Source organism: Rattus norvegicus, chromosome 7 (assembly GCF_036323735.1).
Source record: "Rattus norvegicus strain BN/NHsdMcwi chromosome 7, GRCr8, whole genome shotgun sequence".
Classification (NCBI taxonomy): Eukaryota; Metazoa; Chordata; class Mammalia; order Rodentia; family Muridae; genus Rattus; species Rattus norvegicus.
In genome coordinates, this window is record NC_086025.1 from 122,637,284 (window position 1) to 122,781,462 (window position 144,179).

Genomic DNA, 144,179 nt, shown 5'->3' on the forward strand with positions numbered 1-144,179 from the left:
CACTCTCTGTGTCCTCTCGTTAGTCTGGCTAAGGGTTTATCTATCTTGTTGATTTTCTCAAAGAACCAACTTTTGGTTCTGTTGATTCTTTCTATGGTCCTTTTTGTTTCTACTTGGTTGATTTCAGCTCTGAGTTTGATTATTTCCTGCCTTCTACTCCTCCTGGGTGTAATTGCTTCTTTTTGTTCTAGAGCTTTTAGGCATGCTGTCAAGCTGCTGACATATACTCTTTCCTGTTTCTTTCTGCAGGCACTCAGCGCTATGAGTTTTCCTCTTAGCACAGCTTTCATTGTGTCCCATAAGTTTGAGTATGTTGTATCTTCATTTTCATTAAATTCTAAAAAGTTTTTAATTTCTTTCTTTATTTCTTCCTTGACCAGGTTATCATTGAGTAGAGCATTGTTCAATTTCCACGTATATGTGGGCATTCTTCCCTTATTGTTATTGAAGACCAGTTTTAGGCCGTGGTGGTCCGATAGCACGCATGGGATTATTTCTATCTTTCTGTACCTGTTGAGGCCCGTTTTTTGACCAATTATATGGTCAATTTTGGAGAAAGTACCATGAGGAGCTGAGAAGAAGGTATATCCTTTTGCTTTAGGATAGAATGTTCTATAAATATCCGTTAAGTCCATTTGGCTCATGACTTCTCTTAGTCTGTCGACATCACTGTTTAATTTCTGTTTCCATGATCTGTCCATTGATGAGAGTGGGGTGTTGAAATCTCCCACTATTATTGTGTGAGGTGCAATGTATGTTTTGAGCTTTAGTAAGGTTTCTTTTATGTATGTAGGTGCCCTTGTATTTGGGGCATAGATATTTAGGATTGAGAGTTCATCTTGGTTGATTTTTCCTTTGATGAATATGAAGTGTCCTTCCTTATCTTTTTTGATGACTTTTAGTTGGAAATTGATTTTATTTGATATTAGAATGGCTACTCCAGCTTGCTTCTTCTGACCATTTGCTTGGAAAGTTGTTTTCCAGCCTTTCACTCTGAGGTAGTGTCTGTCTTTGTCTCTGAGGTGTGTTTCCTGTAGGCAGCAGAATGCAGGGTCCTCGTTGCGTATCCAGTTTGTTAATCTATGTCTTTTTATTGGGGAGTTGAGGCCATTGATATTGAGAGATATTAAGGAATAGTGATTATTGCTTCCCGTTATATTCATATTTGGATGTGAGGTTATGTTTGTGTGCTTTCATTCTCTTTGTTTTGTTGCCAAGACGATTAGTTTCTTGCTTCTTCTAGGGTATAGCTTGCCTCCTTATGTTGGGCTTTACCATTTATTATCCTTTGTAGTGCTGGATTTGTAGAAAGATATTGTGTAAATTTGGTTTTGTCATGGAATATCTTGGTTTCTCCATCAATGTTAATTGAGAGTTTTGCTGGATACAGTAACCTGGGCTGGCATTTGTGTTCTCTTAGGGTCTGTATAACATCAGTCCAGGATCTTCTGGCCTTCATAGTTTCTGGCGAGAAGTCTGGTGTGATTCTGATAGGTCTCCCTTTATATGTTACTTGACCTTTTTCCCTTACTGCTTTTAATATTCTTTCTTTATTTTGTGCGTTTGGTGTTTTGACTATTATGTGACGGGAGGTGTTTCTTTTCTGGTCCAATCTGTTTGGAGTTCTGTAGGCTTCTTGTATCCCTATGGGTATCTCTTTTTTTAGGTTAGGGAAGTTTTCTTCTATGATTTTGTTGAAGATATTTACTGGTCCTTTGAGCTGGTAGTCTTCACTCTCTTCTATACCTATTATCCTTAGGTTTGATCTTCTCATTGAGTCCTGGATTTCCTGTATGTTTTGGACCAGTAGCTTTTTCTGCTTTACATTATCTTTGACAGTTGAGTCAATGATTTCTATGGAATCTTCTGCTCCTGAGATTCTCTCTTCCATCTCTTGTATTCTGTTGGTGAAGCTTGTATCTACAGCTCCTTGTCTCTTCTTTTGGTTTTCTATATCCAGGTTTGTTTCCATGTGTTCTTTCTTGATTGCTTCTATTTCCATTTTTAATTCCTTCAACTGTTTGATTGTGTTTTCCTGGAATTCTTTCAGGGATTTTTGCGATTCCTCTCTGTAGGCTTTTACTTGTTTATTAATGTTTTCCTGTGCTTCCCTAAGTGTGTTCATGTCTTTCTTGAAGTCCTCCAGCATCATGATCAAATATGATTTTGAAACTAGATCTTGCTTTTCTGGTGTGTTTGGATATTCCATGTTTGTTTTGGTGGGAGAATTGGGCTCCGATGATGCCTTGTAGTCTTGGTTTCTGTTGCTTGGGTTCCTGCGCTTGCCTCTCGCCATCAGATTATCTCTAGTGTTACTTTGTTCTGCTATTTCTGACAGTGGCTAGACTGTCCTATAAGCCTGTGTGTCAGGAGTACTGTAGACCTGTTTTCCTCTTTCAGTCAGTTATGGGGACAGTGTGTTCTGCTTTCGGGCGTGTAGTTTTTCCTCTCTACAGGTCTTCAGCTGTTCCTGTGGGCCTGTGTCTTGAGTTCACCAGGCAGCTTTCTTGCAGCAGAAAATTTGGTCTTACCTGTGGTCCCGAGGCTCAGGTTCGCTCGTGGGGTGCTGCCCAGGGGCTCTCTGCAGCGGCAGCAACCAGGAAGACCTGTGCCGCCCCTTCCGGGAGCTTCAGTGCACCAGGGTTCCAGATGGTCTTTGGCTTTTTCCTCTGGCGTCCGAGATGTGTGTGCAGGGAGCAGTCTCTTCTGGTTTCCCAGGCTTGTCTGCCTCTCTGAAGGTTTAGCTCTCCCTCCCACGGGATTTGGGTGCAGAGAACTGTTTATCTGGTCTGTTTCCTTCAGGGTCTGGCGGTGTCTCTGGCAGGTGTCCTGCTGCTCCTGGGCCCTCCCCCACGGGAGCCCAGAGGCCTTATACAGTTTCCTCTTGGGCCAGGGATGTGGGCAGGGGTGAGCAGTGTTGGTGGTCTCTTCCGCTCTGCAGCCTCAGGAGTGCCCACCTGACCAGGCGGTTGGGTCTGGAATACCATTTCTATCCCTTTACCTTGAGGCGATGTCTATTCTTGATGACAAAGCATGTTTCTTAGATGCAGCAGAAAGTTGGATTTATTCCATTTGTGTTGTTTGATTGGAAAGTTGAGACCATTGGTATTGAATGTTATCAACGAGCAGTGTTTTTTGCTGGTAGGATGTGAATTTTCCTCTCTCTTTTGCTTCCCTGATTATTTATTCCTTCTGTCCTTTTGCATGTGGTTAACATCTTCATATTGGTGATTTCTTCCTAAAGCCATCTGTATTGCTAGCTTGGTAGATAGATACAGCATATATTTGGTTTTTATTGTGGGATGTTTTTCTTCTCTGTCAAGTGTGATTGATAGTTTTGCTAGGTATAGTAGTCTGGTCTGGCATCTTTAATCTCTTGAAATTAGGTGTTATTCGAATGAGTCTGTCTTTATGTGCTTACTTGGTCATTTTTTTCTTGAGGTTTTAATATTCTTTCTTTGTTCTGTACATTTAGTGTTTTGATTATTATGTATCATGGGGAATTTCTTCTCTGATGCTCTTTATTTGTTTTCCTACTTTGATAGGGATCTCTTTTTTTTTTTTTTTTGGTTAGGGGCAGTTTTTGTCTATGAATACATTGAAAATATTTTCTCTACCTTTACCTGAGCTTTTTCTTTCTCTATTCTTCCTATTTGTCTATTTGGCCTTTTAATAGTGCCCTAGATTTCCTACATGTTTTGTGCCTGGATTTTTTTTAAAGATCTAACACTCTCTTTAAGTGAGGTATTCATTTCTTTCATCTTGTCTTTGAAGCCTGAGATTCTTTCTTCCGTGTCTTTTACTCTCTTGGTGAGAACCACCTGAAGTTTCTGTTTGACTTCCTAAATTTTCTCTTCCAGTTTTGTTTCTGTTTTCTTTAGTGATTCTATTTTTGATTTCATGTCTTAAACTATTTTAGTTATTTCATTCTACTGTTTGTGTTTCCACAGACTTATGTGATTTACTTATATCCTCTTTAAAGTACATGTACATAGTCATAGTTGCTATTTAGAAGAATGTGTCTTATGCTTCAGATATATTGAATTTCTTATGCCTATGTTAGTTAGGTTACTGAGTTCTGGAGGAGGTATATTGTTTTGGCTATTGACCTTTGTCTTTTTGTCCTAGTAACTGGGCATGTGGCGTCATGAGGATCGAGGTGTTGATGTCTGATATTGATGTCTGATATTGTCTTTGTTAGATGAGTGTTCTGGTCCTTGGTTTCTGTTGCCATCTCTAGACCTTAGAAAAAGGTTGTCTGATAGAAAATGCTTCTGCTGGTTGGTAGGTGCAGAGAAGATTAGAGATGGGTTATTAGGAAAGGTTGAGAGTGGTTTTAGGAAAGATCTAAGAGAATTCTGACCACACCAAGAGGTGGGGTACCCAGGGAATTGGTGGCATGGTGGGAGGAAACTTTTGCTAGTAGGTTGCAGTAAGACAAAGAATATTTCTGAAGAGACAAGGATAAAAAAAACTAGGTGAGTCCTTGGTCTGTATTAAAAGTTGTGTCTAAAGTGAATGGAGGTGAGGAGGGAGGAGGGATACCTTTAAGTTGGCCGCTATAGGACTGATGTGAAAGAGGTGAAATTGTAGAGGGGACAGGTAGAATAGTAGTCATAGGTAGGAAATATTTCTAGTTATTGGTGACTGTGTTAGTTAGGGTTTCTATTAATACAATAAACACCTTGGCCAAAAATCTAATTGGGGAGGAAAGGGTTTATTTGGTTACACTTCCACATTTAGTCACTATTGAAGGAGTTCAGGACAGAAACTCAAACAGGGCAGGGATGTGGAGGCAGGAACTGATGCAGAGGCCATGGAGGGATGCTGCTTATCAACACACTCCTCACAGCTTTCTCAGCCTGCATTATTATAGAACCCAGGGCCACCAGCCCAAGTATAGCACCATCCACATTGGGCTGAACCTTTTCTTTTCCATCACTAAGAAAATGCCTTATAAGTAGATCTTAGAGAGGTATTTTCTTAATTGATGTTTCATCCTTTCATCCTTGTGTCAAGTTGACATAAGACTAGCCAGGAAAAACAAAGCATAAACAAAGGAATGGGAATAAACTAGAGGAGATGGTTGAGAGGTTTGCCAGAATCCCCAAGGAGTGGAGTTAGAGTGAGAAGCCTGGCATCTGTAAACAGACTGCTACAGGACTGCTATTGGTCTTAGGGTGAGACAGGTAAGTTTGTAATGGAGAAGTGAAAGGAGAGTGGAAATGGCCCGAGTCTCAGTCTGGTATGGGCACTGGGGATCTCAGATAGGAAGAGTTTCTAGGTATACATGGCTGACACAAAGGGATGGGAATAGGTTAGCTCTGAATATTTAATGTAGCTACTTAGAGCTATAAATTTCCCTTGTAGAAATACATTCATTGTGTTTCAGAGGTTTTGTTGTGTTGTGTTCTCATTTTAATTTAGTTCCAAGAAGACTTTTTTTTCTTAAGTCATTCATCATCAGTAATTGGTTGTTTAATACTCATGAGTTACATATTATCAGAAGATTTTGTTTCATTTTGCTGTCCATTTTAAGTTTTATTAAATTTTGGTCAGATAGGATACACAGAGTGGTTTCAATTCTTTTGAATTTGTGAAGATTTATTCTTTGGCCCATGATGTGATCACTTTTAGAAAAACATCCATGTGTTCCTGAGTAGAATGTGTATTCTTTGGTGTTTGGATTGAATATTCTGTAGATATCTATTGATGTGTGATGTCAATTGATTCTAATATTTCTCTATTTTTTGTCCAGATGACCTGTTTATTGGAAAAAGCGGGTGTTGAAATCACCCACAATGTATGGATTGATGTTAATATTTTTCCCTTTACTTTGTCCCCATTTCATTTTCCATACTGGAATATTATATTTCAACATGGCGAGAATATACCTGAGACGTCCAAGGGAAGATCTAGCTCTTTTATCTTTCTCTACTACGGTTTATAATTATTGTGAATGAAAGTACACTAATACGAGAAAATTTAAAAACTCCACATCACATGTAGGGAAAGCATTTTCAAATGATGAAGTTATACTGCAAATGTACACTACTACTGTCAGGTGCTCTAATGGTAAATTGATTGGTAGAGTGTTAGATTTAAAATTACAGTGAGTTATGAGCTTAAGACAGGACAGAAATGTTGATCTTTCCACGCAAACAGGTAGAGCAGTTAAGGGTTTTTCATTACAAGTGAGCCATCTCCACAGGCTTTCAAGATTAGGGCATCAATAAAATGGTGTACAAAGCAATAAAAAATGGCTCTTTGGAGATAGACACTTTTCCAGAAATCAATTTTGCCCCACCACATGCCTCTAAATCATATTATAAAATGTGAAATCCTCGGGTTTGAAGGGAACAAAGGAGGGCATTTATTCAACTAATCTGTCTGTTGATAGGACCACAAATAATCCTATTTGAGATATGATACTATTTTGTTTTATAGGACTTTCAATAAAAGAGAAAAAATAGAATTTCTTAGAATGCCCAATTAATGTTGAACTGCCTGTGAGGTAGAATCACCTTTCATTCTGCTTTATGTTGGCAGTTGGCTGTCTTTACTTTCTGCCTCCTTCACATTACCATATTGAAATGTTGACTTACAAAGAAATGGCATCAGGAACTTGAGCTTGGGGAAATAATTAGGCTGTAAAAATTGCTGGTTTCATTATGAGATCTATGCTGTAACAAAAGGGTCTCCCAGTGCCCACATATGAAGACACATGAAGAGGGCAATTTCAGATGTAGAAGTGTCCTGTTTAGAATCTGACCACCCTGAAGCCCTAACTTCTAGCTTTGAAATTCTAGCTTCCAAAACTTGGAGTTGTTTAAGAAACAACCCAAAATATATGTTTGTTTTAAGAAAGTCATCAGCTTACTGGGATATGTCACAGCAGCCAAAGTGGACCAAAAACAAATGCCCTTAATGTCTTTGAAGAAGAATGCTACATTTGTCCATAGACTTTTGTTTTCCTTCTGAATAAGCACTGTTTTCTAATATTTTCTTTGTGGATGTTATTTGCCCGTAGATATTCTTTAAACACGTTTGAGTTGGGAATAAATCATTTCTAAATTTCATGCATTATTTACTCTCTGTTAAGCTCAGAATAGTGTATCCTCCTGTGGAAAGCAGGGGTATAACTAAGGACTTAGAGAGTTTGGAGACTTGACAGGGAGGAAGAAAATAATAGCATGTGTGATTTTTTATTTATTTTTATTTTTGAGCTTCCCTTCATTCTCATATTATTTTTATTTTTTAAACAACTTTGTTTGGTGCTGTCAGATCTAAGGATAAAGTGGAACATGATGGCTAAGCAGAAGAGTGTGGGCTGAGGTGGGAAATAGAAGGGCAGGCTTTTCATCCACCTTGCCTTATGTGTTCAGGGCCATCAGGGGTAACGTGAGCTATACTGGACTGTGTGCTTTTTACAAGATAGTGACGGCTCCTTCTTCATGAAGCCTCTGGTAGGTAATCATTTCTGGATACAATGAGAAGCCTATGACCTGTATCTTCTCTATGCAAAACACATAATGCCACTTACAAATTTTATTTGACTCTGTGATTGAGACCCATGTTTGAAGGCCATCTGACCTCCATGTAGGGTTATGTTCATGCCTTTGCATAACTTTAGATACAATATGTCTCACATTGAATTAAAAAGATAGTTGAATTGCATAAAACTTCTCCTCCATTCAGATTCATAATGAATGAAAATATGGATACAGAGTGATTTTTGGATGAGAAAGTGGGTCTAGGTCTAGATGGGACTAGGGTTAGTGCTGACACATTGGAGAAAAAAACCCCAGCATGAAAAAGTCATTTAATTCATTAACAGAGAAGGGGGAAGGAGAACACTGCAGAATGAAGACCTGCAGTGAGCAAAGGAGGAATGAACGGGACAGTCTATAACGCTCATTGATACAACCTGGTCCTGCAATTTGCCCCTGTTATGATTTGAGTGAGAATTGTCTGCCACAAGCCTATGTGATTTAACACTTGCTACCAAGCTGGTGTCCCTGTTTTGGGGACTGTAGAACCTATAAGGTGAGTCTCATCTATTGGGTCATGCACTGGAGTAGTAGAGAGAGAGCACCCAGGATCAAGAAGGATCAAGTTTACAAAAGTTTCTGTCTCTACCTCAGACCGTGGCTGGACTTGGAGTGACCAACTGCCTGGAAGCCTGTATCCACCACCAGCTTGTCTGTATATGTGCAAGATAAGCTTAATAAGCCTTGTTTTTCTTTAGGCCGTGCTAAGGAGGAGATTCTGTGAAGTGAATATATGTGGGTTTGAGTTCCTGCAAAGAAACATCTTGCTGAGTCTTGACGTTGTGCTTCCTGAAAAAAGAAAGTTTTTTTTGTTATTATTATTATCATTGTTGTTGTTGTTGTTATTTGTTGTTGTTGTTGTTTGAGAGTTGGTGATTTAATCCTGCCTGGAGTTTGAAAAGGCAGCTGAGTGGTGACTTTCTTGCAACCAGTGTGTCCCATGAGATAAATAAATGACAGAGACGTCTTCCATCAGGGTTACTCCCTTTCCCCCTCATTCTGCAGTCTGCCAGGTGGGTGTCTCCAGCATGACAGTCATGAGCATGTGTGGTTTGGTCTGTCTTGAGGAGAGACTGGATTAAGTGTTGGGATTTGCCCAACATACCCCATGACTTCTCTCTTAGTTAAGGTTTCAGTGCTGTGAGGAGTCACCATGACCAAGGCAACTCTTATAAAAGAAAACATCTAATTAGGGCCAACTTACAGTTTCAGAGGTTTAGTCCATTGTCATCATGGCAGGAAGCATGGCAGTGTGCAGGCAGACATGATGCTGAAGGAGCTGAGAGTTCTAGACCTGCAAGCAGCAGAAGGAGGAGTACTATTGACATGGTGGCTTTCCTCATAGTTCTGGGGCAGGCCATCAAGGTCAATGTGCTGATAGGTATTATTTGTTCTGAAGCCATTTCTTTGCCTTGCTTTCTCTCTGTGTCCTTACACAGTTTTTCTTTGTGTTTTCTATTCTACTCTTTGATATCAATTAAATGTAATTATTTTTATAGGCCTGTCTCTAAATGCTTCAGTTAGGGTTGGGGATTTAGCTCAGTGGTAGAGCGCTTGCCTAGCAAGCGCAAGGCCCTGGGTTCAGTCCCCAGCTCAAAAAAAAAATGCTTCAGTTATACTCTGGGTCCTTGGGCCAACAACTTCAACATACAAGCTTTTAGGGATATAGTTGGGCCCTTATACTATTCCTACAAATCCATCTTTACAGGGGATTCACCTTAGGTCATGTGACCCTTCTAGATTCAGAGGGAGAAGCAAATAGAGTGAGTACATGGACTCCCTCGGGAAAACCAGCCACTGCCTTCAGGATTAGCCTAACTGGCTTCTGGCCAGCTCAAGCCAGTAAGCACCAAATTCACTTAAAAACATACACTAGGATTCTCACATCAGTAGAAGTTGTTTTTATGGCAAATAACATAATGAACTAGAAAAGGAAGTAAAAGTTTATTTATTTGCTGTTTGCCTTTGAGACAGCATTTTGTCACGTAGCCAACCTAGACCTGAACTCACATTCCGTATGTGTTAGATACCTAGGTGCTAAGAGAGTATATATGCCCCACCATACCTGCACCCAAGAAATAGATTCTTAAGTTAGATTTTACATTTTCACTTCCGAGGAGAGAAAAATGTTCAGTAAACAGGAGCATATATCACAGTTTAACCAACAAACTTTCTACAAAGAACCACAGCCCCAGAATATGCTATTTCTCTTAGCTACTTTAAGCTTAGAGTAATTAAACATTTCAGACCAGAAGGAGGAAAGCAATTAACTTGAGACATGGATTTGTTTATCTGTCGTTTAAAATGCTTTTGGAGCCACAAGTGATATATCATTGGCTTCTGTTGATCCTAAGTGTCACAGCAGAGAGAGAAGCTCACCAAGATGCTAGGCTTCATTTTCCGAAGGAGCAGAGGAGTTCAGCCTCCTTGGAAAAGAGACTGACCCTGACTAGCTCAGTCTAGTTATTTTATTCAATCATTGCACAAAATTAATTTGGGTTGGGAAAGGTTAAAACTACCAAAGTTATTTTGCCCTTACTACCCAGGAGCACACAAATATCAGTCCTTTGTGACCGTGGCTATCCATAACCAAAGGTAAGAACTCCAGGTTTTCCAGGAGTGTCTTAGGATTAAAGACTGTGTAGCTGCAAGCTCTCACGGAGCACCAAGTACAAACTTTCCCAGGAGACATTTCTTCAAGGTTCAAACAGTCTCAAAACAATTTCTCAGCCTCTTCTGATTAACCCAAACATAGCGAAGGCTCTGCTGAAACATTTCACCCAAAGCCAGACACAAAGGAACATTACTACAATAAATTATCTCCACGAGATATCTTTTCTAAGCATCTTTCATCCAAATGAAGAAATGAAAGCACGTTAAAACCTCCCCAATATGCTCAATAAGGGATGTAACGGGGAAGAAGGCTTATCTGTGTTAAAGTCAGGAAAGATCTAAATATGAAAGCATATAAAATTACAGAGGATGGCAAACTATTAAATGCTTAAAATATTTGCCACCAAATTAGTGATGATATCAGCTACTAACATCCACATGCTCATCCCCTAAGCACGGCTGGAGTTGTAAGAGTCTCCAGTTATTCTTTCCTCTTGTGTGCAAAGTTTGAAAGTAGCAGGTATTGGAAACACTTCATTTTTTGCACATATTTCTTTACTAGCCTAATAGGTAAAGCTAGAGTGAGAAAGAAATTATACAATAGTTAATAGAGACTTTATAGACTATACATGGACAGACCCATGGCTCCAGCTGCATATGCAGCAGAGGATGGCCTTGATGGGCGCCAATGGGAGGAGAAGTCCTCCGTCCTGCCAAGGCTGGATAACAGCTCCCCACCCCACCCCCCCAGTGTAGGGGAATGTCCGGGTGGGGAGGCGGGAAGGGGTGGGTGGTTGGAGAGGGGAACACCCTCATAAAGAAGGGGAGGGGGATAGGATAGGGGGCTTATGGCCAGGAAACCGGGAAAAGGAATAACATTTGAAATGTAAATAAAAACAAAAGAGAAAAATAGAGACTTTATAGAATGCAGTGTCTATTTTCAAAATTATTTGATTGCAAAACCCAGACTCACCTTCTGAAAGGAAATTCATTCAGTACTCTTTGTTTTAAACTGGGAGATGTTCCCCATGATCTTCATGCAGGACAGCTGCAGAGAAGTGCTCAGATTGCTGTAATTGTCTGGAATGGCAAACAGCAAAGGGCTCCTTTACAAAGGAGCATTGCCACCCCATGTGCCTATGATTTCTCCTTCGATACTTTTAGGTCATCGACGGTTTAAATATTTGCAGGTTCACACCGTTTATGCATATTTTGCTTTAAAACGGAGTAAGAACATTTGTAAAACTACCTTTAGAACCTCCTGAATTAGTTTAAATATGTGTGGGGGAGATGGACTTCCAAATGAGCCTAACAGATGTTTCACGAAAGTACAGCATTTGAGCAAATGCTCCAGCGTTTTACACTGGCCCCTGAAGATTAGTAAGTCTAGTCATTTACGAGAAAGTGGAGTAATTGGTTTGTACCCTGTGAATCAAAAATGTCACATCCTGACAAAGAGAAAGGTTCTGCTGGCTTGTCCTTTTGCTGCTCCAGCCCTCTCCTCTTCCTCCCAACTCCCTTTCAATTTCATTTCTCCCCTCCCTCCCTCCCTCCCTCCCTCCCTCCCTCCCTCCCTCCCTCCCTCTCTCCTTCCTTCTTCCCTCCCTCCCTCTTTCTGTCCCTCCCTCTCTACCTCTCTTTCACCTGCCTGCTCAGTGTTGCATTAATGAATGAAAAGGAAGTCTTTCTTTTGGTAGATTAGACCAAGAGCAAGCCCAAATTTGAGTTCTCCACTAGGAATTTTAAGCCAGCATCATGGCTACCTTGGCAAGGGATCACATGGGAAGAGCTTCTAGGTCTATGTGATCCAGATGGAATGAGGATACAGTGTGGTCTGGCTGGAATACAGACACACCCTTAGTACGGACTTCCCCCTCCCGATCCTAACATTCATAATACACTTTTTTATATGAGTAAGATTTGGGAGTGCCTTAAATTTTCAACAATAAGGGAATCAGTCAGAAAAATATACAATAAATATAAGGTGGTCATAATGTATCGTAATGAAAACTACAAGTGAACAAGCATGGTACGCTGCATGTTTGTTAAAACTATTTCTAGAATACACATCATCTAGAGTATGATTGTGTGAACTATCATAGATAGTTCATTGCGTTTCGAAGGTAGATCATTATGATAGACCACAAGTTGTACTCCTGGAGTCTTTTTCTGACTTTATACATCTTTGTCCTCCCCCAATTAATTTATTTATTATTACATCCTGTTTGCAGCTCCCATCCCTCCTCTCCTCCCAGTCACATCTTCACACACCCTTCCCCCAACCCTGATTTCTCCCCAGAAAAAGCAAGGTACCAACCCATCCAGACACATCAAGCACAGCAGGACTAGGCACATCTGCTCCCACTGAGGCCAGCTAAGGCAGCCCAGCATGGAGGGAAAGCTGTCAGCAGCTTCCCTCAGCAGGTATCCCACAACTCTGGCATTTTCACATCTTGAGGTCTCCAAGACAACTTCACCCTCACAGCTTCTTGTTCCAGTGTCTGGGATCCTCGCATGGTTTTCTGAGCTCCTCCAAGGGACTTGGGTCACGTCTCCAGCTCTGCGTTCTGTTGCTCTTTAGGCTCTGGCTAACTCCACTTCACTGACGTTGCTGTTCTTGGGATTCATCCCATGGTCCTGCCATCTCCAATAGGCTGGGGTCATCCACTGCAACCAGGCTTCACCAATAGCCTCTCATAGACACTCTTCATGGTGCCAAGCCTCACCTTCTTTGCATGATCCCTTCAGCCTTGGACCGTCAACTGCAACTGAGGCTGCACCTTCACCAATGACCTTCCTGGCCTCTCAGGGTACCAAGCCTCAGCTGATCTTTATGACCCCTTCATGCCTTCAGAATCATATCACCTCGGTGATTATTGCACATTACCAAGTACAGCTACAGCATGAGGTACAACCTTGGCTCTCTCAGGAACATAGATTCTTGGTGCTCTCAGAAAATACTTCCCAGAAAATTTCACCTCAGTGATATTGGTCTCTTCTTAATCATTGCTAATTTCTAAGCTCCAGCTAACCAGCATCAATTATTCCTTCTACTCTTGATTCTAAAGTCAGAGCCACATGGCCAAAGTTGCCAAGTTTTGCTTCTTGCCGGGGCAGGAACATGCCCCTCTTGTTTTATTATTTTATTACTAGCTTTCTGTTTTCCAATCCCTTCACTGCCTAAACTTGACTGTCCTTGAACTTGCTCTGTAGACTGATCTTGAATGCCTCTGTCTCCTGAGTGCTGGGATTAAAATTGTGAGCCACTATGCCTGGACTTCGGCTTTTCTCTACTTGGAACTTGCTCTGTACCAGGCTGGCCTTGAACTCAGAGATCAGTTTGCTTCTATCTCCTGGAATGAAAGGTAATGTACCACCTGCGTGGACCTAAGCTTTTCATGACCACTTTTCTTCAAGATCTGGAATAAAGGCCTGTGTCTTTTAGCCTCAAGATCTGGGTCATAGGAATGCCCTCCATTTCTGAATTGTAGTTCATTCCAGATTAAGAGTCCAAATGAAAACAATAACCAGGTCATAACAACTCCCAATGCAATATAACTATCTTCTGTTCAATTGCAAATGCATAAACAATAAGCCTAGCTGAGTGGGATCTTGCCCCTGAGTCGATACTCCCTTAATTCCATTTTATCCGTCAACATAGGATTCTGCTCCATTGCTTTTCCTGGTAGCACTTTAATACTTGAACTATTCATTTTGCAATTTTCCTTTCTAAGCTTGCTACACTTGATTAAAATGCTTTTCGTAAGAGGGAACCACAGGGCAGAGTCTAAACTTGGTTGATTTGAGGCTCCCTTTGTTAATACAATCAATCTGAACCTCCTCATCTTAGTCTCGGGCAGACTCTTTGGACAAAGGCAAAAAGCAACCATATTCTTCACCAAAATATCACAAGGACAATCTCTAGGCCACACAGTAAAATTATTCTCCTTTGAAACATCTATAGCTAGGCCCCCACCGTTCAAATTACCCTCAGCACCACTGTCTTCCATGGTTCTAGAATACTGCTTTCCGAAGTTCCCAAATCCACATTCTTCCAAACAAAAGCTGGTCAGGCCTATCATAACAATACCCTACTCTTAGGACCAACGTCTATCTTAGGGCTTCACTTGCTGTGAAGAGACACCATGACCAAGGTAACTCTTTTTTTTTTTGGGGGGGTTCTTTTTTTTTTTTTTGGAGCTGGGGACCGAACCCAGGGCCTTGCGCTTCCTAGGCAAGCGCTCTACCACTGAGCTAAATCCCCAACCCCCAAGGTAACTCTTATAAACAAAAACATTTAGTTGGGACTGGCTTACAGTTTTAGAGGTTCAGTCTTTATCATCACAGTGGGAAGTATGGTAGTCTCCAGGCAGACTTGGTGCAAAAGAGCCAAGGTTTCTACATCTTAATCTGAAGGCAGCCAAGAGGAAACTCTCTTCTGCAGGGTAGCTAGGAGGAAGCTCTCTTCTTCACTGGGTGGAGCCTGACCATAGGAGACCTTAAAGCCAACCAGGACAGTGACACACTTCCTCCAACAAGGTCATACCTATTCAAATAAGGTCACAAGCCCTAATAGTGCCACTTCTAATGGGTCAAGCAAATTCAAACCACCACAGCTTTGTCATGGAATATCTTGTTTTCTCTATCTATGGTGATTGAAAGTTTTGCTGGGTATAGTAGCCTAGGCTGACATCTGTGGTCTCTTAGGGTCTGTACGTCCAGACCCTTCTGCTTTTAGAGTCTCTGTTGAGAAGTTAGGTGTAATTCTGATAGGTCTACCTTTATATATTACTTGGCTTTCCCCCCTGCAGCTTGTAATATTCCCTGTTCTGTAATTTAGTGTTTTGCTTATTATGTGGCAGAAGGAATTTCCATTCTTGTCCAATCTATTTGGTGGTCTGTAAGGTCCTTTTATGCTTATAGGCTTATCTTTCTATAGATTGGGAAAATTTTCTTTTATGATTTTGTTGAAAATATGTTCTGGGCTTTGTAGCTGGGACTCTTCTATTATTCTTAGACTTGGTCTTTTCACAGGGTCCCAGATTTCCTGGATGTTTTGTGTCAGTAAATGAGATTTAACATTTCTTTGATCAATATATTGTTTTTTAAAAATTATATCTTTTATGCCCAAGATTCTCTCTTCCATTTCTTGCATTCTGTTGGTGATGTTTGCATCACAGTTCCTGATCTCTTTCTTAGCCTTTTCATTTCCAGGATTCCCTCATTTTGTGTTTTCTTTATTGTTTCTATTTCCATTTTTAGGTCTTGAACATTTTATTTTTATTTCCTTCACCTGTTTGCTTGTTTTTTCCCTGTATTCCTTTAAGGGATTTATTCCTTTCCTCTTTAAAGGCTTCTATCATGTTTATATGATTGGATTTAAGGTCATCTTTTTGTGTTAGCATATCTAGGGCTTGCTGTAGTAGGATAGCTGGGCTCTGGTGGTAACATACTCCCCTGGCTTTTGTTTATTGTGTTCTTATGCTAGCCTTTAGTCATTGTTCCTGGTGCTGGTTGGCCATTCGGATGTTCCTTGGGCCAGCCTTAACCTAGAGAATGGAGCTCAGGAGACAGAGCACAGCTCACCAATTCTGGATGTGTCCCAGAGGAGCCTGGCAGGGCTAGTACACGCCTTCAATCCCTAACAAGGTAAAGTTAGTTTGTAGAAGAAAGCATTCATGCTTAAAAATGATGTTTAATTGAGAGGCAGACAAAATGATGAATCAGAGGAAGCTTTAACATAATGAGTCAGACATAGGATATACCAAACTCTTATGAGAACAACATAGGAAATAGAGGTTACTTAAGTACAAGCAGCATAGGGATAGAGAACAAGCTAGATACAGGATGTGGTGGTACATGTGTGACAGTTTTCCTGGGACAGCTTTACATAAAGTGCAGAGAGAACAAGTACGATACAGGTGTTGGTGGTGTTTGAGGAACTTTTAGCAGGACACTTTTATAAAGATAGGTGGTAGAGAGAACATTAGTCAGACACAGATGAAGACAGAGCTAGCCAGAGAATGAGAAGGGTCCAGAAGATTAGAACATATTGCCAAAGTTATTATGGGAAGAGCAATTTAGTGAGAAGCCAAGAAACGCCAGATTGAATCAGTCAGTTTGGAAGATTCGATTGTACAGAGGCTAGAAGCTTCCAGACCTAGGCCTGGGTATAGTTAGAACAGAGAAAGAAATGCTCTAGGCTCATCTCAAGCCATGCATTTGCACAGCTTGAGTACAGTTCTCATCTCATCCCTCCTTCCGAGGAAATAAAAGTGAAATTTACACTCCACTTTTCTCTTTATTTCACAATTGTGTATGGTTTATGGTCTGTGGCCTGTCTATAGTATGCTGTGTGTTTCTGATGTCTGTCGTTTGTAACAAAGGGCTTTGCTCTGTATTGATTGAATAGCACAGAGAACATGGTATGGGCAAGGAATGAAAATTTTCTTTCTATGGTAATATTTAGTAGCATTTGCAAGAGAATGAATTCTTTTACTGACCCTATTTGACCCCCAAACCTCAGGTTTTATCAATCTATAGCCACATGTTGCTTCCAAAATTTTGGAATATTTGTTTTCTTTAAAGTTTCTTTCAACCTTTGGCTGCTTCAGTCAAATCATAACACGCACAGACACACAGACATGACACATACATATATATATATATATACATATATATATGTATATCACACATGACAAGCACAAACATATAGACAGACACTCACAGGCACACACACAGAGAAACATATTCTCACAATATTCACTCACACACTCTCTTTTTCCAATATACTATTTTGTGTAAGGGTAGAGAAGAATACATGGTTTAGGTTAAAGCTGAAATGTTGTAGCTGGAGAGATGACTCAGGGGTTAAAGAGTACCTATTAATCTTCTAAAGGACCCGGGTTTGGTTCCTAGTACCCACATGGTGGCTCATAACTCTAAGTCCAGTTTCAGGGATTTGATGCCCTTTCTGGTATCTATGTGGATCTGGCCCACAAGTGGTATAGATGTACATACAGGTAAAGCACTCATAAACATAAAAAATTGGAAAGATAAAAACTTAGCTTGCAAAGTATTACATGGGAATTACACATATAGTAAAGTTGGTTATGTTGATTTTGAAAGGCAAGTTAAATTTAAATAGGCCTGGTACCAATAGGAAAATGGATATAATGCATCAATTTGAATGATCTCAAGGCATATTATTAACTTGGTTACAAAGTTATTCCCACACATTTCTTCTTCCCCCACTTCCTCCCTCCCTCCATCCCTCCCTTCTTCCTTCCTCCCTTATCCTTCCTTCCTTCTTCCCTTTCCCTTTCTTTTGCCATCCCTTCCCCTCCTTCCTTTCTTCCTTCCTCCTTCTCTTCCTTTCCCTGTTCTTTCTTTCTAATGGAACGTGTAGTGCTTCTATTAACCTTTTCTAAAGACATATTTATTATATGTAAGTACACTGTACTATTCAGACACACCAGAAGAGGGCATCAGATCTCATTACAGATGGGTGTGAGCCACCTTGTGCTTGCTGGGATTTGAACTCAGGACCTCTGAAGAGCAGTCAGTGCTCTTAACCACTGAACCATCTCTCCAGCCCTTCTATTAACCTTTTATTTTTGGAACAAATCTACCAAAGTTAAGACAATCAGCATAGTGCCATGCTTTTCATCTATTGTTTTACCCAAGATGGTCCATTCTTTGAGTGGATGAACTGACCATGGAAAGTGGACATTGACCATCCAATTTAACTTTCTTGCAAGATAGAACTAAAAAAAATCATATTCTGCTTTGGATTCTAATAATTCATAAGAACCAGTCTCATTGGTAGAATTTAAATGGCCCCTATAAGGGTAGCAATGAGTGACAAAGGCCACTAGGTAAGCTCTACTGCTTGTCCAGCCATATGCATGATACTTATATTTGATTCATTACCTTCTTATATTTTTTTCTTGGAAATTTAGTAACCAGGACAATACCTGGATATACAGGAAATGAAATTGCTTTTCTATAAACACCTATTTCCTTGCAGAACATTGCTTCTTTTTGTTCATTTTAACCTCTCTTAAGGTGGTAATCTGTTAAAAAATTATTTTTAAAAACACTCTGTTGTTTTAGTAAAATTTTCTGCTTGATGGAGTACAAAATTATAGTAGTGTAGTATAATAGCTTCTTGCCTACATTGAATGATTTATGAATGTAACATGTATTGTAGTGAGAACATCTTGTGCATTGTATGGATGTATCACCTGTCAATCAAAAAGCCTATGGCCTATGGATTAGGTAGGAAATAGAAGATGGGACATCTGGAGGAGAAAGAATTCTGGGAGAGAAGGGGGTTGGGATTTGCCCGGAAAGGTGACAAGATGAACCTGAGCACAGGTAACCAGCCACAAGGCAGAATGTAGTCTAGAGTATATGGGATATTTTAAATTATATCTAGTCAGAGAAGGGCCTAGCTATATGGCTAAAGTATTTCTAAATACATCTTGAATCTGAGTCTTATTTCTGGGAGCATGGGACTGGGAGGAATAACCAGGGCCCAAGCCACAACATATTGTGTTTTGATAAGCTATACCATGCTAATGTTAAATCTGCTATGATCTATCTACTAAATCAAGCTATAGGCTGTAAGACACATGACCTACATCTTAGAACCCTCAATATGCACCTGTTGTGTAATCATAGATTGTGATTACAGCAAGAGAGAACCACAAGCTACAGTACCTTTAAGTACAACATTCATACTCATATCTATGTCTCTAAAATGCATGACATAGGTATGAGAATCAATCTCTCTCTCTTTCTTCTTCTTCTTCTTCTTCTTCTTCTTCTTCTTCTTCTTCTTCTTCTTCTTCTTCTTCTTCTTCTTCTTCTTCTCCTTCTCCTTCTCCTTCTCCTTCTCCTTCTCCTTCTCCTTCTCCTTCTCCTTCTCCTTCTTCTTCTTCTTCTTTTCTTCCTCCCTCTCTCCTCTTTCCCCATTCTTTCTTTCCTTCCCCAATCCTTCCTTTTCCATTTCTCTGTCTCCTTTATTCTCCACACTTGCTCACTCCTCTCTGGGTTTATTTCAATCTAGAACACATTAAGCTCCATGGACTTTGTGTTATGGCCATTTCAATTTCTTTAGGTATGAAGTTAGTATACTGTTCCTCAAATTGTGCATTTGAATTGGAACTTATTTAGGGTTAAAACCAACAGGTTTCCCATTGTAGATGCCACATTGTTTCCTTTGTGATAGCTAAAACCATATAGACTATTAACGACATTGACTATTGAGGGCTCAAAGGACTTATGCTACACATTGTTTACCTTAATCTGTAGTAATTATTACTAGGTATAGGATATCTACTCCCAATGGTTTATTTTTGCCCATTCAAAAATAATCAGGCTGATTTTCTTTTTCTCATTTTTGTGTGTGAAAGTCCAGAATACTATGCCACTGGGCCAATAGTAGTCTTAGCTTCTAGATATAGACAGTTTTCTTTCCTAAGTCAAAATAGAGGCTATAATTATTAAAACACAGCCAAATAAACAAATAAACAACACCAACGCAAACAGAAACAAGGAGAACTGTAAAAAACCAGACAGCATAAAAATCACAGAAAAATCCCATTCAAATAGAAACAACTCTCCTAATAGCCCCAGTTCTCATGTTCACCAAAGTCTAGATTTTATTGACTGAGGTGGAGCATGCTATTGTTTGACATACTTGCTACGCTTTCTGCAGAAGGGTTTTATTCAGTTTATAAATGTAAACTTAAAATTAAGTATGCAAATACTCCCTTCCACAAAGCTCAGAAATTATAATGTAAAATATTTAATATTTAAATGACATATTTAATATTGGTTGATGGCTATCTAGGAAAGCTCATTTGATTAAAAATAATTAGATTGAGGTTGGGACCCCTATGCAAGGAAGAGTTAGGAAAAGAATTGAAGGAGCTGAAGGCAGGACAACCACATAGGAAGACCAACAGTTACAACTAACCTGGACCCTTGGGAGCTCCCGGAGACAAAGCCACCAACCAAAGAGCATACACAGATAGGTCCAAGGCCCCTGGCACATACGTAGCGTAGGCCTGACTTGTCTGGTCTCAGTGGGAGAGGGTGTGACTAATCCTATAGAGACTTGATGCCCTAGGGAAGGGGGATTCCTAGGGAGATGAAGGGGTGCACCCTCTCAGAGGCTAAAAGGACGGGGAGGGGAGGGGGGAAGAATTCTGGGAGGGGAACTGGGAGAGGGCAACATTTGGGATGTAAAGAAATAAAATGATTAATTAAAAAAGACCAAAAACAGGGCCAGAGAGATGGCTCAGTGGTTAAGAGCACTGACTGCTCTTCCAGAGTTCCTGAGTTCAATTCCCAGCAACCACATGGTGACTCACAACCATCTGAAATAAAGTCCGATACCCTCTTCTGGTGTGTCTAAAGACAGCTACAGTGCATCCATATACATTAAATAAATAAGTCTTTAAAAAAGAGACCAAAACAAGAACAAGAACAACAGCAACCCAAAGAAACCCCCAAACAACACTATCTTACTATTTCATTACTGATTATTCTCTAATTCTGGGGAAAATTATTTATTGTATGTTCAAGGTTCAAAGTTCATTTCCTAGACATTTTGAAAAAAAAAGTATATGAGACTAACGTCCATCTCATCATTAACTTACATGAAAGCAAATCTATTACAGGGTTGAAATGTTATTCCAGGCATACATGCTCATGGTGTCATTTATAGCTCAAAGAAACGCAAAGAGGTGTTCAGATGCAGCTTTAGATGCTAACTGTGTAAATCAGCTGTGGGAGACACTTGAACGCATGATTTGTGGATCACCTGGTGCCATAGCAGGGCGTTACTCAGAATCTGAGGTGGGGTGGGTCCTCTTTACACACTTCTACCCTCTCCATTAGTTTAAGGATAAAGTGTCATCTGATACGTTTTACCTTAAAATTCTTCGATAATTTTAATTAAGAGTACTTTTCAAAGTTCTCTGTTAGACATGGTGCTTCTGCCCTGCTCCCCTTGTTTCCCCAGGGGCTGAAGTATCAATGAAGACCTGAGTACCATTTCTTTCTCTTCTTCATTTCTGGAAATTCTTCTTTCCATAGTTATCTGTGTTCTTACTTTCCATGTAATCACAAGTTCTTTCTAGAAAGAAATTGGTTTACGGCATCCTATAGACCTCGTACTAGTGCTTGTCAAACAATGCACAAAGGGATGTCAGGCTTTTATTAAAATGTATTGTTTGAGTTCTATTTTCTACATAATTATAAGCATTAATGAAATTGCAATTTAATAACAAAAAGCTTTGATGTATATAGTTCTTACCAAGGGATTTCCAAATTTTTGTTTTTAATAATTATTCTGGTTGTTTCTGAGAGCATTTCTACATTAAAAATTTTTATGGATAGCAACACAAATTATTTATTAGGGGTAATAATCTCAAAAGATACAAAGATTCAGCACCAATTAAAAGCTAGTTTCACAATGGAAATGTTATTTCCTCTATTAATTATAACATAGACAGTATAATGTAGGAATGATGAAAATATTTTAAATGATTATATTAAAATTCTCTTAAATATAACAAAGTTACTCATAAATCCTTTTGATCCCCCTTTTCCTCTCAGGAAGGATTAGTTATATTATAATTGGCTTTCCCATCTATTTTGCTAAATTTTTGGGTCAGTTTTTATTAAAGGCTACTTTATAATATTTTGAGGTTAGCAATGTGTTTTCCTTGACGTGTTTCTGAGTACAGCGAGCTTATTAGAGGACTTGGCAGCTTTTACTTTTTTCTCTCTCCTGTGCTAAAAGTCCTATTTTGCTTTCATAGCAGAATTGTGCAAACATAATATCATTAAAGGATTTCTCAGCGGGAGTAACTAATGAGTGTCTAATGAAATTAGATCGCGTACTTACTGTAATATCTTTATGATTTTGGGGGGTGTTGGATTTTAAATTTTATGATATCGAAGTTGGGAGAAACTCTGCAGGGATTTTTTTTTCAGGAGTTCTTCAGTGCTGGGGTCTGCCTGCCTCTTCAGGTATGCAGCCTGCGTTTGGATATTCACGTTGGCCTTTCATTTAGAATTGTTCATTTCTAGAGGTCGCTCCCTTTTAAACATTTCATTTACGTTAGTCCATTTTGTATTTTAAAGGAAGCTGTTTGGACTCTTGTCGTTCCTACCAGCCATTTATAAAGCCAGCGGTAAACCTCCTTACTTTTCCATGTCCAGTCATGACTAACCTCTTGACCTCGGGTTTGAGTGCCCAAAATCACCATCCAATGCCATCGTTCCAGCCTGGTGAGTGGCCTAGACCTCTGCTCTCCATACCATCCCCATATTTCTGCTCTAATTAAGGTCACGTGACCTGAGCTTGGCGAGTATCTCAGATCTCTACCCGACCACATTGTCCTCACGTTCCCAGACCTAGCTTTGGGTAGCACGGTTTGTACACTAGACAATTTGTCCCATTCACACGATTTCCTGATCACCACTGAGTCGGAGTGAGCTCATTTCATCAATCACAATTCAACATGAGTATCTTGACAGCCAACTCCTCATACTTAACTTGAAATAGACCAAGGTTGAACAACAGCAAAAGAGGGTCAGACTTCCACTTGACAGTGTCAGGCTCCAATCTCATCTCAGATATACCACCAATGACAGAAGTCTGTGTGGATATCCCCCCACCCCCACCCTCTGCACCTCCTACCTTTCCTCTTATGGCTCCTCCCTCCTTCTGCTAATCTCTGTACCTCCAGGACAGCGGTTCGCAACCTGTGACAACCAGAGACAACCAGAAAACACATATTTCTAACGGTTTTAGGAACCCCCACCTGCAAATTCATTTTCATTGTTATTTTGTAACTGTAATTTTGCTACCGAGCAGGGTTTCAGTTCCCACACCATCAGAATACATGTTTTCTGATGGTTATATGCCCAGGTTGAGAAACACTGCTCCAGGGTGTCTCAATCTTACTTTCATTTGACTCAAAGCGTTAAGACTGTGAAGGAGACAGTGAAGGTAGAGGTAGGTGCTAGGCTTTATCCCTGGTTTTGGCAGAAGTCGTCTCTAAGTCCTCGGTACAGAGGTAGGATCTGAAAGGGTAGGAAAGGAACAGACCACTCAACAATGGCAAACAGACAGCATTGCGGGGGAAACACGTTTCACAAAGGGGAGAAACGGGCAGTTAGTTTTGGAATTGAAATACATGGGGATGAGGTTGCTGCTGACACCTCTGGGTCTTCTGAGACGCAATTAGGGTTTTGTCAGAAAGATAGAGGGGGGAATGTATTGCAGAAGAGGCTGTTTACCGAGACCTGGGAAGAACTTGGTCTCTCTCTCTCTCTCTCTCTCTCTCTCTCTCTCTCTCTCTCTCTCTCTCTCTCTCAATCTGACCTCTGGGAGTTGTTGCAGGTACTAAATAGGGGGTTTCTTTTATTAATGTATTCATATCCTTAAAATATTTTATGACTGTATAATCATTAGGCAAAGTGGATTTCCTTCAGACTTTTTTGTTTATGCACATCATGGGCTTTACTCATACCCTTGGCCCCCTTCCCTCCTCTCGGGCTTCTTCCTCCTCCCAGGAACCAACCCTGTTGCTCTCATGTCTTATTTACACGCGATCTTAATACCTAGGCTTTTTTGTATGACAGAAACCACCCGATATTTTTTTTTTCTGAGTCTGGCTTATTTTGTTTGACGCGATGCTCTACAGTTCTGTACATGTCTTTTTGGCAAATGACATGATTTCATTGTTCTTTCCAGCTGAACAGAACGCCACTGTGTATTTAAACAGCACTTTTATTTTTCATTGATTCTCTTTTTCTATTGGATATATTTCTTTATTTACATTTCAAATGTTATTCCCTTTCCCAGTTTCCTGTCCATAAGCCCCCTACCCCTTCTCCCTTCCCCATAAGGGTGCTCCCCCAACTCATTCCCCCTCCCCCCGGCATTCCCCTGGGGGTCCAACCTTGGCAGGACCAAGGGCTTCCCCTTCCACTGGTGCTCTTACTAGGCTATTCATTGCTACCTATGAGGTTGGAGCCCAGGGTCAGTCCATGTATAGTCTTTGGGTAGTGGCTTAGTCCCTGGAGGCTCTAAACAGCACTCTTTAATCCACTCACTTTTAGATGCATATCAGGTGATCCCATAACGATTGTGGATAGTGCTGCAGACAGCACAGATGACCAGGTATCTCTGTGGTACACTGATGTACAGTCATTGGCCACATACTCAGGACTGGTATAGCTGCATCATAAGGAAATGTTACGGGGTTGGGGATTTAGCTCAGTGGTAGAACGCTTGCCTAGCAAGCGCAAGGCTCTGGGTTCGGTCCCCAGCTCCGAAAAAAAGAAAAAAAGAGAAAGAAACAAACAAATAAGGAAATGTTACTTTGAATGTTTTTGAGGAAACAAACACTTATTTTACAATTTCCCCTCAATTTATGGTTTATTATGAGGGTTTAACTCAGCTTTACCTTTTACATAGGTAAAGGGCTTCTAATGCCTGTGCAACCAACTGGGAGAAAATTTGATGCCACTTTGGTTCCTGGCTTCTTTGAGTGTATGGCTGGATGTTGGTGTTATCATTTCCCAACAGAGCCCCAGGTGGTATGTTTTTTTTGTTAATGAACTGTGAACAATTCTTTTGATTGAAGTTCTACCGAATGGAAACCAGTGTTAGGGAAATCTTATAATTTATCTATTATTCAGATTTTATCACGTCTACACTTGTCCACACGGTAGAAGAAATTGGAAAATATTCTGGAAACTCTTGATTTCTTTCTGCTATTGACTACTAAGACTTTTTAAACACAAATATGACTGTACTCAGCCTGGTCAGTGGTGTCTTTTTTTTTTTTTTATTTATACCATCCATAGTTTTTCAGGCTTTATGAGTGCTCTGATATTTGGTAATCTGATGAGCATAAGCATGCATTACAGATGTCAGTACACGCAGAAGAACACTCTACGTGAATTCGTACTGTGCCTCTCGTGGTAAGAATGAGCCAGGTTGTACTTCAGATCCAGCAGGAGGTATTTTGGAACTCCTCTTGGGGACGTGTTGTTTCACTGTTATCATTTTTATCCCGATGAACATTGTAAAATGTTAACATTAAAACTCATAAAGGGGAATAATAGAGTTTTGTTGAGATTTTGCTTGGAGGACCTTCAGAAACATTTAAAACTACTTATCTTGCGGCTAGTTCCTGTGCCGTGTAGGTGAAGCCTGAAAACCAGGAAGGAGACCAAGAGAAGGTCATCATAGATAACGAGGAGGGATGAGGCGTAGGCAAAAGGATGTGTAGGTCGCGAAAGAAGAAAAGAGACTGAGGAAAGGAAACTACAAGAAGAAACATGGAGTCCCAGGGGTGTAAGGGAGAGGGAGGGGAATCATTGAGACATACTTTGTTCAGTGTCATGATATCTAACATCTTATGAGCTAGTTTAAGGAATTTTAATATTTTTATTTGCCTTTTATTTTGGAGAGGAGTACTTATAGTTCTTCAGTCAACCATGTGCTTTTATATTAAAAATCTCTTTAGTTCTCAGGTTTTACTATTGTTTCATAGCTTTTAATAGAACAATTTATATGGCAAGTGCATACATTTCTCTATGCCAGGTAGTGTCTTAAATATATTAGAAAAATCAAGTCATTGGTGTTCTGATTAAAAGGTATAAAGATGTATATACTGATGATTTGAATGACTCATTTAATGCTAACGTGTTCTTGGTTATACAATACTCTAAGTACTAATAATGTTTTCACTAAAACATGTTGAAAAGCATAACACAGCACTGATACTGACTATAATTCAACACAACATTTTTAGAGAGCAAAAATTATCATTTATCTATAAATCTGTCAGTTTATTTGCTGAATCATCTAAATTCCAGTCATTCACCTGCCTGTCAACATATTTATAATAAGATCAACAATTTAGAACAACCAACTTTTTTTTATATTAATGGTTTCACCAACAATCAGCCTTTTACTTCAAAAGAGGTTTAATAGTTTACAGTATTTGAGTATCTGAAAGAACACATGGCTTTCATAGAATAATAGGTGTGGTGAGATATTATTTAGGAACAAAAGTATTTGTCGTAGAATCTGTAGTCACAAAACCAAAACCTTATATTTTTTTATGTCCTTTACTTTTCTCCCAAACTAACGTAGGATAAATGATAATTTTTATGCTATAATATTCAAATATGAGTTTTTCAGGAAATATACTTTTCCCCCTTAAATTCCAAGAGAAAGTAATTTCATGGTTATATCTGTTTCCTTTCTGGTGCTGTGAAACAATACGCTGACAAGGCCACCTATAGGAAAAAGAGGTTACGTTAGCTCATGGTTACAGACCATCATGGTGGGAAAGCCAAGACAGGAGGAGCTTAAAGTGATTTGTCACATCACGTGCGTAGTCAAGAGAAAAGACCGTGCATGCAAGTGTTGTTAGCTTTCTCTTTTGAATCTAGTTCAGGACCCCAAGTCCAGAGAGTGGCGTTGCCACGGTGATAGGGCCTTTCTACATCAGGTAATGTAATTAAGATAATTCCTCAAAAACATGTTCAGAGGCTCTTTTTTAGGAGATTCTGAACTGGCAAGTTGACAGTCAAAACCAACCATCACAACTCTACTTCTTGTCAACTTGATATACAAGCAAATCACTTTAAAGACTACTTCCTACCCTTTTCCCCAAAGTATTAGATTTATCTCATAATGTAAAATACAGTCAAACTTTAATGCTCCATTGACTTAAGAAAACTCTAGTACTTTTTAAGTCCAATATCTTAACCTCCAGCTCCTGTAAAATTAAAAAAACAAAAAACAAGCTAGGCACTTCCAGTAATAACGGCACAGGGTAAACATTCTGTCTCTGTTTTCCATTTGCTGTGCTAAACACCATGACTCTACTGGCTAGTTTTGTATCAACTTGACACAAGTTAGAGTCATCTGAAAGGAGGAACCTCAGTTGGGAAAATGCCTCCATAAGATCCCTCTGTAGGGCATTTTCTTAATTAGTGATTCATGGGGAAGGGCCCAGCCTATTGTGTATGGTGCGATCTCTGGGCTGGTTCTGGGTCCTATGAGAAAGCAGGTTGAGCAAGCCATGATGAGTAAGCCAGTAAGCAGCATCCCTCCATCTTCTCTGTGTCAGATCCTGTCCCCAGGTTCTAACCCTGCTTGAGTTCCTGTCCTGATTTCTTTCAGCGGATGCAGAGACCATGTAGGGATGTTATTTACTGGACTCATCTTTATGGCTTGCTCATCTTGCTTTTATTATACAACCCAGGACCTTCAGGGTGAACTGCTCACAGTGGACTGAGCAAGACGACATTAAGCATTAATCAGGAAAATATTCCACGGAGTTGGCTATAGGACAGTAGAAGCACTTTCTCAATTGCTGTTTCCCCTTCCCAGATAATTCTAATTTGTGTCGAGTTGACAAAAAACCTAACCAGCACACACTCCTATTCCAAAAGCATAAATCAGGTAGAAACAAACCCAAAATACAGCAGAGCAAACAGCTTTTAACACATCTCTGTGCTCAACATCTTGGGTTGTTGGTGTAAACATTTGGGTTCTGAAAGGCTCAGGAAGTCCTACTCCTGCTGGTGTGGGGGTGGGGCCTTCCTGGGCCATTGACAGGATGGCTTGAGAGGAGGTGAAGAGTTGGCTAGGAAGGAGTGAGTCAGGTGTGGTGGTCAGGGGAATCTTGCAGCTCTGACTGACTAGCAATCAAGTTACCTCTTAACATAGGCTCCACAGATCAAAGACAGGCCAATGATTATCCAAGAGCTACAGATCATATCACTTCGTCTCTGGACATGTATTTGATTTTTCATTGCAGTCTGGGGTTACGAGTTCAGTTACAATTAGAGAGTACACATGGAACAGATTTTATTTTTATTATCAGCCCTGTAGCTCCGATTCAGAGAATCTAAAGAATGTCTACACCAAAGCAAACACATTTATTATGTGATAGCCTGCTTTTGGCCTGGCAATGCTTGCAAATTTTGAAGTGCTCCAGACAAACAGAATACCTAACTCTCTTTACTATGTCGTTTCACCCTCTATGCTAAAAGGTAAGAAAACATTACTTTTGCCAATCTATCTTATTTACTGAGTTCTGTCCCGTATACCTTATATAACCCCACTATCTTTAAATTACATTTTCAGAGTGTTCTAAGTATATTGCAAAGGGAAGTCTTGAATATGTTACTAATTCTCCTGGCCAGTAAGAGTTTGTCAATTGTCTCTGTTTACCATGCACCAATTATACCGTTTAGATTTATTTAGGGGTGGATATCCCAAGAAGATTCCTGGAGTCATGGCCTCATTTAGGAATTCCTAGCTTCCCAGTCTCTAGCGCATAAGGAAGACTTTCAAGTAGGGCCAGATAAAGTTATTTCCCTAAAGGCTAAAGGGATAGTAAGTTTAGAACTTTCCAGAAAAAAGACTCAGACATTATTTTCTCTGGAAAAGACATAAAATGAATCACAGTGCAGAAAGTGCCCAAGAAGGCAACAGGCACAGACCAAAACTTAAAAGTGAGAGACAAGAGTGACAGCCATAGCAGCATTCGGCTCAGCTTTGCTGGAACTTTGTCTAACAGCTGTGCTGGCTTCCCAACGTTTGCTGTTTCAGTGGACATGGCTGCCACACGCCTGCGTCTTTGCCACTTGTCAGTTAACGTCTTAGTCTTAGTCTGACTCCACTCTACTCTTGCAGTCCTTGCTGGTGGATATCCCACAGCCCTGGCATTTCCAATATCCTGCATTCCTCCTCGCAATTAAGGTTTCTCCTTCCCAGCTCTACTCAATGACCTCTGAGCATATGTGTAATTTGTCCTCTGCACTGGGCTTGTCTGGAATTTTTATCCATGCCCAAGCAAACGAGTCTATTATCTTTAAATTCAACTTCATTGAAGTTCTCAGGACATGGGCAGAATGAAGACAGATTCTTAGCTAAAATGTTACGTGAATGCCCCTTACCCCAGATCCTAAGAAAGTGCTTGTCCCCCTCTTCCACCTGTGAGACAGCCTCCATTTTCTTCTCTCAGAATTCATTTCTTCCATAGTCTTGTCGGAGCGGCCCACTAAATTCTTCTTGTGCAATTCAAAAAAAAAATTTTTTTTTAAACGCAAAGTTCCAAATTTTTAAATTCAAATTCAAATTTTTAAAGTTCACAAAATGCTTTTAATGGGTGAGAACCACATGGTCGGGATTGTCCCAGCACTAGCCACACTTTTTAGTACCAGTTTCTATCTTAGTTATTTTAGTTATGGTCATAAAATATCCTGACAGATGCAATTTAAGGAAGGAAGAATAGATTATTTTTTTTTTCTGGATCACAGCTCAGGAGTACAGTTGATCAAATCAGGGAAGCTAATTGGGCAGGTGGAGGTTTGAGGTCACGTGCATCTCTAGCCCGCAGTCACATGTATCTACAATCAGGAAGTATAGTATAAATGCGTGTTTAGCTTCTTTCCTTTACTTATATGCTCCAGGATCCTAGTCAGAGAATAGAGCCACTCACAGTGGGCAGGTCTTTGGAACTTCAGGGAATGTGATAAAAATGACCTGCCACAGGTTTGTCCAGACGCCCATTCTCTGGGTGATTCTAGAGCAGTGGTTCTCAAGCTGTGGGTGGGGACTCCTCTAGGGTTGTCGAATGACCCTTTCACAGGGATTGCATATCAGATACTCTGGGTATCAGATATTTGTATTATAATTCATAACAGTAGGAAAATTAAAGTTATGAAGTAGCAATGAAAATAGCTTTATGGTTGGGAGACTCCACAACGTGAAGGACTGTGTTAAAGGGTCGAAGCATTAGGACGGTTGAGAAACACTGTTCTAGAGTTCATCAAGTTAACGGCACGATCACATTGCCACCACTTCTACCGAAACAAACAAGAGATAGATTGGTGGAGGAGACAGTCTTGAATTCAAGTCCAGGCATGAGGAAATGAGGGAGAGAACTTATGTCTTATGGAAAAGCATCTTCAGATTTCTTAAGGGGAAATGGTCGCAGGAGTTTTCAATGTGACAGTGGATGGAGAACCCTCTGATTGGAGAAGGTCCTCACTCTATAAGTTCTCAGAATGATGGAGACTAGCTCATTTTTTTTTTTTCATTTGAAAATCCCCAGGTCCAATCGTCTATGTCTCTAACAACATATAACTTTTGAAGTGAAAAACAATGATAGGCAAAGGGAGAGGCAAGTATATGTCTGTGTGTGTGTGTGTATTTGTGTGTGTGTGTGTGTGTGTGTGTGTGTGTGTGTACATCGGGTGACATCTTCATAAAGTAAAGCTCCTTTCACAAAGTCATTTCTAGAGAACGCAATGAGTAGTCCATTTAAGCTGTTATTTCATTGAGGCTTGAAATCCAGATTTCTGGGGGTGGGTAGGAAGATTAAGGAAGGGGTGAGGGGTGAGGTAGTAGGAGGTAGTAGAGAGTACATGACCTAAAGTGTTCTTGGCATTACTAAATGAAAACCTGTTATTACTGGTGCTTAATAATGGTGCCAACGAGCTGGATATCCCACTAAAAGGGAACCCCAAATCTCTAGATTTCATGTGAAATGTTTCTTTTTAAATACTAGTAACTTTGTGTTATAACTGGTAACATTAAAAACATCTAGGTTTCACTATTGATTTGTATCTGGTCTTACCATATCTTAGGGCAGTTTAGCACTCTGGACTTTCCAATAATGATACTTCTGAGTTTTGCTTAAATAAAAAAATGTGAAGAAACCCAGTTGGAAGCTGGTGCAGAGACCTACATACCGCCAAACAGTGAATAGAGCTTGAGGAATCTGTGGAAGAGGTGGGGAAGGATTGAGGGAGTCATAGAGGTCAAGGACATCACAAGAAAACCTACAGAATCAACTAACCTGGGCCGATAGGGCGCACCAACCAGACAGCATGAATGTGGCAGATCTAGGTCCTCTGCCCATGTATAGCAGTTGTCAAATGGGACTCCTGCTAAAGTGGGAGCAGGGGCTGTCTCTGAGTACATTACCTGCCTGTGGATTTCTTTCCACTAACTAGGCTGCTTGTCTAGCCTCAGTGGAAGAGGATATACCTAGTCTTGCTGAGGCTTGATATGCTGGGGTTAGTTGATGTCTAGGGAGACTTCCCCTTTTCTGTGGAGAAGGGGGAGAGGGGTGTATAGGAGGAAGGGGAGGAGACAGGGAGGGACTGGAAGGAGAGGAGAGAGGGGAAGCTGCAATCAGGACATGAAGTGAATAAACAACTTAGTTAATTAAAAAAAAAGTGAAGAAACCAGAATCAAGAAATGCAGAAAAACTTAAAATCGGAATGTTGTTAAACAAATGAGTGTTCTGAAAGAGGAATAAAATGTTTCAAAACGTGTTCCAAGTAGCATTGTTCACGAAGACCTGGCACTGATGTTCAGGTTATCCAACGGGAATAGGTGATGAATTCCAGCATTGGTGACCTGTCATTTGCACATAACATAGAAGGTGACTTCATGCAGATCATGTGTATTAACTTTAGTTTGGGAACCCTTGTGCACTTTAATGGAATGCCAATGATCAAAGAGAATGCCCTGAACTATGTGAAGAGAATAAATATTGTCAAAGAATGAAGATTATCAAAGAGCAAACTGCCAATTATGTACCCAAGAACCCATTAAATAATGTCTGTTTTATTTAGGGCTATTATTGCTGTGATGAAACACCATTATAAAAGCAACTTGGGGGCGGGGGAGGGTTTTATCTGACTTATGCTTCTAAATCCCTGTTGGTCAGCTGTGGAGAATGCTGTTCATTGGTTTGCTCCTCATGGCTTGCTCAGTCTGCTCTCTTATAGAACCCAGGGCCACAAGCCCAGAGATGACCCTACCCAAAATGGACTGGCCTCTCCTTCATCAATCTCTAATTAAGATAATGCTCTATAGGCTTGCCCTCAGCAGGATCTTATGGAGGCAATTTTTCAACAGAGGCTTCCTCCTCTCCAGGGACACTAGCTTGTGTCAAGTTGACATAAAACAAGCCAGCACAATGTCTTTATTTACACATTCGAGAACCCGCTGTATTTGCATTTAGGGAAATCTTTATGTTGCTTGTAGATAAGTGAGTACAAGTTCTTCAACTTTTTCGGTTTCTATATGTGTATTTGTCTTAGCTAGGGTTTTATTGCTGTGAACAGATACCATGACCAATGCAAGTCTTATAAAGGACAACATTTAATTGGGGCTGGCTTACAGGTTCAGAGGTTCAATCCATTATCATCAAGGCGGGAGCATGGCATCATCCAAGCAGCCATGGTGCAAGAGGAGCTGAGAGGTACTACCATGCCTGGACCTAAATTTAGCTGGGTGGAATCTTGACCCAAGGTCATTTCTCCCTTAATTAGCCACTTTGCCTCAAGATCTCCATACTAAGATCCAGGTCAGTAATTTGTATTTCCCAGCCTCAAGATCAGGATCAAAGGTGAGCCTTCCAATTCATTCCAGATATGGTCAAGTTGACAACCAGGAATAGCCACTACAGTTTTGCTCCAAATTCTTCAATAATTTTAGTGTTGCTAGAATGAAACTAAGAACACTTAGATTATTCAAGTTTGGCTAGTTACAATTAATAAAAATAAAATTTGCTCATTTTTGAGGCACCCTCTAGGTGGTTGGCCATATCAAGATGAGGTTGACTGTGCCTTTTCCAGTCGCTAGCTGTCAGAAATTCACTGAAGTGGATGATGAATATCAAGTTCCTACTTTCGATGGAAATACAGACTCATAGAAGTAGCAGTTTATAGTCTGGATGAAAAGTAAAGAGTCATGTGGTCTGAATCAGTGGTGGGAATCACAAACAAGGTTTTCTCATGAAACAACTCATCGTGGTTAATGGCAGAGTGTGCCTGCTGTTGAGTAAGGGGTGTTCTTGTTGTGGATCAAGAATTGAAGAGAGGAAGAGCAAGCATGTCAGTTTGGATTGACTATTCTCAACTTTGTTATTGTAAAAGAAGGAGAGAAGAGTATTCCTGGACTGACAGATACCTTGGTGATTGGAACCCAAAAGTGCTAGCAGACTCTTAAAGCTTTATAAAGCTCCAGAGAAGAGGATGTCTACCAGTATGTTATCAGAGTGTCCTTAAACAATGTAGACAACAAGCCCAAGACCAAAGTATGCAGGATCAGTGGCTGGTCCACATGGCCTGTAGCATGAATACCAATGTATTGCTATGAAAACACACACACACACACACACACACACACACACACACACACACAGAGAGAGAGAGAGAGAGAGAGAGAGAGAGAGAGAGAGAGAGAGAGAGAGAGGGAGGAGGAAGAAGAAGCAGAAGCAGAAGCAGAAGCAGAAGCAGCAGCAGCAGCAGCAGAAGAAGAAGAAGAAGAGGAAGAAGAAGAAGAAGAAGAAGAAGAAGAAGAAGAGGAAGAAGAAGAAGAAGAAGAAGAAGAAGAAGAAGAAGAAGAAGAAGAAGAAGAAGAAGAAGAAGAAGAAGAAGCAGCAGCAGCAGCAGCAGAAGCAGCTGCAGAAGAATGATCTAAACATTTGTCCAAGAGAATGAAGGACATCAGAATAAAACTCTGGGAACATATTGCTGAGAGATGTGTGCTGCCCTCACTGAGAACTTCTACTTCTGTGTTTGAATGCAGTCAAAAATAAGAGTAACAAATAAATAATCAGACCTTGAAAAAAGAGAAAAATATGTGTGGTGGTTTGAATGAAAATGGCCTCCATAGGCACATAAGGAGTGGCACCATTAGTAGATGAGGCTTTGTTGGAGGAAGTGCATCACTTGGGTAGAGGGCTTTGATGTTTGCTCAGTCCAGGCCCAGTGTCATTTTCTCTTCTTGCTACCTACATATCTGGATGTAGAATTCTCAGCTACTTTTCCAGTGTCATGTTTGTCTACATGCCACCATGCTTCCTGCCGTGATGACAATGGACTACATCTCTGAACTGTAAGCCAGCCAACAAATAAATGTTTTCTTTTGTAGGACTGACTGTGGTCATAATGTCTCCCCACAGCAATAGAAACTCTAAAACAATAGCATTCACACTTAATAGTAAAATATTAACAGAATGCGTTTAAGGTATTTGAAAAGTTGATTTTACTACTATAAATAAAATCTTGTATTTAAAAACTTCTTCAGAATATTATTCCTTTTAGTTCCTAGCATCTATTTTGACGTTGATAAGGAATCTTCTAGCTTCTTTTTATCTCTAGAAATAGAATACATGAGAGAATTTTTCCTATTTTTTTTCTAGAAAAAGGCACCAAATGAGCTTCTAGGCATTCAATATTGAGTTTCATTTATACATCTTTCTTTGATAAAATACAATTATTAAATTGAAAATATCCAAATCATATGAATTGCAAATTTTTTGTCAAGCATAGTAGATTTGGTGTCGGCTTATGTTAGCAATTTACTTGCACTTAGAGTCACTGAAAATAATGATTAGCTTCTGTAATTTGAGGTGATTTTCACGAGAAGATTAAAAACGGAATTATTTCCATAGTGGTTAATTCTGGCATTAACTTACTTTAGGCATTTTAATTTCATAAGCCAAGTAAATTGAAACTAAACAGGGATAATCAGAAATTACTGAAACAGCAGTTGAAGGACATGGAAAGCTGTAAACCAGGGTGTATTATGTTACAAACAGCATTAAAACTTTACTTTCTCTATTTTATTGGCGTTGGTAACTGGGAAGTAGATGATAGGCTGTTTTATTTAGGGTTATCATCATTGCAAAAGGTCATGCTAGGTCTCTGTGTATTTGTGTGCTATTTTAAAGGCACCACGTACTTTTCTATTGGTAACATCTGGTTCCACATCATTGACTTGAAATTGTACAGATTTATTTGTATTAGCTCCACAAAGCAGCACGAACATGTCGCTTAGTAAGTCTGTAGCTGTCCTCACTGGAAAGAAGATCTTCTAAGGAGACACTAATGTCCCACCCCCTTGGGCTGTAGTACAGCTAGAACAAAAGAGCTCAAGAAATTGGAACTTCTCCAGGAGTCTCATGCTGGGAGAAAGAGAAAGTTGAGGTTCTTCCTTATACAGCGAGGAGGCTTATCTCCCCACACAGTTCTCATAACTTGCTAGATCATCTTGTAGGCGAAACAGGTTGAGACAATGTTGATGAGTGGAGCTACCTTGACGAGGACTGCGTAACTGTGTTTTTTTTCCCTTCTATTTAAACCTAAACTCAGTGTCAGGAATTGGAAGCCTTCCTTGGGTGGGGAGTGGCCATTTAATGTCTTTGTTCTTCTCTGTGATGTGGCGTATAAGTCAGTCTTTGTCCATCTGTTTGTCTGCCTGTCTCTGTTTTTCTGTCTTTGTCTAATGACAAATCATTCTTTGTCAGCATTCACTGGCTAATGGAGGACAAGTGGCCAAGCCTAGGGTATCAAGACTGCCAAGGCCTGATCTCTGCCACTAACAATGTTGGTAACAAGTAGAGTGCTCAAGTGTTGAGGAAATGCCTTTAATTCCAAGGTTAATCATTTTTCAAGTGATGTGGCAGGTTTATTCATGGTGGGAAAGATGACCATGCAGTAAAGAGCCCTTAATGCTCTTCTATAGGACCTGGGTTCCATTTCCAGCATCCATAGGGCAGAGAAAACATTTTCTATAAAATTATATGTAAAAACTTCCCCAATATAGGAACTCCACAGAAAGACTGACAGAGTCAACTAACCTGGACCCTTGGGGACTCTCAGAGACCAATCAAAGAGCATACATTGACTGGACCTAGGCCCCCACACATATGTAGCAGATAAGGAGGTTAGTCTTTATGTGGGTCCCCCAACAACTGGAGCAGTAGCTGTCCCTAAAAACTGTTGCCTGTTGGTGGATCCTGTTCCCCTATCTGGTCTGCTTTGTCTGGTCTGGTCTCAGTGGGAGAGGATGTGCCTAGCCTCGCAGAGACTTGATTTGCCAGGGTGAGGGAATACCCAAGGGGCCTCCATCCTTTCAGAGGAGAAGGGACTGGGGCATAGGAAGAAGAACTGTGTGAAGGGGGGAACTGGGAGGAGAGAGGCAGTGATTGGGGTGTAAAGTGAATAAAAAAATGAATTAATGGAAAAGAGAGAAAATGCTATACCATGGAATCAGGTCACTGGTAGTTTTTAATTACTGCATATGCTTAAATGCTTAGATTCATTTTTTAAAATCTGTTTTGTTGTGTTACTACGAGTGAGTACATATACAGCAGTCATGAATTTGTTTCTCAATAAAATATGAATATATAACTTAAAGAAATAACAAAAATCTTCCCCAGATCTTGAGAAACACATTCCCCTACAAAGTCATACTGGTTAATTTTTTTTGTCAAGTCAGCATAAGCCAGGGCCACCTGGGAGAAGACCTTAACTTAGAATGTATCCCAATCAGATCAGCCTATAGGCAAACCCATGGGGCATTTTTCTTCACTAATGATCAGTGTGGAAGGGTTTTGTCGGCTGTGGTAGCGTCACCCCTGGGCACATACCCTGGACTATGATGCCCAGAGAAGGGGGATGCTAGAGAGGTGAGGCAGGGGAGGGTGGGTGGGTGTGGGAGCACCCTCTTAGAGGCAAAGGGGAGGGGGAAAGGATGGGAAGCTCACGGAGGGGGGACTGGGTAGGGGAACAACTTTTGAAATGTAAACAAATAAAACAATCAATAGTAATACAAAAGAAAGCAGAATGTGCAAACAAGCCATTAAGCAGCATTCCTCCATGGTCTCTGAGTCAGTTCCTGCCTCCAGGTTACTGTATTGAGTTCCTTCCGTGACTTCCTTTCATGATTGACATGAGGGCAGAGCAAACCTTTGCCTTTGCAGATTGCTTTTGGTCATGATGTTTCATTACAACAACAGGAAGTAAACCAAGATGAGGGTGATACGTACTCATGAAGCTATTGATGGAAAATCTGTTGGAAATTAAGTTGGGGCTGGGAAAGCAATGTTATAGGAAGCTTGTTTCTACCCTTTATATTTCTTTATATAAAATTGCCACAACAAGACATGCATTCACAGTCTACATTCAATTTTGATTTATGTCTATAACCTTAACGAAACAATCCAGGAGTGTAGAAAGGGATTATGTATGGAGGAAAAGGGAGGATTCAAGAGAAGAAGATGGTAAGAAACAGATAGGTGCTATGGAGGGCAATCGAGGAAAATGGGAGTGAGATAAAAGAAGAGGGGGTGAGAGGTTAACACACACAGATGGGGGGGTGGGGGAAAGGAAGCAGCAGCAGCAGAAGAAGAAGGAGGAGGAGGAGGAGGAGAGGGAGAAGGAGGAGAGGGAAAAGGAGGAGGAAGAGGAGGAGGAGGAGAAGAAGAAGCAAAAGAAGCAGAAGAAGCAGAAGAAGCAGAAGAAGCAGAGGAAGAGGAAGAAGCAGAAGCAGAAGTAGAAGCAGAAGAAGCAGAAGAAACAGAAGAAGCAGAAGCAGAAGCAGAGGAAGAAGAAGAAGAAGAAGAAGAAGAAGAAGAAGAAGAAGAAGAAGAAGAAGAAGAAGAAGAAGCAGAAGAAGCAGAAGAAGCAGAAGAAGCAGAAGAAGCAGAAGCAGAAGTAGAAGCAGAAGAAGCAGAAGAAACAGAAGAAGCAGAAGCAGAAGCAGAGGAAGAAGAAGAAGAAGAAGAAGAAGAAGAAGAAGAAGAAGAAGAAGAAGAAGCAGAAGAAGCAGAAGAAGCAGAAGAAGCAGAAGAGGAAGAAGAAATGGAATCAGAAGCGGAAGAGGAAGAAGAAGAAGATGAAGAGAAGAGAAAGAGGAAGAGGAAGCAGCAGCAGCAGCAGAAGAAGTAGAAGAAGAAGCAGAAGAAGCAGAAGCAGAAACAAATTGTTAACACTAAAGATGTTTGAAAAAGTAATAGGGAAATGTTGTTTATCAACTAACAGTAAAACACATTGGCAGGGACACCCTTATATTACATATCAAAACCCCAAGTGGTAGACTCTTTCTTCCTGCTGAGGTGTGGGCCCTTCCTTATAAATGTGCTTTAATTTTCTCTTTGTAATTTCCATTCTTTTGTGTTATATCAGTCTGTTTGTAATTATGGATTTATCAGGTGGCTAAAGAAATTAACATAAATGTAATTAAGTAGCAACAAATCTGGTTTAGGGAAATTTCCCCTTAAAGTGTCTAGGAAAAAGAAAAAAAGTAAAGAAAAAATTTAAAAAGTTGACTAAAGAGGCTTGTCTATGAAAAGCCATGAGTAATCCAGGATGTAAAAGTGTAAAAATGTGTTGATCCCTAAGACGAGGAGTATTTTTTCCCCATTCCTTTACACGTGAAAACTTACCTTTTTAAAGATTCAAGTTCCTTTGATTGTCAGCGGAATAGAGAAACACTAATGATTCCACAGTCAATCAAACTTAATGTTATTTCTGGACTCCCGATTTTCGCTTAAGCTGTCGGAAAAGATTTCATTGTGATGCAAAGTTGAAATGCAAGGCTACGTGTGTATAGAAGATTGCCTTTCACATGCCAGGAAAGTTTTAAAGGAGTCCTCAGCCTGAGTCTCTCGGATTAGAACATGGGTCTGTCTCAAGTAGAGGATGTTGAAGTGACTGATTGGTATGTCAAAAAGTACTGTATCAGTTGGGTGCAAAAATCAATAACTGTCAAGAACTTACAGATGAGATACAAGAGAAATGTCTGTTTCTGTTGATCCACAATGGGAACAGGGAATTAAAAAAAAATGAAATAACCTAATAGGAGTACTGTGAGAAAAGTCAATCATAATTCTTCCATATATCTTATTGGCAACCCCAAAGCTGTAAAGGAGTGAAGAACAGGGGGTACCCTAACAATGGAAATCTGTAGTCTGCACGTGGCTTTAATGATTTATAAGAACTGACTTGGTAACAGTGGCAAATAGAGAATCGAATGCAAATGCATGCATTCTATGCAAATTATGAGGGGATGAAACAGATCAGATTTCCCGTCTCTGTGGCTAGTCTTTTGCAGGTATTATGTGAGCCTTTAAGGGGTGAAAACAGCCTGTTTGTAAAATGATTAATTATGCAGTCCTAAATTCTAATTAACTCAAGTTCTTGCATTTCATCTAGGCATGGCTAAGATAAGGAACTTGAATAACTTATTGTTTGAAGAGAAGCTATGGCACAAAAAGTCAGCACCTACATTTTATAAATGAAAAATTATCGCACACTCATGCATGCACACACTCTCATGCATACACCATCTAGATGCATTTAAAATGTGGCATATATTTTTAAGAAATGAGGAAATGAAGTAGTTGCAGATTTACTACTAAGTCATTTTAAAGAATTATGGAGGTAAAAATGTTTACCTCATCTTGCTTTGGACATAAAATGATACACACAAATACATTAATTCAGACTATATTACAAAAAATCACCATAAATTTAGGAAACCCTTCTCAGCTAGAACTCTCTGTAGGGAGTGTCAAGAGAGCACTGACTTAGTATTTCCCAAGGTCAAATCAATTTGAACTGATAACCCCGATAGTCTTGTACCTTACCTTATATCAATTCCCTGTCATTATAGAAATCACTTAGATTCAAAAATCTATCACATCCTGTTTTAGTCAGGGTTCCTATTCCTGCATAAACATCATGACCAGGAAGCAAGTTGTGCAGGAAAGGGTTTACTCAGCTTACACTTCCACATTGCTGCTCATCACCAAAGGAAGTCAGGACTGGAACTTAAATAGGTCAGGAGGCAGGAGCTGATGCAGAGGCCATGAAGGGATGTTACTTACTGGCTTACTTCACCTGCCTTGCTCAGCTTGCTTTCTTATAGAACCCAACATTACCAGCAAAGGGATGGCACCATCCACAATGGGCCCACCCACCCTTGATCACTAATTGAGAAAATGCCTTACAGCTGGATCTTATGGAGGCGTTTCCTCAAGGAAGGCTCCTTTCTCTGTGATAACTCAAGTTGACACACAAAACCAGTCAGTACACATCCTAAAATAAATTGATAAGGAAAACGGGATACTTTATAGTTTGATGAAATTGGGGAGAAAATAATTCCTGGTTTCTTTCTACCTTTATATAGTTACAATTTTACACTCCCCACACATATGAGAAAGAATATGTAAATTTTAGCTTAAATAGAAATATATTTTCAGTTTTTGCTCTGGCAAACACCTGAGGGCCATTCCTTCCCTTGCTCCACTTTGGGATTCCTGAGGAAATTTGGTTCTCTGGGAACCACTGTTTCAATAGTCCCATAGAAAAAGGAAAGGACACATGTGTTTCTTTTTAGACTATTTCCTCATCTAAAGAGGCTGCTACACTGCTAGTTACTGACACAAAATTACAACCTGTGTGTTTCCTTATCAGAATCGGTAGCTTCACAGGGGGTTCAAAAGAACCCTAAAGGCAGAAATTCAAATGACTCCGAAAGAAACCAAATATCTCAAAAGGTATTTGGGACCCAAGTGTAGCATTGAGTCTGTGGCACTGTGTGGAAAGGTTATGAATATTTAGGAACTGGAGCCTTTCTAGGAAGTACATCACTATAGGTGGGATTTCAATATTAGAGCCCTGCCCTACTTCCCATTCCTTTTCTCTTCTTGCTGGATGTGGATTGAATGTGAACAGTCAGTTCGCTGTCTTGACATCATACCTTCCTTGCCTGCTACACATTTCATAACTTCTTCCCCTCTGGAACTATAAGCTAAAATATACCATTTTCCCTCTATGATGCTTAAAAAAATCTATTTATTGATTCTTTGTGAGTTTTACATTATGTACCCTAATCCCACTCATCTCCCCCGTCCCTTCATATCTGGGACCTCTGCCCTTGCAACCTTCCCCGTTAGCCCCCAAAACAAACAAACCAAAACCAAAACAAACCACCATCAAACAAAAAACCCCCAAAATAAAACACATCTTGTCACAGAAGCTGTAGTGTGTCACGGTGTACCCTTTTGCCTATACATTTTTATTTGCAAATGTTCGTTGCAATGAGTCATTAGTCTTGCTTGAGGCATCTGGCTTCTGTTACTCTATCAATACTGGATTCTCACTCGGACTCCTCTCAGATATCCTGTTGTCATGGAGGTCCTGTAGCTTTGGATCTGCACGACCAGCCCCTTCACATGCTCCAGCAGTTCATCAATGGTGTAGATGTTGTAGTGGGTCAACTAAAAGCCTTGGATCTGTGCCTGGGTAGTAGCTGAGTTGGTCAGCCTGCCAGCTCTCTTGTACCCGCACCACCAGCTTTCTATCACTGCCCTGAGTAGCTCACCCAATGTGCAGGCAGAAAGGGGTAGGGCCATCTCTCCTGCCCTCCTGCCCTCCTGCCCTCCTGCCCTCCTGCCCTCCTGCCCTCCTGCCCTCCTGCCCTCCTGCCCTCCTGCCCTCCTGCCCTCCTGCCCTCCTGCCCTCCTGCTCTCCCTCGGGGCTAACTCACCTGCACCCCTGTCAGCAGGGCCAGCTCTACTGTCTGTGCTGCCCAGGTGAGGTGTAGGATCTCCTCTCCAGAGGTCCGCAGCTGGTGAAAGGCAGGGACAGCGCTCCAGCTCTCATAACCTCGGGACCAGCTATCCCTCCTACCACAGGTGACAAGGTGTGGCTGCCAGAGGGCAGGCCATCTCTCCTGCACCCACACCACTTCAAGGCAGATGCGAGGTGGGGCAGGCTCTCCCATACTCACAATGTCAGGGTCAGCTCATCTGCGGTTTTGCCACTAGAGCCAGCTCTCTACTGTGCTACGCAGGTGTGCAGGAGCCACTCTCCCAAGTGCCATAACCAGTGAGAGGCGGGGCCAGGAATGCACAACTTAGACATCAGCACGGTCCCTGGCACCATCATGGCATTTGGTTGTCATATAAGCCATGGACATGGACACCCGTGCTGATGCATGGCCACAGACTTAGATATGATTCTCAGTGGCAGGATTGGCAGGGACTTCACCGTGCCCTCAAGTGGCAGGGCAGGCTATGCACGTCGGGTTATTTCTCTTCCTTGTGTCTCCCATCAGGTTATTTTCGCTCACCCCCCTTGCATCTCCATTTCTGCTTCTCTTCACAGTGCTCAAACCCTCTTTCGCTCCTATCTCTCCACCACATACTTGTACTTCCTGGCGGCTTCTGCTGCAGGAAGGCCATGCAGTGGGTGGGGCTCCTCTGCCCACCTGCACATGCGTGGTGGTGAGTGGGCCTCATGGAATACGGATTTTTTTTTTAAAGTTTGCTTGTATGACTCTCTGAATTCCCTTGTTGTATATTGTATTTTTATCTTTTCATATTTAATTTTATTAGCTTGGACCTTCTCTTTCCATCTTTTGGCTAATTTGTCTAAGAGTTTATACTCTTGTATTTTCTCAAAGAACCAAGTCTTTCTTTCATTGATTCTTTACAATTTTTGTTGTTGTTGTGGCTTCTATTTCATTGGTTTCAGCTCTGACTTTGGTTACTTTGTCCCACTCACTTTTTTGAGTATTATTCCTTCTCTTTGCCTTAGAGTTTTCAGGTGTGCTATTAAGTTACTAATCCAAGTATCCACATTTGTTTGGTATACACATTTTCTGCAGTGGTCTTGTCTCTGAAAGACACTGCTTTCCTTTGAGTTTCACAGTTTCAGGTGTTAGTTACATTGTCTTTCTCATTCAGTTGTAAAAATGTTTCACTTTTCTTCTTGGTTTCTGGTTTGACCCAATTTTCACGCAGTAGTGAGTTGCCCAGTTTCCACGAGATTGTGTACTTTCTGCTTCTTCTATTGTTACCAACATCCAGCTTTAATTCTACAGTGATCAGCTCCGATTCATGGCATTAGTTCTGTTTTCTTGTATCTGTTGAGATGTCCTTTGGTTCCTAATATTTGGTTAACTTTGGTAAAATCTCCAGGAGCTACTGAAAAGACAGCATGTTTTTTTAGTGTTTGAGTGGAATATCCTATAGATGTCTGCTAGGTCCATTTGATTTATGATGTTATTTTATTGTAGCATTTTTTTGTTTAATTTTTACCTGATTAACCCATCTATTGGTGAGGGTTAGGTGTTGAAGTAACCCACTATCACCGTGTGAGGGTCAATATATGATTTTAGTTGTAGTAGTGTTTATTTTACAAACTTTGGTGGTCTTTTGTTCAGTACATAAATGCTTGGAATAGTAATGTCCTCTTGGTGAATTTTTTCCTTGGATGAACATTTCGTGTCCTTCACTATCTCTTCTCATTAGTTTTGGTTCAGTCTGTTTTTTTTTTTTCTTCCTGATATTAATATGGCTATACCTGCTTGCTCGTTGGGTCTCTTTACTTGGAATATCTTTTTAAGTCCGCTTACCTTGAGGGGATGTCTATTTTTGAATGTGATTTGTATTTCTTGGATGCAGCAGAAATATGGTTTTTGTTTTGTAATCTAATCTGTTAGTTTGTGTCTATTCACTGAGAAATAAAATCATTGATGTTGAGAGTTATCAGCGAGCAGTGTTTATCCATTCTTGTTTTGCTGTTATTGTATATCCCCCCATCTCCTTTGACTTATTTTTCTTGAATTATTTATTCCTTGTGTCCTCTCGCATGTGGTTAACCTCTTCGCATTAAAGTTTCCTTCTAGAGCCTTCCGCAGCTGGCCTGATAGGCAGAAATTGCTTAAATTTGATTTTTATCACAGAATGTTTTTCTTTCTCCACCAATTGTGGTTGGTAGTTGGCTGGGTACAGTAGCTAGGGTTGACATCTGTGATCTCTTGGAGTTTGTAGATCATCCTTGCAGGCCCCTCTGCAAGTTTATTTATAGTTATGGTTTATTTATAGTGGGCCTGCCATTATGTGACTTGGTCATTTTCCCCTCACTATCCTTTCTTTGTTCTGTACTTCTAATGTCTTGATTATAGTCTGTTGTGGAGATTTCTTTTCTGATTCTGTTTTCTATTCTCTACGCTTTTTGTACCTTGGTAGGCAGCTGTTTTCTTTAGATAGGGGAATTTTTCTTCTCTGATTTTGTTATAAATATTTTCTGGGGCTTTGACCTGGTTTCTTCTCCTTTTTCTCTAACTATTATTCTTAGGTTTGCTTTTTTCATAGTGTCCCAGATTATTGTGCCTGATTTTTTTTGTAAGATTTAACATTTTCTTTAACTGAGATATATCCATTTTTTCCTACATTGTCTTCAAGACCTGAAATGATCTCTTTCACATCTTATAATCTCTTGGTGAGGCTTACCTCTGAGGCTTCCATTGCCATCCTAAAGTGTTCCCTTCTAGTTTTTTTTTTTTGGCCCAATTGGTAAGATATAATTGCCCACCTAAACATACAAAGCCCAGTACCATCCATCCCTTAAGAACATTGATAATAACCTGTAAATCCACAGAACAGAATCTTAACATCACCTGCCATGGCTTCTCCCCTCTCCCTCCTGTCTCCTCCTCCTTTCTGTTCCAGTCTCCTCCTCTTCCTTCAAACTTCTCTCCCGCCTATCCTTCCTTCTCCTCCAATGACAGTCCAGCTTCTATCCTGTACCTGTCCCTCACCTGTACTTTACAAATTCAATGGGGAGAAGGTTCTGGTGAAGTCACCTGAGTCCTGATTAAGTGACTAGGTAGCTGTCCTTGAGGCAGCAGACTTAGCATCAAAATACAGATAACTCCAGGGCAAACCACAACATTTCCTCCTTTCTGTCCATTTAAAAGGCCTTTTCACTTATATATAAATTGAGTACAATTATTACCATTCTACAATTTATAAAAATATGATATACTCAACACCCAGTTCATCACTATCAGCTAAACAGAACATTTAGTTATCCATTCCAGCTTAAGAAAGGCTTAAAATCTATATTATATCTTGGCTAGCTTGTATACTATCTGATAACTATCCAATAAAATACGTATTTTCAGAGTTAAACATCCTGATAGGCTATAAGACTATAATCAGTCTTCAACCCTGTCAGAAATCTGAGGATGACCAAATATCTACACACATAGGAAGTCTAACACGGCTTCCAGAACTGAGAGGTTGTAGAGACAAATCTCCACTAGCACAGCCCCCTGATAGCAACATGTGAGTGCAAGCAAGTCTTCAGCTTTCTGGCCCAAAATCAACTGACAGACTCTAGAAATGCAGATTTTTGAAGGGCTGATCACCCTGTCTTGTCAGAGCTTATCAGTCAACTATTCTGCCTAATGTGTTTTTCTGAACAGTATTAGTCTGCAGATGAAGCAGGCAGTTTTGTCCAGTGGCTGCCTAGCCACAAAGTATTGCCTCACCTGGAGATAGAGATGTTCAAACTCTTCATTAAATCCACCAAAGGGGAACTGTTAGGAGCAGATATATCTCAACAAAAGATAAATAACTTTAAATCTCAAATTTTGTGGATTTCTGACATTTTTGAAAACCATCTATCTATATAAGACAATCTGGACTGTTGTCTTTATATCTTAATATTATCTTGAAAGTACTCTCACAAAGTCAGAGCCATGAATTTGCTATTTGGCCCTTCATTCACATGTGAAATCAACTTAGAAGTTTGTAATGACATCATTAGAAGGACTGGCTCTAACTCTTGTACTTTTAAACTCTTTTAATAAATAAATTCTATACCAAAGCAAAGATATGATTTTAGCTTAGTTACCAAATGAGACTATGACTGCACAACTCAATCTAGCTAATTCCTCCCTGTTAAAGTACAACCAATTTTAAATTCCTCTTAAAAACAACTTTAGAATAACAGCTTTCAGCCCCCCAAAAGTCCAGGGACTTTGGGGAGACTCCTCCTCCATAACTTCTTCAAGCTGTACATGGGCGTTGAGATGTCCTTGGGGGTAGGGGGTAGGAAGAATGAAGCAAATGCTGTAGCCGATGTGTCCTGACTGGACCCAGCTGAAAGTCCTTGAGCCCAGGAATCCAAGTAGGCACACTCTGTAAAATACAACTCTCAAGACAAAAGTTTAGAATAGAGATATCTTTTTGTTTGATTCTCCTGAATCAATTTTTTCAGGTGGTCTACCTCTATCAAATCTGATCAGTATGACTCTGTGAGGTTTCCAGAGCCTAATCACACCCTTTAAAAACACAAAGACAAAATCTTTCTCCCAAAATACTGAGTTCCTCAGTCTGTAACTAGAAAACCTTGTATCTTGCTCTCTCTCTAGAGTAATAATATAACCATAAAACTCAAAGTCACACCCATTATGAAGATTAAACAATTTTTTAAAACAGGAAGTAAGCTAAACAATGAGCCTGATAGGCTTTTGTACTCTATGATATCAGGAAATGAACCTAAAATTTCCGTGGAGCCCACATTAAGAGAATCCGAGCTTCCTGTTGTGGTAAATATCAAACATAACCACAAACCCTTGCTAGCCGGCATCAGTGAGCCATATGGCCTTTAGCAGGGTAATTCATGAAACAAACCAAATATCTTCTATCAATTCTAATATCAATAAGCAACATATCAAACCAGGACTTTAGCCCAAAATATATCCATCTGTCAAGCTCTCTACCTAGAGCCACAGATTTTTCTTTAACCTTAATAACTTCTTTAATATATGTCTGCATTCACTCTGCCTGGTGTTACAGACATTTATCACAACTCTCTACTTGGAGTTAGTGACTAATGTTTCCCTATCTAAGTTCCGAACCATGGATGAAAATCCCCACGTGATTCCAGTAATCTCTGAACTCTCCTTAAAACAAACTTAAACACCTTCTATCAATTCTAATACCAATAAGCAACTAAAAACTCAGGACTTTAGCTCAAAATATATCCATCTGTTAAGCTCTCTACCCGGAGCCACAGTTTTTTCTTTAACCTTAATAACTTCTATAATATATGTCTGCATTCACTCTGTCCAGTGTCACAGACGTTTATCACAACCCTCTACTTGAAGTTAGTGACCAATGTTTCCCTATCTAAGTTCTGAACAATGGATCAAAATCCCCATGTGATTCAGGTAATCTCTTTACTCTCTTCTTTCTAAAAACAAACTTAATCACCTTTTAATCATACCTGTTATTAAGGAGTAGCTTGTCTGACTAGAATTTCAACCCAAAATTCCCGTGGAACCCACGTTAGAAGGAATATGAGTATCCTGAAAGACTTTCTAAACAACTTTCTTTTAAAAGTAGCTTTTAATCTCTAACTCTCTGATCTGCCATTACTTATAACACAGCCTGAGACCTCCAGCCTCCAGCCTAGGCTACTTCCCTGTTTTTTTTTAAATTCCCATGCTTGAGATATCACATGACTTAACATGGCACTGGCCTCCTCTTACTTAGAAAATAAAAACTTTCTCTCAACTCTTAGGATTACTAGTAGATTCTTGCCCATCACATTGGTTCGCCATCCATCTGTTGTAAAAATATAAAAATAAAAGTGCTGTCGTTTAAGTAAGGTTGTCTTTTATCCCCCACTAGAATCAGCACTGTAGTGCCCCAAGATATCTGCTAGATATCTTGGTGGAAACACATTCCAATTCCATGGCAGCCCAGTGTCTCCTGCCGCCACACACTTTCCTATACTCAAACCATCATATAAAAGAACACACAACACAATAATCTTTGACCCAATTGGTAAGATATAATTGCCCACCTAAACATACAAAGCCTAGTACCATCCATCCCTTAAGAACATTCGTAACAACCTGTAAATACACAAGTGGAATCTTAATGTCACCTGCTGTGGCTTCTCTCCTTCTCCCTCCTGCCTTTCTAGTTTTATTTTAGGTTGTTTTCCTTAGAGATTCTTTTCTTTGTCAAATCATACTTTAATATCTTGAAAAGTTTTCATTATTTAATTTATTTTTATGTCCCCATGGTCTTTATTAAATATTTATTCATATTCTTTTTGCAGTCCTTGAAGGAATTCATCCTTGATATTCAGTAGTCCTTGTCTCAGGGCTTTTTCTTGGGGCCTATTGCAATAGGGTTGCCAGCAAAACTCTGGACTGTTATGAATTTTTACGTCATCCATGTGCAAGGGTCATTCTCTCTATGTGCTGCTGAGATGAGCACAGAGTACAGGTTTTTAAAGCATTCCCTTATGAGATTCTGAATTCCTTTGATGTCTGTTTTAAAGTTTCCATGATCGTTTATGTTTATTTGGGTCACCTTTTTCTTTATTTTGATTAGTTGTCCAAGTGCCTGACAATAAATACAACTTATTGGTTTATCTTTAAATAATTCATTTCCATATACAGAAAAGAGAGATAACTCACCAGGGCATTATATAATTGCAATTTACCGAGCAATGCTATTTTTATTTTCTCAGAATTTATGAGAATTTAAATGTTCTATCTAAAAGAGCTCTTATTTTTTCCTGTAGTGGAGACAAATATTACACTGATTCATTTATACCATGAAACTACACCATTTTTATGTTCTTTCAAACACAGGCTTGCATGGTAATGGTAAGAAATACCTATTCTCATTGTAATGTTTTCAACAGTTTTTCACTGGGCTCCCAAAGTCTATAAAAGAAAGCACACATGTGCATACTGTACTTGATTAAACACAGCTATTTCAGCAGAGAGCACATTATGTACAACAAGCTCAAGGAGACAATTAGAGCATCTGATAGGTAGCAGTTAGGTGATGGGTAGCAAGCTATTATACTGAAAATAGCCACACGTGTATCAGGCTCACTTCACACATTGTGAGCAGCTCACCACCTTAGTCCTTTGTATAGCCACGCAGCTCAATGAGCAAATAATGAACAAGTTTATCTCTAGATACAGTACGTACCCAAACAGCTAAGTGTCCCCCACCTTAAACCTCATGCACTTGACAGTATCTTAGGGTAAAGCTTCCATTGTCTACTCTGGGTTCTAGGATTGTTCCTAGATGACAGTGGAGTCTCTTGCTTCCATACCAGTGTGTTTGTAGGAATCTGAAAACGATGTGTGGGGGCGGTCACTTTTACTCCTCAACAGTGTTAATTTAATGTGAGTCACGCACGCTTTCAATGAGCATTACACCTCATAGCCACATGTGCCTGTTTTTAAATGCGAATGAGAGAACTGACATCATCCTAAACAAAAAAAATCAACCACTCTAAGGAATGATAGTTAAAGTAGACAGAAGCATGAATTTTTTATGTTAGCCTCTAGGGCCAAGAGATTCTTTTAACTCATTTTTTTTGAGGCTTGGGGGAGAGAGAAGACACACAGGGTGCCGAATTATTCCAATTAAACACATTTGATTCAATTAACTAAAACTGATATATTCTGACATACTTCAGAGTAATTCCTAAAATCTCTTCCCCCAAAGAGCTTTAAGTAGATTCTTTCCGTCAAAATCCATGCAAGGACTTTCAGAACACTGAAGAATACCTGAGAAGTAAAAAAGACACAAAATGTTATCTCTAAATTTGAAGATAAGTGACTTTAATGTGTCTCTTTCTCAATGTAAGCCAAACCATTTACCATAGGCTAAGGTTGTGTTCAGTATTAGAGATGCTCTTGGCTTTTCAGTTCCTCCAGTCTCTCCTAACTGAGGAAGTATGTTGTAGCTCTAGGTACCACTGGGCTTTGTTTCCATGTAGAAACCATACTTCCAGATCCCTTATAGCCTCTCTTCATCTTGATTTGACAGAGAAAGGAGGAAGTAAACTTGACAAGCTGATTAGCTTCAGTTTTCATCTTCATTCTCAGACAGAAGCATCATATTAGGTCCCAGCATTCTCATCTTCTTGTGTTTGGTCGTGTCATTGTGATTTAGGTCAGCATCCAGAGGACCTTCAGCTCTCTCTATTTTTTTTTTTTAGCTTTTTTTGGTATGTGGTACATAACATGAAAAGATGTTTGTTATCATCAGCTGTCATGCATGGGGATGAAAATGAACAGCAGTGAGCTATTGCTGAACACCTATTAAAATGGTTACAATGGTATGGGTGACCATGAAACGTCTCATACAAATTAAAAGGAAGAGGTTTGGGTAGTTGCCAAAAAATAAAAATTAAATAAAATAGACCAACTAAATCTGCGGTAGATCTATACAGTTACTTAACCCGTAGCCCCCAAAGGGGACACATTATTGACACTATCACTGCAGAACATGCCTCCTGTTGAAAAGGAAGGGGAACATTAATTCTCCTGATATGCCAGGATGCCATGATAGTCAATGTCTCCAGCAGAAGTGTGGTTTTTCAGAGAATGAAGAAATGAGGGAGAGGGGAGAGGGGGGAGAGGGGGAGAGAGAGCAAGAGCGAGAGTGAGAGCGAGAGAGAGGGAGAGAGAGAGAGAGAATAAAGAGAACAGCACACAAGTGTGTGAGAGAGTGCTTATAACTAGGGCATTTTATAGCATCCCCAATTTTATAGTGTTAGAGCCTAATAATTCACACCAGACAATTTATAAAGAATGGAGATGAACTTAACCCATGATTCCAAAGGCGAGAAGACCTAATAAAGGCCCCTTGCCTACATTAAAATGTTTAAGGACATCTTATAGAGAGACAGGGTAAACCTGTCATACTGAACTTTATTTTGTATTAAAGCTGCTTCTGCAGTGATGTACGAGCTTGTTAGTCTATTGATTACATCTCAGAAGCCCCAGGTCTGAACACTGTTGCATTGTTGGCCACATTTTGAATATAAGAATGTTTTGGGGGGTTGGGGATTTAGCTCAGTGGTAGAGCGTTTGCCTAGGAAGCGCAAGGCCCTGGGTTTGGTCCCCAGCTCTGAAAAAAAGAACCAAAAAAAATGTTTTGGGACTGATTTAAGTTATACTATTACCCAAGGGATACTTTTACACTGGGATTTTGATATTTACAAACAATTTACAATGAGTACTTTGAAAATTTATCTGTAAGATGAATTTGACTTTGCTATTGTAAGGAATGAGAGTAAAGTAGAAACAGCTACTGAGACTCAAGAGAAATTAGGTTGTTTGGGTGTCTCTGCCTCCTAGTTACAGTGACAACCTCATATATACTGCACCCTGATGCATTATGACTGAGCTGTGAGCCAATATAAGGCTTTCTCTATTAAGAAGTGATTGTCCGGTTTCCATCTGCACCGAGAGCTGACTCTATGCCACGGCTTTCTGTGCCTGGATCCTGCTGGGAGAGGGCTGGTATTCCAGGAGTGCTGACTCACCTGAGAGCACAGGTAGGACTCTTCTGCTCAGAGAGACCCACTAGGAGCCCTTGGGATGCCAGAGCCAAGGAGACCTCTGGGACAGGATCCTTCCATTTCCCTGTGCCACAGCTCTCCATACCCAAATCCTGCTGGGAGAGAACTTGTTTCCCAGGAGTGCTGACACACAGATTTACAGGAGGGTCAAACACTGTCAGAGACAGCAAGAGCAGCTACACCAGAGATAACCAGATGCTGAGAGGCAAGTGCAAGAAACTAAGCAACAGAAATCAAGGTCATTTGGCATCTTCAGAACCCAGTTCTTCCACCACAGCAAGTCCCGGACACCCCAACACACTGGAACAGCAAGATTCTGATTTAAAAAATCACATCTCAATGATGATTTTAGAGGACTTTAAGAAGGACATAAATAACTCCTTGAAAAAATACAGGACAACACAGGCAAACAGGTAAAAACACTTAAAGAGGAAACACAAAAATTCCTTAAAGAATTACAGGAAAACACAACCAAACAGGTGAAGGAATTGAACAAAACCACCCAGGATCTAAAAATGGAAATAGAAACAATAAAGAAATCATAAAAGGAGACAATCTTGGAAATAGAAAACCTAGGAAAGAGGTCAGGAGTCATAGATGCAAACATCACCAACAGAATACAAGAGATAGAGGAGAGAATCTTAGGGGCAGAAGATACCATAGAAAACATTGACACAACCATCAAAGAAAATGCAAAACACAACAAGATCCTAACCCAAAACATCCAGGAAATCTAGGACAAAATGAGAAGAACAAAATTAAGGATAATAGGTATAGAAGAGAATGAAGACTCCCAATTGTTGTCCTGTAAATATCTTCAACAAAAGTATAAAAGAAAACTTGCCTAACCTGAAGAAAGAGATGCCCATAAGCATAAAAAAGCTTATAGAACTCCAAATACATTGGTTCAGAAAAGAAATTCCTCCTGTTACACAATAGTCAAAACACCACATACACAAAACAAAGAAAGAATATTAAAAGAAGTAAGGGAAAAAGGTCAAGTAACATATAAAGGCAGACCTATCAGAATTACACCAGAGACTATGAAAGCAAGAAGGTCCTGGGCAGATGTCATACAAACTTTAAGAGAGCGCAAATGTCAGCCAAGGCTACTATATCCAGTAAAAGTCTCAATGAACATAGGTGGAGAAACCAAGATATTACATAACAAAACTAGGTTTACAAAATATATTTTTACAAATCCAGTCCTACAAAGGATAATAGATGGAAAACTCCAACATAAGAAAGGAAACTATACTCTAGAAAAAGCATAAAACTAACCTTCTTTCAACAAACACAAAAGAATATATCCACACAAACATAATCCCATCTCTAACAACAAAAATAAGAGGAAACAACAATCATTGGTACCTAACATCTATCGACATCAATGGACTCAATTCCCCAATAAAAAGACATAGACTAGCAGACTGGATACATAAACAGGACCTAACATTTTGCTGCATACAGGAAACACACCTCAGTGACAAAGACAGACAATTCCTCAGAGTAAATGGCTGGGAAACAATTTTCCAAGCAAATGGTTCCAAGAAACAAGCTGAAACAGCCAGTGTATGGGAATGCTAGGGTTGGGAGGTGGAAGGGAGTGAGTGGGTGGGTGGGGGATCACCCTTATAAAAGTGGGAGGGGTGGGATAGTGGGTTTCTGGAGGGGAAACAGGGAAATGGGATAACATTTAAAATGTAAATTTAAAAAATCCAGTAAAAGAAAAAGAAGTGATTGTCAGGGTTTTTTTTTCGCACAGAAACAGGAAAGGTAATGAACGCCATTGCCAAAATAAGATAAAAAGAAGAGCAGGAGGATGAGGAAGGGGAAGATCTGTTATAAGAATCAACCTCTGTGATGCTTTTGTGAGCCACCATGAGGTTGCTGGGATTGAACTCAGGACCTCTGGAAGAGCAGTCAGTGTGCTTAACCACTGAGCCATCTCTCCAGTCCTCTGTGATGCTTTTGATCTGCACTATACACTGAAGAGATGCTACTATCTCCTGAGTCTGTTGTCTTGAAATATAATATAAATCCAGATGATCATGAATCTCTTTAATAATTTGTATTCTATCAACTGTCCAGATTGTGTGTGTGCGCGCACGTGCGCAGTCTTCTACTGACTTGAATAGAAACTTCCAGAAATCCATAGTTTGTGCTCTATGGTCTTATATGTGTAGGTTTCAGTTACCTACACACACTAGGGACTGAAAACATAATTCACCATGAACACTTGATGAAGGATAGCACCATTGACCGCCTCTTTCTGGATTGTCAATTTAAGTTTAAACCCCTCGACTTAAACTTCATTCCAAACGAGCCTGCATCTATAAGCCAAAACGTACTTAGACGTTCACTGACTTTTAATTTACCTGGATTCCAAAGTTCATCTTACTCAAGTTGCTGGTGGCTGAGAGTATCTTTGAGGTGGTTTGCAGAAAGAAACTGAGACCTGCTGTGGAATGTCTTGGCTGATATCAATTTCTTCTTACAAAAAAGCCACACAAATATTGGCAGAGTTTGGGGTAATAGAAATACCACTTTACAGCACAAGATGTGTCTATGTCTCTAATTAGTAGATTCTGTCATATATTTTCCATTCTTTTATGCACAGCATAATACATAATCATAAGCATAGCCTGCAGGATTGGGTGATCTACAAGGAAAACTTCAAATTGTGTATCCTGGAGAATCCTTTCTAATACTTCTGTTGTCCTTTGTCACGAGGAAGATCTCACAGAACGACTACATTTTTCCGTTTTGGGAAATCTCGACATTTACTCATTTAATACACATAAGTTTAATGTCCAACCAGTAGCGAATAAGGAGTCCTATTTCCTCACAGCCTCTCCAGCATTTGTTGTTATTTATTTATTTCCTTGACAATAGCTAACCTCATTGAGATGATATGGAATCCAAGGTAGTTTTAATTTTCATTTTTCTTATCTTCAGTGGTTTTGAACAAATTTTAAAATATTTATTTGGCAACCTAAGTTTTGACAAAAGCTTGAAAAACCATACATTTTGAGAAAAGTTTCTTCATCAAATGGTATTGGGAAAATTGAATCTATGCCAAAAGAATAAAATTACATTGGCATTACCTACCCTTCACAAGGTAATTGAAACTGGAAAAATACTTTAATATAAAACCCAACATGTAGAAAATACTAGAAGAAAATACAAAGAAAATACTTCAAGATAAAGTCCAGGAAAGAATTTTTTTTAGAAAAAATCTCTAGTAGCACAGGATATAACCCCATGAATTGACAAATTGGATTAACTGATATTACAAAGCTTTTGCCCAGCAAGAGAAATTGTCAGCTAGAAGATGTGAGAAAATCTTTTCCATGTATATCTCAGACAGGGGCTGTCTTGGTTTGTTTTATTGTCAACTTGACCCAAGCTTGAGGGTATATGAAGGGGAACCTTGAAGATAAAAAATAATGTCCATCAGAGTGAGCTTTAGGCAAGTCTGAAGGAAAATTTCTTGATGGATGATTGGTGTGGGATAGCCCAGCCCACTGGAGATATTGACACCTATGCATGGGCAGGTGATGCTGGGTAGTATGAGAAGGCAGACTGGACAAATAACAGAAGCAAGTCTGTAAGCAGTGCTCCTTCATGGCCTCTGTTTCAGTTCCTGCTTTCAGGTTCCTGTCTGCTTCAGTTCCTGTTTAGACTTTGTTCAGTGATGGATTATCATCGGAAAGTGTAAGCCAAAAAAAAAAAAATCCCTTTCCTCAACAAGTTACTTTTAGTCATGGTTCTTATCACAGCGATAAAAACCTGACTATAACAGGGGCTGATACCTAGGAGTGCAGAAAGGAAACCACAAAAACCTAAATCTTCCAATCAGTGAACTGAATAGACAGCTCCAAAAGGGAGAGATACTAATGACAGTCATCAGGGCTCTGTAAGTTAAAAGTATATCCCATAATAATCAAAACACTAAATGTACATATGCACTACACACACACACACACACACACACACACACACACACACACACACACACAGAGAGAGAGAGAGAGAGAGAGAGAGAGAGAGAGAGAGAGAGAGAGAGAATGCTATATAAACTGCAAGGGGAAAAGGGTATAATCTATTAAGGCAGACTTATTAGAATAACACCTGACATGTCAGTGGAGACTCTAAAAGCCAGAAAGACCTGAACAGATATTTTACAAACCCCAAGATACCACAGATGTTAGCCCAGACTAATTTACTATACTATACTATACTATACTATACTATACTATACTATACTATACTATACTATACTATACTATACGAACACATGAAAGATCACATGAAAAGATGGTCTCCCAGGAACACATGAAAAGATCATCCACCATGATTGAGTAGGCTTCATCCCAGTGATGCATGGATGGGTTCAACATATGTAAATTGATTAATGCTGTTCATCACATAAACAGACTGAGAGAAAAGCCTCATCATCCTCCCATTAACTGCAGGAAAGGTCTTTGACAAAAACCAATGCTCCTTCGTGATAAAAGGCCTGTAAAGTTTAGGGATTCAAGGGACATATTTCAACATGATAAAGGCAGCTTATAGCAAACCCACAGCCAACATCAATTGGAATATTTCCATTAAAATAAGGAACAAGATAAGGTTGTCCACTCTTCATTCCTATTCAGTATAGGACTTGCATTCTTGGCTAGAGCAGCGAGACAACTGAAGGAGATCGAGGGGATACAAGTAGGATGGGAAGGAGTCAAAATAGACTATTGGCATATGATATGATATTATGCATTAATGACCATAAAATTCTACTGGAAAAATCTTATAGCTGATCAACACTTTCTACAATGTATTGGGATTCAAATTAAGACATATAAATCGGTAGCCTTTGTAAATACGAAAGACAGACTGAGAAATAAATTAGGGTGCAAATGCCTTTCACAATAACGTCCAAAAGTATAAAATATCTTGGGGGGTAATTCTAGCCAAGCAAGTTAAAAACATGTATGATAAAACCTTTAAGATGTTGAAGAAAGAAATAGAAGAAGGTATCAGAAGATGGAAAGATTGTCCATGCTGGTGCATTGGTAGGATTGATGCAGTAAAAAAATGATCATCCTACCGAGAGCAATCTACAGGTTCAGTGCAATCCTCATGAAAATTCCAACTCAATTCTTCACAGAACTTGGAAGGACGATTTTCAGCTTTTTATAAGAACAGGAAGACACGTGATTGCAAAACCACATTTGGATGATAAGGAACTATTAATAAGTATTGCTATCCCAGTATCAAATTGTATAAAGATCTATAGCAATAAAACAACATAGTATTGGCACTGAAACAGACATGCTGGCCCATGGAATAGAATCGAGGACCTGCTACAAATCCACACATATATGTACACCTGGTTTTTGATAAAGAAGCTGGAAATACACACTAGAGCAAAGACAGCTGCTTCAACAAAGGGTGCCAGTCCAACTGAATGGCTGGATTCTACAGGTAAATAAATCCAAACTTATCAGTGTTCACAAATTTTAACTCCAATCAATCAAAGACCTCAACATAAAATATTATCCTGAACTTGATAGAAGAGGATGTAGGGCATAGGCTGGAGCTCAGTGGGATAGGAAAAGACTTTCAGAACAGGACATCAATAGCTCAGGCTCTAAGATCAATGATTAGTAAATGACAAGTCATGGAACTGTAAAGCATCATTCGGACACTTGTAATCTACAGAATGTGGAAAGAGCTTTACCAACTACACATTGGACAGAGGTCTAATATGTAAATTATATAAAGAAATAAAAATTGTCAAGAAAACAGTAATCCATTTAAAAAAATGGGGTACAGATCTAAACTGCATTCTCAAAAGAGGAAACTCGAATGGCTGAGAAGCACTGAAAAAAGTGTTCAGCACTTTTGGCCATCAGGGAAATGCAAATCGATATTATTTTGAGATTTCATTTTGCACCCAACAGAATGGCCATGATCAATGTCACAGATGACAGCTTATGAAGGTGAGGATGTAGAGTAAGGGGGGGCATTCATCCATTGCTGGCGGGAGTGCAAATCTGTATAGCCACTAAGGAAATCAGTTTAGTGGTTCCTCAGAAAGATAGAAATCAATCTACCTCAAGATCAAGCTAGAGCACTCTGGGCATATTCACAGAGAAAACCTCATTCTACTACAGAGACACTCAATAAACCATGTTTATTTCTTCTCTATTCATAATAGCAAGAATTGGAGACAGTGTAGATGTTGTCAACAGATGAACAGATAAAAATGTGGAGTACCACTCGGCAGTTAAAACAATGAAATGGTGAAATAGATAGTAAGTGGATAAAAATAGAAAAACATACTGAACGAGGTAACATTTGTTATGGTGTGTATATGCTTATTTATGGATGTTATCTGTTAAGTCTTTGACAAGACAGTCTGTATAATCACAGACATTAGGTACAGAGGAAGAGACTAGGGTGAGGGATGGATCTCCCCAGAAAAGTGAAATAAAACAGATAGTTATGGATGGCCATGGGGGAGGAATTGGAATCGGAGGGTCCGACAAGAAGGGGGAGAAAAAGGGAGTGATGGAGACAATACAGGTAGGACAGCTTAAACTAATGGCCACTTGGGGAGTCAGATGGAAACAGTATAGTAGAAGCTTTCTATAATATACACGAATCATATATTATATATAGAATAAAATATAATACATATAACAATATATAAATAATATATGCATTATTTATCTATTATCTCTCTCTATAACATAATAATATATAGGAAGATTATCTAAATGAGATCAATAGGGGAGATGGGACTCTAGTTAGATATCTCTCATCAGCAATGAAAATTTTAATAGCAGGAATCATTTACATCTAATCATTTTATTGGACATGGGAGTTCTATAGGAACCCACCAAATAACCTAAGCTATTGCCATAGCTATTGGGGTTTCTTCTTTTTTTTTTTTCTTTTTTTCGGAGCGGGGGACTGAACCCAGGGCCTTGCGCTTGCTAGGCAAGCGCTCTACCACTGAGCTAAGTCCCCAACCCTGGGGTCTCTTCTCAAATGGATGACAGGACTCTATTACAGATGACAGCACCCAGACAACTCACTGGACATGGAGAAGTTGAGCTGGTGCCTAGTAAACGCCTTCATCTCTACAGACTAGTATTCACGGTACTGGAAGGTATTCTGCGTGCTACCCAAGTATAAGGGTAAATACCAAGCCAGCTACAAACCCTTTGAACTACGAGTGGTGTGCCCGCAAGATACACTGCTATAATCGTAGCACAAAGTTCTTGAAAATAACCAATCGATATCTGATTTGAATTCTGCCTACTTTATGGGATGGGCAAACCCGTCCATACCTAGTATTTCCTGAGTGGTAAGAACATGGGATTTAATAGGACAGGGATCTAGGGTAAAACTAAATACTACTATTCTGTGATAGGAATATAGCAATAAAATAACTCAATGATGTTCTTCTATACTCATAGAACAGTGCCTAGCTCAGCCATTAAAGCAACTTTCTCCTACAACACATGGAAAAATAGAGACCCATAGCCAGACAATATACAGAGAAAGAGATCTAAAAGGGATGTCTCCATCAAACCTCACCCCTCAGAGTTCAATGACTTATGTGGACGAGGAGGCAGAGGGCATCAGGGTATAATAATGTTCCAGACACAACAGGTTTGGCACACATATGAACACACAGAGTGTGACAACACGCACAGGACACCGGATGGGGTCTTGGAGCTGAAGGAGGTGGACACACTTCCCCATCTCTAAACCAGAAATCATCTCCTGTTGATAACTACCTGCAAATAAAAAAATTTGTTTTCTCCAAGGGAGTCAACTCGGGAAACAAAGCTCTCCCATGGGTGACTTCCATGCCCAGTAGTAGATGACACGAAACAACTCAGAGGAATTTTTTTGGAGGTTCTTTGTTTCTTAATGTTAAGTCAGGGCATTTTTTATTGTTGTTGTTCACATATTCTGTTTGTTTTAATTCTTAACCTTACAGGTTCTTTGCATATTCAGTATGATTTCCATGTTTGTTTGTTTTTTTTTTATGGGATTCTTTGTATGTTGGTCATTGTGTGGGTGTTTGATTCTATATATATTTCTTGAGGATTTTTTCCTTTGGTTCTTTTTCTTGTTTTGTCATATCCTGATTTGTCTGTTTTTGGTTTATTTTATGATATTTTTATTCCTTATATGCTTATCTGTTCTTTAAGGATAGAAAGAAAGGGGGTGGATCCAAATGGGAAGGGAGGAGCTATGTGGAGTAGGAGAAGAGGAGGCCATAATCACAATATGTTGTATGAAAAAAAAAAACCATTTTCAACAACAGGGAAAGAAAAGACATTTGCTGTGAAACTTTTCTTTTATATAACAAAGTCTAGCATAATTAAAAATTTAAGACTGGTAATAGTTTTGTGTTGATTAAATTTTTTGTTTGTTTATCCTCATTAGTATACGATTATCATATTTTTCAGATTGGTGGTTGAAGTAGGCGACAGTGTTCATGGTGGTGGCTTGATGCCCATGGATCCTGGACATCTGCCATGGAAAACAAAAGTTCTGCAAGCCAGGCCAGGTGACCAGACTTATCTGTTCCGTTGTGCTAGTGCATCTCTATATCCACTTGACCTTTCATTTTTTTCTCAGAATTAATGTCACTTTGCATTTAAATATCTAATGAATATCCCAGTATTGTGTGTGGATGCTGCTCGGCAACAAAAGGTTTGCAAATGTGTGTACTTAAAACAAATAAAACTGGGACCCATAATGGCCCTCTTAGTCATTTTGCTTAGAGCTAGCTTTAGTAGATTCTCTTTGGCAAGCCATTTTCTAAACTGTTGGGGCAGGTCACCATTGTGTTTTCCAGGAACTCCTTCATTTTTACCTTATTATGCAATTTATTAAGTTTGTCTTGCATGGCTTACTTACGTTCCTCTTCTACATTAGATTCTGAGTTTCTGGAAGAAAAAAATGTGTGTTCTTGAGAGCACACACAGCATAGTTTTGGTACATAGCGAATGCTCAAAAACTGTGGGTTCTACTTGGGTAATTCTGAGTAATTATGTTTTCAAAACATTGACACTTATTTATCAAAAGGATTGTTCTGCAGATGATGGTGAATTGAGCCACAAAGAATAAAAAGCTTTAGCCATTGCATCATACTCCATTTGGGGTTTATCCGTCAGCAAGGCACAGCAGAATGCACAGGTGTTTTGCTGTCTCTCCCTTTTGGATCATGCTTGCCTCTGGAGCATGAGGTCTCCCCTTCACGTGTGCATCCTAAAAACATGACAATGGAGTTTACACGAAATGTAAACTCTTGCCAAAGGGGGTTTCCGAAGCCTTTTGTTGAGTATAGGTCTGAAGCGTAAAATAAGGGCCTATGATTATTAGCAATTGTATGTCTCCCTCTCTCGACATCTTTCTATAATGAGCCAAGAGTCCATAAAGAATATATGTTTTTAAAATGCTAAAAGTTGTTTGCACAGAGTGTTTGCCAGCCAAACCAAAAGCAAATAACAAGCTAAGGAGTCCCAGCAAGAGTAACTGCGCTTCTTGAGTTTTTAGAGAGAAGTATTTACTCATTTAACTGGGTTTTGTAGCAATTGTCTACAGCGGGAGACAAGGCTAGAAATTAGTGAATGAAATTTAGAAGACAGCTTATTTGTTATGACAGTGAAGATTACTGCCAAAGGTAACCAACTCTATAAGACAGGTTCAAGAAGCAGATGGAGGACTATTTTTAATTAAAAGAACAACAGAACTTTTGCTTTTAAGTGACTCAGCCAGTCAGTGTCTAGGTGCTAAGGAAACCTTTCTTAGTTTCACTCTAAGATTGATGGTTGGTTTGCTGTTAACCCTGTCAACAATGATTTGCTCCCAATGAACTAGCAAAAATAACACTTGGAGTTTATTGTGGGTCAACTGTGAAATGCTCCCTAGAGGTCATGTTTGGTGTGCTTGGGCCCTGGTTGGTGGTGCTCGTTTGAAGATGGTGGGGTTCTTCAGGAGGTGGAGAATAGCTGGTGAAAGCAGGTCTTTGAGTGTATGTCTTTGCTACTGTCTTCTTTCCAGTCAATATGAAATCTCTTCCATCATCTTCTACTGGCATAGGAGGCCAGAATGATGGACAACAACCCCTTGAAACTATTTACCCAGATAAGCTTCCTCCCTTAAGGAAAGTAACTAATACAGAGTTGGAAATGATTGGGATCCACCCTCATTCAGACCCCCATTCCACACATGCCAGTTTCCCGAGGGTCAGGAGAGATCCAGTGTAGATGATCACCATCTGCAGCCAATTACTCTAAGCCCAAATAATTGAGGACTGTAGTGTATGCAGTTTCCCAAGACTCACAAAGTAAATAACGGGAGGAAGTGGTCTCTGTAAATGGCGGGAACCCAGAGTCACCAGGAATCTCTCTGAGGAATTTTTCTAGGGCACTCTATGAATGAGTTCCATGGTTATAATCAACTTTGTCCTGGACAAATACCATCTATTATATTTCACTATACTTCGTGGTTGAATATATCAAAAAAGAATTTTTTTGATGTGAACACAAAGTTCATCATCCAGTACTGTAATAGGACTCATATGGTGACCAGATCAATAGAAAACAAGTCTTGTGGTGCTAAGGATCAAAGCCTGGGCTGGCAAATACCAATGAGCCACACCCAAGCTTTTAGGCATTATTATGTTATTCTTAGGAATAGGAATATTATCCTTTTGAATGTTATGAATATAAGTATCTTGCTATCCTTTTGCCTCCTCTCCTCTTCCCTTCTCAAGGGTCTTTTTATTCTACAGATAATTATATTGTAGAAACAAAGGGGGAAATTATCATTTGTGTTATACTTTTTTATTTTTCTCTCCTCTCTAAAGCCATTTGTTCTGCCCACTTCTAACAAAGAAGTGGGCCTTGAGTTTAGTAGGCTGTCTCATTTCTGCCTATAGGAGCCCTGATGTTTGGGGATCGGAACACAGACACCGAAAGTCTGTAGGCTGATTGTTGACATAGCAAACGGCCAAGTGGAGGATAGAGAGAAGGGGTTGGAAAATCTTAGTCTAGCACCAAGAGGCGAAGGCATCCATGAAGTCAGGCAGGGCTCTGCAGTTTTGTAGGAAGCACGAACTGTGGATGCCAGTGTTTGCTATTTAAAATAAGGCTCTGAGGGAATTTAGAAAGTTTTATCGTATAACATCCAAAACAATTTTAGTGTTCATGTGAACTTCAATAAGGTGATGAAACTGGGCATCTACCTGTTTTGTGTGAAAGAAAAATCACTCCCTTTTTGTGTGTATTGCATCTATTAGACACACTGGCCTTTCTATTGGAAGGTGCAGCATTGTACAGGCAGGTGTGACAGATGTACTTATAGAATGACTTTTATCATACAATTATACTTTATGTATCTATGTATCTATCTATGTATCTATGTATCTATCTATGTGTCTATGTATCATCTATCTATCTATGTATCTATCTATGTATCTATGTATCTATCTATGTGTCTATGTATCTATGTATCTATGTATCTATCTATGTATCTATCTATGTATCTATCTATGTATCTATCTATGTATCTATCTATCTATCTATCTATCTATCTATCTATCTATCTATCTATCTATCTAATATGGATTGGTGTTTTTCTAGCTTGTATGTGTATATTCAATCACGTGGTTTATCTGAGGATTGTCTATTCAGAAAGTTTTTTTTTAATCACTAAGCTATGACCCCTGATTGTGACTGTAGAGCAGAACACACAACGGGCTCCCTACAAAATCTCTCGTAAAAGGTAAAGTTTGTAGAAACTCTTGCCCTTATATTTATCATATTTTTCCAAATGTGTTAGCTGCAAGAGCAGACCATGAAATTAGTTCAGCCTTTTTCTTACTACATCAACTATAACAGAGCTGCTCCCTTTAACTCTCTCCTTCTAGCAGAACCATGCTCTAACTTAATTCTGAATGAGTCTATTACCTGATGTATTCAGGTTCTAAAGCTTGCTACTCCCTCTTGCTAGTACCTCCTGTTGTACTTTCTTAGGCCGACCTTTCAATTGTCAGCTAACACCCCAGTGATCTGGAGTTACATACTCCATTCTTTCCTCCTTTCCTTCTCCACATGTCACTAAGAAGTTGAGCATTGTTCCTATTACACATCCCCTGTTGGTCATCACATTTTTAGTTTCTACTTTTGTGCCATCCAGGCAGGATCATGTTCTGTACATCCCGATTCTTTATTTTCTCTTCATTTCTCAATTTGTCTCATTCCAACTTCTTTTGTAATGCTTGCTGAAGTCTTCAAGAAAAATGATTAATTAAAAAATTTCTGGGACCATGAATGTTTTGTGCGTTGGGTATTGTAAGAAGTTTATGTACGTCTAGGTTGACTCTCCTTGGTGTGCTGAAATAGCAGGAGTCCTGGATGAGTTAAAACTGGTATGAGCTTCTGTAGCCACTAGTCTTAACTTAACAGAGAGATGGGCCTCTTTGCATTTCTTCTGGGAATTATCATGATTATACTCACCACCCACTGTGGGTGGCAACATTCCATGGGAAGGAGGATCCTGGACTGAAAAACGGAAGAAGTTTTGCACAAGGTGAATTGTTTTCTTCTGACCAGGTGCTTCTGAAAGACCCCCTCCCAGAAAGGAGGGGCCCAAGGCCCTCAACTATAAAAGTAAAAAGTAAGTTTTTAGATACACAGACTCAGAACTAAAATAAGCCTGGGAAAGTTCAGATGTGTCCAAGCTTTGTGGGACAAGCTGACCCATCATTTAGACGAAACAGACCATAAAAGAAAACAAAATACAGAAACCAGACTAAATTATGGACATTGCTCCATGGGCCACCTGACAAGAAAAAAAACAGTCCCTGACCCCCCCAGAAGCCCTGACCACCATGTACTTTTTGCTAACTCACTGTTATGATTATAGCCAAAATAGGTAACATACACGTATGCCTCATTTACTCCACATCCTGTCACATCCCTGTAACCATGCATCTGCTTCTGTAAGCCTGCTTCTGCTCCCTAATGCCCTATAAAAACCTGTCCCTGGTTCTGCTAGGCGCGCCAGTCTTCCGAATTGACTGGGACGCCCACAGATACCTGTGTATCCTGATCAATAAAAATCCTCTTGCAGATTGCAGCCTGTGGACTTGGACTGGTCATTGGGCTCGAGGATCTCCCTCCTGAGGGAAGATTCTCTCTGAGAGTCTTACACTTCAACCACCTACTACCTTGACTTCCCTACCATGATGGACTGTACTGTAAATTGTGAGCTAAATCCCTTCCTTCCTTAAGTTGTTTTTATTATTCAAATTAGAGACCCTGGCATCAGTTTATCCACTGAGCCCTGGGACAAAGTTCCGTTTAGTGCTGTTTCCTTTGAGAAGCTTGGATGATAACTTTCTTCTGATATTCTCTATAACCTAGTATCTTTATTGTCTGACATTACAAAACTTTACTTATTTGAGGTGAACAATTGCTATTATGTAAGGTAATGCTGAACAGTGTTAATCCTGTCAATCCTTGCCTTCCTGATATAGGTAAAACTTAAAAGAGTGCAGCAATGATTCACTGAGCCCAAATGGGTGGCATAAATTGACTTTTGTCAGAAACTACTTAGGAGAGCTGATTAATCGAAGGCTGGCTATCTCATTTGAAGTCTCCATATATGGCAGAAATACATACCATTTCCCCCCAAAATTAAATGCCATTTAGCACAGGAAATGGAAAACATAGTTTATATTGAAGAGCTTGCTTTGAAGACGGGCCCACAGAAGATGGGAGTGACACTTTGGCAGTGAACTGACTCATGTTCCCAGCCCTGACTAAGAGCTATTAGTCTTCCATTTTCAGAAAGCTGTTAACGTTGTCAAAGAAATTCAGCATCATTATGCATGCTGGATAATGCAGTTGAATAAGAGGATAACTCATTGGGAATATCCTGTTGCTGTCATCAGATCTAGAAACTTGCCTCACCTCACTCTCATCGTTATGCATCAGGCACCTTTTCTAGTCTGCAGCAGCCCTTGGGCTGTGGGTTTACCAGTTGGCAGATATAAAGCTGAATCTACTGTGTGTTATTGCTCTGCTGAGATCTTATCAATAAACCCCAGATTTACAGTCAACCACACTCTGGGGTACCTCTTCTCTGATGAAATCTTTCATTCTTTTTGTTTTGCTAAACCTTTCCACTGTGATATTTGTATTCTAGGCCGATAGTCAGTAGTCTCAAAGAGCCTCGGCTATCTCCAAATACTTGCTGTAACCTCCTACGGCCGTTCACATGTTATCAGGGATTGGACATCTATTCACATCACACTCATCTCTGGGTCAGATCAAGGGAATCTTTGGGCTGTTAATTCTTGTGCTGACTGCTTTGGATGGTTATCTCTTCTTCATTCAAGATTCTCACTATTCACAAGTGTAACTTGTACCTTCTGTCAGGCCACATCATTCTACCTTAAATCCTTAGGACATGCATTTATTGAAATGTATGTTTATATTGTCACATATAACTGGTTATCATATTTTATTTTTATGATTTGGCTCCTCAGGATTAATCTTAGCTTATGTACCATTCCCATAACTATTTCAGAACCTTCCTTGCAAGACCCAACGATTCAACCTCTTTAGTCTGCACTAATCTGAACGAATGATTTGTATTTGATATGTATCTACTTGTCATAATTATTCAGATTCTCAGTTGCTTAGATTCAATATGTGGACAAGCTCTTCCGAATCATCTTCCTAAATCAACAATGTTCTTCCTTTTGCATCCTCTTCTCATTAAGTCACATCTGTAATTTTAGCAAGCGTTTAGAATTATAACCAAGAGCTCTGTCTACAGACAACTCATTCACCTGTTATAAATTCCAAGTCTTAGATTTGGGAGATGACTCCATGGTTAAAGAGACTTTGCAAAAAAAGAAGCATAAGAACCCACGTTAAAATTTCTATTGCCACGTTAAAATGAATAATCAATGCTGGGCATGGTTGTGTATGCCAATAACTTCACTGTTTGGGGATGGAAGTGGGTGGATCCCGTAAGCTTGCTGTTTAGTCAAAACAGCAAAATTCTGGTTCATTGAGAGACCCTCTTTCAAGAGAATAATGCAAAGAGTAAGAGAGAAGAAGGTGAAGAAGGCAGTCCAAGTTCTTTATAGTTTGCCCCCTGTGCTCCTTACACTGACAGCTTTTACATTACACTCTCGAGCAGCAATTTCAATAATTTCACAGATCTCAGGAGCTTTGCGCGCTTCAGTGTGCCACTCGTGTTACTTATCACCACTGTGACGAGACGCTTGAGTGAATTTACGAGCTACATATTTTAGTTCACAGTTTAAAGATGTCTGTTCACAGCCTGCTGGCTCTGTTGTTTACAGGGCAGTGGCAAGGTGGAAACAATTTAGTGCAAGAGCATGGTAGAGGAAAGTTACTCACCTCATGGCAACCAGGAAGCTGATACATTTTAGTCATGGAAAAATGCATAGCCTTCAAAGGCACATACCCAGCTACCTACTTCCCACCATCAAATGGACCCTGTCTCCTAATAGTACCTTCAGTATAAACACATGACTGGATTATTCCACTGGTGAAAACTGATGCTTCATCAAACCAATCGCTTTTCAACATTGCCACCAGTTAGTGAACAGATATTTTAAAAAATGGGCCATTTTTTAAAGGGGTCACTTTATATTCAAACCATGACTCTGTTACATCTGAAAATTGTCTTAGACCTTCTTGTTCTTCTTGTTCAGCTAAGACACTCATTCTTCCCATGAATTTTCTGCTGGCTGAGACCTCTCCTAGGCCAATTTAGGCCTCCCTGCTAATCCAGTATATTAAAATGCTGTTGCATTCATGATTGTTGTCTGTTTGCTACCTGCAGACTAAGCCTCAATTTATTAGGGTCTGGCTCTGTTGAATTTACCTGAGGAGTTTAAAACTATTCATAGGACTGGAGAGACTGCTCAGTGGTTAAGAACACTTGCTGGTTTCAGGGAGCTCAGGTCCCCACTGTTTTTACTTCTAGTTGCAGGGTATCCAACAGCCTCTTCTGACTGCTAACCTGCACCAAACACTTACATTTTACAAAGACATACATGCAACTAAACGCTCATACTCATAAGACAAAATAAAATAAATCTATCATATTCATTCTCCTACCAATTGACTTCATTTCTCTTCTGCTATATGCAGCCTCTATGTTCTGTCAGGTCCTGCATATCTTGTAGTAGGCCCCATGCAGGTGAGTCTGCCTGATCCTCCCCGCCACAGACAATCTCCAACCCCTAGATCTATCCTGGGTCCTGTAGGTTGACGTCCATATGCAGATGAGAGCTGGCACAAGATTTTACTGGGTAGCTGGAACCAGAGAGTTCGAGGCTAGTAGAGAACCGCTGGGAGAGATACTAACCAGAGATAAATTATGGTTAGTTCCATATGGCCCTCTGGTGCCGGAACTAACTCTAGGGACCAGTGTGGTACCTTGCCACACTGGAATGGTTTGGGGGCTGCCTGGGTCTGAAAGTACTTGGGGGCAGCATGGAGCTGCTGAGATAAAAGTACCTTGCAGTGCCACGTGGCTCTACGGGTGCCGACGCTAGCACGGGATAAAAGGTTCAGGTATTATTAAATATTTTCCTCAACAGGGTCCCGCATCCACTGCTCTAGCCTATTCTGAGCAATCCCGTGCTGTCCCCAATCTGAGACTTGGACAAGAACATAAATCCCTCATGTTAACCTAATCCTCTGTATACAACTGACTTTACCTCACCCAGATCATATCCGACTTTCAGACGCAACCCAGTTAACCCATCTTGGGGTCTGATGTATATTCATGTCAGACACAGAATGAACAAAAGAACCCCACACATCCAGGTCTCATTGTAAAAATGCAAAAAATGTGAAAGGTCAAGATTTTTGGACACTGAACCATTCGATACCCTTGAGTTGCTCTGTATCAATTTTGAGAACTTAGTCTATCTTTAACACACATTTAGCCCAGAACTGATAAGGGTATATACAAGAGAAATTAGTCTCTCACCTCAGTTATAAAACCCTACAGTTTGGGATCCTCATAAAAACAAGTCCATTTTTTCAGAAAGTTCCAGAGTAAAGACAACATAAAACAGAAGCAAATTTCTTCTCGTCTGCAGCAATAAGATATCCTTACAGAACATCTGCTAGTAGTGACATTCTATGATTATCTTATTATGTTTGGTTAAGTAAATTGTTTTGTGTTTTCTGCTGCTTGTGTTTCAGACTTGGCTACTTAGAAAATTGACTTTTCAAAGCTAAGGTTCACTTAAGTAATTATTTCATTTAAGTAATTATTTAAGTATTGATCTTTGTTAACATCTTTTAAACAACTTCTCTGCAAGTAATTATGTTAAAGTGATTTTTGGCAGATTTAATGTTCAATGTATATGTGACTAAAATGTAGTTAGCTGGGTATATATAATAAAAATTTTACAGAGTTAAATCCACACAAAGCATCTAAAATAATGAACAAGTACTGTTACTCAATACAGTGTCTTCTCAGCAGCTAGGCATGACTGAGGAGAGATAATAGCAGGGTTTTAGCCAGCTTTCCTGAACAATGGGTACAATTTACCAGAACAGAGACCCACTTCCCCTTGTCCCGGGGCCAGGCTGAAAGGCTTAGTGAATTCCATTGAGGTTAAAAAATTCAAGAAAGACCCATTCTAGCATCCCGGTTGAAGAAGAGAAGTACATGAGACTCTAGATTATACAGGTATAAAAAAATTCCTCCCATCCCCACAGATGTGCCTAGCCTTACTCCTTTAAAGAAACAACTTACAGAACATTTCCTTCTATACTGTATTATTTACTCATGGCTAATAAACAGTGTCATCAAAGAATTTTGTTCAGTGCCAAGGGTAGGAGATAATGAATTATGGGTTTATAAGTGAGTCCTCAATTCACCAAGCCTGATTTTTTTCCAGTGCCACACTGTTTCACTACTGTAGCTCTGTAACATAACTTGAAATCTAGAATGATGAGGCCGCCAGTGATTTTGTTGTTTTTCAGTATTATTTTGGCAATCCCACATATTTTGTAATCCCATATAAAATTTAGTATTGATCTTTTTCAATTTCTGAGGATAATTGCATTGGGGTTTTGATGTAGAATGTATTGAACATGTAGATAGCTTTTGGTAAGATGGCTATTTTCACAACAGTAAACCTGCCCATGTATGAGCATGAGAGATTTCTCCATGCTGTGGTAATTTCTTTTTTTTAGTGTTCTGAAGTTTTCATTCTGCAATTATTTTGCTTCTTTAGTTAGATATATTCCGATATTTATTTTTTAAGAGAGTGGAATGGTATTCTTTCTTAGTTTTGTTTCTAAACAGGTTCTTACTTATATATCTGAAAGCTGTTGGTTTTGAGGGTTAACTTAGTATCCTGTTATATTGCTGATACATTGTATTTATCAGATGTAGCACCTTTCTGGTTGAGTTTTTCAGGCTGTTTCATATAAAGAATCAGGCTGTTTGCAAATAAAGATGCTCCAACCTCAACTTCTTCCTTTCCTGTTTGTGCCTCCTTTATTTCCTTTATCTGTCTTGTTGCTTGGCTAAGACTTTAAGCACTGTGTTGAACAGTAATGAGGAGCATGGACAGCCTTTTCTTGTTTCTGATTTTAGTGGAAACGTTTTGATGATATTGGCAGTAGGCTTCCTGTATATGCTTTTAATGTATTGAGCTATGTCTTCTGTATCCCTAATCTCTCTGAGATTTTTTTCTCATGAATGGATGTTAGATTTTAATCAAAGACTTTTCATGTATCTAATGAGGAAAATCATGTGATTTCTGTCCTTTAGTGTGTGGTGGATCACACATTGATTTATGTATGTTGAATTATCCCTGTATCTCTGGAATGGAGCTGACTTGAACATTCAGATAATTATTTGATGTGTACTTGCATAGTTTGCAAATGCTATGTATAAAATTTTCATGTCTATGTTCATTAGAGATAGTTGTCTATAATTTTATTTTGTTGGTGGTGCATTATCTTTAGTATGAACAATGCTGATTTCATAAAAAAATTATAAAGGTTCCTCTCTTTTTTATTTTGCAGTAAAGTTTGAGCCACATTGATTGATGACATCTTCTCTGAAAGCCTGATAGAATTCTGCATGGAATGCACCTGCCTCTGGCCACATCTTACTGGGAGATTTTAAACGACTACTTCTTTCTCACTGAGTGTTATAAGTCTATTTAAATTTTTTACTTTATCTTAATTAACCTTGGTGGGTTGTCTCTGTCAATGAATCTACCCATTTCTTTTAGGTTTTGCAGTTTGGTGGAATACAGATTTTAAAAGTACATTTTTATGAATCTCCGAATTTCTTCAGAATCTATCATAATGTCTCTCTTTTCATCTCTAATCGTAACTTTGGATTGCCTCTTTTTTTGTTTAGTTTGGCTGGTTTGTATGTAATAACATAATGAAAAGAGACTGTAAATTTGAAAGAAGGAGTATATGGAGTCCTTGGAGGGAGGAGAGGGAAGGAGGAAATGTCATAAATACGTTGTAATCTCAAAAACTTAAAAAGGTATGTGCTTACAGATGGGAGCCTGGCATGGCTGTCCTCTGAGAGGCCCTACCAACAGCTGACTGAGACAGACGCAGATACTTACACCAGTCATTGGACTGAAGTTGGGACCCCTATGGTTAAATTAGAGGAAGGATTGAAGAAGCTGAAGGGAAGAGTGACCCCATAGGAAGACCAGCAGTCTCAACTTACCCAGACCTCAGGGAGCTCCCAGAGACGGAGCCACCAACTGAGAGCATACATGGGCTGGTCTGAGGCCTCTGGCACATACATAGCAGAGGACTGCTGGTCTGGCCTCGGTGGGAGAAGATGTGCTTAATCCTCAGGACACTTGAGGCCCCAGGGAAGGCGGAGACCTGGTGCAGGAAGCACCCTCTCAGAGGCAAGGAGGAGGAATGGGATGAGGAAGTGTGCGAAAACGAGGAGAGCAATGAGTAGAATGTAAATGAATAAAAATTAAAATAAAAAAATTAAAATGATTTTTAAAAAAGGATGTTGTAAGTAGACTGGGCAGAGAAGCAACAATTCCAAGATCTAACTGCAAAATGTACACATGAGCAAAACCATCACGAGACACATTTGCAAGAGTGGAGATTAAATGAGTGTGAGAGTTAATTTCTGCCCTGAATTGAACGGTGTATCTCTCAGATGCTCCTGATTCTTGCAGCAGGAGCAGTGAGGGGGAAGAATTGCCTCTATATTTCACATGCCTGTGTCCTATGATGGAGAGAAAGCTGTAAAACTTTTCAGGGTAGTCTTTCAGATGCCTGGACTGCATCTTACATTTTTTTCCCCGAAGGGAAAGAGTAGTAGAGGCCTTAGGGTTTCTACTGCTCTCCTGGGGGAAGCTTGGTTTGGCCAAAGTGGGGTCAGCCTTCTAGCTGGGCTCCAATTCTCAGCATTCCCACCTACTGTCCCGTGGGAACCCTCCTCCCAACTCCCACTTGATATTCATTTCTAGACCTCATATCCTGCAGACCACTTTCTCTTTTCTCTTTTTTCCCTTACATACATTGAATACTTCCTTTGTGACCCTCTTTCTTAGTTGATATTTGTTTCCTTTTCCAATGTGGACATAGTAGCAGTGAAAAAAGAAAAAGACAAAAAAGATACACTCATGTTTGTATATAATGTTAGTAATAACAGTGAAACTAGGAAAAATTGTGATAACACAGAGGAAATGGCTAAGACATGATATTATAGGATGCTCACTGGTAGCAAAATGGTTGGTTACTGCAATAAAGTTAATAATCTCTCATCTCGCCTAGTTCCAAATCATTTATTTAACAAGAGTATCTATGGTGTTGTGCTGTGCGCTAGAGCTCCAGATCTGCCTGTTCCGCATGTCTGCTACGTTATCCTCTCAGGCTCCACACCTCTTCAAGTCCTGTGTCTCACATCATACTTCTCATCTGCTGCTTCGACTCATCCCCATCACGACAGCTATGATAAAAAATGCACTGAGCACTCTAGTACGCAGTTGGTGGGATGTAGGTTGGTGACGCCTTTAGAGGAAAGAGTACAGAATTTCCTAAGAGATGACAAAGTAGAACTTCAGTATGACTCAGCGATCTGTTTCTGGGTACATACTCAAGGGAGGGTGCACCTTCACCTCCTAAGATATCTGCGCTGCCGTGTTCATGGCCGCATTACCCACGAAACATCACGGCAGCGTTACCCACAAAACATCATGGCGGCGTTACCCACAAAACAATCTGAGAGTCCATTGAGTTCAGTAAGTAAAGAATGTGTGGCATGCGTACAGAATGAAGAATTATTTTTAAGGCAGCCTGTTTCATAATTTATTGTCTCAAACCTCCACTGCGATGGGGCATCTAGCAGTTAGTACTGCCACAGGAAATCACATGTTGGGAGTAAACATGGGTTAATCCCAGGAGCGCTGACAGTCTAAGGAAAAGAGTGAGTGGCTAGCTCTGGCTACTGGTCCACAGCTTAGTGGACAAACATGTACGTTTGATGGATATATTTACAGGGCTGTGAGTGGTGCCACTGTTACAGCCAAACTGGACACAGATTTGGACTTGTCAGAATGTCTGTGACTCTCAAATACATCTAAAATCAGTTCAATTCACATGAAACTCAAGAAGGATGACCAAAATGCAAATGCTTCACTCCTTTAAATGGGGAACAAGAATACCCTTGAGAGGGAATAGGGAGGCAAAGTTTAGAACAGAGGCAGAAGGTACGCCCATTCAGAGCCTGCCCCACATGTGGCCCCTACATATATAGTCACCCAATTAGATAAGATGAATGAAGCAAAGAAGTGCAGGCCGACAGGAACCGGATGTAGATCTCTCCTGAGAGACACAGCCAGAATACAGCAAATACAGAGGCGAATGCCAGCAGCAAACCACTGAACTGAGAACGGGACCCCCGTTGAAGGAATCAGAGAAAGGACTGGAAGAGCTTGAAGGGGCTCGAGACCCCATATGAACAACAATGCCAAGCAACCAGAGCTTCCAGGGACTAAGCCACTACCTAAAGACTATACATGGACTGACCCTGGACTCTGACCTCATAGGTAGCAATGAATATCCTAGTAAGAGCACCAGTGGAAGGGGAAGCCCTTGGTCCTGCCAAGACTGAACCCCCAGTGAATGTGATTGTTGGGGGGAGGGTGGTAATGCGGGGAGGATGGGAAGGGGAACACCCATAGCGAAGGGGAGGGAGAGGGGTTAGGGGATGTTGGCCGGGAAATAGGGAAGGGGAATAACAATTGAAATGTAAATAAGAAATACTCAAGTTAATAAAGATAAAAAAATCAGTTCAATTAATGCTAGAATTCAAATTTTTTGACAGAATTGTTATGATTATAATAATGCAATTGCTATAGTTAATTATACCAATAAATATCAATATACTAATATTATATATCACATAATGTAATTATTATGTTAACATATCACTATAGATTATAACACTAAATTATATTCATTATAATTATAATGAACTGTAATTGTCGGGATAAAGTTAAGAGGAAAAGATTTTCAATTTCATTGCATACATTGCTTAAGCATGTTACTCCTGAGCGGTTAAGTCTTATCAATGCTCCCTTCTTGTCTACATATTTGATTTTTTTTTAGTAATAAATGAGCTTATTCAATTATGGTTTGTCTTTGGGAGTTATAGAGCACGCCATGGGAGATATGACTTTCCTGAAGTTGGCAGAAGGAAATGAGAATTTGGTTGGTATAAGCAGGACCATCATGTGTTCTCATCTGCTTTGAGATCTGCACGGCAGAGAAGGCTGTCCGTAAGTGTCCGCAAGCAGTACAAGAAGGTTCAGAAGTCTGAGTGGCAGCAAAATACAGCCTCAAAAGCTAGGAGCATGACATCAACAAATTTAAAATGACCAAAGGAGGTTCAAACTTTGAGTCTTTAGCTACAATAATTTTAATTAATTTTTATAAAGCATTAATAGCCAGTTCTTAAAACCATTACCAAGAGTAGGTTAATAACTTACAAGAACTTCATTAACTCAAGTAGAGGTTTAACATAGATATGCTAGCCTTGAAATTGTGAAGTTTTACTGTTACATGTATCATCAACAAGTCTTACCTTTCACATACCTTAAACTACATAACTAACATCCTTGCCACATCTATAAATGTTTTTCTTTGCATTCTGGAAACACCCAGTCATTTTCAACTTTATTATGGCCTTCAGAACCCCTGTATGTGTAAATGTATATTATATACTATATAATTTATATTTAATTAATAAATACATGAATTTAAATCTGGGCATACCATACATCCATTTAAACCAGTGGTTTTCAACCTTACCAATGCTATGACCCTTTAATACAGTTCCTCATTCCTTGTGTTGTTACTCCTAACCATAATGTTGCTACTTTACAACTATAATTTTGCTACTGTTATGAATCATAATGTAAATACTGATATTCAGGACATCTGATATGCCCCCGGCAAAGGGATCATGAGCCACAGGTTGAGAACCACAGATTTAAATCTTCATATATATATATATACATATATATATCCATCCTTTTATGTTAAAATCTTCTATATTTTGTTTATTTAACCTTTTTATTTACTGCTTTTTAATATCACAAGACATAGGTGTCTATTTTTTTTTTATCACCAATGGAGCAAAAAGGAATGGTAAAATCAATTTTAAACCAGTGATAAGAGCGTGGTGATTTGAGTGTTCTCTTCTTGAACTCTGTTAATGAGCTTTACTTACCGCAGTAGGAAGCCTGTTACCTCCAGCAAAAGACATGTGTTGTCATTTCCTGTGACTGAGATATAGTCACTTGACCTCTTATCTAGAACATTAGAAGGGTGTTAGAAGCTATGCTGTAAGGACACTGTAAGGATTCGTTTAAAGAGTAAAAGCCTAGAACAATGTTGTTGAAGATTTAAAAATGAGTAGACAGTAGTTAATGAGGTGAAAAAGCTAATATCTAATTTGGAATACCACATGGAGAGCTCAAGCAGATACATATAAAGTCTGGATTAGAAATAAATTTAAGTTATGTCTAAAAAAAAAAAAATAAAAAAAAAGCCTGTTACCTCCAGCAAAAGACAAGGTCTTATTTTTTTTTTTTTTTATATTTGACTCCTACTTAGAGGTCTCACCAGAATTTGTCTTTTGGTAAGTCAACAAAACAAACAAGGTGGCAGCAATCTCTGTATTATCCCGCTACTGGAAGGCAACTTTAATTTGTTTCTCAGGGGCTCCAAAGCAACAGTAACAACACACTGAATACTAAAGGATTTCTCAGGACCCAGTTCACTCTGCTCATTCGTCTGTCTTATAGTTCTTCCTATTTTCTCTCAATTCTCAGGATCTAATGTTCCCTTTCCTAGAGACCATGTACTGTGCTCAGTAATAGTGACTAGACTTTGACCTCAGCCACCCTCACTTACCTAACTGCTCTTCAACACATGATTAAATAAAGAGAAGTGATGTTCCTGAACACTTTCAGAATTCCTCATGTTCTTGGTCCTTATGGCTCACAAAGCAGCGTGTTCCCTGACTTTATACATTCTGTTTCCAAATCTAAATGGCTTTGCAACTTTGAGTATTCCTATGGTGGGTACCACTCTTTATGGCTGGTGCAGTCAACAGTGTCACAGGGACATCCTGGAAAGGAGGGTTAGAGTAGACAGAGACAAAAGACTCTGGGTTCCTGTCAAGAATGAACAGCTCTTATTCCCCTCTCCACCGCCCCACACTGGTGCTTATGCATTGTTTAGATAGATACCAGAGACAGTCTTGCAAGCAGAAATGAAACAGTATCTTTGACTGCCTTCTTTTTTTTTTTTTTACACCCCCCTGCTCTTGTGGCCTTGCCTAGGCATTTTCTTTCCTATGCCTGAAGTCTCCCACAGTAGAGATCCACATCTGGAATATAATCTGTGCTTGAGAAAGAACTACGCATTCCCTAGACCCCAAGAAAAAGAAAATATCCGGTCCCAACACATTGGAAAAATAAAAGGCTCTTAAAATTTATAGGAAACAACTTTATCTGGATGACCATGTATAGACCTAAAATAATTTAGATCATTGTGAATATGGCCCTCTGTTATTATTAGTTCACAACATAATAGGGCTGAAGAATTAGAATAATTTGAAGAAATACCAGGATGAGAGTGAAAAGGGTCCAACAGAAGAGTCTTTTTCCTGGTGCCAGGTGAAAGCCTTCTCTCCTAGTTAGGGTGAGAGTTACATTTTCAGATGTGTAACTTATGTTTTGTCTTTTCTCTGCAATGGAGAAACAAACAGACAGGCTGAGAATCTCTCTCCTGGCTTCGTCTGGAGTATAAACAAATTATTAGTCTTTCAATTCTATGTGGATTGTGTCCTTTTTATTAATGTGGGTAAACTTTTGTATCCACCTGGGCATTCAGGTAAAAAAAAAAAACACTTCTTCCCAGCCCTCACAGTACTCACACTAAACTCCCAGCTTTGAGGATGTTTTAGGCAAGCTCTCTGCCTCTGTGGGCTCAACCCTGGCATGCAAATTCAGTATGAAAGATTAAGAGTTTGAGTTCTTTATGACATTGGAATAGATGCTGTTTTATATTTCTTTAGTGGATCCAGATATTGATAAATGTATGAGTCTCCTTTTGGAGTATGGACATAAAGTATTCAGTGTAAATGTATTCAGTGGATGCGCTGATTCACCAGAGACACTGAAGACTTTTGAAGACACAGAAAAATGGCACTGAAAAGCAACCTTTTCCTAGAAATGAGTTGGACTCATTTCTGTTAGTAAATGATATGTAGAGGCAGGAACTATTTTATTTATACTCCCTCTTTCTGTTCTTCTACCTAGAGAAGAATGCTTATACTTGACTAGAAGAATTGAGTAGATGAGACATAGCCACGGCAGAAGTGAGCATAGGTGACAGTTACTTGGGAAGCTGTGGGGCTCTGGTGCCAGGGGGCTGTTCACAGCGATCTTGATCTCGGTGTGCGGGTTCAGGTGAGGGGGAGAGAACTCACTCAGGGAGGGGGGATGGCTTCTGCCGCCTCAGCCTCAGCTGCTGATTCTGCTCCTTTCGGCCACTGCTGCCGCTTCAGTTGCTCGGTCGGCCGGCAGAACTAGCAGGGGACTAACTAGCCAGAGAGGGGTGCAGGGGAGCTTCAGGTGGCCATTTTGGGAGAGCAGATCTCTTCCCCAAGCGGTGGTGTTACAGCTCTTATGGCAGAAGCTCTCAGATGAAGGAATAATTCCTGCACACTTTTAATCCTGAACGTGACTCTTAAATACAGTTTTTGGATGGGTCAGTGTCTGACAGCAGGTACTTCCTATCGGTTTGGCCTGAGAGCTAGGGAAGACCGTATCTACATATTCGGGGGCGTGGTCCTGTTTCTATGACTGATCTGTCTTGAGCCTACATGACCTGTGGAGGAGGGGTTTGGGGCATTGTCCTCTGTGACTGATCTGTCTCAAACCTCTCTACAGGGGTTCATGGTGGGGCGCATCTACGTGAGGCCCTGATATCCTGGGAGACTGGGAATGCACCTGCCGTCCCTTTTAGGGTCTTCCAGGGATTCGATCTATCTCAACCAGGAATCAAGGTACCTTTCACAGCCCGCTGCCCCACAGGAAGCTTCATAGGCAAAATGAACAGCTCTTGCACAGGGTGCGGCTCCTGTCCCAGTCTGTCAGAACCGCACCTTTTCCCTCCCTGCCTCGTGTCCCTTTACTTCGCTCTACATACGTTCCAGATAGTTTTGCTCTTCTTAGAGGAAGTGTTCCTCTTCTATTATCAACTTATTTCATGGATTAAAATTATTTTATTTCATGGATTAAAATTATTAAAAATTCAGAATAAAAAAATAAAAGAAGCAATGTCCCGGTAGCCTTTCGTTCTTATGGATAGTGAGTGGCACATAAAAGTACATTTTTTTCCCCTGAAATTATCTCTTGACACCAAAGAGAATGAGGTTTTCTGGACCTTGCAGTCAAGCGAATGATATCCCTTGAGATCATTTGGTGTATATACTTAGCCTGATAACCTACTGTGTATTCAGGATTTTAAAGCTTAACTTGCATTTAAGATAACAGTGTGTATTAGTCAGCGTCCCATTTGCCGTGAAGAGACACCATGACCACCGCAACTCTTATAAAGGAAAACGGTTAATTGGGGGGCTGGCTTACAGTTTAGAAGTTTACTTTGTTGTTATCAGGGTAGGGAGCATGGTGTCACACAGACAGACATGGTACTGCCACACCTCCTAATCCCTCTTAAATAATTAATTCTACTCCCTAATGACCAAGCATTGGGGTATATGAGCTTATGGAAACCATTCTTATTCAAACCACCATGTTTGGAACTCCTAATGCCTTGTATTAATTCGGCCCCCAAAATTGGGAATCTAAATGTCTAAATACTGAAGGTCCCTGTCTTCAATTTGTTTTTGACTGATCAATAAAGAGTCAATGACCAATGGCTGGGCAGGATGAGAGAGGTGAGGCTTCTGAGGTCTGTGGGAAGAAAGGAGGAAGAGAGGGTCTGCTAGGAGAAGAGGTAGAATGAACCACACTGGGAAGGAACAGTTGGGAGTAAGGGCCAAGATGTAGGTACAAGAAGGAAAGTGGCCCCAAGAAGGGCTGCCCAGAAGTGTCTTGGGCAGCAAAGATAGGGGGCCACCCAGAAGGAGTCAAGGAAGCAAAGATAAAATATGGATTTAGGAGTTGTTAAGCCAGGAGTACTGGAGGGGGGTGTTTGCTGGCTGCAAGGAGTTTTAAAAGTATGCAGCCGTTGAGCTAGTCAGGGCATATTAAAATTAAGCTGGTGTAGAGACACCGCCGGACCCTGAAGGAAACAGACCGGATAAACAGTTCTCTGCACCCAAATCCCGTGGGAGGGAGAGCTAAACCTTCAGAGAGGCAGACAAGCCTGGGAAACCAGAAGAGACTGCTCCCTGCACACACATCTCGGACGCCAGAGGAAAAAGCCAAAGACCATCTGGAACCCTGGTGCACTGAAGCTCCCGGAAGGGGCGGCACAGGTCTTCCTGGTTGCTGCCGCTGCAGAGAGCCCCTGGGCAGCACCCCACGAGCGAACCTGAGCCTCGGGACCACAGGTAAGACCAAATTTTCTGCTGCAAGAAAGCTGCCTGGTGAACTCAAGACACAGGCCCACAGGAACAGCTGAAGACCTGTAGAGAGGAAAAACTACACGCCCGAAAGCAGAACACTCTGTCCCCATAACTGACTGAAAGAGAGGAAACAGGTCTACAGCACTCCTGACACACAGGCTTATAGGACAGTCTAGCCACTGTCAGAAATAGCAGAACAAAGTAACACTAGAGATAATCTGATGGCGAGAGGCAAGCGCAGGAACCCAAGCAACAGAAACCAAGACTACATGCCATCATCAGAGCCCAATTCTCCCACCAAAACAAACATGGAATATCCAAACACACCAGAAAAGAAAGATCTAGTTTCAAAATCATATTTGATCATGATGCTGGAGGACTTCAAGAAAGACATGAACACACTTAGGGAAGCACAGGAAAACATTAATAAACAAGTAAAAGCCTACAGAGAGGAATCGCAAAAATCCCTGAAAGAATTCCAGGAAAACACAATCAAACAGTTGAAGGAATTAAAAATGGAAATAGAAGCAATCAAGAAAGAACACATGGAAACAACCCTGGATATAGAAAACCAAAAGAAGAGACAAGGAGCTGTAGATACAAACTTCACCAACAGAATACAAGAGATGGAAGAGAGAATCTCAGGAGCAGAAGATTCCATAGAAATCATTGACTCAACTGTCAAAGATAATGTAAAGCGGAAAAAGCTACTGGTCCAAAACATACAGGAAATCCAGGACTCAATGAGAAGATCAAACCTAAGGATAATAGGTATAGAAGAGAGTGAAGACTCCCAGCTCAAAGGACCAGTAAATATCTTCAACAAAATCATAGAAGAAAACTTCCCTAACCTAAAAAAAGAGATACCCATAGACATACAAGAAGCCTACAGAACTCCAAAAAGATTGGACCAGAAAAGAAACACCTCCCGTCACATAATTGTCAAAACACCAAACGCACAAAATAAAGAAAGAATATTAAAAGCAGTAAGGGAAAAAGGTCAAGTAACATATAAAGGGAGACCTATCAGAATCACACCAGACTTCTCGCCAGAAACTATGAAGGCCAGAAGATTCTGGACTGATGTTATACAGACCTTAAGAGAACACAAATGCCAGCCCAGGTTACTGTATCCAGCAAAACTCTCAATTAACATTGATGGAGAAACCAAGATATTCCATGACAAAACCAAATTTACACAATATCTTTCTACAAATCCAGCACTACAAAGGATAATAAATGGTAAAGCCCAACATAAGGAGGCAAGCTATACCCTAGAAGAAGCAAGAAACTAATCGTCTTGGCAACAAAACAAAGAGAATGAAAGCACACAAACATAACCTCACATCCAAATATGAATATAACGGGAAGCAATAATCACTATTCCTTAATATCTCTCAATATCAATGGCCTCAACTCCCCAATAAAAAGACATAGATTAACAAACTGGATACCCAACGAGGACCCTGCATTCTGCTGCCTACAGGAAACACACCTCAGAGACAAAGACAGACACTACCTCAGAGTGAAAGGCTGGAAAACAACTTTCCAAGCAAATGGTCAGAAGAAGCAAGCTGGAGTAGCCATTCTAATATCAAATAAAATCAATTTCCAACTAAAAGTCATCAAAAAAGATAAGGAAGGACACTTCATATTCATCAAAGGAAAAATCAACCAAGATGAACTCTCAATCCTAAATATCTATGCCCCAAATACAAGGGCACCTACATACGTAAAAGAAACCTTACTAAAGCTCAAAACACACATTGCACCTCACACAATAATAGTGGGAGATTTCAACACCCCACTCTCATCAATGGACAGATCATGGAAACAGAAATTAAACAGTGATGTAGACAGACTAAGAGAAGTCATGAGCCAAATGGACTTAACGGATATTTATAGAACATTCTATCCTAAAGCAAAAGGATATACCTTCTTCTCAGCTCCTCATGGTACTTTCTCCAAAATTGACCATATAATTGGTCAAAAAACGGGCCTCAACAGGTACAGAAAGATAGAAATAATCCCATGCGTGCTATCGGACCACCACGGCCTAAAACTGGTCTTCAATAACAATAAGGGAAGAATGCCCACAGATACGTGGAAATTGAACAATGCTCTACTCAATGATAACCTGGTCAAGGAAGAAATAAAGAAAGAAATTAAAAACTTTTTATAATTTAATGAAAATGAAGATACAACATACTCAAACTTATGGGACACAATGAAAGCTGTGCTAAGAGGAAAACTCATAGCGCTGAGTGCCTGCAGAAAGAAACAGGAAAGAGCATATGTCAGCAGCTTGACAGCACACCTAAAAGCTCTAGAACAAAAAGAAGCAAATACACCCAGGAGGAGTAGAAGGCAGGAAATAATCAAACTCAGAGCTGAAATCAACCAAGTAGAAACAAAAAGGACCATAGAAAGAATCAACAGAACCAAAAGTTGGTTCTTTGAGAAAATCAACAAGATAGATAAACCCTTAGCCAGACTAACGAGAGGACACAGAGAGCGTGTCCAAATTAACAAAATCAGAAATGAAAAGGGAGACATAACTACAGATTCGGAGGAAATTCAAAAAATCATCAGATCTTACTATAAAAACCTATATTCAACAAAATTTGAAAATCTTCAGGAAATGGACAATTTCCTAGACATATACCAGGTATCGAAGTTAAATCAGGAACAGATAAACCAGTTAAACAACCCCATAACTCCTAAGGAAATAGAAGCAGTCATTAAAGGTCTCCCAACCAAAAAGAGCCCAGGTCCAGACGGGTTTAGTGCAGAATTCTATCAAACCTTCATAGAAGACCTCATACCAATATTATCCAAACTATTCCACAAAATTGAAACAGATGGAGCCCTACCGAATTCCTTCTACGAAGCCACAATTACTCTTATACCTAAACCACACAAAGACACAACAAAGAAAGAGAACTTCAGACCAATTTCCCTTATGAATATTGACGCAAAAATACTCAATAAAATTCTGGCAAACCGAATTCAAGAGCACATCAAAACAATCATCCACCATGATCAAGTAGGCTTCATCCCAGGCATGCAGGGATGGTTTAATATACGGAAAACCATCAACGTGATCCATTATATAAACAAACTGAAAGAACAGAACCACATGATCATTTCATTAGATGCTGAGAAAGCATTTGACAAAATTCAACACTCCTTCATGATAAAAGTCCTGGAGAGAATAGGAATTCAAGGCCCATACCTAAACATAGTAAAAGCCATATACAGCAAACCAGTTGCTAACATTAAACTAAATGGAGAGAAACTTGAAGCAATCCCACTAAAATCAGGGACTAGACAAGGCTGCCCACTCTCTCCCTACTTATTCAATATAGTTCTTGAAGTTCTAGCCAGAGCAATCAGACAACAAAAGGAGATCAAAGGGATACAGATCAGAAAAGAAGAGGTCAAAATATCACTATTTGCAGATGACATGATAGTATATTTAAGTGATCCCAAAAGTTCCACCAGAGAACTACTAAAGCTGATAAACAACTTCAGCAAAGTGGCTGGGTATAAAATTAACTCAAATAAATCAGTTGCCTTCCTCTATACAAAAGAGAAACAAGCCGAGAAAGAAATTAGGGAAACGACACCCTTCATAATAGACCCAAATAATATAAAGTACCTCGGTGTGACTTTAACCAAGCAAGTAAAAGATCTGTACAATAAGAACTTCAAGACACTGAGGAAAGAAATTGAAGAAGACCTCAGAAGATGGAAAGATCTCCCATGCTCATGGATTGGCAGGATTAATATAGTAAAAATGGCCATTTTACCAAAAGCAATCTACAGATTCAATGCAATCCCCATCAAAATACCAATCCAATTCTTCAAAGAGTTAGACAGAACAATTTGCAAATTCATCTGGAATAACAAAAAACCCAGGATAGCTAAAGCTATCCTCAACAATAAAAGGACTTCAGGGGGAATCACTATCCCTGAACTCAAGCAGTATTACAGAGCAATAGTGATAAAAACTGCATGGTATTGGTACAGAGACAGACAGATAGACCAATGGAATAGAATTGAAGACCCAGAAATGAACCCACACACCTATGGTCACTTGATTTGTGACAAAGGAGCCAAAACCATCCAATGGAAAAAAGATAGCATTTTCAGCAAATGGTGCTGGTTCAACTGGAGGGCAACATGTAGAAGAATGCAGATCGATCCATGCTTATCACCCTGTACAAAGCTTAAGTCCAAGTGGATCAAGGACCTCCACATCAAACCAGACACACTCAAACTAATAGAAGAAAAACTAGGGAAGCATCTGGAACACATGGGCACTGGAAAAAATTTCCTGAACAAAACACCAATGGCTTATGCTCTAAGATCAAGAATCGACAAATGGGATCTCATAAAACTGCAAAGCTTCTGTAAGGCAAAGGACACTGTGGTTAGGACAAAACGGCAACCAACAGATTGGGAAAAGATCTTTACCAATCCTACAACAGATAGAGGCCTTATATCCAAAATATACAAAGAACTCAAGAAGTTAGACCGCAGGGAAACAAATAACCCTATTAAAAAATGGGGTTCAGAGCTAAACAAAGAATTCACAGCTGAGGAATGCCGAATGGCTGAGAAACACCTAAAGAAATGTTCAACATCTTTAGTCATAAGGGAAATGCAAATCAAAACAACCCTGAGATTTCACCTCACACCAGTGCGATTGGCTAAGATCAAAAACTCAGGTGACAGCAGATGCTGGCGAGGATGTGGAGAAAGAGGAACACTCCTCCATTGTTGGTGGGATTGCAGACTGGTAAAACCATTCTGGAAATCAGTCTGGAGGTTCCTCAGAAAATTGGACATTGAACTGCCTGAGGATCCAGCTATACCTCTCTTGGGCATATACCCAAAAGATGCCTCAACATATAAAAGAGACACGTGCTCCACTATGTTCATCGCAGCCTTATTTATAATAGCCAGAAGCTGGAAAGAACCCAGATGCCCTTCAACAGAGGAATGGATACAGAAAATGTGGTACATCTACACAATGGAATATTACTCAGCTATCAAAAACAACGAGTTTATGAAATTCGTAGGCAAATGGTTGGAACTGGAAAATATCATCCTGAGTGAGCTAATCCAAACACAGAAAGACATACATGGTATGCACTCATTGATAAGTGGCTATTAGCCCAAATGCTTGAATTACCCTAGATCCCTAGAACAAACGAAACTCAAGACGGATGATCAAAATGTGAATGCTTCACTCCTTCTTTAAATGAGGAAAAAGAATACCCTTGGCAGGGAAGGGAGAGGCAAAGATTAAAACAGAGACTGAAGGAACACCCATTCAGAGCCTGCCCCACATGTGGCCCATACATATACAGCCACCCAATTAGACAAGATGGATGAAGCAAAGAAGTGCAGACCGACAGGAGCCGGATGTAGATCGCTCCTGAGAGACACAGCAAGAATACAGCAAATATAGAGGCGAATGCCAGCAGCAAACCACTGAACTGAGAATAGGTCCCCTATTGAAGGAATCAGAGAAAGAACTGGAAGAGCTTGAAGGGGCTCGAGACCCCAAAAGTACAACAATGCCAAGCAACCAGAGCTTCCAGGGACTAAGCCACTACCTAAAGACTATACATGGACTGACCCTGGACTCTGACCTCATAGGTAGCAATGAATATCCTAGTAAGAGCGCCAGTGGAAGGGGAAGCCCTGGGTCCTGCTAAGACTGAACCCCCAGTGAACTAGTCTATGGGGGGAGGGCGGCAATGGGGGGAGGGTTGGGAGGGGAACACCCATAAGGAAGGGGAGGGGGGAGGGTGATGTTTGCCCGGAAACCGGGAAAGGGAATAACACTCGAAATGTATATAAGAAATACTCAAGTTAATAAAAAAAAAAATTAAGCTGGTGTGTGTGTGTGTGTGTGTGTGTGTGTGTGTGTGTGTGTGTGTGTGTGTGGTGTGTTTCATTCATGAATCCAGAGGGCTCTGGTGGGTGGCTGGAGGCATGACCTCCTTCCCTGCATTCCCTCCCGCCCAGGAGCATAGAGCAGAATAACTAATTCACTGCTACACCACCATACCATATGGTCAACATTACTATGCCTTAGATTTCCCATGTAATCAGTGTTTACAACCCAAACTGAACATATGGCTTTAACTTTGAGTTATGTGTTCTTCCATGCCCTTGACCAGAATAAGGGCTGTCATTGTCATATGTGCATGCATATGTGTGTGTTATGACAATCGTTTGCTGAAATGATTCAGTGTGTTAAAAGCAACCTCATACAATAAATAACCCGTAAGTGTTACAAACAGCATGTAGATTCAGGTTGATAGCATCTGTTTGTGGTCTTGAGTGACATTTTCCAGAAATTGGCGTCAATGAAGTAAATTCTTCCCTTGTAAAATTCTTTTAATCATTTCTGTAAAGAACTCCTTATCTCTTCTCTCATGTAATGGTTTCTGTGCAGATTCAGAGCAGACACAAGGACCGACAGATCAGACACACACACACAACAGATGAGCTAAGGCAAGCCAGTAACCACAAACTGCAGACAGATGTACGACCCTGGAAGAGAAGTGGAAAATTCACGGTTGGCCAACCTAATATGAGGGGAATTTACTTTGTTCTCACTCCTTAGCGTGACATCGATGCTGCGGCTTAAATTACTTAGTATTTAGGCTGACCTCTTTTCATTTTTTTATGTTTAGTTCCTTGTCTTTTCTTTTTTTGTGTGTAAGGGCTTTAAAAAGAATGAAACAAACATAAACGGTGTGCAGTGAAGCCCAAGTCGCGAAGTTCACAAGCGTGGAGAAAACAAACCAGGTTCTGGAAGTAGGAATTAACTCAAGGCTTACCACCAAGCGGCAGCCTATAGAGAGGCTTGGCTCTAGAACCACTGAGCCGGGCACAGAAGCAACAGGCAAAGACTTCTTTCCCCTGGGTTCGCTTGGAAGCCTGTGCCCACATTTATTGTTCTCAACGTTCCAGAGGTGGATGCAAGACCAGAAGTTCATAGTCGTCTTCAGCTAAATTATTGCTAGCTTAGGCTACATGAGCATGAGACCTGTGACTGTCACACACACACACACACACACACACACACACACACCCAACCCTACGATCCAGAAACCTCCAGAGCTTTCTTCAGACAAGTTAGTCCTCTGTGATCTGACTGACCCTAATCTTTCCTAATACCATGGGACTTGCTGTACGCTAGTGACTTAGTGCAAGATACAGGATTTCTTTCTTTAGATGTCAGGAGGGCCATTTCTTCTGTGCAGGCTGTCTGTCGGTTCACCCAAAACTAATAAATAACTGTCCTCAGAACCCTGAGTCTACAAAACCAGGGAGCTCTTCTTACTGTTGGGTTCTGTGCCAGCTAGTGTTTTTGTTAGTTTGAGACAAGCTGCGGTCATCCGGGAAGAGAGACATTCAATTGAGAAAATGCCTCTTCTAGACTGGCCCATACGAATTCTCTGAAAGAGTTTTCTTGATTATGATTGATGTGAGAGAGCTGAGCCTGCTGTGAGATGTATCCCTGTTTAGATGGTCCTGATTGTGTGTGTGTGTGTGTGTGTGTGTGTGTGTGTGTGTGTGTGTGTGTGTGTCTCCTCCTCTTCCTTCAAATGTCTCTCCTACCCATTCTTCCTTCTCCAATGACAGCCCTCCTTCTATCTTGTACCTGCCCCTCACCTGTATTTTACAAATTCAAAGGGGAGAAGGTTTTGGTGAAGTCACCTGATTCCTGAGTACGAGAGTAGGCAGCTGTCCTTGGGGCAGTGGAATTAGCATCAAAATACAGATAATTCCAGGGCAAACCACAACATACATACATACATACATACATACATACATACACCAAGCTGAGAAGCCAGTAATCTGCCTTTCTCCATGACCTCTGCTTCTAGTTTCTGCTTTCAGGTTCCCCCCTTGAGCTCCTATCTAGACTTTCCTCAATGATGGATGTGACCTGGGGTGTGCAAGCCACATTAAATTCTTTGCCCTTCTAATTCTTTTGGTCTTGGTGTTTATCATAGCCACATAACGCTGGGCCCTTTGAAGGTAGAGACAGTGGTCACAGTGTCAAGGATCAAGGTAAGCTGGTGCAGATACTAAAACCCAAGGGAGATAGACAGATCCACCCCTAGCCTCTGTAAGATGTTCAATTTTTTTTCTTTCTTAAAAATTACACTTGTTCATTTATTGTATTTGTGTACATGTGTGGGCATGTGCAAATGACACTGCATACGTTATGGGGGTCAGAGGACAAACTAGAGGGGGTCAGTTCTCTTCTTCCACTGTTATAGTCTAAGGATCTTGATCAGAGTTGTTTTCTCTGCCAGTAAAAGAACTCAAAGGCAGGGGAAAAAAATCTTACACTGGACAGGTAGGAGAGGAGAAATATTTTCAGAGGACGAGGTCTAAACTCTCTGGAGAGTTTCCCTTTCCCAATTTAGGGTTGGTTAGTTTGCAGAAAGACAGAATGGCTGCTCTTTGTTTCAGGCTGCAAGTCTCTGTACTAGGTTAGTGGCCACCTGGAAAGGGAGCCACCTTTAAGACCTCACCATAGCTCATCTCCCTGTCTGCCTGCTACCAGGGAATCGAGCTCCTGGTTTCACGCTATGGAAGTCCTGGGTATCCAACTCGGGTTGAAAGGCTCAGCAGCAGGCTCTATTGTGTCCTGAGCCAGATTAGTAGTTCCCAATCTTCTCTGTCATTAAAGGCCTTAACACTTTGGAGATTACATCATTCCGAGGGCCATCTTCTGAAGAGTTAATTACCAAAAAGCCTGAGTGGACCAAGAAGTTTGGATAGAAAGGCTGACTTGACTGATACCCATGAAGGGTGCTGTTAAGGAGATCCACATACCAAACAGCTGGAGTCCAACACTCTCAGACAGAGGAAGTAGCCTGCAGACGGACTGACTCTTCCATTACCAAATCCTCCCCCCTTCTGTCCTATAAAACCCCAAGACCCTCTGCCCAAGCTTACTAGGGCTTTTCGGCTGCCAGCAATGGCTTGAAACCTCTCTGTGGTTTGGATATGTCATGCATTCTCATTTTGGCTCTGCCCCCCACCTCTTTCTTTTATGTGGTCCCCAGAGGAGAGGCCTTTTACTTTCAATCACAGCATGTTCAATCCACACACCATGGGAAGGTCCGAGTTCAGTTCAACTGAAGGTGCATTACACTGACATACTTGTCCTGACCCAGGAGTCCTTTAGCTTTGCCTACTAGGTCACTGGAATTGAGGACACCCATTTCAGCTCCTGGGCACTCCTTTTCCGGTCACTTTCTGGTTGTAGGTGGTGACTTTTATAATCAGAAACTAGTGTCACCCTTACCTTGCCCGGTCCAGGATCTCCGTTCCGGCGCATGTTTGATTTGCCTGAAAACCAAACTCAAGGAATTTGTATGCCTGTTGTCTGAGGTCTGGAGCCAGTACATATTGGGTAGCACTTACTGACTCAGGATGGCAACAAAGCCCCTATCTTCCTGTCTTTTCTACTTTGACCCCTGCTCCATGCTTTACTCCCCCATCTCTGCATTTCAGGTTTTACTGCTCAAACATCTAAACCCCATTCCCCAAACTTTCTCTCAGATCCTGATTTGGCTTACAAGTCCCTCCCTATCAAGCAGAGCATATTAAGTTATGTTATCGAATTCTCCGACGCTGTTTAAGCACCGCGGTTCTTAATGGGATTTGGCCTCCCACTCCAGACCCTTTCGTGCCTATCCTCCAAACCCCTGTCCTGGGTCGGGTGGACCTCCGACTCTGGACTGGTAAAAGGAGACCCCGGCTTAGTGCTCTTTCCCCGTTTCTGTAACTGAGAGAAACCTCATGCTGTGATTCCAGGCTACTTAACACGCTCAGCTTCTTTGAGCTGAGCCCATGAAATCCTTCCTCTGTTTCTTTAATTCGCTCTTTGGGGCCTACTTCCCTAGGTCATAAGCACCATCTCCTCCTAAATCAATACTAATGGATGCAAATGGAGTGTCCTTTTAAAAAGAAAAGGGTATTGCGGTCCATATTCCACCTGTGAAATGATGGATTCCACAGGGATTTGGAATGTGGGGGTGGGGCCACTTTATCAGAGGGTGTGTGTGAGCAGGAACCTCACCAAGACGGAAACAACCATGTGACTGGGCCATCGTCTTAGTTAATATCACCACGAGGCACAAGCCAAAGTGTTAGCGCCCTTACAACTTCACGGTCTCACCGAGTCCTCTGGGGAATCACTGTACCCCTCTTATATTAAACTAAAGAGGCAACCTCAAGCCTTTAAGGTATATATTTTGTGATTTTAATGTTTTATTTTAATTTTGACGCAGCTCTTAAGGATGTATCACTGGCTTCTGTGGAAGACCTAAAACTTCTTCCTGCCACACGCTTCCACCACTGGCATCCTAACACAGGGAGCGAATGCTTTGCGATTCACAGACCCCGACAGGGACTCAAAGGGTAAATTGACAAGGGCTAGTCAAGCTTTCGCCAGTGAAGAGCTGTTCTGCTCTCAGTGGGTGTTATTTCTGCCTCGGATCTCCAGGTCCATTTTCCTCTAACTGAAAGAAAATGTACTTTCCCATCTTCACTCTTTTTTTGTTCTACATGTGTCAGCTTTTGTCTCTGCCCAGTCTAATAAAATGTTTACTAAAGATCTCTGTGTCGTTTCCATTTTCACAGTGGAAATGATAGCAATATAAACCCAGCAAACAATAATGCTCAGAATCTTGGTTTATGAAAATGTCTTATATATGATTATGTATATATAGACTGTCTACATATAATTGTGGTTTATATATATGTATATGTATATATATGTATATATATATATCACTTAGAACCAAATTGACTTATACATCATGTAAACTAAAGTTGATAACCTGGCTCAATTTCATCTTATTCAAGTGAAACTAAAATAGAAAAGTAATAATGATAATGGAGAATGGTCCTAAATATTTATCTGGAACAATTAACGTGAGTTTTTAAGCTTAAGATATTTAAATCTGTATCTAATGACAAGACATACAAAGTCATACCGTTCTGGTCAAAACGTAACCTCCTTGATGTTTATCCCAATTCTGACTCTGCCACATGGCACCTGCTCCTTATCTTGAGGATATAAATTAATGTTAAGAGATGATTGTTCCTATTGTAAGCTATGGGTTTTTTTTTTTTTTTGGTACCGGACAATAGCCTTTCCTTTGTATAAGAATAACTTGAATGTCTATGTTTTTAAGTGTGTTTTACATGTAAATGAATGGATATATAAATACGCATACTTTTTAATGATTTTAAGGATAATTTTGACCACTATAGCGTTTTTAAAAATGAACAAATAAACAGATGAGTTTTTCAAGATCCAATGCGGGGTTTCCGTCCCGTCTTCTAAGTTAAACGGTCAACTATATGCCTTCAACTGTGCTGGTCTCCTGAGATCACAGGAAGGCTTCAATAATCCAGGCCACCCCAGCAGACGATAAATAATGTCTATGTGATTATAAAATGTCCTCTATGTACCAAGGAAGGATTTCAGCGTGGTTGATTCTGGGACACCCACGGTCCCATCAATCACCCCTCATCAATTTGCTCTAAGTAAGCTCAGTAAACTTGTTGGTTCCCTCAGGTGAACTTCGATGAAGTTAAGATTTGGTTTGCCATTCGAACCTTACATAGAGGGGATAGATATTGCTCCGTGTCACCTCCCCCAGGGAGAAAACTCTTACAACAGCTAGCAGATTCATTTGTTAGTACTGTTATATCTCATGTAAGAAAGAAAAAGAAGGCTGTAAGGACGTAGGGATAGAAATTGCTTTATTAGAGAAGTATTTACACACAAAGATTAAGATGCACGAATGTTTACAGAATGGAAAACCAAAACCAAAAAACTCAGAAGGTTTTGCAAGCTGTGACGGTCTGAGTAAGTTATGTAAGGGACATAGAGGATGAGATTTAGAAATAATTTATATTAAAGTGCTTAAGGTTTAAGTTCAGCAATTATAAAAAATGTATGTCAACTTAGAAGTATCTGGCTATTAAAATATTCCATGGTAACTATAAATACCAGACGGTTGTAACTGATCTTCTGGGTGTTTAGTAACCATTTCTTGAGTCTATTCTAATGCGGTCAGAGGGTCTGAAAGGGAGAGTATTTTTCTCCTTTTCCCTCTAAGGTCAGTGGGGTCTGTCGGCCACTCTAGAAATGTTCTGTAACTGTGGAGAGTCACCTGTTCTCTTCTTCAGTGAGGCGATGGAGCTCCACTCAAAGAATTCTAACCAGCATCTGGTTTATAAAGAGGAGGGTCTACACATGGGAAAATTTTCCTCAGAGCTTCCGGAGGAAGCCAAGACTTTGACATAGCCTCCCAGATGGACAACTAGTAAAAGAAAGCTGTAGGGAGTCAGAGAGACCTCACAAGCCCACAGGACTCCCAAGCACTGGACCTTCCTCAACTGGCCCTACCAGTGTGACGACGGAAAATAATTTTGGTGACATACATGGTCTTAAACACCCAGCAGGAAAGTATAAGCCAAGATGAAAATGATCAGTGTGTTTCTTTAAGAGCTCAAGGGAATGCAATCTCCAAACAAATGTTAATTCAGTGACTACCTCTCACTAATGATAATCTTCCATATATATATGTTTATATGATGTAGGCTGAGACCTTGGATTACATTAGCAACTACGGTGTCCATCCACAGCCGAGAAAAACAGTCCTACATCAGACTTACAGGCTTGGGAAATTATTTAGAATAACCAAGTAGTGCCCTTGGAAGTTTGCTAGATAGTCCTTAAAGAAGGATCCAATAGGATTCTACTTGTCTTTTAAATTGTCAACATGAGGCTGGCTGACTTTAACTCAGTTCTCTCACAAAGCCCCCAGGTGCTTGTTCCTCATGCAACAGACAGCGGATTACAGAGACCTTATCCTTCTAGAGAATTCTGGTACTTGGTCCAGTCCACTTAAGTCACCTGTCCCTGGTCTTCAATGCTCTGCACTCCCATGTTGTTTCTGCTAGCTTGTTTTGGTGCAACTCTCCTAGATGAGGGACTACTCACTGTCACCCCCAAATGACTGTACCTGGGAGGACATTTTATTTTAAGACTTACTTGTAAAATTTCCTGAACAAAACACCAATGGCTTACGCTCTAAGATCAAGAATTGACAAATGGGATCTCATAAAACTGCAAAGCTTCTGTAAGGCAAAGGACACTGTGGTTAGGACAAAACAGCAACCAACAGATTGGGAAAAGATCTTTACCAATCCTACAACAGATAGAGGCCTTATATCCAAAATATACAAAGAACTCAAGAAGTTAGACCGCAGGGAGACAAATAATCCTATTAAAAAATGGGGTTCAGAGCTAAACAAAGAATTCACAGCTGAGGAATGCCGAATGGCGGAGAAACACCTAAAGAAATGTTCAACATCTTTAGTCATAAGGGAAATGCAAATCAAAACAACCCTGAGATTTCACCTCACACCAGTGAGAATGGCTAAGATCAAAAACTCAGGGGACAACAGATGCTGGCGAGGATGTGGAGAAAGAGGAACACTCCTCCATTGTTGGTGGGATTGCAAACTGGTACAACCATTCTGGAAATCAGTCTGGAGGATCCTCAGAAAATTGGACATTGAACTGCCTGAGGATCCAGCTATACCTCTCTTGGGCATATACCCAAAAGATGCCCCAACATATAAAAAAGACACGTGCTCCACTATGTTCATTGCAGCCTTATTTATAATAGCCAGAAGCTGGAAAGAACCCAGATGCCCTTCAACAGAGGAATGGATACAGAAAATGTGGTACATCTACACAATGGAATATTACTCAGCTATCAAAAACAACGACTTTATGAAATTCGTAGGCAAATGGCTGGAACTGGAAAATATCATCCTGAGTGAGCTAACCCAAACACAGAAAGACATACATGGTATGCACTCACTGATAAGTGGCTATTAGCCCAAATGCTTGAATTACCCTAAATGCCTAGAACAAATGAAACTCAAGACAGATGATCAAAATGTGAATGGTTCACTCCTTCTTTAAAAGGGGAACAAGAATACCCTTGGCAGGGAAGAGAGAGGCAAAGATTAAAACAGAGACTGAAGGAACACCCATTCAGAGTCTGCCCCACATGTGGCCCATGCATATACAGCCATCCAATTAGACAAGATGGATGAAGCAAAGAAGTGCAGACCGACAGGAGCCGGATGTAGATCGCTCCTGAGAGACACAGCCAGAATACAGCAAATACAGAGGCGAATACCAGCAGCAAACCACTGAACTGAGAATAGGACCCCCGTTGAAGGAATCAGAGAAAGAACTGGAAGAGCTTGAAGGGGCTCGAGACCCCATATGTACAACAATGCCAAGCAACCAGAGCTTCCAGGGACTAAGCCACTACCTAAAGACTATACATGGACTGACCCTGGACTCTGACCTCATAGGTAGCAATGAATATCCTAGTAAGAGCACCAGTGGAAGGGGAAGCCCTGGGTCCTGCTAAGACTGAACCCCCAGTGAACTAGACTGTTGGGGGGAGGGGGACAATGGGGGGAGGGTGGGGAGGGGAACACCGATAAGAAAGGGGAGGGGGGAGGGGGATGTTTGCCCGGAAACTGGGAAAGGGAATAACACTCGAAATGTATATAAGAAGTACTCAAGTCAATAATAAAAAAAAAAAGAAAAAAAAAAGACTTACTTGTATTGCAGTCCTTGGCTTCATACACTGTCACCCTTACTCACTCCTGACTGGGTGGCCCGCCCTCCCTTTTCACAGTGAGCATCCTTTCTCTCTTTATTTTCCCCTTCTCCCCAGGATCCTTCTATGGACTGTGCTCCTTCCTCTCCCTTTAATCTTGGCACAAGTGAACTCAATGTCCTTCTTAGACAGAATCCACCGTCTTCTAAAATTGGCCAATTGTACTCATCAACTACTGGGTCTGTCTGTCCACTAAAGTCTAGCACTCCTGACTTGTCATTGTCCACCTCCCCCATCACTAGAGCTAACATTCTTTTCAGGCTGTATCTTTACACAGTGATGGGCCCTCTCCCAGGTCCTATATCTGTAACCGATCTCAGAAGACACTCCGATTTTTCTAGCCTCTTACCGCTTTCTGCTGTTCTTACAATCAAGAATGGCAACTTACTATCTTTACTACCATATTAACTGTAACTTATTAACTCTACTGGCATCTGGCTCTACTCACCCCCGCCAAATACCCACAACCCTTTGAGACACAGTACAACGGCCCTCTGTCCCCTATAGGGGGGGCTCCTACTCACCTCTTCATACTGGATCCTCTGTCTCCTGTTTCTACTTCTCCACCTACCTGGGCAGTCTCTCAGTTAACTCTGTGATGACATCGTCATTTTCAGCCCTCTAATGATTAGTTTAGAAGTTTCTTTATAAACGTACACTGGAAATGATATGATCCACTGCAGTTGACCAAGTTAGTGCTCTCCTCCTCCTACTGTATGAAATCAATCCAACCTATGTTCCCTTAGATTTTTGGGTAGCGAATCTAGTCTCTTCCCCCATCACGATCCTTCCTTAGGAAGTAGCCAATAAGAGAATATATCATCCCCCTTCTTTTTATTTGTCCTCAGGGTCCGGAATGAAGGGCTAACTACCAGAGAAGCACAGGTTCACTGAGAAACGCCAGACAGCAAGGTTGACTCTACTGACGAAGCCGGTGGAAGCTTCTGTCGAGATCCCCATACCAAACAAGCTGGGATCAACCACTTTCAGACTGCAGGGGCACCGACCTGAAGGTGGGTTCTTCCATCCCTATGTTTCCCTCGTTTCCATCTCATGAGACCCCAAGACCACAACGCCCTTCCGCAGAGAGACCGTGGCGCTTCCGTCCTTCTGATTAATGGACATTTCTGCTTCTGGAAATGCCCGTGTGCTTTGTTTTATTTCCAGCCGCCTCCATTAAACCCGAGCTAGCGCCTTCTAGTGGTTTATTTTTTTTTACGTTTTAATTTAATTAATTTATTTTTTTTATAATATCTAGGGAGGACTGGGAGACAAAGTGAGCACACAAGTACAGCCTAATGGACTCAGAGGCAAGTTCTAGATTGGTATTTCTAAGGATAGCATCTGTAATTCACGTCATAAAAGGTTCTGGGCTTTCATCAACCCTCTGGGTAATTCCTTGGATCTGACCCTGGATCAGAAAGGCAAGGGAATGTGGTACAAGCACCCGCTCAGGGAGTAGTCAAGGTAATTCTACTTAGCGCTGGTAGGGGAGGCTGCTTGCTTTCTAGCAGGGCGTGGTAGAGATCTGGATATGGAGACAGTCTGCAAGAGTCAACCCCAAAGCCTAGATGTGGGTTTTTCTTTATTCGCGTTCTATCTCATGAACTGCAGCCCCTTCCTGGTCACCTCCTCCCGTAATCCTTCCCCCTTCCCCCTTGACCTCTGAGCAATTGGTGACACCCCACCCCCACCAGCATATCCCATCACTCTGGGACATAAAGTCTCTGTGAGGCTAGGCACATCCTCTCCCACTGAGCCCAGACAAGGCAGCCCAGCTAGAAGAACATACCCAAGACAGGCAACAGCCTTTGGAATAGCCCTTGTTCCAGTTGTTCAGGACCCACATGAAGACCAAGCTGCCCATCTGCTACATATGTTTGGGGAGGCCTAGGTCCAGCCCATGTATTTTCTTTGGTTGGCGGCTCAGTCTCTGAGAGCCTCAAGGGTCCAGGTTAGTTGACTCTGTTGGTCTTCCCGTGGAGTTCCTATCCCCTTCTGGGCCCACAATCTTTCCCCCTACTCTTCCATAAGAGTCTCCAAGCTCCATCCACTGTTTGACTGTGAGTATCTGCATCCTCCTGAGTGTGTGGTTGGGTGGAGCCTTTCAGAGGTCAGCCATGCTAGACTCTTATCTGCCAAGTATAACAGAGTAGCATTAATCGTGTCAGGGATTGTTACTTGTCCGTGGGATGGGTCTGAAGTTGGGCCGGTTATTGGTTGGCCGTTGCCTCAGTTTTATTCCAACATGATAGAGGAATAACATAGATGTTCTGGAAAGAACGGTGCAGGACAGACTGCAGGACTGTAACATGTGTGTAGTACTAGCACATAATCAACTTCATTAAAACAAAAGACATTTCACAGAGTCGTGAACTCATAGTCACTCAAACCTGGGCAAGGTCAGAGAGGGAGAAGGGTGCTCACATTCCTGAGCACGAAGGATACCCTGACGGTTGCAACTTTCCTTAGGAATAACTTCCCGTTTAAACAATAAGGTCTTTAGAAACCTGACCACAGAGTGTTACTGTGTTTTAAATAATGTATTTTGTTAATTCTTTGATAAATGTATACAATATATTTTGATTATAGTCACATTCACAACTCCAAACTCCTCACAGGTCCAGTCCCTAGTGTTCTTCCTTCCTTCCTTTAAAACCGTGTTGTTTTTTTTTTTTAATTTTATTTTTAGATGAGACTGTAAGAATGGAGTTTTTGAGAGGGTGGCAGGAAGTGAGAAGAGAGGGGCTGTGAGAAGGGGGAGGGGAGGAAAATGGCTTTCCAAAATCCCTGCAGTGGAACTACCGGGTCAGCTTGGAATCGATGGGTGGGAGTGGAGGGGTGGGCTGAGGGATGCACACAGAGTTAATTTTGTGTGCCTGTTTTTTTTTTTTTTTTTTTTTTTTGGTTCTTTTTTTCGGAGCTGGGGACCGAACCCAGGGCCTTGCGCTTCCTAGGTAAGCGCTCTACCATTGAGCTAAATCCCCAGCCCCTTGTGTGCCTGTTAGAGGAGCGTCAAAGTTCAGACTGTTTTACGTTTTCAGACTTCCAGCCGGTCTCCTACCACTTCACTCATCTAAAACCAGTTAAAGTCAGGGGAGGAGGCTTATGGGGTATCCATAGGCGTAGGGCTGTGCTTTACAGAATCTGTCTATGGGAATTCCGAGAATGCTTACCAATACTTTTGCATTACTTCCCAAGGTGCATATAGGAAAACACAGTGAAGGGATTGCAAAGAATGAAAAAGGTAGCAATAAAAATTAAAATGAAATGTGACCAATGTGTATCTTGGTTTTGATTTTACTGGGCACAGTGTACAGTTTTTTAAAAAAATTTCTCCTTCCTTCCTTCCTTCCTTCCTTCCTTCCTTCCTTCCTCCCTCCCTCCCTCCTTTTTCTCTCTGTCCCTTTCCTTTCTTTCATTTTATCCCTCTCTCTTCTTCCCTCTCTTTTTCATTCTGTCTCTCCCTCTCTCCCTCCTCCCTCCCTCTCTCTCTCCCTCCCTCCCTCCTCCCTCCTCCCTCCCTCCTTCCTTCTCTCCTTCCCCCTTCCTGTCTCTTTCTTTCTTTTCTTGTTGGTCAGATCAGGATTATCTAGTCCTCTGACTCTTGACATACACAGACACTGATTCTATGACACCTGTGGGTTTCAGCTGTTCCTGATGGGAGGATGCTGGTTTCACAGTTGGTACAAGCGATAACTAGCGGCTAGACCAGCCAGGCCCTGTTGGTTTCCATTTGCAAAGAAGTGTCAGGGGGGTTTGCATGTTTTTCATCTTGTCAATTCATCCAAGAGGAAGACATCTTTAATTTTATTGTCTGTAAAATGAGTTTTTCTTCCGGACCACTTAATTTCTGGCACTAATGACTCTGAGACTACTTATTGACAAATGACTAGGCCATAAGCCTTATCTTGTTCTCTGACTAGCTTTTATTATCCCTTTTATTCTAACATGAGTTCAACTAATATGTGGACCTCCTCAGAGTTCTGGGGGGTATTGCTCACTTTTTTGAGGGGGGAGACTATCTCCTGGTATTCTTTCTATCTCTACTGAATGTCTCGCCTCCTATTTCCTGCCTCAGCCCATTGGCCACAAGCTTTTCTATTAACAAGTGATGATTATAAGAGATTCTCTCTACAATTGTCTGCTTAATGAATTCCCCTGGCAAAGCACAGGGTCAAAATACCTATGTGTACTTGATGGTGGAAAACTTAGATTTGAAACTCAGCCCCAACCAAATGACCTTGGGTTTCCATTTAACTTCTCAACCTCAGTGACCATCTTTGTCAAATGAGGGTGAGGAATTGTTTTAGGGATTGGCTCCAGCTGTATATGTAGCAGAGGATGCCTTGTCTGGCATCAAAGGGAGGGGAGGTCCTTGGTCCTGTGAAGGCTTGATGTCCCAGCATAGGGGAATGCCAGGGCGGTGGTGGGGCAGGAGTGGGTGGGTGGATGGGGGAGCACCCTTGTGGAGGCAGGGAGAGGGGGTTTTTGGAGAGGAAACCAGGAAGGGGGATAACATTGAAATGTAAATAAATGAAATAACCAATAACAGATCAAGAAAAGAAAAATGTTATGTGAAAACAATTTGAAGAATTTACTTCTGTAGTTCCTGACTTGTACACAGTCAAAGCTCCGATTTGAGTGAAGTTTAAAGTTCAGAGCAATGTCGTTCTCTGCCATTTATCACTGTGTATCAACACAACTTTCTCCTTCTTTTAAAAATGGTCATAATATCATATTTAAAGTTTTGTGCAGATTAGGAGTGAGGTGTGTAACGGAGTTGGGTTCACACATGTGTTGTGTCTGCTTTAAGCAATCTAACCAATTCAAATAATCTGGATTTAAATTCTTGTGGACTCTTACTTCCAGCGATACCTTGCTATTTACTAAGCAATGGTGGCTGGCTTTGTGTTTCCTGATGGCACCATGCATACAGAGTACATACATTGTGAGTGACACTTGCTGGAACTGTGGGATTTGGTGTCCCTTCTGTGTCTGAACATGTTTCTGATATATCAGCCCCCTCACGCCTGTGTTTGAGTGCTTGTCACCAAGTCAGGAATGGTTTCTCATCTAAGATAAATATTTTATTAGCATATATGTGAAAATTTATTTTAAAAGGATATTCCGCCCCCAAGGAACCAACTGAGCACACCAAAGCCTTGCTCCTAATTAATCAGACTCATTAAATACATTAACAGTGGCGATTGATTTCTGTTACCAAAATTTATGCTCATTTTAGAATCGGGTGATTTTTATTTTTATTTCAAGAAAAGGATTATTTCAAAATATTGTTACTTGCCGTGACAGCCAGGGAGACTTTTATTTTGGCTTTGTTGTTGCTCCACCAATGAGTCATGTGTTTCTAGTTTACCACATTTCTACAGCTGCCCATTCATCAGAGCTCACCATGACTGTCCCTTTTCTGTGTCTCTGGATGTTCATAGCTGAAGGGTTTCATACCAGGCTACGGTTTCCTTTGTTCTGTTAGGGGTTGGAGCCCAGGGCTTCAAGCTTTCTAGACAAGTGCTCTATGACGGGGCCACATGCCAACCCTGGGATCAGCTAATTGCATCTTTTATGTTTTTCTCAGTAGGGTTTGCTTCGTTACAGAGGCCCTTGTGATGGTGTGGAAGAGTGTTGGGTTTTTCTGTCCCCACTTCAATGCGTATTAAAGGCAACTGGAAAAATACGTTTAATTTATATTCAAGAAATGCTTCATATTAAGTCGGGGAAAGGGATTATTTTTTTTAAAAAATAACAGATAGCATTATTTATAACGACTTTATTTCTTTTTTTAAAATACATATGAAACAGTAGAATTATATTTCAAGTGCTTTTCCATTTCTTTTACAAAAGTAATTATGAACTACCTTTCATAACAGCTTTGAGGTTTCATTGTTACATAATTCATCTGATCCTGACGAATGTGTTCGTACACTCTAAAGAAGACATAGTAAATAAGGCTAAAGCACAATGCACGGACATCTTCCAGAGGGTTTACGGAAAAGCTGTTCTAAGTAATATGATTATAAGATGCCAAAATTCACAAGTGACTGTCACCGTACAAAAGTCAGGAACACAAATTTCAAGACTCCAGTTTCTGTTCTAGAAAGTAGAAGTCAATGTACTGATTTAAACAGTGGCTAAGAAGTGAATCACGAACTTCACTTAAAAGGTTACACTGAGAACAATGACTTAGAAGTACCCCAAAGAAGATGAACTATGATGGATTTAAATTGCCTGAGGCTCTGCGAGAAGAACGTTAGCAGTTTCCACCAGTATATGTGGTGACTACCTACTTGTCAAGGAGTTAGGAGGAACATCACATTTATGACGGGAGGCAATTCTTTTCTCATTGACTTATCTTGATTCTGAATTCAATGCTCTGTAGTTTCTCCATGTTTGAATGTGAACCCAGTCATTGCTCTGTTGGGTCAATTACAGCTAATGTTGACAACCTGGGTGTTGTACCTCTTTGTTTAAGGAAGAAGCTATAAATGCAAATATTTTACATATAGGAGTTTTACCTGCTTCCCCTTTATGCAGTGAACTCTTCACATTGTTACTACCATATTCTTTAAATGCAAAGCTTAAAGGACTTTACAGGAAAAACAGCAAATCTTGATGAAACCTATCTATGAAATGTTTTCTATAAATATTACTACAGAATGATTATTTTGTTGTTTTACATAATCTTGGGGATGAGAATTATTTGGGGTGCACAAAATTTTCAGCAAATCATGGAAACGTATTTCCTTAGTGTTCAGATGAGGCACACAAGAAGCTATTTGGAAAGCCTCAGGAAATCTAACCCCCCCCCTCCCACATTAACTTTGCAGCATTGAAGCTAATTTAACCTTAATGAGTTTTGCATCGCTATTCAAGAAATTATTTTCAGGAAACAAAAACCTCATGAGGTTGAATAACTAAAACTCAATCCTATGTTCAGCAAGTAGGGAATTCTCTACACAGTAGATGCAACTTAACAAAATACAAAATGTCAGAAGACCATGGTTTACTTTACCCTCTGTGATAAAATCAGACATAGTCTCACTGTTTGGAAAGGGTTTCATAGTCTACATCAAAAATTATCATAGGCTTGAGATGAAAACACTTCCATATAAATTTATCAAGAGCAGCTCATATTTCTTGTCACAATAGAGGTAAAAATAGGATTTATAGAAATAGTTCCCCTGGGAGGAGTATATTTAATCATCTCAGACATACAAAATATTATCATTTCTCTTAAACATCTTTTACCTATTTTTTAAAGTCACTACTTTTAGTATTCAAATGTTTTCTTTAAGCAAAGCATTAAGGCTTACCTTGGTCCTTAACTGAGTGCATTTCTCTATTTCTGTAGTGTAACACTGTCATGCTACCAAAGCAAACTTTCACTTAGTTACATGATAGACAGGAAGAAAAGAAAATAATGATTTAACCACTATGATGGAAATACATTTTTGATCAAATATGGAATGCCTCTATTCAAATATGTATGGTTTTAGTCAATTGTCATAGTGGAAGCTAAGTAGTTACCTTAATCTTAACTGACATAGTATTGGATAAATATTGATCTTTTAATGAAAAAATTCTTAGCTAAGAGAACACCAAGGATTTACATTCCGAAAACAGTATTTTATTTAGTTGGCTCTTTATCTCGTGTAAAATATTAAACTCGTTTTGTCCTAAATATTAGGTCCTCACAGCAGGTTCATATACATCATGTCCTGAGCTATGTCACTGAGTGACGATTAAATGCTGAGTCATGGAGTTTTGGAACATTCGAGAATTTACTGTCCAATAAGAGTTAAAATTTGAAGGAATTCCTTTTTTTCCTACATCTCCATATGATTGTTTTCTATGCTTTAATATCTTTTAGAATAAATATGTGGTTATTTAAATTATCTTAGGCTTTTAAAAACCTACTTGTTGACAGTAGTCTTCCTTTAATCTAAAAATTACAAGCACTGAAACCAACCATGTCAGCTTAGAACATCTGTAATTGTTAGAAGACCAAGTTGTGATACAGGTCTCATTTCTTTACATTTAACCAATGGCTAAACCTAATGGTTTTTTAAAGCCATACCAACCCGGTTTTCTTACTATTTGCAAACAAACTGACTTGTAGTAATATCACAGCTATTATGACAAAAATCGGAGAAATTCTGCTCAAGAAGGATATCAAGTCGTCTGTTTGAAGAGGTAGAAAGAAATTGATTTGTGTTCAGTGTTATAATTTTATGCTTCTTTATTGTAATAATTCCTGGCTGCTTGGGCATCCCATCTTGGAATAAATTATATTTTGTTTTATAGATAGTAGGATTCGCATGAGAATGGGATTTTGATTTTTTTTCTAACTTCTGAAGTAACTGTTAAGTGAACTGTTAAGTAACTGTTAAGCTTCAAGAAACTGCTAGTTCTTTATTGACCCTGGAAACTTTTAAAAGAATAAACACACCAGGAGAGTAAGCACAGTTGTGAATGTCACTTAAACATTGCAACCAAGTAGCTCAAATACATTTGCTCTAATATAAACCCTGAGACAGTATTAGTCGTTTGCGAGCTCCCTGCAGTAACGAGCGAGTGCACGCCGAACTTCGTGTAGGCATGTGATTGGCTCCACTTCCTGCCACTACTTTTCTGTCATTTGTCCTAATATTTGCGACTGAACTGAGTGTGTCTGACTATGGTGAGTTTTACGTGTAAAGTGCCAGCAACACAGGGTGGCCTGAGAAAGGAAACAGGAACTGTTAAGAAAAGTGTATTAGGAAGCAGTGATCATTCCTGGACCTTTGGACTAAAATCCAATGTAGGACACCAATGAAGAAGAAAATCAAGACTCTAAACCAATCAGCTTCTGGTTTTCTGAAATGACTGGGCACCGGACACTGGTGTCTGTCATATTCGGTACCTAGCAACAGTGCTGTCCCGCCCACAAGGCAACACTGAATCTTTTTCCTAGATGCATATAGTGGTAAGTCCCTGAATGAATCCTTGACATTGGCAGTTTAGTGAATGCCACGTTGACCTGCATCGTACGTGCCCTTCCACAAGTTAGTCGGGGGAGGGGAGGGCGGCAGATCTGGAACACGGAACCATATTTTAAACACCGAGAGATTAACAGCTCACAAGCAGAGAGAAATTTCTGTGTGTGGCTGTGTAAGACCCGTAAGGAGTGTATTTTCTCTCAATGAACTGTTGTTCTAATGAATTTGTGCATCACTCTGAGAAAATGTCTCTCACATATTAACTGAAAGACAGTTGTGAATTTACTCTCTTTAACCTCTTTCACAGCATCGTAAATGCTTAAGAAGGTTTAGCCTGTTCTCCTTGGGAAATTAGCTGTGGTTTTTCAAGGAGTAAGTCTGTATGATGTCATTTTGAGCGAAAATGCATACTTTGTGGACTTGAGAAATGACACATCCATGTCTACTGTCTAGGGTTATTTTGTTTTGTTTTGACAGGACTGTCAAGTGTTTTCAGATGTGTTTCTCTTATTTTTAATAAGAAAAAGTTTAGTAGTATGTTTTCATTAGCTGGACACAGCCATTATCCCAAAGCTTTAGGTAGAACTGAGTTTACGCTATAAATATGAATGAGACGTGCTGGCATCCTGGCTAACAGCAACTGAATCTTTATGAGAGAAATTGCAGGACTTTAAATATATATTTCTTATATATATATATAAGTCCCTTGAAATAAGGGACTTTTACAAATATAAAAAGGTTCATAATTTGTGACAAAACTTTCTCATCCTAACGAACTTGTTTTAAAAATTCAAATATAAATTTTCTTCCCTTTTAGAAACCTTATTGTGGAATAAGCTTTAAATATGCACACCTGGAAAGCAAGGTTATTATAATTCTGCTTAGGCTCCTTCTGATAGGGTCTTAAAACGAGACAGCAAAAAGCTGCCCTGATTTCAAAGACCGTTCTATCTTGTAAAAAGAAAAAGCATCTGCATAGTTGGGTTTTTTCTTTAACCTCTAATGGTCTGATCATTAATCCTTCCTTTCATTAAAGAGCTGACTGTTTGGACCTTTGAAATGCATTTATTTTTATTAAGCGTGAAAGCTGCACTGTTTATAGCATGCATCTAAGTTTTGTCCTTGAGAGTCTGTCTAGCTCTAGCGATGAGTGATGAGCCTCTGGGTGGGAGGAGTCAACGCCTGTCCATCTAAAGGACAATGGGCACAGAGAGCTTCACTGGACCTTTGGTTTCTATGAAGTGTGATCCATCAAAAGCACGGGAGCCGCAGGACAGCTCCAAGTTACAGGACAGACACACCACAGTACTAGAGAACCTTGAAAGACAAACTTATGACTGTAGCCACTTAGGAATACCTCAAGCTGCACTGGAGGTGAAGATTACTAGGCGTTTTAAAACTATCCGTCAGCAGTACAGCCGGTCTAACTAATGCAATGGTAAGACATTGGAAGCTGATAGCGTCGTTTACCAGGCGCTCAACGTCACGTTGTACAGTTATATTTAAAATGATTCTTCATTTTGCAGCTTAGCTGAGTGTCCCTAAAACAGAAGCTTGAGAGATATACCTTGATGACAGAAATGCTGATCATGGAAGAAAAACTATTATTGGACACGTGATGTTAATTAGGATTTGAAGGAGTTGATTCTGTTGAACTGATTTAAGTTTGCACATTAAAGTTCAGATAGAAATGTATATACGGTTGGAGATGACACGTTACACTATTTCACACAACACAGGCATAAACTATATTTAATTTTACATACATGTGGATTCTCTTCTCAAAAATCTTATTTTGTTGCTTAGGCAAAGAATTACAACATATTAAAACACTGTGCTAGTAGAGAGAAGACATGAAAGTTAAACGCCATAGGTAACTAAGGACTATTAGTACTCAAGTAGAATGTATTAATAAACTCAAAGTTAAAAACACATAAGCCAAAAGAAATTATGCATCAAGTTATTAATTATCATGGGTCTATTTTAAATGAAGAAGCCAAATGTCCTGTGCATGGGTGTTTTCTGTGTGTATGTGTTTCTGATTCAATGAGCCCATGATTCTAGGTCTTTCTGTGATGTGGTTTTATTTGGAGGCTTTTATGGTGTGGACGGTGGCCTGGGAGAAGAGCAGGATCCTTGACTGTCAAAACTGGTTGCTCGGCCAGGTAACTGAAAGACAGGAATTTCATAATATATGATCCAATAAAAAACATCACATAATGGCAACTGTATCTCTCTGTTAACAGTGGATAGTCACACACAGCTTGCAAATTTCTGAAGGGAAGATTTATGTAACCTCTATGTTCTTCAGAGTTTACCTTCCAAGGTAGAGAGAAAACACAAATGTTTTCTGTAATACATAGCACTTGGATATAAAAGGTATATAGAATAATGTCATTCAGTAACCTTTATGGCTTTAGAAGGCTCCCACACTTTATGGGAGATATTTAGTTTTTTTTTTTCTATGCTATTACTTACTGTAAGAGTAACAAGAACTTGTAGACCTAAGATCCTAATGATAGTTAGAATGAGAAATGTCCCTCACAGACTCACATGCTTAAGGACTGTTTGGAAAGGTTACGGAACCTTTGGAAGGAAGGTATGGCCTTGTTGGGCGGGCTTTGAAGGCTGATACTCTCGGGCCCTTCTTCAAGTTTGTTTTGTTTCCTGTGTGTGGATAAAATGTGCTCTCTGCTTCCTGCTCTGTCTTCCTGCCACCATTCTTCTCTTCTATATTATATCCAGAGGACATAGCATATGCTATATATTATATCCTATATTGTGTATTATATATCCTATACTATACATTATACATATTTTCCACTATATTATATCCAGACAACATTCCTCTAGAACTGTAAGCCAGAAACAGCTTTTTCTTCCAAAGGCCAATTTTGATTTTGATATTTTATGACGGCGACAATCTGCATTTTAAGAGTTTAGTTAATGGAATACACACACACACACACACACACACACACACACACACACACACACACACACTAATGAAGCACCTTGCCTAACTATATGCTTCCCACAGTGATGAGCATGGACCAACCATCTGAACCCGTACGCAAGCCCCAATTAAATGCTTTCTTTTATAAGTTGCTGTGATCATGGTGTCTCTTTACAGCAATAGAGAAGTAACTAAAATAATGCATGTCTGCGTGTATTTGTGTATGTGTATGTGTGTATATGCCTATGTATATGTATGTCTATGTGTGTTTGTGTCTGTGTATGTATGTATGTATGCATGTATGTACTACATATATGTCTGTGTGTATGTGCATGTATGTCTGTGTGTATGTGTATGTCTGTATACGTGTCTTTATCTGTGTTTTCTATGTATGTATGTATCTGTGTCTTATGACTTACATTAATTATGAAGTCAAGAAAAGTTTTGTGACATTTATATATAAATGAGGTGTAACTGTGCTTTTCTATGTCTACCTCATTTTCTGAATAATGACACAGAGGCTTATTTACTTATTTATGAATTAATGCCTAGGTCTTAAGCTAGGCATGTTCATAGATTACTATAATCTAGGCTTGCTCTCAACTAGATCGTAACTTAACTAACCCATTTATACTATTCTATGTGTTCCACATAGCTGGTTACCACTCCTCAGTTTCATACATCCGACTTCCTCAATGTTTTGGTAGTGAATTTCCATACCCTTCTCTTTCCCAGAGTTCCCCTCTCTCTCCCGGAAGTTCCACCTATTCTTTCCTGCTTTGCTATTGGCCATTCAGCTCTTTATTGGCAGGTCAATCCTTTTAAACAGTGCACAAGAGGTTATCCCTTCAATGGGGATCTGGGATAGCAGTTTACTTCCGTTGCCTGAACACGAAATGCTTGCCCCATTCCCACAGAATGTCTTGAATAACATAGCCAGGGTCTCATTCTTGTAGCTAAGTTGAGACTGAAAAATCTTGTCCTACTGATACATTTGGCCAGTTACAGTGCACAGTCTTCCCGTTTTAAAACCAAAGCTTAGCGCACAAAGCAGCAACTTACTCCTTAAAATGGCTAAAGTTTATGTGTTTTGTGGCTATTATAAGTGTTCATTTTATGAAGCTTCACAAAGTGCTTTCTGTCCTTTTGTGAACACCCATTACGTCTCTTGATGTGGCTCTTGAGGAGGTTCTGCCAACTGATTTTGTGGGAAAGAAAGGCATCAAACAAAGCAATACTTTGTACCTCCAGCAGAAAAACTGCTCGAAAGTTCTAAGAGAGAAAACAGGTAATCCTCTTTCCTAACATAACTCAGGCAGGGACATCGCTGTCAAGACCTGGTACCGAGTCAGCCTGTGTGGCATAGCGTTGTGTGTTCTCATTGTAAGTTGCTCCTCCTGCAGAGGAATAGTAGAAACTTAGAGAAGGTTGACCGCTCACTAAGATTTATAATTAAAGTCACATAGCATGGCCAGGCTTTGACCACAGCTAAGTTGCTGTTTTGATATTTTAAATCTCTGTATGCACTTTCTGACTTGCATCTGGGACATAACCAGAGGTATCAGAAGACAGCGATTAATTACGGATTTATAAATGAAATGGGGCTTTAGGGAAAGAGGCTTTTTTTCACAGCAATTGGTGCCAGAGCTCAGTTCCTACTGAGTAATGAACCATGGTCCCTGGTCCCCGACAAAAGTCTAAGGTTATGCAAAGGAAAAGACACACTCTTTTTGCAGGCTTACTGAACAAGGAGCCCCAGGCATCTAGAGGCTTTATGTTTTGAAAATCCCTCAAGTCACAGAGAACTTTGAACAGGTAATGTTAAGAGACTCTGAAACAAAAGCAAGAGCAAGTTTTGTCAAATAGGTGGATAAATGAAATTTCAAATGAAAGTTAGCAGATAAAAAAAGTTTAAGCAATAGCAGTGGCTGAGGGCAGAAGTGGCGCCAGCATCCTTACCTCCAGCAAGGGGTGCCAGTGTGTGATTGGCTTTCGGTGATAGGCCAGCATTTCATTCCAATGGTCTCTTCCAAGACCCTCAGCGTCTAGTCCAGTTCGACACACACCTATGACCTCATTGTGTCCCACCCTAGGATTTGAGGAATATCATATTTTCATTGTCACAGTTCAAAAGTAAGTGGAATGTTCCACATTTCAGTAGAATTTTAAACTCATCATCAAAGCAATAGGTCCTTCAGGTTATGGTAGTCTTTGGACCCAGATTTCACTGTCTGAAAATATCAAATACAAAGTTCTAGAAACAAATAATATACCAATATTACACAGTGGTTAATACTTACAGTGTATTGCTATAATTGTTCTAATTTATTATTTGTTACTGTTAGCCTCTTCTTGTGCACAATTTATAAAGTAGGCTTCATGGCAATCTGTACATGTAGGAAGAACTGTATTTATGAGACTCGCTACTGTTTTTGGTTTCCATTATATATGGAACATGTTGAAACATTCCCTACAGAGAAGAGATTATTGTATACCCCCTTTGATTAAATGGAAATTCCTAAATAAAAATTAACTAGGCTAGGTGTGGGACACAGCTGAGAGGTGGAGACAGAGAGTCAGAACTTCAAGTTCATCATCAGCTACAGAGAAAGTTTTGAGGTCAGCTTGGGGCACATGAGATCTTATCTCTAAACAACCAACCAACCAACACTAACCAATCAACCAACAACCAACCACCCAACCAATCAACCAACCAACCAACCAACCAACCAACTAACCAACCAACCAATCAACTAACCAACCAACCAACCAACCAACTAACCAACCAACCAATCAACTAACCAACCAACCAACCAACCAACCAACTAACCAACCAACCAATCAACTAACCAACCAACCAACCAACCAACCAACCAACCAACCAACCAACCAATCAACTAACCAACCAACTAACCACCAACCAGCCAACAACCAGCCAACCAAACAACCAACCAACGAACGACCAACCAGCCAGTCAGCCAGCCAGCCAGCCAACCAACCAACAAAACAACCAGCCATCCAGCTAACAAAAAAGATGCAACAATAATTTACTAAACAACTTCAACATCCAGAGTAAATTTGTATAAAAATCTCAAACTTTTTCAGTTCTCTGCCACATTAGCAATGAGATCACGTGCATTAGGAAGCACCAACAGACCCCCCCTCCCCCACCACTTTTATAACGCTGCTTTCTGGGAGGAAGCCCCATCAAACCCCCATACTGCAAAGAATATCCAACTCATTCCACAAGGCTTGCTCTGTAATGGTGCTTAGCCTGCATGCCTAGAGAACAGTGCTCATTTTTTTTTGCATAAAAGTCTCTATTTTACTAACTCTAAGTTATAAGAGTAAATATGCTACAGCTGGCAATATAATTAAGTAGGGTAGGGTTATGTTTAGTTCCCCTACTGTGATTTATTACTAAACAATGAGACATACTGTTTGACATTATTATTTTCTATTTGTGCCCTGTTTTCACTGCAACCAATAGCAATGATAGCTAATATTTATTTTTACTTTTTACTTTTTACTTTTTTATATTAAAATATAATTGTATCATATTTCCATTTCTCCCTCCAAATCCTCTCAAATACTGCTTTTCATTTTCCTTCACATTCACAGATCCTTTAATTAAATGCTACTGTATGCATGTATGTACATGTTTAGACACATATATCCCTAAATATACATTGTTTAGCCTGTGTAATGTTTCTTATATACATATGTTTCTAGGACTGGCTGTTCAGCGCTGAACAACTTATTGGTATGCCTTTGCCTAAGGAAGACCTCTTCTCTCTTTCCCTGTTTTCCTCAGTTGCCTATAGTTCTTTGTGTAAGTTTGGGGCCTAGTGGGCTTTTCTCCATCCACTTTGGTGCACCAGTTGGTGTAGTCGTTGGTCAGCTCACATTTAGGCCATCATGTTTGGTGATATTTTATGGGTGTAGCTTCTGATATTACTAGGAGACCCAATTTCACGGCAAACTCCTTGACCCCCTGGTTCTTCCAATCTTTCTACCCATCTCTTCTGCAGTGTTTCCCAAGCCTTAGGTGTGGAAGTGTTTTGTAGATATATCCACTGAGACTCAGGTAACTAATATTTTTGAGAGTCCACTATGTAAAGATTGTTTTCTAAGTATTTTAAGTTTAATGATACAATTAATCCCAAGCCCATGATTCTAATTCTATCATCTTTACTCATAAAAAACAACAACAACAACAACACCTAGACACCTAGAAGAGTTCCTAGGAGTCAACAGCAGGAGCTAGACTCTCAGTGAAGTCAAGGCAGCCCCGGACAAGCTGAATTTCCTTCCCCTTATTCTTTTTGAGATGGGATCTTAATGTAGCCGAGGCTGCCCTCAGACTTACAATGTAGCTGAGAATGAGCCCACTGCCTGTGATTTCTGAGTGTTAAGATTTCAGTTCTCTGCACCAGAACTTTCTCAATAATCTGTTTCTTGAAACACAGTGTAATTGAAAGAATTTAAAAGACTCTACAGAGTCGCTTTGATAGGTACTAATGTGATTTGCTAGGCATCAAAGCGATGGGGTGATCTTAGGATGCTCTGGTATGTTTTTGGCTCTTCTTCTATGCAAATTCCTCTCGATATCAAGTTACCTAGCAGGGATATTTGTAGAAATGATTTTATAATCTTGATTTATGTGATATTAGGATCTATTTCCTTAACAATGTCTTGATGACATGCTCAATTGTATTAATCCAACCCCACTGCTTTGAGAAGTCAATAGAAGTAGTTGATAAAGCAAAATAGAGTTGTTCATGAAGACATTTACAATATTTTAAGGTTTGAAATGTGGAATAATTCAAGATTTTTTATTACCTCTGGAAAGTCAACACAAGTGCTTTTCCATAGTTAATTAATTAAATTATTAAAATTAATTAATTTGGGGGGCTGAGTTTGAGACATCGACTGGCACATTACTAACATTCCCCATAGTGTTCAGTTAATATTCTCTTAGGCATTTTATACTCATGTTCTAAACAAGTGATAGAGTTATCAACAGAGAGATGTACAAAAGCGATAAGCATTGTCAGAGCCTCTCAGGCTGCAATGGGTCTTCCCCCCATCATCGCCCCAGTTCCACAGGATGTTGACAGTTTACCAGTGGAGGAAGTGAATCTCATAGACATGCTGCACCGTCCCTTGATGACGGTTCATTCTAGAGCTGGGGTGAGCACCACTGTCCTTGTGTGGTATTCCCTCTAGTAAAGCCACCTCTGGATTGTAATATTTGTTATTCTGAGGAATATTCTGAATAGTTCTGTGCATCATGAACTTCATGCTACTTCTGGATCACTCTTCCTTCAGCCTCATGTGAATGTTAAGAAAGGCTGCTTTGGAGGTGAAACCAAACCAAGACTATAACTACAGATTCTATTGAATTGTTTCCTTGTTGTTTAAGTTACACCTGCTGCTTCAGTGCTATGTGTCCCGTGCTATGACTATTTGATGATCTGCATCACGGATAAGCAGCCTCCACCCACCTGTCGTAATCCATGACCGCAATGCACAGGCTGACCTGGTCCACATTTTCTGGAGGGATATCGAAAATAATGGCTTCATTGTACACGGGATTGAGAGTATTTTTCTTTGTAGTTGTTTTTCTTTTTTTAAGTCTTCGGCCCTCACACATCAGAGACACTTTGACATAAGGATCTATGAGAAGAAAGGTAATTTTATTAAAATGAAAGCATCCATGGTATGCACAAAACACTATTTTGTTTTTATTAAATAAGAGAGTATACATGAGCACTTTAGTATTAATATTTTTTTAAATTAGATAACTTACTTTGAGGCCTACAGACTCTTGATCTTATTTTCTCTATTTCTACAGTCATAAGTCTTTAGACTCAGATTTTAATTTTTGAGCTTTTTTTTTGAGCATTTTAAGCAGTAGAAAAAGGTATCTCTATATTTTGAGGAACAAAAGGTATTTATTCTGTTAACAGAGTTATGTACATACTGGTGCATGCAAGGGGACAATTTTAATACCTAACCTCAGAAATACATTTTAACACCTAGAAGACCATTCTAAGCAAGACATTTTTTTTAAAGTCCCTAATTATGATACCAGCAGAATACACAGGAAAAGCATACATAATAACTGGTCCCTTCCTTTGCCACCTGCTGGTTTGTATCACTTTATCATTCTTGAGGCAAACACTGCCACAAAAGTTTATGTTCAAAACCATAAAAGGAGGAGAGAAGGAAGCACCATGTTTTATTCCTTTGTCAAATTTTCCCTGAGAAATTTCTCTCAAGAGTTTCTTGACATATTGCTTTTGTTTGTGTCTTGTAGTGTCTTTAGACATTCCCAGTGGTTACTGGAAAGGTGTCAAGAATGCAAACCCAGTGGTGAGCTTACATTTCATCTCTTTTCTTCAGACAAGTAAAGGGAATATATTCAATTTAAACATATCTTTGTATGGTATTGATTCACAGCTGAAAGTCTAAAGATCTTCCTTTGCAAACAGACTAGCTGGAAGCTTGGCAGAACAAAATAAATTAGGCATTTCTAGATAGATTAGATCAGGAAGGAAGAAAGGAAGAAGAAAGGCAAAACCAAAGTTCAAAGTCAATCTAGTGATAGATTTCAAAGATCTCATAATTTTACTGTTATCTAAAAGGCTATTTATAACATTTTAATTTGTAATTCCTCCTTCTGCTTTTATCTTATCCCACAGCAGAGAAATTATTAAAATCCATAAAGTTTTAGATGTGTGAAATTATTTGTATGTGAATATGCTGTCGACTGCTGTGTACGCACCTGATGATCCGGTAATGTCCATTGCCTTCAGATTTCTGCACTTGATCACAGTCAAGGTCATGCGACCAGCAGTTGGCAAATAGCAAAGGGAAAACATGATTTCGCCCAGGTCTATGCTTTCCTACAAAGGAAGTTGATAACATTAGTAATTTCAGATACCAAATAGTGAAAGAAAAATGAAATGGAAGATCAATGAAAGCATTTGCATTAAATAGAATACTGGAAAATCTTAAATAGTTTCAGTGAGGATTAAGACAACACGTAATGAATTTTTTATGAATGGAGTTAGTAAAAAGAGTCTATCCCAGTTGCTCACTTGTCATCTGCAACTTAGCATAGAGGACCAGACTGCTGATGCCACCCAAGGACCACCTTCATCTTGTTTGTCATAATGAACAAAGGACAACACAGCTTATTCAGAGGCCCAGGCCAAACCTAGTAGGCACCTGGTAGGAAATTATTCTTCATTTCCTCTCACCTCTGCATCCAACCAAGACAGAGACAGAGCATGTCTCTACACCATTGACAAATATGACATATATTTCTGGCTCTTGGCATCTACTGTACTGTGATTGGTTAAGCCACCATCCACCAGGATCAAATGGCCTATAAGACTCACCTCTACTCCATAAATAAAGCTTCACATATCAAAGTGATCAGTTACGAAATGAAAAGCAAAATTTACACACACACACACACACACACACACACACACACACACACACACACAGTGCATGATGTGCACATGTGTGTACATGCATGTAGAGGCCAGAGATTGATACTAGGAATCATCCTTTATTGACCTTCCACCCTTTTTTCTTTAAGGCCATGTCTCTGAATCAAACCCAGAGTTCACCAGCACAATATGGCTAGTTTTGGAAGCCAGCCTCTCTCTGCCTCCTGAGGCTGGGACTACTAGTGAACCACCACACCCACCTGCTGCATATGTACATTCTGGGGATCTGAACTCAGGTCTTCACACTTGCAAATGCTTAAATCAATGAGCTATATCCTTAGCTCTTAGCTGTTTGACTTCTTCTCTGGGAGCTGCCTGTTTGGATATTTTTCATTGAGACATTATCCTAAGGCAGCATCTGGCCTGTCCCTGTCCATGCCCCTCCCAGCTCCTTCACAGAATTTCATAACAACCACAGCGTGGACTTGATTTATTGTCTAAAATTCCCCTTTGGCTTCTTTCTCTGTTGCTCATATATGATGTCTAATATAACAAGGCTTCCTGTCTTATTTTCGATGTCCTAAAGAGACGTGGTTTATTAGTGGCTGTCAGTGCTTGAAAAACATTGTGGTTCTGAGGATTGGACCCAGGATTCCAAGAACGCTAGGCAATCACTCTACCATGCACTATATCCTCAATCGGTTGGTACCCTAGTCTTTGAAGAAATGAATAAATGTCAGTTACTCTGGATAAACACTGACTGTATTAAATTCCACTTACACATTAGAAATGTCCCTAGCATCCTGATGTAGATGTATATGCTATCACTGCATAGTGTAAAAAAAATGATAAACGTAAAACTGATAAACACAATGAGAATTAAGGATTTCTCTTTAAGGGTGGTTTAAAGGGTTTGATGAAATCGTTTGTAAAGAAAAAAAATGAAGTTGACTTAGTTTGGAGAAAACACATTCCTAATTCAGTACCCAGGATCACAGAACTTAAAAGTCTTTTATGTCTCGGGGCTGGAAAGATGCCTCTAAGCCTGATGACCTGAGTTCGATCTTCGAAAAGGACTCCACATGCTAGAGGGCAAGCATCGACTTCAGAATCCTCCAAGTTGTAGTCTGACCTCTGACTCCCACAGTGCATTTTGGCAAACATGCACCCATGTCCGCACACAAAATAAATGAAAAACATAAAACATTTTTAAAAAATCCTTATTTTGCTGAAGAATGAAGTCAGAATTTTGATTGGCATCACAGTCGGTCTGTGGGTTGCATTCAGCAGTCCAGCAACCTTCGTGAAACTGGTTCCATGAAAGCTTTGGACAGCTTCCCATCCTCTTTGTCTTATCCCTTCCCATCCTTTGTCTCATGCCTTGATGTGTTAAAGGTTAATTGCAAAGGTCTTTCCTTTCCTGGTTGTACTTATTCCATCCCGGCCTCCCTTTTGTCTGTCAGTTCTGTATCTTGCCACTTTCCAGAGAGTGTTTATCAGCTTTAATAGTCTTCAGGGTCTTTTATGTACACAGTCACAGCATCTGCAAGTGGGGATACTTGAAACTCGCTTTCCCTCTTTATCTCTTTCTCTTGTCTTACTGCTTTCACTAAGACCTAAGACTTCTGAGCACACTATGAACAGGGGTGGAGAAAGTGGACAGCCTTGCCTTATTCCTGCTTTCAGTGGAAATGCTTGGAGGTTTCCCCTATTTACTATAATAGTGGCTGCAGGTTTGTGGGAACATGAAAGATCCCAGATAGTGAAACCAGTTTGGAGCGAAGAGAATAATGCAGGAGGCAAAATCAGACTGATTTAAGTTATGCTACAGGCCTTGACAACCATGAAAACCAGCACGGTACTGCCACATACACAGAGTGAGATCAACAAGTAGAACAAAGGACCCAGATAAAACCCTACAGAAACAGCCACACAATGGCAATAACCCACAGTGGAAAAAGAAGACATTTTTACTAATAGTGCAGAGAAACACTGGATGTGCACATGTAGAAGAATCAAACTAAATTCCTTTCCTTCATCCTGTATACGATCAAATCCAGACAGATCAAAGACCATAAACTCTGAAACTATTGAAGGAAACAGTAGGGAGACATTTCAAGAAATTGACATTGAGAAGAGTTTTTTGAATAGAAATCCAGTCATGTGGGAAATCAAGCTAAACGTGAACAGACAAGACCTTCATCGAGTTCAAAGCCTTCAGCATAGCAGGGAACACAGTTAATCTAGGCAAGAGACAGCATGGAAGAGCAGGAAGAAATCTCAGGCATATAAATATAATTTATATATCAAATTTATATATCAAATGAAGGGTTAATATCTAGGATATGCAAATAATGCAAAAAGCAAACAACCCAAGTGATACTTAACAAAACTAATAAGACAAGCAGATAGCTCCCAAAAGATGAACTACAAATGGCCGACATACGTATACAATTACGCTTAACTTTACAAGCCACAAGAGAAATGCAAACGAAGGGTTGAGGGGATGGTTCAGTGGATAAAGCACTTGCCACACAAGCGTAAGGTTATGAGTTTTATTTCTAGAACCACCGGGCATAATGGTGTGCATCTGTCATTCCAGTGTCCTGACAATGACAGGGGGTGGAGACAGAGTCTCACCCGAAAACTTACAAATCAGCGATCCTGTACACAACTGCAAACAAAGGACTCTTTTCTCAAGGTGGAAGGCAAGACTAACACCCAAGATTGTCCTCTGATCTCCAAACATGCACCGTAGCACACCTGCATTAACACATGTGAATGAACATGCAAACACACACACACACACACACACACAGACACCCCCCCACAAACACACACAGACACACACACACACACACCACACACACACATACACACACACACACCACACACACATACACACACACACACCACACACACACACACAGACACCCTACACACAAACACACACACACACACACACACACACACACACACCACACAAACACACTTTAAAACTACTTTGGTTTTCTGTCTCTTTCCAGCCCAAATGGTAGTGAGTAGGAAACTAAGTAACAACCAATGCTGTAGAGGTCATAGAGAAACGAGAGCCCTTACATAATGCTGTTGGGGAAGTAAACTAGTTCGGCCGCTATGGCAATCGGTATGATGGCTTCACATAAACTAAACGTAGATCGATTAGTGACCCAGGTGTACTACTCCTGAGTATTTACCTTAAGCTCTACGTCAACATACCACAGAGATACGTACTTCAACGTGCACTTTATCACTATTCATGATAGTTAACATACAGAAAGAACCTAGGTGTCCAACACCAGAGAAATGTATAAGAAAATGTAAGAAATACTCACAATGGAAAATTTTCCATGAAGAACAAATTATATGTAGGGAAGTAGAGACAAAGGGAGATAATCTTATCAAGCAAATTAGGCCCCTGTCAGACTGACAGATAAATTCTCTCTCTTATATGTGGTTGCTATTTATTTTATATAGGTACATGAAGCATTCACACACACACACACACACACACACACACACACACACACACACACACACTTAAAATTAGAGGAATAGTTTTGTTACCAATTGGTCAAGAGCCATAAAGATTGTAAACAGTGAAATAATTTAAATAAAGCATAAGGAATTCAACACAGATCAGCAGATAATAGGAGACGTTGTCTTGTTCATTGGTGCATTTTGGCAATGAATGGCTCAGTATCTTCCATATGATAAGTTCTGTGTATCAAAACCTGTAGCCGACATCATGCTACACACAGACAACTTCAAAGTATTCCCACAAAGATCAGATATCAGACAAGGATGCAGGTCCTTTTTATGCTTATTCAATGTAGGACTTGAAGTCTTATCTGGAGCAAGAAAACGAAAGGAGGAAATAAAAGGGGTAAAATAAGAAAATGGCAGGCTGCTATGAAAAAGAGACCCCAAGGACTCTATAGAAAAATAAACTCTGGTAACTAAAAATCACCCACAGAAAAAGAAAGAATATGAAATTAACACAGTGAATCAGCAGACTTCCCTTGTATTAATGAAAGATATACTGAAAGGAAATCCGTGAAACAAGCCCATCCGTAATAGTCAGTAACGATCAAATACCTGGGAAACCAAAGACTTCTGTAACAAAACTTTCAGACGTTGAAGAAAGAAATTAGGGAAGACACTAGGAGATGGAAAGTCCTTCTTTACACATGGACAGGAAAAATCAAGACTGTGGAAATGGATGTTCTACCAAAAGCTATCAATAGAATCAAAAACCACAGGGACACAAACCATAGGCAGACAGATGACAGACAGACAACACACACACACACACACACACACACACACACACACACACACACACTTCTTAAAATATATATGGAGGGGAAAAAAGACCAAGGATAGCTAAAGCAATCATTTGCAAAAATAACACTGTATGAGATTTCACCACGCATGTTTTTAAGTTGTGTACACAGAGCTATAGGAATAAAAGCAGCATGGCCCTGGCACAACCATAGATTCATAGAACAATGAAATAGAAGACTCAGATACAAGTATAAATAATTATGACTACCTGACCTGATTTTTTTAAAACAAAGGATCCAAAAATATACATCAAAGGACAGACAGCATCTTCATGAATAGTGCTTGAAACCTGTTAACACGCAGAAGAATGAAACTACAATCATATATATTATCTTGCCCTGCACAGAACTCAACTTTGTAAATGAGTTAAAGATAAAAGACCAGATACCTTAGAACTATTACAGGCAAAGTAGGGAATAGAGTTTCACGTATATGCTGGGTATAACGTGGGCTCCCAAACCCCAACATGGCAGTGCCACTGTTAATGTCCTAAATGACAGTCTTGGATCGGCCCAGGCTGCACTTTCAGAATTCCCCAGAAACCTTGACAAGTGGGCTTCTGTTTGTCATGAGAAACCATCATTTCTCTTATCTGTCTCATACAATCGAATGTCTCCAGGAAAGACATCTAGCTCCTGGTTAACTCATATAAGCCTTCATTAGATCAAAGCCCCATGCTAGTTCCCAGGCTGTTTCAGCTAACCCGCCTACCTCCCACCAAACGTAACCCCTTCCTTGTAATTGGCAGGAATCTTTCCACCGTTTTGCTATTCTTTCTGACCCCCCAAGAGAAAGCTTTGGCAGTTTGAACAAAATTTTCTTTCCACCCACGTGGTAGTGAGTAGTTCAGTGACATCACTGCACCCCTGACTGCAGCATAAATATGGGTAATGCTGTTCTAAACAGGAATCCAGCAACGCAGCATACAAGACCAACACTCGACACATGGGACAGCACGGAACTAGAAAGATTATCCAAGGCAAAGGAAACTGTTAGGGGACAATCTATTCCAGTTATATACGAGATACAGGATTAGCAACCAGAATACACAAGAAATTCACGAAACTGAACTCAAAGGAAACAACCCACGTGAACAATGGGATTTGAACTAAGCAGGGAGCTCTCAAAAGAAAATTTACGAATCACTGGGAAACAGTGGAAATCCTTCTCTATCAGCGGAGATGCAGACTAAACCTAGTCTAAGATTCTGTCTCCTTTAATAACACGTGTTGGCATGGGTACAGGGGAACAGAACTTAATACACTGTTAGTGGGAATGCAGACTACTATGGTCACTTTGGAAATCCATCTGGAGGCCTTTCAAAACACTGTAAGTAAATCTACCTCATGACCCAGCCATACCAGTCCTTAGCATGGATCCCAATGACTCTATATCTTAATACAGAGATATTTATATTAGCCGATCCAAGCTCATTGCCACTCTATTCACAATAGATAGGAACTGGAATAGGTCCAGATTTCCAGTTGAATGTAAAATGGGATGTGACAAATGTACACAGTGGAATTGTACTCAGCTATAAAGAAAAACGAAACTGAATAGTTACAGTGAATGAGGAAAATTACCCGCAGAAACAGAAACGCTCACATGCTAGATTTGGCTTACGGTTGTGCTTAGCTTGGAGCATCTCTCAAAGCCAGGATACCAGACTAGGGATGACGAGCCTAGAGGTGAATTACCTTAAATGAAGTGGGTGGTAGTGCATAGATAAAACACAGGAGAGGAGATGGTGAGCTGAATGGGGAAAGATTCAAACAGAGAGAGAGAGAGAGAGAGAGAGAGAGAGAGAGAGAGAGAGAGAGAGAGAGAGAGAAGGCTGGGCACAGAGGTAAGGATAATTCCCATGAACTGGGTTGAAGATGAATAGATGTGGTCAGGTGCATCAGGGCCTATGGAAGGAAGGTGCTGTGAAAGCTGCTAGGAGAGAGAAAAACCATGAACAGTCTTATCCGGCTGCGAACCATGGCAACCACAGTTACAAGATATGCTCTTTGGTGACATGGTGGCATGAAGTCATGGCATAATGAACATAATTTTAAGTTGAATTTAAAGCCTGGTTCACAATAGGCAGTTTATGCCTGGTACTGTAACCCTTAGCTAAGGAGGCCATAGTCCCAAGGGGACAGTCTACTACTAATGTTCTCTTAATATGAGTGCCTTCTATAGGCACTCTACTTTATGACTATAGATTAGTGCAGTTCTTGCCCCTCATCAGAGCAACTTCTTATTGTAGTGGACAGAGACTACCACAGAGATCCACAACTGGTCAAAGTCCAGAGAATAATTGAGTGTGGAGAGGCCAGTCCTAAATGGAACGTCTGCATCATTCTCATCATTCTCTTTGCTCCAAAGCCTCCAAGGACTATCTTGGGAGAGGTGGTGAAATGTCTTTAAGAAAACTGTACTTAGGATATAGTATGAGAGAAAAAAATCTGTCTTCAATAAAAGGGAAAATGGGGGAAAAGGAGAGAGGATTACTGCAAAAATAGTACCTTCTTGGAGATGACGGGACAGTTGCACCATGATCTCATCTGCTGTGGATGACTGCACTAGATCAAGCCAGTCAATATCCCAACAGGGGAGGGGGATTATGAGGCTATATCCCTAGGTGAAGAATTATTGGCAGCTGATGGCTCCCGAGGGACAGTTTTCTTCAGACGCATGCTTTCTGGTAGGATTATTATAAATCTGTGCACATATGGGTATCACTAATTGGACTCAGTACAAGAATTTGGAAGGGAAATGAGTAGGACAGATGTTGTTCAGGAGGAGTACGTAGGAGAAACTAGGGGAGGATATGATCAGAATATGTTGTATATATGTGTGAAATTGTCAAAGAATAAGTAGTGTGAAAGATATTCTTGACTACATCTGGAATTAACTAACTAACCTTCAAGCAGCTGGATACACCTGTGAGAGATGTTTTTCTTAACCAAATTATGAAAATTGGGAAGGCCCACCTTATTCTGGACCTTTTGAGGGAGAAAAATCCACCTTAAATCTGGTGGCAGCCTATCTAAGGGACATAGAAGATGGAAGCTCTTTCTCTCTGCCTGCTTGCCCTCACTCCCTCTGGCAAGTTCTTTCCTGCATTGGTATTAGAGTCTTTTGGATTCTGAAGACCAGCTGAGACAGCCATTTAATGGACTGAACAACTACTGGATTCTTGGCTTTTCCATCTGGAGATGGCCATTGTGGTATGGAGGAAGAAATTTCTCCCTCCTTAGCAGAAGATGTGCCCCACCCCCGCCTTCTGAAATACTGTTCCTTTCACCTTTGTCTGGGAAAACTGCCCTTCATTGTATGCTAAGTCAATGGTGACTTTCTTTGAAGGAGATGTCAGACTTGGCAATATTGACATCCCTCAGGGTCCACCTAAATTATTGTTAGACCTATAACCAGGTATAAGGCTAAGAGGGGATATCTTATCCCTTTATATCTTATCAAGTAGATAAATCTAGTTCAGGAGAAGACGTTTTATACTACTAATGAACATGTTAACTCATTCACTCAGAAGTCTGAAGAACGTGAGTTAGAATGGATTTCAAGACTGTCGAATAATGGTAAAAGGAATATAAAAGTAGCATGGTTTACTGATGGTTCTGCACATTATACAGGGACCACACAGAAGTCGACAGCAGCAGCTTTATAACCCCTTCCTGAGACAACCCTGAGATACACCATCAAAGGAAAATCTTCTTAGTGGGCAGAATTTCAAGCAGTGCTCATGGTCTTACATTCTGTTTGGAAGAACTGGACAGATGTGCTATTGTTTACTTATTCATGCTCTGTAGCCAATGAATTTGCTGGATAACAGGGACTTGGAGAGGCCATGATTTGAAAAGTGATTGGAAGGAGATGTGGATAGATCTCTCCAAATGGATCAAGGGTGTGAAGATACTTCAGCAGAGTTCAACAATCAAGTAGATAAGATGACCCATTTTGTGGATAGTCAGCCCATTTCCCTAGCCATCGGTGCCATTGTCCAATGGTCACACGAACAAAGTGGCCATGGTTATGAGATGGAGAGATGGAGGTCATACATGGATTTGACAATGTGGACTTCCACTCACCAAGGTGACCTGGCTAGAGCTGCTGTGGAGTGGCAGGTAGTCCAACAGCAGAGACCAAGACGGAGACCCTGATATGTCACCCTTCCCAGGGTGACATGGTGGCAGGTTGACTACATTGCACCATTTCCTTTATGGAAAGAACAACATTGTGTCTTTATTGGAGTAGATATTTATTCTGGTTATGCATTTGCCTTTCCTACATGTAATACTTCTGCCAAAACTAGTCCCAGGGGAATTACAGAATGCTGCGTCCACTGTTATGGTATTCTACACAGTATTGCTTCTGACCAAGGAACTCACTTCACAGCCAAAGAAATGTGACAATGGGTCCATGATCACAGAATCCACTGGTCTTAGCATGTTCTCCGTCATCCTGAAGTATGTAGTGTAATAGAGCAATGGGATGACCTTTGAAGACATAGTTAGAGGGCCAATTAGGTGGCAGCAGCCTGGGGGTGGGTAGAGTTCTTAGGAAGGTGGAAAATGCTTTAAATCATCATCTTATATGTGGTATGGTTTCTTCCTCATCCAGGATCCATGAATACAGAAATTATGGGGTGGAAGAGGAAATGGCTTCACTCACTATCACCCATAAAGAACCACTAGACTTTTTTTCCTTCCTGTTCCTACAACCTAAGTTCTCTATTCTACAAACTTTGATGACAGATCAGGGAGCACTCCTGCTAGAAGACCCAATAAACATTCTGTTGAACTGGATGCTCAGACTCCTCCCTAACTGCTTTGAGTTTCTGATGCCCTTAAACCAAGGAGTAACTGTCCAGATTACCCAGGGGAAATTGGATTGATTCTCCACATTGAAGGTAAAAAAGATTATGGGTAGAGTGCACAAGATCCTTTGGTCATCTCTTGGTACACACACACACACACACACACACACACACACACACACACACACAGAGAGAGAGAGAGAGAGAGAGAGAGAGAGAGAGAGAGAGAGTTCATTCTCTCAGTTCTGCTTCTCTAGTCAACCTCTACTAATACAAATATATTTGAAAAAAATGATAAAAAGTACAAAAACAGAATTATCTAAACAGCTTACTGAATAAATAGTCCAATGTCTAACTGGTCATCTAACTTGATCATCTAAGAAACCTTCTAACTGATCATCTAACAGATCACATTGTGTCATGCAATCTATTAATTTTTCTACTTAATGGCTACTGAATCTCATCATTCAAAGATTCTTTCCATAGTTTCTAAAACTCTAACAAGAATGTTTATTTGCTAATCAATCAACAACAGGTGAAAACGCACATGGAATCTAAAAAGACAGTAACAGAAATAAAAGTAGCTATATAGAAATAAAATGTAGCCATAAAAGACACAATTTAGATAAAAAGAAGCAAATATTCTAAAAACCATGATAGAGTCTTTGAATACAGCTATAAGGGGATACACAGAAATATATCTCCTAGATACATAGAAATATATATTCTTGGCATTTTCTTAAAAGTGTAAACAGAAACTAGCACAAAATGATGAATGTGTTATCAAGATAAGAACATACATTTTTATATTCTACTTCAGCAGATAACTGGGCACATTCATTTTCTTTCTTTCTTTCTTTTTTTTTTTTTTTTTTTTTTTGTTTTTTTTTTTCGGAGCTGGGGACCGAACCCAGGGCCTTGCGCTTCCTAGGCAAGCGCTCTACCACTGAGCTAAATCCCCAACCCGCACATTCATTTTCTTTAAGTGCTTAAAATGAGGCTGTCTTATGAGGGGCTCCTGAAAATTCACTAATTGTTATGTTACTATATTATAAGAATCTCCCTTCTTAGCCCTCTAGAAACTCTTGTATCTCTGAGAAAACAACTACTGTAAAGTCTAATGCTTGACATTCCATAACTTTTCTTCCAAAGAGTATCTTTAACCCATTTAATCCATATATGTACTCACTTAGTTATGTATTCACTGTGACAATGTTCTAAGTGCACAGCTGGAAAATGAGGATTATGAAGGAAGGTAACAAAAAGGCTGACCCAAGGGGTTGTGCACTTGATTTCTTTGTCTTGACTGTGACATCATTATATTTAATGTTTAATGAGTTGAAGTGATGAGATTTTATATATATATACATATACATACATGCATATATACATACATACATACATATATATATATATATAAAATAAGTATTCAAAGAATGACTAGTTCACATGGCGGAAAGAGGTGAAGTGATATTTAATGGGGCTTAGTGTAGGCAGCTGATGGCTTCTAAGGAAGCCAGAAACCCAAAGGGTTAGTGAGATACAAGAGCAGGAGCTTGGCAAAGTAGGAAGGATTCAGGTCCTGAATCAGAATTGATGGAGGTGAAACTGTAAAACTTAGGGACTAGTGAGATGGGTCAATCACAGTAGTGCCTGCTATTCAAGGGTGAGGACCCGTGTTCAGTCCCCATGCAAATGCTTGGTGTGACAGTGCACATCTGCCATCTCTGTTTTAGGTAAGTAAAGAGCTCACTGGTCAGAGGATGGTCTTGCTAAGCTTGTGACCTCTAGCTTCAGCGAGAGACATTCTCAAAAATACGGTGGAGAGTGACTGAGGAAGACATCCAGCCTTAACTTCTGACCTTTACATGAATGCTAACACACACACACACACACACACACACACACACACACACACACGTACAGATATGTACACTGCCACCAACAAAAACCACACATCTTCCATGTCTTGATCCCCAAACATAAGTCAAAAAACTTGACCTCCTTGATTAATCGCAAGTGAAACCAGAATAGCTTTTACCTTGTGAGGTCAAGCAAGTACTTTATGTAAATATATACAGAGCACACTAATGGCGGCAAAACCATTTGCACTGCTTCTTTATCTTTTGTGACCCGGTTAGGAGGAGAAGAGAGAAGAAGAAGCAGATTAAGTGAAATAGGGATGGGAGACGTAGGCTGAGGGAGAAGTTTGAATTCAGGGATGTATTGGGGAGTACACTAATGAAGACTTATGGGAAAAAAAACCCATTGGTTGCTATGGTTACAGCAGTCATCACATCTACTTAGCACCCTAAATGTAGCCTGACTTCCACATTTCCTCGAGGGTAAGAAAGCAGATGGTGTTCTGTAGTATGTTGCTAAAAGCAAGATGCGCTACTAAGTAGATCAAGTGAACTCTTTTATCAAATTACTAGTCGTGTGTCCACCTCCGAGGAAACGAATTTATAGTGGAATCCAAGTGGTGTTCTGGGTTCAAAGGACTGTAAAATTCTTATCGTTTCTTCTTGACACACCTCCTGGGATTTCATCTTGAGCAACCCACCTACCCTTATGTGGCCTCAGTGTCCTTGGTACAGGATGGTAACTCCATAGGATGAAATAAATTATTTTCCAGCACTAAATGTTTACAAATGTAAACACTAGTAAAAGTGAGGTCCACAGAGGATTTATGGCTGAAGCCTGCTCAAGAGTGTCTGAACCTGGAGTTGGAGAGAAGGCATAGCAGGTAAGAGCACTGGCTATTCTTCCGAAGGATCAGGGTTCAATTCCTAGTATCCATATGGTGACTCACTTCATTCCCCAAAGATCTCACACCCTATTCTGACACCTACTGATACCAGGCGCACACAGACTGCACAGACATATGTGTAGGCAAAATATCCATATGCATAAAATAAATACGTTAAAAAGTAATGTCAGAACAGCAGTTTCATGCTTGTTTGCTATAGCTAGTGGAGACCCAGAAGAGATCATAAAGGATTAATTGGCATTAATAGCTCAAAAGAGGAAAAAAGTAGACACAAAACATAGCTATCACTTTGATTGCTCGAAAATGTGCCAGATGAGGGAGGTGGTACCCTTCAATTAGACAGCATCTAGGTTCATTGAACTAGAGATTAATGAGGAAGGCATAAAGGTTAATGGATGTAAAGTGTTATTTATATTGTGCCTAATCAAGGTGCCTGGAAGGAATAAGGAGATTCTAAAAAGACCTGGTTTCCCTGCCATGTGAACAATCTGGACCATTGAAAATGATGCCCCCAGAGACGAGGAATTTCTCTCCACAAAATCTCATGCTGGGAGAATGGAAAGGTTAGATCCTGGTGCCTTCCAGCGAGAGGGAGCTTGTCTCTTAGAAGGGGATCTCACACATTACTAACAACTTTTCAGATTGTCTGGTAAAGAAGACAGACATTGTCATTGAGGGGCAGAACCAAGGCTGCTTAATTATACATATCTCTCTTCTTTCCATTTCAAAGTTACCCTCATGCCAGAGCCCTGAAGATGGACTTGGCAACGGGATGGGAGAAGGGGGCGTAGCTGGAATGTTTTATCCCTTTCCCCAGTGCGGCCACCTTGAACCCGTTTTTACTGCTTTCTGCCATTGCTTGCTTGCTTAGCTGACTTACTAATTCCAGCTGGCTGAACATGACTTACTGGGGCTCTCCCAGGCTTTGACCGTCAAGAACTCCAGTTACACTTGGTTCTGCTAAAAGCCTCAAAGGGATCCAGTGTGTGTCTTACAGAGGTCTTACAGTATAAAGTCCGAACTTCATATCATGACACGCGTAGGCTTGAAAGTTTCACCAATTGTGATTAATTATCATTACTGATTTCTCATTTTGCTCTCACAATCCCCAAACTCTGATTCCAACTCTATCAAATACCTTATCAGTCTTCAAAGACCTGCTCGTTTACGACCATGCTCACGGTGACTGAGAACGTCCCCAAGCACCAGGTGCTTGGCTGGTCACGGGGACACCAGTGATCAAGATAAATGCTTTCTCCCAAGGTTCTTACAGCTGATTCTGAACAAGTATCTTGACCTTTCAAAATGTCACAGAATTAATTAGGGAACAACAGAGAATAAAAACACAGGTCTTTATCATCTTAAAGCATCTTAGGCACTTGGGTTTTTTTTTTTTTTTAAAAACAGAACAGTGATTTAAAAAATGCAATTGCTATTAATTCTTTCCAACGCGTCTAATTTTCAGAGGAGGGTAGCATGTAACCTGAGGAAAGGTGAAGTGGATTGCAGCGGTGAAAGCCTCCACAGAGGCTCCGGGATAGGAGGATGGACAAGGACCAGGTCATGCAGGAAGTGCTTCCAGGGTGATGCCAATCAACATGTCTGAATGATAACACTGGCTGTAATCTAAATGGCCTGTTCTCTGATGCAACTAAAGAACTTGGATTTTCTGGGTTTTGTTGTTTGCTCTGAGACTCAGAAACTTTCTACGTGGCTAAGGATGACTTTGGACTTCCTTCTTCTGCCGTTTTTCCTCTCAGTGCTGGGGTTACAGGTGTGTGCCACCTCACTCAGTTATAGGATGCCAGAAATTAAAATCCCGGATTTGTACGTACGAAGCAAACATTCAGCCAACTGAACTTGGTCTCAACTTTGATTCCCTCTGCTGTCAGGATGAGTTCCAATTTCATGGTTATATAAAAGTTAGCAGGGGGGTGAGGAGCTCTGACTACCATGTAGCCCGTGTCTGTGGTGCTGCTTCCTGGGCTCTGGATATACAGTGAGACAAACATCCCGGTCACCTGCCTTGTACCACAAATTTCTCCTTCAAAGGAAATTAGAATTTGGTCATTTTGAAAAATTTAACAGTGAATATATCATCTCATAGTTGACGTTCAGGAGAAAGTTTATTGATAGCAAAGTAATAGCTTTATTCCAATCCTATCTAGTGTTGGTGGAGGAAAAATGAAGAATGCAGCATCCAAATAAAAAATCATTAAAAATTTAAGTACTCACATTAATATAATAATAAATGATAAGAGCATTTATTTATATGCAGCTCAGTGGGAACATTCAGTACTCTGAAAGGCTGGCACCAGAGACAACAGATTATTTTCAGTTCTCAATTCAAGGTCTACTCATTTCCAGGCTACTTGGCAAACCCCGTGTCATAAAATAATCTATTAAAATATCTTATATTCACAAACCAGCTCAATATGTTATATGAACACGTGTCTCTTTTTCTCGTGTCTTGTAACAAGGTCTTTAAGTGCTTTAGGAGATGGTTGTTGCTATAAATGTTTATTTAATAGAAGGCCAAATAAGTAAATGTTCAGAATGTAATTTTATTGATACAGTGAATTATTAGGTGAGTGAGGGGGCAAAGCAGGTTCAGGGGCTTGCTGCTGAGCCTGAAGACCTGAGTTCAAGTCCTACCACCCGTGTTGCAGAAGAGAACCAATTTCTACAAGTTGTCCTGTTACTTCCACTCATGCATGTACACATTCATGTGCAAACATGCATGGATACACATACAAATGAAATGAATAAATGAATAAATAAATAATGTTTTAAAGGAATTATTTTCCTCATTTATATTCCCAATGACTTCTGGCTATGCATGGGAAATCTACATCTAAATATACAAAATGTTTGTTTTCATAGTGATTTAAAAATTCAATTAAATCCAACAACTAAACACTGAATAATAAACTCACAGTTTAGACATGAAAATGTCAGATTATTTTTTTATAGTCATCCATGTAGTTCTTAACACTATATAACTGAATATAGACGTGTAGTTTTCCTCCCCTGTCACAAAAATGGCCGCCTAGGATATACAGTGTGGCTCTTCAGTGTGAGCCTCCCTAAGGTCAGCAAATTTTCTGTGTTAGTGAAGATGAGTTGACCAGATTGCATTATATATGATAGGCAGCTGATATGATGATCTATACAATGAGAACACTTTTTATACATAACAAACACGTGCTCCTGATGTTTCCTGTGCTATTTAATAACACATTTTAAAAGAAAAAAAAAGTGACAATGCCTTATATTAACCCATGTGATTCTCTCTGAAGATACTCATTGATCTTGATGTATTTCCTAGTGCGATTTTCTCTTCAAGTATCAAAGAACTCTTCAGAATTCTGTTACCATCCCTGGATTACTTTTAAATAAAATACACACTTTGACTGGGTGTGGGAAGAGGGTTGCTTTATTCCTTTATTTATCTCTTATTTTAGAATTCTTCCTTGGCCCAAACCAATGTTTTACTATTATTTATCTGTACCTTAAAATTAAATATGAACTTGCACAGAGAAAGTTTTTGATTTTATAATAAGAATAAAGTTATGTGGAGCTCAGGCTTCAGGGAAAAAATGACTGCCTGGAAGGACTGTCTTAGTTTTCCAGGAAAGTTGGAAAGGGCTTTAGATATGTGAGGGAAAATGCTCTAGAGACATTCTGATGCATGTGTCTCCTAACACAAAGATCATGTGCCCTTTACTTAAATATTTCTTCATTTTATTGACCCCTCCATATCTAATTTGCATGCTACCTCACTTTTCTAAGCTTCTATAGGACGTGGGTGATGGGATTCTGTTGGATTCCTACTTCTTTCTAGAAAACCCTACAATTGCAATTTGAATTCATAGATGTATGGCTAGGAATAGGACATTTTTTGAAGCAGCTTTCGATCTGCATTAATATTTGCTTTTTATTAAAAAGGAGTATAAATAAAAAATGTAAAATTGTCTCATGAACAGCTAAGGTGGTACTGTCAGAACTTGGAAGGCAGAGGCAGGAGATCATGACTGCAAAGCCAGCCTGGGATTTATAGTGAGCTGATTAGAATAATATAACAATATGAAATAATATATCAAATAATAATATTTATATAATTTATTAAAATAACTATATTGTTTGTGTCAAAAATTCAGGATCCTGTAAGCAATGCCTACTTTTTAAAGGACCTGTTCATATAGAAAAAATTGTAATTAATTATAACAAAAAAATTCCTCTACGAGGCTATCTTAAGGTTTTACTGCTGTAATCAGACACTGTGACCATGGCAAATCTTATAAAGGACAACGTTTAATTGGGGCTGGCTTACAGGTTAAGAGGTTCAGTCCATTATCATCAAGAGGGGAACATGGCAGCATCAGACAGGCATGGTGCAGGAGCTGAGAGTTCTACATCTTCATCTGGAGGCTGCTAGCAGAATACTGATGTCCAGGCAGCTAGGACAAGGGTCTTAAAGCTGAAACCACAGTGACACACCTATTCAAAGAAGGCCACACCTCCAAATAGTGCCTGCTACTCTCTGAGCTAAGCATGTACAAACTAGTGCTGAGGCTCTGGAAAAGGTACCAAACTTACACTTCACTTGTTGGTTTCTTACTGCTGAACCTGAGCATACAGAAAGAATACGCTTCCAATGGTATTCTAGAAATGTGTAGAGTTAACCAAACATTGGTGGTACTCTGCAAACATTTGCTGACCAAATAGTGAACCATGATAGAAGACTTCATAGTCAAAGGAGATAACTTTGCAACGACAGCTCAACAATCAGTGTCTACATTTGTAGAATTCAAACCATCAGAGCTCTAAAATGTGTGTGCAAACCATCAGAGCTCTAAAATGTGTGTGCAAACCATCAGAGCTCTAAAACCTCAGCTCTAAGAGTGAGGTTACTGTTAAGAGCGTCTGTGTGAGAATATTCTCAACAAAAACATTTAAAATGTTAAAGTCAAAGACAGTGATGTGCCTGTTTGTGAATCAGGATCCCGTTCCCTCCCTCCCTCCCTCTCTCTTTCTTTTCTTTCCGTCATTCTTTCTTACTAAAGATTTACTTATTTTATATATGTGTGTACACTGTTGCTGTCTTCAGACACACCTAAGAGGGCGTTGGATCCCATTACAGATGGTTGTGAGCCACCATGTGGTTGTTGGGAATTGAACTCTGGACCTCTGAAAGAGCAGTCAGTGCTCTTAACGACGGAACCATCTTCCCAGCCCTTCCCTTTGTTTCTTAAAGAAAATGCAGAAACAACGGAACCCCAATGACTGAAAATGTTGTGACAATGTTGCAACATTGCAGTTCCCACACAACCTGTAACAACAATTACTTCAAACACCACCTCAGGAAAATACCAATAGAAAGAAAACCAGGAATTTTGGTAAAATGTTAAGACAAAATGTTGTATCAACACAACCTGATGGTAAAGAGTAAAACGGTCCCACTTTAAAATTAATAAATCAAAGTAAGTAAATAATTGAACCAGAGAGCAAGTCCCTACTTTCTCTTCTGTAATTCTATGGCAGACAGCCAGCCTTATAACAGTGAATTGAAAGAACTCACTTTTTAAAAACAAAATTTATGCTTCATTTAAGTGTGTAACAAGAATATAGTTAATTAAATGGAGCACATACTTAGATAATGTGCATTTTGGCCAACAATATTGCTAAGCAGGCAAAGGCGTTTGAAGTGCAAGCCCAGGAATATGAATTAGATCCATGGACCCCACATCAGGGTAGAAGAGAACCGACTCACAGAATTGTCCTCTGACCTCTGTAACATGCTACTGTCATGGTGCATGTACATACTTTGCATGCGTGTGTGGGTACACACACACACACACTCACACTCACAAACACACTAATAATTTAAAATTGAAAACAATAAAGGTCATACACTGAGGCAAATGAGCATGGAACAAAATCAGTGTCAAAATAAAAATTCAGAGTAATCATAATTATTTTAATGCATTCAGAGCGAAAACAGGAAACCAAGACATTTACATAATTGACAGCATTGTTGATTACTTTATTTCTATTCTGTTTTTACTGCTTTCAAAAGTTTCAATACTGCATCGTTTTGTAAGCGAAGAATACATATCATGGGAAAGTAATTGTAATAGGGAGAATTATCTTTTGATTCTTTAGCACCCATATACTGTAACCATGTATGTTTGATAGAAGCCTCTAAAGTCACGGGCTGTTTCAGATCAAACCACCTTGCATCAGCATGTATTTCAGGTTTGACCCGTGAAATAAAATCCCTTTAAATAATAAAACTCAGCATCGCTCATGGAGAAACTGGCGCTGGGAACAGGCGACACGTAAGTATTTTTTGTGAAAGAAAAGTCTCCCCGTCTGGAGTAGCATGTAGAAGCTACTTTGCTGTCCATGCACCTGCTAATGTTACCGATGCCATACTAGGTACTCAAGTTATATTGCGATTTAATCAAATGCCACCTTTGCAGAAACTTGGGAGTTTAAGTTCTACGGCTCTATAGAATTTACTCTAACAACGCGGGCAATGGTTGGTCTTAAATCTCACCAGCGGTCAAAGAGAAGTTGGAAGGCTTATTACTTACTGTGGTTGCACAGTGGATATCTTTCCATACTGTGGCTTCCCTGGAGAGATCAGAGACTTCAAATAAATTATCAAGAATCACTTCCCCAATCATGTCGTGTCTGGAAAATCTGTCAAAATCATATATACTAAAGTGTAATTTGCGGTTGCTTAGCTGATCGTAAACCACCGGGAACTGAAATAGCTCATCGAACAGAGGGTTTAAAGTCTTCCGGTGCACACGGGTCTGAAATTTCTTCTTCCTGTCCGGAAGAAGATAGATCTTCACATAAGGATCAGAAGTTCCTGTGAAATCTTTAGCTGGGAGATCTAGAGCTTTGATAATTTTAACAACTAGGAGTTCATTTTCATAATCGTACTGGAGCGCAAAGTTAAGTTTCCCACAGGTTTTGACGTCGTCTTTTCTGTTGCCCTCGGAGTCAACTGATTTCTGCTTATAGAGTTCCGGTTTTATCCTCCCGATGCTGGTTCTGGTTTCTCCTCTTTGTAAGACAGGTTCCGTGCCCATGCTAAAGTCAACACTGGAGACGTTCATTTGCCTTGGTAGGTGCCTCCTGAAGGAATTGTGGCTGTACACACACATACACACATACACAAAATCATTTAGGTTAGTCCTTTCTGAGGTAGTTTTGTATTGGCATATACACCCTCCCCACCCACCAGGATCAGGAGAAAAATGTCATTGTCCTTGTGAAGGATTATTATGCGTATGTCTGTGTCAGCACCGTCTCACGCTCAACTGATGCAAAGAGAGCTGCCTTGAAAAACCATAATGACGGTTGTCAAAGAAAAAGTCTAAAAATTGATAATCGAAATACACAGATGTACAGTGTCTAGTGGTTTTGCTGTTTTTCCCCCATAAGCACATCATTAAACACCATGGTGAAGAAACAGGATTCTTAACATGTCCTACCATCCTTCTCCCAAACTCAAACAAATTTATCATTTTCTCCCTGTTGCTGCCTGAGTCACTCCCCCCCTAAAATCTCTAACAGCACTAAATAATATGCTGTATTAAGTAACTGTGAAAATATTTAAAATTTTTCATATATGCTTTATATAACATTTCACTTAAACATTAGATACAAGCTACTTACATATACTAAACTTAAAAGTTTACTTGATTGAAATATCTTAAGTTATATTTTTGGAGGGTTCCTCCCCACTTCTTAAAATAGCCATCTAAATCAGAAACGGAGTTAGGATGCTGAATTTGTGAGCCAAATTATAACTATTCCATGGTGTAACAATATCTAATTAAGTATATTACTAAAGGATATTTTATAATATATATCCAATATATAAAAATATGTATGGAAAACAGCAACATAAATATTGTAACAATTTATGCTATATTATATAATAAAAATGATGGTGAAATAAAAATTTGACCATAAGTGAAAAATTATTTTTATAGAGAGAAATATACTAGACATTTTTGGTCTGATAAAAATGCTATTAGTTAAACCTATAGTTAACTTAAAACTCATCATTTCAGTGTCTGCTACTGAATATATAACATAAATGTGAAATTCTTTATTAAAACTTCAAGACTGCAAATCTTGAAGCAATCTGTCTTCCTAGATCTATCCCATTATAATTCTTTAGACATACAATGTAATGAATATTGACCCTAAGCCTATTCCAAAAGAAAAAGCCAGCAGCATAAATTATATTCAGAATAAGGTCAGAGATAATTTATAAAACAGGAGGAAAAATTTCCCATGGGCTCCACTGTTGTTCTGAAACATTAAAATGGCTATAATCCAATTTGCAAGCAGAGTCTAGGATGCTAATCACTACATATGGGGCAAGCCTTAACTTCTTGAGAAGGTTCATTAAGCAACAATATTCTTACTAAAATCAATTCACTTGACCAACAATTTTGATTCATATGAACAGAACCTGAAAGAAGTTAATTACTGAGTGTCCTAAGCTTATTTCATGATTTCAAATAAAATAGTTTAATCCTCTTTTCTCTCTCTCAAAACTTAGAAATGTCTTCTTTGTGCCTCAGAAGGAAATGTGCATGGTCATGAAGTCTCTAATAGGACTCAGGTCTACCGAGACCCTTATAATGAAATAAAAACTGTAGTGTTACTTTTATTCAAGTAGCAGTGCCCTAATTACAGGGTAAATGGTGCACATTCTAAGTCATTGCAGCTGGCTGGTTAACAAAGCATTTATTGCTACAATGTTGTGCTGTCACCATGACAACACACAGCTTTTTTCCCCTCTTCCCCCTTTTCTCTTGCAATGACTGATTAACAAGTGTTCAAACACTGAAGATGTGAACCACTGCGTCTTTTACCCTCTAGACTTCCGGGAACCCATGTGAGGACTCTGGGAGAAGTGCTGGGCCTTAAAGGACTACAACTGGTCCATAGCTGTCTTACCTAGAGGTTAACTGCATAAGTCACTGAGTGTATGGATGTCCTTTACACTTCACTGTTTGATGGAAACCTGCCCCAGACTTCTTGTGGTTGCTGATACTTTTCTCTATACCTGTTATTCTACTGTGTCTTGGCCTGTTATATTCCATTGTTCTTATTGGACTTTACCACATTACACAGTTCAGAAATGAATGTCGCTTCACTGACTTCTCAGCTAAGCATTTGTTCATGGTTATCTCCTGCTAGGAGCCCTGTGTTGATAGTCAAATCATCCCCTTGACACATTTACATTAGTCTCCTTGTTCCTTAACGCTTGGGAAACTTCTCTTCTAAACGCCACTGTGTGTACCTTTCTTCCCAAAGTTTGATCTCTACATTCAATGAACTACTCCCCTACAGGGACGTTTTATATTTTAATCACCGTTGTGTGGACAGTTTGATTCTGTCTCATTGTTAACTGGAAACGATTCCACAGCTCCATCTTCGAGCATACTTCTGATCAATATCTCCTACCTTTCCATGTTCTTTTGAGACAGACCGAACACTTGTCATCAAGTAGTGAGAAGTAGTAATGTAGAATCAGAAAGGAGTGTTTGTTATGACGGAAGAAAAGACTTAGCAATAGACGGCTATATGGTGTGAGCTGAAGGGATTGGCTATTGTCTACTACAGTGGTAAAATATGGGGAGAAAAGGGTTTGTTTTATTTTTTTTCTATTTTTTTCTTTTCTTTTCTTTTTTTCTTTTTTTCTTTTTTTTTTCCGGAGGTGGGGACTGAACCCAGGACCTTGCGCTTGCTAGGTAAGCGCGCTACCACTGAGCTAAATCCCCAACCACGGTTTGTTTTGTCTTAACTTCTCAAGAACACTCCATTACTGAGGGAATTCAGGGCAGGAACGCAAGGCAGGAATCCGCGGGCAGGAATGGAAGCCATGGCAGAATGCTGTTTCCTGGCTGGCTTCTTATGAATGGCTCAGTTTACTTTTTAATACAACCCAAGACCACATTCCCAAGAGTTGCATCCTCCAGAAGGCCTGGACCCTTCAACACTGATCATTAATCAAGAAAATTCCTTTCAGAATTGTTACAGGTAGTCCAGACGGAGGTATTTCAAGGCTTGAAGTTCCTCTTACCGGATAACTCTAATTTGTGTCAAGTTTACAAAAAAACAAAACAAAAACAAAAACAAAAAAACCAACCATGACATTTGACTCCTTTTCGATTTCGCACACAAATAAATCTGCTTTCCATGTTCTATCCTAAACGTTCCCCTCTTGTTCAACCCTGTGATCTCATGTTAATGCTAATATCACACCATAAAGCATAAATAGAATTAGAAGTTCCACAGTATGTAAAAATTAAAACCATTAAAATGTCTGAAATCTCTCAATTGTGAAATCCTGTAAAATAAAAAAAATAATTTACATTTTTTAGTCTGAGAATGAAGAACCAGGAGATAATCACAGTCAAATTAAGCCAAACCAAAACTCAAGTACATAGGTATGAATGGAAGGTCAAAACTCAAAGGAAACCCTTACAAGAAGAATGAATCAAGCAGAAGATAGACTATCTGGACTCGAATGTGAAGTAAATGATCTAGGCTGGATAAATAAGGACTAGGGAAAATAAATCAAATCACAAAAAGAAACATGTGGAAAGGTAGAACTCCACAAAAAGACCAAAGCATTGGATTATAAGCATAGATGAGGGAGAAGAAACTACACAGAGCATACCCTCAACAATATCATAGAAGAAAACATCTCCACACTAAGGAAAAACATACACATACAGATAGAAGAAGCACACAAAACACTGAATAGACAAAGTCAGAAAAAAAAATCCTTGTGGTTTATCATAGTTAAAATACTAAGTATACAGAACAAAGAAATGTGTATTGAAAGCTCCAAGAGAGAAAATGCAAGACACATATAAAGGAAAATTCATCAGAATAACAGAGGATTTCCCAGTGGAAACTTGGAAAACAGGAAGACTGGATCAGCGCATTCCAGGATCTGAAAGACCATGATGACCAAGCTTGATTAATAGACCTAGCAAAATTATCCCTAACCATTGAAGGGGAAAGAAAAACTTCCCATGATGTAAACAACCTAAAAATTCTGTATATACAACAGGGCAAACCTAAAGATAACACAGGAAGCAATATTTCAGGCTGTAAAGAGGAATGAGCATAACAGATATTGTGGGAAGAGGAAATATGAAGTCATAATTATTAAAATACGAAGTACCACTGGAAACAGAGACAGCACCACCAAAACCCAATGATAGGACGAGTACGATTAATACATGCACTTCAATAATAACTTTAAATATGAATGGTCTCAATTCTCCTATCAAAAGACACAAGCTATATATTACAGAGCCATAGTAATTAAACAATATATTAGTGGCACAAAAACAGACACATAGATCAATGGAATGAAGCTGAAGACCCAAATGGGAGTACAGATAACCCCAAGCACTTACCATTTAACAACCTCCCCCCCCAAAAAAACCACAAGGCAAAGAAAAGAATATATCTTCAGCAAATGGTTCTGTGGAAATTGGATGTTCACATTTGGAAGAATGAAATTAGACCTATATCTCTCAGCTTGCACAAAAACTAGCTGCAAATGCATCAAAGAACTAAATGTCGAGTCTGTAACACTGAAACTGTGAGAAGAAAACATAGGCAGTGCCTACACGATACAGATGTAGGAAAGGACATTGTGAATGGGACTCAAACTTTGCACAAGCAATAAGGCCAAAAATTGACAAGTGGGACCTTATAGAGCTAAAAATACTTTTGCACAGCTTAAAAGAAGTCAGTAGATGAAGTACACCAAAGGAGATAGCAACACAGAGCATTCATTGCCAGAATATACAGATCTCTCTCTTCTCTCTCTGTCTCTGTCTCTGTCTCTGTCTCTGTCTCTGTCTCTGTCTCTCTCTCTACACACACACACACACACAGAGAGAGAGAGAGAGAGAGAGAGAGAGAGAGAGAGAGAGAGAGAGAGTAATAAAACAAATGATTCATAAGATTCAAGAAAACAGGCCTGAGGCCTGAACATAGAGTTCTAAAACAAAGGGAGAAGAGGAGGAAGAAGAAGAGGAAGAAAAAGAAGAGGAAGAGGAAGAAGAAGAAAAAGAAAAAAGAAGAAAGAAGAAGACAACTGACAAATATTGGACAGGATATTGTGGTGGGGGACAGAGGCTATGAAAGTGATCCTCCTTCACTGTTTGGTGGTGAGGTGTGTTGTAAACTGTCCCACCACTCTGGAAATTGGTGTGGAAAATTCTTTAAAAAGCTAAAAACAGGGTTGGAGGGATGGCTCAGTGGTTAAGAGCCCCGACTACTCTTCCAGAGGTCCTGAGTTCAATTCCCAGCAACCACATGGTGGCTCACAACCATCTGTAATGGGATCTGATGCCCTCTTCTGGTGTGTCTGAGGACAGCTACAGTGTACTTATATTTAATAAAATGAATAAAATCTTTAAAAAAGAAAACAAACTAAAAACAAACCTACCACATGACCCAACTCTACCACTCATTGGACTATGTGTAAAGGGTTGGACGCATGCGTTCTACTCCATAAATACTTGCTGAGTCATGTTAATTGACGTTCTCGATATTCACAATAGCTCGGGAGTGGAAACTAAATGTCTTTGTGCAGACAAATGGAGAATGAAATGTGGGGCGCATACATTATGGAACACTATTTAGCTACACAGAGAGACCATGACATTTTCTGGTAAATGGATGGAACTAGAGAAATGGTGTTATTGAGTGAGTTAATACAGTCCCAGAAAGACAAACACCACGTTCTAGCTCACCTGAACTCCTAATGCCAAATCTTTGCCATGTGAGAATATATCTTGGAATAGCTATAAAACCCAGGAAAGTTAAAAGGGGACCATTTCCTGGGTGCAAGAGCAAGAGAGGACAGAATGCAAGTGATCTGAAGGGGGATGGGAAGATGGGCGGGGCTGTAACTCAGGAGGAAGGAAGGAGATAAAGATGGAGGAGAAAAACAGAAGTAAGGATGTCTGAAAAAAAATCCTAAATGCTGAAAAAAATACCTAAAAATACTTATAATAAAGTATAAATATTTCTTATAAGTAAGCCAGTTCATCATACTTTAAACTAAATTTTCCTATCTTGGCTGACTATACTTCTTCCAAGAACCAAATGCGTCCTGATTGCTGAAGACACCATGCGCTTCAGACTCAGAGCCCAGAAGCCTTGAGATGGATCTGACCTGAGTGTGCTCCCCGAGGACTGGCTTCCTTGGTGCCGTAAGTTCCCACACAAGCTTCCAAAGGAAGCAAGCAGCGAATAGACCTACCTAGCTATGGTATTTATGAACCACGACAATGACTAGCACGGCATGACACCTCTGAGGGCCCACGAGTGCAATATCCTTGAGGTAATCAACAGTTCTTCAAGACTCGAGACCCACGCAGCAAGTGGGACACCAGGCTTGGTACTGGAAACCTAGCTACCCACTCAAGACTAGTGAAAGTCATAAATCTTAGAGATCCTGTATCTACATTAGTAAACCAGCCAAATCATTAACTAATTCCAAATATTTTTTTTCTTACGCCCACAGGAGTTCTCAGCCCTTGTCAAGGGAGCCTCTCTTCTAACAGAGGGAGAGCACTACAGAGACTCACAACCAAAGTTCAGGGAACAGCGAGGAAGAGGGAGCAAAGAGACGGTGAGATCAGAGAGTGTGTTGTACGACTGTGTCTCCTAGAAACGCCAGAAGCTACAGCCCTAAAGTCTCACTAGCATGGCGACTGAAACATGAGCTGAGTGAGAGCAACAAGAGATGTGCCAAGGTGTATGGGGGAAGCCCCGGGGGCCTCAGCCTGACACAGAGAGCCACAGGCTGTTAGGGAATGCTTAGAGCGAGGAAAACAGTCTTTCCCGGGGACAGGAATGCCAACTGCTTATCCAATACCAAATGGTTAGCCCTGAAAGCACGTAACGTGACATAGACCAAGCAGGCTGTGTTTCTATTTAGGAACATACATGCACACAGAGGAAAGTAGAGGGGCACAGCAGGGTTTGGGAGGAGGAAGGGGAAGGGTAAAGGATGCAATCCCATTAAACCGTCAAAAGAGCTTTGTAAAAAATTATTAATAACTCAATATATAGCCATAGAACAAATCTTAGACTACGTTTATATTATTTCTAGAACCTCAAGAAAAGTGTCCTGACTGAACTTATTCTGGGCTGAAGTTTCTGTGCTCAGTGTGGCAGTTTAGGCTTTCCCTTACATTGCATCTCCTAGGCGAGCTGAGCGAGGTTCTGAAAAGCAGTTGAAATCCTGAGCTGAGCTGCTCTGGAACCCTCTGCTCTCCTTGTGTTTTCACACCTGGTCTATAGGCATTATCTGCTGTCTCTCCTGGCTGCCATTCTTCAGCATTTTATTAGACTGTGACATTCATAATATCGAAGAAATTATTATTCATTTGCTAATACTTTTAATTAAAAACATTATGGGACCACATGAATGTCTGTTCATATAAATGATTTATGATGGGGTCTTTGTGACAAATACCATGAGACTTTCAGGACTTATCTCTCTCTATATCTATATCTCTCTCTATATCTATCTCTATCTCTATATCTATCTCTATCTCTATATCTATATCATCTATCTTATCATATATATCTTATCATATATATATACTATATAGTATACTATACATATAGTATATTTAGCATATATAGTATATATTATCTTCTCTCTACATGCACATATACATATCTATCTACCATTTATGTACCTATCTATCCATCTATCATCTATCTATCTATCTATCTATCTATCTATCTATCTATCTATCATCTGTCTGTCCATCTATCTATCTATCTATTATCTATCTATCTATCTATCTATCTATCTATCTATCTATCTATCTATCCACTGTTAGTGCCAGAAAGCTAAAATGGTTTTACACTTGAGGAATTTGTTCTCTGGTTGTTGTGTCAGGTACACCCTTGATCAAAGGAGGCACCCCACTTGAAAAAGCAGCATGTGCATACACGCAATACACCCCCTTTGTAAGAGAGCATAGGCATGGGCTTCATTACCACATGCCCCATGAACTTTCAGCCCAAGGAGATTGACTTTTGTCCATGGTTCTGGACAAGAATTGCTTCTTGATATCTAGCTAGCTACATTTTTTTCAAATTCCCCCCTTTATTATTGTTTTATCTTCTTTCCTATTCCATACAGTGGCCTGGGATGAGTAATTTCAGTTTTTGTTGTCCTTTGAAAGGAATTGAATTTATATATATATATATATATGTATATATATATATATATATATATATATATATATATATATATATATATATACCTCTTACAGTAAATAAAATTACTCAGGACTTGCGGTTTTACATAATTTTTAATTTCCCTTATAACAAGGTACATTGAACTATTCTTTGTGGAACTGCACATGGTCATTTCACCAATCGTCTTGAAATCAGTCATAGGTAATTCCATCAGCGCATGCCTCCATTGTTTGTCTTATGCACACTTACTTGCTTTTGTTCATGTGCAATTAGATCTCTCACATCTTCTCATCATTTTGTGAGTTCTTAGAATCCTCCGACAGTGATAAACCTTATGTAATTCTGCGTCTTTAACTAGTTATTTTGCCAGTGTCTATTCATTTCATCCTTACACCATGAATGAATGAACAGAAAATTAGTTTTCCTACTCATCCGGTGAATACATCACCCTTACCCTCCTTCTAACCTGAGCACAGTGTCCTCTTAGCACATGACGGCTGGCAGAATAAACTGAAGTGGAGCGATGATCAATCAATCAAAAACATCCTCTTGACAATTACTGTGTCTCCCTACACAGTTCTGGAAGATAGGAGGGCATAAAAGATCCTTACAGTTTGAGAATTTAATATTCAAAAATAAGTGGCTTCTACTGAACATATTTTTTTGACAGAGCAGTTTTGAACATCTCAGACATGATTTTAAGGCCTTAATTCTCTCTGACTCTGCTTATATTGCCACCAAATGGCTCTTTTGTTAGCAGGACGTTGCGTTCTATGACTTCACGTAAGTGTTTCCGTCAGTGAAACGCTCTCAAGTCTCCATTGAAAATTTATGGACTCCCGTTTGCCTCTTCATGACTTGGCAGGGAATAATCTCTCTGTGCTCTGAAGTTCACCTTCTCCACCGCACTGGTGACATTTATCACTGCTTATGTTGAAGTCTGTATCACATGACAGACATTTCTTTACAGAGTCTTCAACGGGGTAGGGCACAGAACACATTGATTGCACCCAGAAGTAAGCATGGGGAGTGTTTTGAGTGAATGAAGGGTCAATCAAGATGGATGCAGGAGATTCTTGGTAATGGAGAAACACAAGTGAGCCTGAGTAATTTGACTAACAGCTGGAGGGGCCAAATGTCAAGAACCCTTCCCGTGTCCAGCAATGCTGCTAGTTTCTAGAACTGTCCGAATACCATCTCACTACGAAGAGGGATAACTGAAACTTGAAAGAGCATGACATCATCTCTTGTCTGAACTAATAAGATGAGGAAATGGAAAATTATGCACATAGCTTTGATTTTGCCATATGCCAGGCAAAATTGGCACTTGACCTGGACAATTTGACTATCATAATGTAATCTCTATTTCATGTCCAAGGTGACTACATAGAGAACTCCGAAATCTCATCTTCTCCATACAAAGGTAATGCACACGACAAAGTGGTCAACGTAGATGAGGATTCTCCAGAAACAGAAGTGTTGATTTCTACAAGGCGTCCACGCCCATGCCAAGAGTATTTGGAGTTCTCTCTATGATCATTCTCCGTAAAGCAGCCACACCCAAGTTCAGATTTTAATTAAGCAGGACAAGCTTATCTTCAGCTGACTCTGTAACTCAGTTTTATTTATCTAAAACCCACATTGTGTTTAAAAATTGAAATGTTTCATCCATCTGGATAAATCTGAATGCTCATTCCTTGCAGCTTTCTTCATATCAGGCAACATATTTAATCTCCCCGGGCTTTGGCTAATTCACAAAGAACAGAGATGATTACTGATCCTTTCTGCCAGATAGTGGAGGCACAGCGGGGAGGGGACTAAGTTATCCAAGATTCCCATCTTTCCAACCTCCCCTATAGACAAGGGCATGTCCGTAAGCACATGAAACAGCACCTTTCCCACCAAATCCCTGAGATGCACAGTACTCAGACAGTACCAGATGTGTGCAACCTACTTTTATGTTTTCTAAGACCAAGAAAGGAAGTTTTCTGACTTAATTGCTGTGGATTTTCCTTTGCCTATAATTATTGAGTCTAAGAATAAAATTATTTCTCTTGACTGAAAGAGGCCATTCTGTCTCCAGGGCCCAGCCCTTAGGTTCAGTACATTAGTCTCTTCCCTTTACTAGGGAGAGTCACATGTTCTTTCTTTAACATGCTTTATTTTAATTTTTTTAAATTCTGTTTAAATATTTTAATATGTCTTTAGTGTTTTGGAGATAAAATTTCACTTTTATGATGCTTTCCGAAATAAAATACCTACATTATCTTTGCAGCTCGAATTTACTCGTGTACATTTACTTATTCACTTCTCAGCTAACGTTGAATAATTCTGAACACCATGTTGTCATCTATTCATAATCGTTAGGACAGTAGTTCCTATCCTGTCTTATGTTCTCTGGTCTTTGTCAAACTGTTGTCTTGGTTACCAGCGGCAAACCGAGGGCTGGGAATATTGAATGGAAAATTCCAGAGGTAAACAATTCATAAATTTAAAAATGAGTATTGTTCTGACTGGTGAGGTGAAATATTGGTCACTTTGTTCTGTCTCTGGGGTTGTGGCTCACTCACGGCCCCTCGCATCTATGTGGTTCATGTAGCGCCCCAGTCACTAATGTGCCATTTTGGTGGTCAGATGCCCTGTCAGGTATCATCATGCGTTCATTCAAGTTGTTCTGGTGTTGAAGCCCAACATGATGTCACAATGCATGCATCATTCATTTCCCTGTCCCCCCCTTTTTTTTTTAAAATTTTTTTGGTATCATGGAGGGAATAACGTTGCATATCACAACAGCAAGAAAGCTATTATATATAATAAAATGCAATATTTGGGGACAAAGGGACCAGATTCATAGTTTTAATTACCACCACTCTCTTTTACTCTTGTTGCTCTCGTTGCAATCTCTTCAGCATAGGTGTGTACATGTAGGAAAATAGAGCATTCATCGAACTGGGTGCTTTCAGGAATCTAATACTGGGATCTCAGGACACATCCCTGGTGGACAGGAGAACTTGCTTCTTTTAAAAACTGCTTTGTGATTTTCAGGGATAATAACAATAATCCAGGGAGGCTATGGGATCATCTTGCCCACCCGCTGACAGTTTTAAATGACCATAAATGCCTCTGGCTAAAAATGTTCTCAAAACCACTAGCTAGCAGCTGTTGCTGGCTTGTAAATTGTAACCAGCACCTCAGGCTAGCCTGCCTGCTTTCCTTGTTACTGTTCCTAAAGTTACACATGTCAGTGGTAACAGTTTCTTACTCAACTCC

General features: G+C 40.0%; 1 protein-coding gene and 1 long non-coding RNA gene across 2 annotated transcripts in view; one reads left to right on the forward strand and one right to left on the reverse strand.

The window, feature by feature from the left end:
- Positions 1-14,209: 14,209 nt before the first annotated feature.
- On the forward strand, positions 14,210-72,120 carry LOC120093828 (uncharacterized). The gene is made up of 4 exons (XR_005487579.2): positions 14,210-14,317; positions 22,326-22,472; positions 59,738-59,838; positions 70,385-72,120. It is a non-coding gene; the product is annotated as an uncharacterized LOC120093828 (long non-coding RNA).
- Positions 72,121-100,017: 27,897 nt separating this feature from the next.
- Syt10 (synaptotagmin 10) overlaps positions 100,018-144,179 on the reverse strand; it is a 63,162-nt gene continuing 19,000 nt past the window's right edge. The window contains 5 exon segments of the mRNA NM_031666.2: positions 100,018-105,405; positions 108,152-108,281; positions 111,700-111,871; positions 112,983-113,103; positions 132,212-132,779. Coding sequence (NP_113854.1) covers positions 105,334-105,405; positions 108,152-108,281; positions 111,700-111,871; positions 112,983-113,103; positions 132,212-132,779 — 1,063 coding nt within the window. The 3' untranslated portion in view covers positions 100,018-105,333.